This window comes from Azolla caroliniana, unplaced genomic scaffold, assembly GCF_043228905.1.
Source record: "Azolla caroliniana isolate FFs.n. ecotype wild unplaced genomic scaffold, voAzoCaro1.0.p SCAF_3, whole genome shotgun sequence".
Taxonomy (NCBI): domain Eukaryota; kingdom Viridiplantae; phylum Streptophyta; class Polypodiopsida; order Salviniales; family Salviniaceae; genus Azolla; species Azolla caroliniana.
In genome coordinates, this window is record NW_028230438.1 from 26,174,681 (window position 1) to 26,287,303 (window position 112,623).

The window sequence follows — 112,623 nt, forward strand, 5'->3', positions numbered from 1 at the left end:
AGCATTGCGAATGTACACATCCCAAACGAAAACCGACAGAAGCCCGACGCAAAGTCAGAGAAATGTATCCTCGTAGGATACTCGTATGAGAAGAAGGCATACAAGTGTTATAACCCTTTGACCCGAGTGGTTCCGGTGAGTTGAGACGTAGTCTTCGACGAATCGGCATCATGGTATAAGCCCAATTCGGCTCCAGCTAACTCGATCGAGGAAGAGTTGAACGTCAACTCGGAGGACGATATTCGGACAAGTCCTCTACCAAAGGACAATCCAAGCCCACCTGAGCCTTCAAGCATTCCAAGCACGTCACAGCCAAGTACGAACTTGGACAAAGGCAAAGGTAAGATGCCCAAATATGAAGTCGACCACCCCTACGACAGTGATTCGGATGTGTCGACTCCCTGACTAGACAATGAGTATGGTGTTCCCATCATGTGTACACATCGGCAAGCAAAAAACTTCGACGCTCATCTAGAGAGAAGAACCTCGTCGCTCGGCTCGGCCACAACGAATATATGGCCCATCATTATGCCTTCGCGATGAAGGCCCGAGAGTTCGAGAACCCGAGAGCTCGTGGCCCATGATGGGTGGAAGCAGTAGGCCTTCACCCATTTCATACAAGCCTTCGTCACTGGCTTGAGCAAGAGGAATCGAGACTACATTGGAAAGGCCGAAGAAAGCCGAAGGCCGGACGAAGCCGATGAACGCTAATGCGGACATTGGACACCTCACACTTGAGCTTGAGGGGGTGTGTTGAGATATCAAGCTCAACTAGATTTAGCTAGTTAGTCAACACACGTAACTTAGTAGTTACCTGGATAGAATCTAGTTAGTGTGTTGACCTTAAAGCCTTAATAGGATTTTGTACTTCAGTGGGATACATTGTAAATCCTCCACTCCCATGTTCATTTAATATAGGACCTACACCTTTGTACCTATATACTACTCACACATGTGCACCTTTGCACATGAGATGTATATATACCTCATTGTGGGTATTTTTGTATTTTGATGATGCTTTTTAATATATACTCTCGTTAATCATCCCCCATTTATATTATTGTTCATAAGTGTAACTTCCTCTCTCTCTCTCTCTCTCCCTCTCACACACATACACACACATATCTCATACTCTTCCGCTTATCAATCACTCACATAATTAGACGTTAATTAACCCTTGCTTAATTACTTAATTATTAACAACTACAAAATATTGCATTGATGCAAGGTCCCTTACCTCTACAAACAAGAGAACAATCGTGGATTGATTGGTGTTTATGGGGTCAAACATTGTTGTTACTAATCTTTTGTATTATTGTTGTGTTGAATTACTTGGATGGTTATCATCTAAGGCTAAAGAATAATGGAAAATACACAAATATGATCGTGGGTGGTGGCGGATCTTACGACATAGTTGGCATTCTAAACTGCCACTTGTGGCAAAGGTCTTCATTTCAAGAGTTCTGATTGGAGGATTGCCTTTGGGATTAGCTCTAAAGTGTCGTGGACTAGCAACGGGTAATTGCTTTTTTTGCACTGTTCAAATGGAAGATAATACTCATCGATTTATACAATGTCTGATTGCTTGTCAGAGTTGGAGTTACATTTCTCAAATTTGGCAAGTTTTATCACAGTGTTATTTGACACCTAGATAGTGGGTATTTACACGATTTACACAGGTTTACCCAAAATCAGAGATGGAGATTGTTTTTCTATTTCTAAGATATTGGGGATTGTGTCATAATAGGAGCATGCGCAACGCTTTTGTATTCGATGGTAGACATGGGGTGAACATATATCTACGAAAGTTGAAGGGAGTACTAATGTGGCAAATTTCTTTATTGGAGCTAGTGGAAAATCTTTCCTCAGTGGAGTGTTCGTCTTGCCTATTGGCAATTCAACATGTTACACTACCCATGCAGTGTAGTTAGTGGGTAACCATACTCCATAGTGACACCCATTGTAAGTAGTGTTTTTTACACACATTTATTAATATAATTGTGTGTTTTCACCAAAGAAGAAGAAGAAGAAGAAGAAGAGGGAAAGTGATTTTTAGTGTCCACATAGAGGCCAATGTTGACCCATAGGGCTAAATGTGATTATCCTTCTTCGTCTAGCCAACATAGTATCTAACACGAAAAGCAACATATAATGAGAGTTTGGATGAGAAAGGATGGGTTTCTTTAAGTGTTAAGTACTATATTGGCTAGACGAAGAAGGATAATCACATTTTGCACAACTAGAATTGAACATTAGACTCCAAACGGTTACAATCTATTTGTATAGTTAAATATTCAAGGATTGTTTTCGTTACAATGTTTGACCATTGATTTTCTCAATTCTTCATGTGAGGTTGATTAGTCATTTACAAGACTTGAGAGTTTTGTCAAAGTCAAAATGTTGTCATATCGTACATTAATCCATATGCATGAGGGGATGGTAGAGAGGTTTGTGAGAGAATATGGAATTTCAAAGTCCATCATGTGGTGGTAACATTTGTTGGAAATAAGTTGGTATTATTGTCTTCTATTTAGAGTTACAATGTTCATTTGGAGGGTTATGGTTGGGGGATTACCCATTGGAGTCTCTCTCAGTCCAAGAATATTACCTTTGGATTGTGTTTCTTTTTCATGATGTCATATTGTTTCACATCTCTTTAACTTCATTTTCTCTTTGAGGGTTGTGTTTAGGGTCATCTTCTTCTCCATTTACTAAGCTCATGTTATGGTTGTGAAAGAGGATATTCAATGTTTCTTCTTACTCAGGCGAGGGATGGAAGAGACGAAGAGGAGTCAAAGAGAGAGAGAGAGAGAGAGAGAGAGAGAGAGAGGATAAAAAATGGAAGTCATGGGAAGCTCCATTAAAAGCTCCGGCCACCCGAAGAGCTTTCTTCTTGATTATTATTGATCTCTCTTGTAATCCCGCCATTCTTTACCCTATGTTAGAAGGGTTGTTCATTGTATTGTGTGATCCAATGTTCGTTGTAACAAAATAAGTTGTTAATTTAGTTTAATTAATCACGTCACGAAACTCTGGTGTGCAACCGAGAGATGGAGGTTGATTCGCAACATTTGTTGAGAGAGAGTTCCAAAAGAAGACCCAAATCCACAAGATGACCTCCACTATATGAGCGTCCCTTCAAATCCATAGTCAGTGTTGTCCAGAGGACAGAAATGTAAAATTAGGAAATTAGCAAACCCCGAGTCCGAGTATCACGGGCCACCGACGGCTCGGCTGTGTATTAGGGGGAAAAGTTATTTAAACGAGGACCAGTACCTTAGAGTGGGGGGGAGAAGAAAAATATAGGCGGAAGCACTAGCTAAGTCCCTCGTAACTAGCTAATCTTGTAAGGTCACCGGCCGTAGGCCGTGTTCTGTAATCTCTTCTGTCGCAGTAATATATATGAATTGTGCCCAGTTTGCTCCATGTGTCTGTGCTTTGATTCATACCTATGATTTGAGCGCCGCCCACGCCTGTCCAAATCTCGTTAGTGTTTTCTCTCTGAGCACTGTCTCTCCCTCGACGCCTCTGTTACAAGCCTTCACGTACCACGCCCTTGAATACCGATAGTCGCAGATCTATCGAAGGGGTTCACCCAAAGGAATGGGTAACACAATTTGGCACGCCCGGTTACAGCTGTGAGTGCACAACGAACTTTGTTGAAGGTAACCACCAATCGTCGTTACGGCGCCCTCTCGCACCACGAGGTCTCGGCCACCCGCCCAACGCCCTGAGCCAGTCGTAGGAACTTCCGACTCGGCGGTCACTGACCAATCCTTTCCCGAGCAATCGGAGGCTTCCCTAGTGCAATCCTCGCCACCGGACACTCGATCGTGAGTTGATTCACCACGAAAACCCCCGTCGAGCCCTCCGAAGGTCAATCAACCGGAACTAAACCCTTTTCCGGTGCTACCAAAAGACCCAGAGTACGACATCATGCCGTACCCATACCCATGATACACCGATGGACCAGACGCGGAGTCACACATCCGTGCCTTCATATCCACGTGGCAGGCCAACCACTCAACACACCGCCTCACGCCAGCCGAGATCGATGCCTCAAAGATTGCAGAGTTCACACTCTCTCGATGGACCGGCCGCACGATGGTACTCTCGGCTCGAAATAGGAGAGGCCACCACTTTTCAAATCGTGCGCACAAAGTTCCTTGAACTTTTTCATCGCGAGGTGCCTAAACGGGAACTGCTCCGACAATTCTTCTCTATATGCCAGGAACCGCACGAAACGGTCGCGCAGTTCACGATCTGGTTCCAGGATCTCTACCGACAAGTGGACGATGATGTCTCGGCACAACATATACCAGACACTTTCCTATCCAGTTTACGAGAGCCTCTCCGAACGACTCTTGCACTTACAAATTTCGCCAACCATACTATCGAACAAGTCATAGCGCGGGTTCTCGCCCTCGATCGGACCCAGCACGGCGCGGCCTTCTCAATGACATCCTTGCAAAACGCTCTTCCCCAAGAGGACAATCGCTTTCGCCAAGCCCTCCAATGCACGGTGTGTTCAGGATCAGGGCACCTGGCCCGCGAATGTCCCCACCGACCACAATGTCCGATCTCCCAGTCTCGAGCTCACACTGTCGAGCAGTGCGAATATAATATGCTGAACCGCACAACGGCGGCACCGGTCCGCCAGATTGAGCCACGAAATACATACTCTCGGCAAGACGAGCGATATGTCTACCGAGACCAGGATAACGACCGACCGCGATCCCCGAATCGATGGCGCCGAGACGACGACTACCGACGTGATGACAACTGTGATCATTATCGCGATGACCGGCACGACGATTATGCTCGATACGATGACGATCGCGATGACCGGTATGACCGACGGAACTCACGCATTTATCGGCGAAACGGCAACCGCAACACACGCAACAATAGAAGACCTAATGACAACCGCCGATGGGACGCTCCTCAAAATGACCAGCACAACTCCAACGCACCTCGGAACAACCCACCACCAAACGAGACGGAGAATCAACAACAATAGCTTCCACACACAGACCGAGAGGACACCAGCAGCTCGGCCAACGTTACATGTTTTAAATGTAACCAACCAGGCCACTACGCCACGCAATGTCCAACAACCAACCGTGGCAAGGCACCCGCGGTGAACAGTATCATGGCCGATGTTCAAACGGTCACTACCAGGAGTAAAGCGCAGACTACTCAGTGGCAAATCCAGGATGAAGTACGTCAGGCAGCAAAAGAATGGATCGACACGGCCAATAAAAATAATGTCGTACGCATGCAAACTGACATGAGAGACGGGCCCAGTGAAGTACTACAAACCTCGGCACCATCCACGTCGTCGGAGGACGACCAGCTATGGGATGTTCTTACCAACTCCCGCATCTCGTTACCCCTACATAAATTGTTACCACTCATGCTGAGATTTCGGGACACCCTGGCGGCACTCCAGGCCAATACTAAGCCCGTGACGCCACCGGTACACCTCACCGAAGCAGGAACCGGTCCACCACTCATGGATTCTCAGAACCCAGCCGTGTGAATCATCATTAAGGGACAAGACCTGCACGGATGCATCATCAACAGTGGATCTGGCGTAAACGTTATTAGCGAGTCAACGTGTCTCAACCTCGGCCTAAATCAATGGGAACCATGCCCCTTTTGGCTTCGGATGGCCGACACCCGCTCCATTCGCCCCATTGGTTTAATCCGCCATCTCGACTTCACACTCAGAGGCCACATGTTCATGATCTCGGCCGTCGTGCTAAGACTGGAGACATAAGGCGCCTACCCAATGTTACTAGGTCGACCATGGTTGCGTACAACGAATATCAAGCAACATTGGCAACGCAACATGATCTCGTTCCGAAGAGGAAAGACAAAAGTCTGAATCATCACTGAAGAACGAGTCCCCGTCGCCCTCAACACTTCGTCGTTATACGCGGAAGGGGTCCATATGCTTGACGGTTTGGCCGATGAGGAGGTCGATGACTTCCTAGATGATCATCCCACGATCATCCCACTCTTCGAAATCAATGCCTTACCAACCATCGTGCCATCTAAAGACGAGGAAGTCACGGAGGAGTCACCTCCCTAGGATGAACCAGATCCAACCACAGTTGCCGAGCTACGTCATGCTCGGGAGGCTTTCGAACGCGAACTCGCCATTTCACAACGAGTGAAAGCATCAACCCTGGAAACAATAAACCTCGGTTCGGACAAGAATCCCCGTACCTTACAAATTGCCAATAATCTACCAACCGGAGAACGGGCATGCCTCGTAAAATTGCTCACCAACTACCAGGATGTTTTCGCTTGGTCTTACACCGATATGAAGGGGCTGGATCCTCAATACTACCAACATCAAATTCACATCTTACCCGACACTCTGCCGGTTCAGCAGAGGCGCTACAGGATGAACCCCAACTACGCCGCTAAAGTCAAAGAGGAAATCGACAAACTACTCTGAGTGGGCTTCATTCGCCCTGTTAAACGGGCCACGTGGTTGAGTCCGATCGTAGTGGTCCCAAAGAAGAACGGAAAAATCCGCGTCTGCATCGACTATCGGAAGCTTAACGCGGCAATAGTCGCCGGCGGTTTCCCTCTTCCATTCACGGATAGTGTCCTCAACACGGTAGCCGGCCACGAATGCTACAGTTTCCTCGACGGGTTCAGCGCCTATAACTAGATAAGAATGCACCCAGAGGATCAGGAGAAAACCGCTTTCGTCACGGAATGGGGTGTTTTTGTAGCAGAAGTAATGATGTTCGGTCTAAAAACGGCGCCGGCTACGTTCCAGCGCATCATCACCGAAATCTTTCATGACTACATCCCGACGTTCATGCAAGTCTTTCTCGACGATTTCGCCGTGTATGGCCATCGACGGGAACACATGACCCAGTTACAACTCTGCCTGGACCGATGTCGCCAAGCTCGATTGAGCTTAAACCCGGCGAAATGCGCGTTCTTAATCACCAGCGGCAACCTTCTCAGCCACATTGTCAATCAAGAAGGCATCACTATGGACCCGGATAAAATAAAGGCAATCCTGACCGCCACCGCACCCTCGAACGCTAAGGCACTAAGCCGTTTTTTGGGACAGATCCGGTGGCACAGCCGAATGATACGGCACCTGGCTGATTTCGCGACACCTTTACACGCGGCAGTCCAACGCCTTCCCTTCCAATGGACGTCAATCGAGGACACGGCCTATCAGACCCTGAAACGAATGTTGTCACATGCCCCGGTGGTCCAGTCTCCGGTTTGGTCCGAACCGTTTCATGTCTTCGTAGATGCTTCGGACATCGCCATCGGAAGTGCCCTGATGCAATGCACACCCCCGATTTGGTATAGGCCCGTGTATTACGCCAACCGACGGCTCTCGACCGCGGAAAAGAATTACTCCACCATCGAGCGGGAGGCCCTCGGTATGATTTATAGCATCAATAAATTTCGGCATTACCTCTTGGGCCGAAAATTTACCTCTCAAGTGGATCACTTGGCCCTTATTTATTTGGTCAATAAACAAACCCTCACCGGACGGTTGGCTCGGTGGATGCTCCTACTACATGAGTTTGATTTCCAGATTCAGCATCGACCCGGGGTACAACATGCCGTCGCCGACTACTTGAGTCGTCTTGAGTCAGGGGAACCGGCGAAAACAACGTACGACGAGCTACCGGACGCCAGCCTATTTAACCTGACCACGATAACAGACGATAACGAAGATGAATGGATCACGGAGATGACCCATTTTCTCACTATCGGTGTACCTCCCGAGCACATGACCCTTGACACGAGAAAACGCCTAGTAGTGCGTAGCCGGAATTTTTGCCTCGTCTCGGACATTCTCTACCACAAAGGCTCGGACGGCATATGGCGCCGAGCGATTCGGCAATTCGAGAAGAACGTCGTTCTTCAGGAAGCCCACCAGGGAGTAGATGTGGGGCACTACGCCGGGGATTCCACGGCAAGGAAAGTTTGGCAAAGTGGATTGTGGTGGCCGACAACGAAGAAAGACGCTCACGAGTTTTGCCGGCAGTGCGATTTGTGCCAACGACTGGGGCAACCAATGGAACAGTCACGGATGCCACACCAACCGATTCTTCCGTTGGACCCATTTCAAAAATGGGGTTTGGATTTTGTAGGCCCTTTCAAACCACCCGCGGCCCGAACAGGGAATAGGTATATTATTGTTGCCACGGATTACTGCACCAAATGGGTCGAGGCTAAGGCACTCCGAGATAACACGGCGGCATCCACGGCTAAATTCGTGTACGAGCACCTCTGGTGCCGTTATGGATGCCCAATCGAGCCCGTTAGTGATCAAGGTGGGCACTTCATCAATCATATAATACGTGAGCTTACACACCACTACGCGGTGGTGCACAAGAAAAGCACACCATACTACCCGCAGGCGAACGGCTTGGCGGAATCGACCAATAAAATCCTCCAAACCATACTGAAGAAGATCATCAATGAAAACAGGACCGATTGGGATGACAAACTCCAGAGCGCGTTGTGGGCGTATCGTACGACTTTCAAAACAAGCATCCAATCAACCCCCTTTCGAATGGCGTTCGGGTTAGAAGCCGTAATGCCCGTCGAGTTCCAAGTCCCGAGCCTCCGAGTTCAAATCAAAGCACGGCTCCCCGAGGCCCAATCCGAGCAATACCGACCGGAACAACTCCTCGAACTCGGCGAAGATAGGATAGAGAGTATGGCCCAGCTCGAACAACGCCAACGGCAACGCAAGGCTTTCGTGGATCGACATCGACACGGGCTGGAAAAGGAGCTCACCATCGGCAAACCGGTTCTTCTTTTTCAAACACGACTCGGGTCTATGCCGGGAAAATTAAGATTTCGGTGGACCAGTCCATTCTGGATTATCGACGAGTTCAACGGGACGTTCCAGCTCGGCACACTCGCCGGCGACACTGTCAAAAGCTGGGCCAATGGTTTCCGACTTCGACCATATCGAGGCACTACACCACCCAACCCGTTTACCGAGCCACACGGCACAAACGAGTTTTGGGAGACCACCACGGAGGAGGCCACGTGTCCCCCTGAATAAGGACTCACCCACCTTCTTGAAATTAATAAAAGTAGTAGTAGGTAGGATTAACCATAGTTTAGCCACCGATTAGCTACACCTACACCACCCACCTAGGCACCCACAAATTTAGGGGCACCCCTCGCCACCACTCTTTTAGTACCTATTTAAGCACATGCAAAGCACTAGAAGCACCCCACTCACCTTCAGGACACGTGGTGCTAGTCACTTATTATGGCACCCACGACTCAGAATCTTCAAGATTCGCTTCAAGCACAAAACCCTAGGAGTAAGTTACTAAAACCGTTTCCAAAACGCAGCAGCACAGACACAGAAGTTCATTATCGCTCCCAATCTCCATCGTTCTCAAGCTCAAAAACCCCGTCTTGCTCTCATCGCGCTAAACGCTCTTGCTCTCAAGCCCTCTTTCGCTCTCATAACCCCTCTACTGAACTTCCCATTCCTATTGATCCTTCTCTATCTCGCCCTCGCCTCATCACTCTTCTTCACGCTTCCACACAGTCGAACCCCGTCTCCATCTCCACCATGCCTCTTACCGCTTCAACAGAAACCCGCGCCTGGCTCCAGGAACGAGGAATGGGCGGTTACCTGAAGATCATTGATGCCCCCGCGCACCCAGATGCCCAAGGTGTGGCTAAACGTATAAGTCCCGAAGCCATCACCAACAACGTGCTTCGGGCTGTTTTGGATCTGCAACGGGGAGGGGACCATGAGGTCGACATACCCCCGGCATCAAAGATGAAAGCGTATTTCGGTGAGTACTCAGCCTTAGGGAAGGCATATCGCACGTATGGCAGTCCCAACAGAGCTTTCGGGGAGATTGCTCGTATATTAATGGAGTATGCGTTCGTGCATACGAACCCAACGAGCATGCCGCAGAACAAGGTAGCCATCATCATCAGCGCATATGAAGGAAACAGAATCGATTGGGGAATCATCACAGGCGAAGGACTCCGCGCCGCCTTAGCTTCATTTCAGTCCGGTAAGAAGATGTTGTATGTTCTTACCCACTTTTTGATGGTTCTATACCCACCCTCTTCTCTTCCTTCCCCTCGCACACTCACGTCCCCACCACCACCACGAAGGCAGAAAGAGAAATTCGTTGCCATCAGCCACGAAGCATGGGAGGAGCCCACATCGCCTCCACCTCCTGCCGCTGACCAAAACCCCGCATCTGCACCACCACCCACTCAACCCCAACAAAAAAGGGTAGTTTCCAAGACCTGCCAAGAATGGGAGGAGGAGGTAGCCGTGGAAGATAACATGGCCGATGATGTCACCATTCGACAGCCAACGTCGCGCCCCTCGGTAACTTCCCTAGAGCCTAGCCCATGCCCCAACACACAGCAGGTTGCACCACCACGACCCCAGAAAAGGAAGCAGGCGGAGGAAACGACACTACCGGCCCCAGAACCCCAAACACAGCCGAGCAAGAGAAGACGACTCAACCGCAAGTCCTCGGAAGAACAGAAAGAGCCACAACAGGAGCAAGCCTTAGTTGTCAAACAGAGCAACCTGGCCATCATCCCTGAGGAGGCATCGCTGAACCAGGGAAAGATCGAGCATGGGCAGACAACTCAAATCTCGGAGGATGAAGTCCTCGGGTATAAGGACCTCCCCGCGGAGGCTTACAAATTTAGTGCGCTCCTACACCTCGGTACGACATTCGAGCTGGTCGACTTCCTCGCTAGAGCCCAAGTCACGGCAACCGCTCGAATGGTGGAAGAGCACGCCGAAACAAAAATGATTCAACGCGTGCTAATAGGTGAAATTGAGCCCCAAGAGGACAGGGCTTTACAAAAAATCGGGAGAAAGAAGCAAGCAAAACAGGCCGCTCTCCTCATGGAGGTCCCCGAGTTGAACACGGCCCTTATCGAGGCATATAGGGACCTGGATCGCACTACGCGGGCAGCCAAAGACATGGCCCGAAAGATACAAATAACCCAAAAACAGGCTAAGATGGCTACAGAATTATGGCACGCTGCGAAACAGAAGCGGGCAGCCTGGGAGCAAAACCGGTCGGAACAACTCTTGAGCCTTCCGGCCACGACCACCGAGGCCCTCCCAGCCCCTCCACGCCTAACAATGATGGATGAAAGCACCGTCACAGATTCAATCCTGACGATGCAGGCTAGTACACAAACGGACTCGTTACAAATGGTCGATGCCTGCACAACAACCGAGGCGGCCACGCCCATGGAGAAGACCGAGATACCACCCCCTCGTGCACCCAAGGAGGTGGCAACCCAGACAGAACCCCTGCTCCGGGATTACTGCGCGGAGCTTAAAGAAGAAGAACGACGAACCGAGAGACATGAACAATGGCATCAAGAGGCGATGGCTCGCCTAAAAGAAGAAGCTTCCAAGCAGATGGCCGAGATTAGAGCCCAGGCTAACCAAAGGATACACGAGCAGAACGAAGCACTGGGTCGGGTACAAGCGCAAGTCGCGGGTAAAGAAGCCGAACTCAAAAGCAAGTTGGAGGAATACGCAGCCACAGTGGCAAAGAAAGAGAAGGAGGTTCTAGACCTATAGGCCACGCTCGACAATGCGAAAGACTGGAACCATCAGCAGGAGGAAAGAAATCGCCAATGGGAGGAGAGAATGATCGCGAAGAATGCTGAGCTGCAGAGTCAGCGTACGACCCGGCATGGAGTAGACACGCATCAGAATACTGATCGAGAACAGTGCCAGCACCTTACCAAAAAGGTCGAGGAAACATTAAGTCGCGCAGGAGACGAATGGGCAGCCCAAGCTGCCGAATTGCATATTTTACGCGCCGACGCCGAGAACCGACGGAAGGAGGGCCGCGGCTTCTACAAAATGGACGAAGCCAGCATACAAAACCTACGTGCGGATTTAACTGAGGATTACCAGTCCTTGGCAAAATCTCACACCGCGGCAATCAAGCAAATAATGGAGGACTTCAATGACGGTCAGATGTTGTTTCGCCTGGAAGTAGAAGCCTTCGAACGAGAACGACTCGCAGCCATCCCAACCAGCCCTCCAGCGGCCACAGAGCAAAAGGAAGAACCTTCCAGCAAGGAGATCACAGACACGGCACAGGAGGAACTTGCCCCGGCCAACAGACATCCCACGGACGCCCACACGGTACCAGATCCAGTCGAAGTAGAGATTAGCGCCCTCGAACCCACACCCCCACCAGAAGAATCGACCGCACCTAAGGCGGACGCCCGAGAAGATATGACACCCCTGGACCAAACTCAACCCCCCGCATCGACAGTCCAACCAGACCACCCTGCCACCACCCCGGACCCCGAAAACATCCTCGACATCTTAAAAGAGGAATGAAACGAGGATCACGCCTAAAAGGCAATTTTTGTAATATTGTTAGTATTTTGTAAGTCGTGGGTTCGACGGACAAGGTCCTGTCCCATGAGCGTGCCAGGTGTTGTCCAGAGGACAAAAATGTAAAATTAGGAAATTAGCAAACCCCGAGTCCGAGTATCACGGGCCACCGACGGCTCGGCTGTGTATTAGGGGGAAAAGTTATTTAAACGAGGACCAGTACCTCAGAGTGGGGGGGAGAAGAAAAATATAGGCGGAAGCACTAGCTAAGTCCCTCGTAACTAGCTAATCTTGTAAGGTCACCGGCCGTAGGCCGTGTTCTGTAATCTCTTCTGTCGCAGTAATATATATGAATTGTGCCCAGTTTGCTCCATGTGTCTGTGCTTTGATTCATACCTATGATTTGAGCGCCGCCCACGCCTGTCCAGATCTCGTTAGTGTTTTCTCTCTGAGCACTGTCTCTCCCTCGATGCCTCTGTTACGAGCCTTCACGTACCACACCCTTGAATACCGATAGCCGCAAATCTATCAAAGGGGTTTACCCAAAGGAATGGATAACAATCAGGGCCCCATTACACAAGTGCTTTTTCAATCCACAAGCACCCCTTTGAATCCACAAGTGCTTGTTCATTCTATGCGCACTTGTTCCTTGCACGAGCACATCTTCATTCCATGAAGGGATTGCATGATGACAATCCACGAAGGGGAGAAGATTCCTTGAAGAGATTACATGGAGACAATGAATGAAGGATTTACAATGGGATAATCCACAAAGGAATTACATGAATGCATTCCACAATGGGAGAATCCAAGAACGAATTACATGAATGCATTCCACAATGGGAGAATCCAAGAACGAATTACATGAATGCATTCCACAATGGGAGAATCCAAGAACGAATTACATGAATGCTTTCCACAATGGGATCAAACAAAGGCATTCCACGAAGGTTTTACACCAATGGAATTCATGAAGGCATTCCACAAATAGAACTACAAAGGGATTATATGTAAGCAACACACATAAGTTTTCGGGAGATGCCATTCCAAGGACCTCTTCAACAACATCACATCTTCCTTGGTTCACGCATCTTGTGGTTCCTCTCAAGTAGCACATGCATGCACGTTTACGCTACACCTGCACCATATTCAAATCATGTAATGGCCACTTCAGTAAATAGCCTCGTGGGTGTAGACAAGCCCATATACATCATGATGATCTCTTGGTGTTTTGCTAGAGAAACCGAACCGAACCGTCTATATAAAACAAAAACCAAACCAAACCGTTTATGAACTCTAAGTATTTAAACCAAACCATTTAAGAACAAGTAAACCAAATTATTTAAACCCAAACCATGTAGAGAAAAGTTGAAATCAAACTGAACCATTTAATAAAAAAATTAAACCTAACCAATTAAACATTTAAATAAACAAAAATACATTAAATTAAATAAGCATTTAAGTTAAATTTATTAAATCAATAAAAAACTATTAAGGTAAAAAAAAAGTTAACCAAAAACCTATAAACCTGAGTTTTAGAACCGAACCGAACTGTTTATAAAAAATCCAAACCATTAAATTTTTTTGAGTTTAATAAACCGTTAAACCATGGCTTAACGGTTCAGTTCGGTTTGAGCCGCCCATTGCTACATTCCTCCATGAATAAAATTTCAAGAAACAAGCTCCCATGAGAACAAGTGCATCTCAAAATCAACCATGAAAGAAAATGAGTTGTCTCCATAGTAAATATAGAGCTCTACACAAACTAGTATTTAAGGAATGTTTTAAAGACACATAATAAGAAAAAATGATTGCACACTATAGACTTGTTCAAATATATGTAATTGAAAGTGTCTACAATGTTCTCATGCTAGATCTAGTGGGAGGTGTTGAAGAGTTTTGAGAGATATGTAAATTGTTAGATGAAATAGATATGGTTGGTAAAAGAACGCTCAACCTCGAATAGTTATGACTGGTTAAGGAATATTTTAATAAATACGTCAATGAGCATGGATTGTGATTTCTATTGACCTTATGGAATATCTATGGAGGAAATGTTGACAAGGCCACTCAACTTGTGCTCCATATTCCTCTCATGCTTGTCGGATGCATTATCAAGTGAGGGCCCACCATATTTATTCACTTAGGTGGGAGATGAAGTTATGTAACCATAGTTAGTGGCACAATGTGACATTTATACAACTTAGATATTCTTTCTTGTGCCTTATTGATACAAAGCATGACAACAATATGTAACTGAAAGGCAAATACCACAATAAATTTGACTTGACTACTACTCTATGTTATATAAATTGTTTTGATGAAACTAATTGCATGTAAATAATCAATCAAACTTAACATACAAATGGTAGTGAAAAGGAAATTCATAACCACACATTATATTTTTTGATTATTTGTACGTTGGTCAATTTATTACAACATCCACGTTTTGTTTATTGGCAACACTCTCTAATACAAAACTAGCCATGGTGCTATTGTTTTGTCGTATTGCCTATGTGCTCGTGAATGGTACGCGAATCAAGCACAGTGATGATAAAACATTGGGATGTGGAAAGTGATAGTGAAGAAAGTTGCATGTCAGGAAAACAAGAGAGTGGGTCTACATAAAACTTTCATAAACACATAGTGAATTGATGACCATATGACTATTGGAATAAGAGTTGTATTTTGATGTCCCAATTGGTTTGGCTCCACATAATACTACGTCTAGTGCATTATACTTTAATAATTGCCATACATATTATCCACTTGTTACATATAGGTAAATCAAGTATTTTCTATTGCAATGAGACAATGTCACAATGATTTCCTTTTACTATTGTGCCGTGAATATTCCTCACATGGGCGCAACAAGAAAACGACTTCAATTCTTTATGTGGTGCGTAACCATTTTCATTGTAATAATTCATGCACTTAATAATCCTTCCTTTAGCATCATAATAAGAAATCCTATGTAGATTTCCTTTACAGTTCCAAAACTTTCCCAACAACTTTTACATTAAACATTTGAATTGCTTTGCTTCGAACTCAATGTCATTGGCTATTGCATCGTCTATAGGTCCACGATATCCATACAAATTTTCTTTTGCCTTTTACAGTTGCTTACAGGGTAGTCACATTGAATAGAACAAATTGATCGATACGAAGCTTAAGAAAAACGTAAAATATCTAGAAACCCAAGGTAATAAATGGATATTATTTTGTGTATGTTACTTATCTAACAATTGTTCGTTCCGAAGTGTTTGTTCTAGTTTTTTAAAACCGAGGATTAGAACGTCACCTATGCATAGACCATCACTGTGCAAATTAGGTAGTGACATCACTACCTAGATAATTTAAATTTGTTCTTGTAAGGAACCAAACCTTGGGTTACTTTGTAATAAAAGGTTTTTATATGGGGTGAAGACATGATGATCTCTAACCTTGTGGTCGTACCTTGTCAATAGTGCTTAAACTTTTAAATGCTTAGATTTGCTTGTCTCAGCACTTAATGCTCCCTTGGAAGTAAAGCGACCATAATTCTCGATCAAGGGTTCAACTCTTGTTGTCATGTATTTCCCTTTAGGAAGGAAAAGAAAGCCTCAACCATGGATTCAATCATATGGAAAATCTTGGCTTGATACTAATACAAAATGGTAATCTAGAGTCACATGTACAAGTCATGGTCTTCCTAACTCGTTTCATGCAGCATCTATATATGGTCACACTTGGACTATGGAAACATTGGTTCTTTGTTGGCAAAGAAACAATCCTACATTTGCACATTGCACGTTAATAATGTCTTCAATTGTCATAAGTTGATTGAAGCTAGATATTGGTCAATGGTGAAGGTATTTGGTACATGTCATATTATATAATGTATATGATCATTGTGCCAAGTGAGTGTTGGATGTAGAATGACAATCTTATCTTTTATCATGTGTAAAAATGTTTATTTGGTAATTAATCTCGGGCTTGTTGCCTCCATTTGTGGCTTTAAAATGTCAACACATATAAGATGAGACATGGAGCTCAATCCTAATGAATCCACAATAGTTACCTAGAGGAATACAATTATATGGTTACTTCACATTACCATCCTTGTCGAATCACCATTATCGTCATCATTGTCAAGTCACCATGCGAGGGTCATGGCCATTTGGTTCCCATGTGTTAAATGGGTGGCCATCCATTGGGGTTGCCATTGTTACAAGGGCGATGTCATGAGGGCCTTCATCCCTCCCCCATTTGAAAATAAATGGGGATTGTAAAGAAAGAAACACAAGAAGAAGAGGTCTAGAGAGATGAGAGAGAGAGGTGTAGCTAATACATTAATAAAAGATCGAGAAAAGAATCCATTTGTACTTATATAGACTTCTCGAACCAATATGTATGTCATTAAATATAGATGTTCACTTGGTTACAGTGTAGAATCTTCTACACCTTGGATTTCGATCTCCAAGTACACATTGCTTCTCTAGTATTTGACACAATAATAATAATGACTAACCATGGAATAACTATTTTGGTTAACGGAGTTACTCTCCAACAATAATGTTGTAAATGTGCAAGATGATCAACTCTGCGATATTGTCTATCTTATATGATAGTTATGTTTGACGAGTGATAGCCAAACACAAACTCTATCCATGCCTAGTTGCAACCATTCGGCATGCTATGTCGCAACTTTGGGTATTGTCTATTGAGAAGGTTGCAACCTTTTCAATGGGTTTTCACTTAGGGAACGAGAGCTTTATCTTACCAATTGTATAAGATTGATCATCTTTGACATCTATTGTTACGAGCATGACCATTTAATATCCTGTGGTGAGAATTTACCGTAGTATTCTATACATGTGGATAAGTGTGAGGGTTAAACGAGAGTGTAAAAAAGGGGAGGATTACTTTTAATCCTCGGGATTGAGACAACCCATTAGGTCAAGTGTGAACTTGCCTGGGGGCCTTGGGTATCGCTATAAATAAGAGGCCTAACTACCCTCATTTGATCATCTTTTGACTACATCGAGACTCTGCTCTTGTGGTGGGTCAACTCTTGTAGCGAGCGTGCCAGCACCAGGTACGACTTGACGCCACGGCGGTGGTATGGGACGCCGATCGAGGCTCGAGTCCGTCTCGATCCCTTCGCTCGGGGGTGGTCGGGTGGATCGGCACCCTTCTTTCTCTTTCTCCTTTCTATCTATCATTAGTTTATCCTTATCTTAAGCTTACTTTAGTACCTAGATCTCTAATATCTATGGTACAATTGGAGAATGAGGAGATGGGTTATTGTTCGATGGTTTCCATGGATTGCAATAACTTGTATGTATGTAGACGGTAAAAGGAAGGCAATAGACATGGCAGATTTGATTTGCAAACTGAAGCTCTCTATGGTCACCTTGACATTGGAGGAGTTTGTGTGGATGTGGCTTTGTCTCGTAGCATCATCTTATGAGTGAGTGGACAAACATCAACACGAACACCCACCCTTACCCATAGGCGTTAGTGAGATTCAGATAATATTGGAGGGGTAAAAGTGAGGAAAGGAGACAGACATGTTGTGGTATTGGCAGGTGCGGACGCCGGAGAGCCCTTGCATTTATTTTCTTTGGATTCCTGTGAGCAGTAAGTATAAGTCATAGCCATGAGCATTATTAATTAAGTATAAGTCATGAGTCATGCATAGTTATGCATAATCATGAGTCATACATAGTGTGTCCATATGCCCATGGATGGGATGGCCTTTCTCCGTCCACTGACTCCAAACACGCGAAAGAATCTCAAACAAAATTACATACATACATACATACATACATACATACATTACAAGTTACTTACTACTGAGTCCTGACACTGCAATTCCTGGTTGCTATTTATGGCGGGGGCCCCGCATATATCACGTGACTTCGTCGCGTGGTGGCTTTTCGCACGTGCCTATTTATTTCCTCATAATTTTACTGATTATTATGTTTTTGTCTTTTTTTACTATATACACACACACACACTCTCTCTCTCTCTCTCCTCCACTCCAAGATCCACTACTTCAAAGTTAATCCTAATCCTCCATACACCCAAAACCCTAACCCTAACCCTAACCCTAATCCTGCTCAGATCTGGAAACCTAACCGTAACCTCTAATTCTCCCTCCCTCTCCCTCTCTCTCTGTCGAGAGAGTAGGCGGCGTACTTGTAAACATACATACTAGTAGTAATACCCGGAGCTATGACGATTCTTTCTGAAACTCTAACTCAGATCCTCATCCCTGTTGCCGCTGTCATTGGCATCGCCTTCGCTCTTATTCAATGGCTCACCGTCTCCCGCATCTCTGTCTCGGCGTCTTCTTCTACGGCGACCAAGAAATATGGTCGTCTCCTTGAAGAAGAAGAAGAAGGAACTGCTGATGACAAGGAGATCGTCACGAAATGTGCAGACATTCAAGAAGCCATATCTCTTGGTTAGTAAGCCATCTCTCCTCTAGAAGATCTCCACACCTTTTTTCTTCTTCTTCTTCTTTTGACCGATATTCTCTCAGCATAGCTAGTTTTTTGTGATTGTTTCCTCCTTTTCTACCTGCATTGTCTTCATTCTTCCAAATATGATTGAATATGTTATGGATCTGTTGTTTCTTACCGTCTGCGTTTTCTTTTTCAAGAGAGACGCTATACTATCCGTTATTTCAATTTTCATCTTACCATAGTTCTCTGTAGGATCTAGTTCTGTTTGTTTAGGTCTTACATGTTTGTTTTTTCATAGATCTAAAATTTGTCGTGGTTTTCTGCGACATTATCTAAATTTCTGCAGATTGGATATTCCTCGAGGAATACGCGCATTTTTATTTGTTAGTTCGGCTACTTTACTGTATGCGATCTTCATGAATCTGGTCTTTATGTTCATTTTCTGCTAAACCGTCCTCAATTAATTTTCTCTTGATTGGTCTGTGTCATATTCCTTTCTCAGGCATATTTCATCTTACAGGATGGATCTGATTATCCTCTCTTTTAATATCACACGTTTTCCATGGTTTTTATCTCCCTATATCGTTTTCTGCTAAGTTATTGTCCATGGATCATAGTACTTGTCGTTGTTAGTCTTAAAAATTTATTCGACGATGATTTTTTGTATATTTATTGATGTACTTGATTATCTGTCTTTGTCAATCGTCATAAATCTGATTTTTCCTCTATGTCTTCTTTTAGAATTGATATTTTGTTGATTTCTCACAATAATCTCATAAATCTGAATTTTTCTGGTGTACTTTTTTAACCGGTTTCTATGTTTATTTCGTCAATGGCCGATTTTGATATTTATTTAGCTGATTTTGACAGTGTTATCAATTTCACCACATTTTATTGTGGAGATCGCTATTAGTATTGTTGTTTATTTTACCTTTACGCTTTACATGATGTAATCCTAATCGACCTGATTTTTTGATGTTAACATGCGATTTTTAAATGTGTCTGGACACTTATTAGTTTTGCAGTTTTCCATGGCTGTGATGATCGTAGATCTGACTTTAGACCATGTGTTCCGACAAGTTCTGTGTCTCTTTATTACCTCTACAACTTGTGTATTCTTCGTTAATCTCACAGTGGATCTCTGGTGTCGGTAATTTTTTGTCATGGATCTAAATTTTCTCGGGTCTGCATTCACTGACTGTTTTGTATTGTCTGCTCCAATTTCCCACTTTGCATTGACCTGAAATAACTGATTTTTCCTGTAATATTTTTTGCCAAATTCTACCCAATTTCTCAGTGATGGGGATCTCTAAAATTGTCCGTTAAAATCTCTAGCAAATTTAGCTAAGTTTTCCGGTTTCCATGGATCTGAAGAACTGATGTCCTTTTTGTTTTGTACCAATATTTGCTTCAATTTCCCTTCTTCAATGGAGCAAAAATCGTTGATTTGTCTGTGTAACTTTCTGCTGATTTGTCTGTCTTAATTTCTATTAACAAATCTCATGAATGTATGTGTCTATAAACAGGTGCCAATTCCTTCCTCCTCACAGAGTACAAGTACTTGGCAATTTTCCTGAGCATTTTTGCGGTGATCATCTTCATCTTCCTTGGATCTGTTGAGAATTTCAGCCTCTCAACACAGGCTTGTGTATATGATACTTCTTCACAATGTACACCTGCCCTCATAACTGCTGCTTTCACAACCTTAGCTTTCATATTAGGAGTAGTTACATCTGTTCTGTCTGGTTATCTTGGGATGAAAATTGCTACCTATGCAAATGCAAGAACTACGCTCGAGGCTCGGAAGGGTGTTGGGAAGGCCTTTATCGTCGCTTTCCGATCAGGAGCTGTGATGGGTTTCTTATTAGCTGCAAATGGACTTTTAGTTCTCTACATTACTATTAATCTCTTTAGTCTTTACTATGGCACTGAATGGGAAGGTCTATTTGAAGCTATCACTGGATATGGTCTTGGAGGTTCGGCAGTGGCTCTATTCGGAAGAGTTGGTGGTGGTATCTATACAAAGGCTGCTGATGTTGGTGCCGATTTGGTTGGGAAGGTTGAGAGGAACATTCCAGAAGACGACCCACGAAATCCTGCAGTAATGAATCTGTTTGCTAGCATTAATTTTTGTTATTTTTTCCGTGTGTTGTGGGCAAGCTGTCAATGTCATAATACCATTTTTATCTAGGACCAAACCTGTTAGTGTGCACGATCTCAAACTATAATTGCTTTGTTTTTTTATAATGAACACAATGTCCAATGCTTTGCTTGAACCTACACCTATAATGTTGGAAAGTTCAAGCTTTTCAAATGCACAATGTTTGTATTTGAATTGTAGAATTTCGGACACATGAGGTTTCCCACTCGCTTTAAATGCATTCCTATGCATCTGTTTATGCTTGAACCCGAAATTTTGATCTGCTTTGAATTCATTCCTATGCATTAGCTTATGTTTCAACCTGAAATCGAGATAATTTTGGAGATTCCCCGTGGTCGATGATCATTGTTTTTGACCTATGTTAGGGTTCGAAATTTTCTCTCTGTTTTTAAGTTCATTCGTATGTATTGATTCATGCTTTTTTCTATCTGTTTTTGGATTTATTTCTATTCATTGGTCAATGATTGGCTGAACCCTAGATTTTGATCTGTTTTGAATATCATCGTATCCATATGCTTGGTCACCTATTCTCCATTTGTTTGGAATTCATTTTCATGGATCATTTTATGCTTGGTCCCTAATTTTCGTTTTGTTTAGATTTCGTTTCTATGCCTAACTTAATGCTTGAATACAAATCTATGTCATGTTGGGATTTTTCGATATTGTGGCTACATTTGCTTTATCATATATTGAGTACAAAATCAACAAATCAAGATCTATCTAGAGAGCATAAATATATAACATACACCAATGAAGATCTTTATGAGGAGAATATTTAATAGAATCTTGAATCATTGTCGTTCTCAGAATGTCATAGACTCACTTCTGATGGCACTAAACTATATCTTACGTTAGTTTGTTTCCCAAGTATGAAAATACTGATTGGTCTAATAAGGTGTGCACATTCTTCTTCTTCTTCTTCTTCATTTCAGGTTATTGCTGATAATGTTGGTGATAATGTTGGCGATATCGCTGGAATGGGTTCGGATTTGTTTGGCTCTTTTGCTGAGTCCTCATGTGCTGCACTGGTTGTGGCGTCCATATCTTCATTTGGCACCAATCATGATTTCACTGCGATGTGTTATCCTCTTCTTATTAGTTCCATGGGCATAATTGTTTGCTTGATCACAACCCTATTTGCTACTGAATTCTTTGAGATCAAAGATGTGAAACAAATCGAGCCCACATTGAAAAGGCAGTTGATAATCTCCACAATCTTAATGACCATTGGTATCCTTATTGTATCTTATGTTGCTGTTCCAACATCTTTCCAAATCTACAACCTTGGCAGTACACCAAAGCTGGTTCAATGGTGGTATGTGTCCTCATCTTGGTTTTGTTTCTGTAAAGGCCTCAAGTTTTGTTTTATAATATCCTTTACTGAAGGTGTGACTTTCTTTATTAGGGAACTCTTCTTCTGTGTTGCTGTTGGCCTATGGGCTGGTCTAATCATCGGATACACAACCGAATATTTCACAAGCAATACGTATAGGTATATACTTGACATGATAGATAGATAGATAAAATGTGGTCATGTTTCTCGTCTCTTATTACTGTCTAGATGGATTATCTAGAGCTGAAGTCTTGTCTCTGATTGACTTGCAGTCCTGTGCGGGACGTGGCTGATTCATGTAGAACAGGAGCGGCTACCAATATCATTTTCGGCTTAGCATTGGGTTACCAATCAGTTATTATTCCTATTTTTGCCATAGCTATTGCTATTTATGTAAGCTTTGCATTGGCTGTCTTTTATGGTGTCGCCGTCGCTGCCCTTGGCATGTTGAGTACTATTGCAACTGGTCTTGCAATTGATGCATATGGACCGATCAGTGATAATGCTGGTGGCATTGCTGAAATGGCGGGCATGCCTCATCATATTCGTGAACGGACTGATGCCTTGGATGCTGCAGGAAATACTACAGCAGCCATTGGAAAGGTATTTGTGATGGCGTGCTTGAATTGAAACAAGGATCAATCGTCACATTTGAAATGACAATAATACATTAAACACTCATCTCAAATAAATAACTAGCCCAAGCAGCCCTTAAGAAGTAGCATTAGGCATGGTAGTGGCTTGTGCAATGTGCAGTGTAGAACATGGTTGGCCTCTTATTGGTGAGGGTGGATACCTCAAAAGAGGCATTAGAGATTAGAAAAGAAGACGTGCTCATTGGCAGATAACCTTTTACACAATGAATCCCCTGGTCCAGATATTGGGTGGTGGTTATTTTATAATTGGATCTATCAATAACCTTAATTTGACTCCTAAGTATGTGTATGCTTGTAACTATGTTTTCTTTTCTTTAGTGATTAAAATTTGGTTTGTTGTTGGTTGTACTTGATGCTTTTTTTAATGCAACAGGGATTTGCAATTGGTTCAGCGGCATTAGTATCCTTGGCTTTGTTTGGTGCCTATGTTAGCAGGGCGTCACTCACATCCGTTGACATACTATCTGCAAGAGTCTTCATCGGGTTGATTGTGGGGGCCATGTTGCCGTATTGGTTTTCTGCCATGACAATGAAAAGTGTCGGTAAGGCTGCCTTGAGCATGGTGGAAGAGGTTCGCAGGCAATTCAACACCATTCCTGGACTTATGGAGGGTATCACAAAGCCAGATTATGCTACATGTGTGAAGATTTCTACTGATGCATCCATTAGAGAGATGATCCCCCCTGGTGCACTTGTCATGCTTACCCCTCTTATTGTGGGCATCTTTTTTGGAGTTGAGACTTTGGCTGGTCTTCTGGCAGGAGCTTTGGTCTCTGGAGTGCAGGTGAGTTTCTTTATATATGCGTGATTAACTTTGGGTTGAGGTTCCTCTTGTGTTTTATTTAAAATTTGAGTGTGTATTAACGATTATGATCCTATCTCTCTGTTGAAGATTGCTATTTCTGCCTCAAACACTGGAGGAGCATGGGACAATGCCAAGAAGTATATTGAGGTTTGTGATCTGGCTCTATACGGTTTTCTGAAAATTTTGATACTTACATTTTTCAACTTGAACTAGTGTTGATTTGATAATAGTCACACATATGAGGTAAGCACATGATAGTGGTTTTAGCTCATAAGCTGAGTAAATGACTGGTTTTAACTCATTAGTAAATGACGGTTTTAGCTCATAAGCACATGACTGTGATTATGAGCTAAACACCGACAACACTGTAGTCATGCCTAAGAGCTAAGTACAAGGTAGTCACCATAGATCAGGATTATGCTCATGTCTATTGAGATACACATTAATATGTCTGATTCTTACTATATAAAACACATGGCTTTGCAGGCTGGAGCATCAGAACATGCCAAGTCACTTGGGCCCAAAGGCTCAGATGCACACAAAGCAGCAGTTATTGGAGACACTGTGGGGGATCCTTTAAAAGATACCTCTGGACCTTCACTTAACATTCTCATCAAGCTTATGGCAGTGGAATCCCTTGTATTTGCACCTTTCTTTGCTGCTCATGGTGGCTTGCTCTTCAAGATCTAGACCTTGAACTCGTTGTTCCTCCCCACACTCGTGTTGTTTTAGAATTTTTGTTCAATTAGCCTTTGAGGACCTATTGTTTCGTCCTCCTTTATATTGAGAGATTTCTCAATTCTTTTTGCCATGTGCAAATCATTGATCCGGCATACAATCCTATGTTTCCCACTGGATTTAATTGTGGTTCTTTATTATTCGAGGTTAGTCTAATGGATCAGAGTCCTATTTTCAGAACCCAATAGAGTGATTTTAATAAGTGATTAATCTCTTTTAAATAGATGTATCACTGTGCAATGCAAGATAAGCCATTATCTAAAACCCATTATTTAATACAAAATACTTGATGATTAGAGTCGTCAATGGTTGCTACACCTATTTCACATGTTGTAGTTGATCTCTGTAGCCTTGTCAACACTTGTTTACTTAAAGTTAGGCTTGATTAAATTTGTGGTGTTCTTGACGTTTATATCATCTAATAATGTTAGCTTATCAATGTTAATATAAACATCAAGAACACCACAAATTTAATCACATTGTTTGTAATTTACATGTGGATATTTTCCATTAGAAATGCGGGCTTATGTAGTAGTTATTTGTAGTAAATATGGTGAACATTTATGCTGGAATGTTCTTATATTTTAGAATATGGTATATAAATTTAATAATAGGACATTATTATTCTCAGCCTCCACATATTATTATATGATTAGAGAAAGTGTCTTGGTGTTAGTTGAAATATTATACGTGATCTGCATGTAGTTTCTGCATTGTTCATTGGAGATGTTCTTCACTAATGAATTTCTTTGGAATGAGCTTGTCTCATAACTAATGATGATTTCAACATATCCATTAAAACCATGAAAGAATTGAGGATCTAATCATTATGTGGTGTAACTATTCAGAAATTGAATTATTTTGGACATGGAATCACGTTTTTGAGCCATCCTTGATGACTGTATTTACGGTTGGGGATAATAAGTCATCGACTTCGCCATGCAAACCATGCAAATACAAAATTTCCTTACAGTACCTTGATCTTTTAGAATAATGGTGATCTTAGTACATGAATATTAGCAGGTTTTGAACAATAAATGAATGGGGCATTGCCTTGAATGTAAGCTATATCGTACATACCTCTTAAAGACATGTCAGTGTAAAGAGGTAGGGTGTACGTAAAGAAGCTATATAACAAGTTTTTGTGTAAGGTATTTGCAGATGTTCCCGTCTTTAGACTTCATAGTAGTTTTCAAAACATGTTTGAAACGTTTTAGGTTGGTATTTCACTACACATTCAAGTTTATTTCCATCAATCAATTCACCCTGCAAAACAGATGAAACAATAACCTTTTATCTCTATGCACGAAATATATTATTTAAAACAACTGATACTGCAAATTTCAATTTTTACGTTCGTGTTTCATTGCAAATTACAAAACGATTGAGACAATTAGCCTTTATTTAGAGGTAGCAAACCAATCGTCCTATGAATGGTGAAGTATTTGCAACTCCCTTCATTTGGGTTTGCCTTGTGCGCTTCATTCCTAAATATTCATCAGCGTGAATTGTGCGCCCCTTCCTCTTGTGTGAAGTCAGGATTTTGCAGACCATTTTAGAGCTGATTTAAAAATTAGAGTATGTATACATCTTTCATTTTCTCCCTTATATTAAGCAAATGCTGCTATTTAGTTACACTACTCTACAAATGTTTTGATTTCTAAGTACATGGAATCTCATTTTCAGATTTATGCAATTTAACCAGTGTCTCCACAATACCTTGTCAAACTGTCAACCACTATATATAGAATCATAGCATGACATTCATAATGCAGCATATTAAGAAGCACTATATTTACATTACTCTTTGGAAGTATTTTTTGTTGTCCAAAAACAAGTCAAGTTTGTTTTCTGGTCACAAAAATGCTGATGTAATCTCAAAAGCTAGGGATATGTACACAAAACCCCATGGACAGTCCTACCAGACCTTTAACTTGAATAGTTTTGATTCAAAAGTCCCTACCATCATCATATACAGTTGCGGTGGTGATGAATCACCGATCTTTTGTTTTTGTAAAATCACGAAAGTGTGCCTTCAAATGTCACCCGACAAAGCGTGCGAGCTGAGGATGTAGTAACTGACGCCAAATTCTCTAGCATTTTGATGACCTCTACAGTGTCATCTAAATAGTACTTAGCTTTGCTTGGTTTCCGACCCACCGTACACGCAAAAACTTCAGCCATGGGTGATTGAGGTGGCTCAGCCATTGTGCTGGCAATGCTTTCGAACATGTCCTCATCGGACCTATCATCACCACAACACAAAACAAAGTCGGGCGGTGTGCCTCCGGCTGCCATCGACGAGAGAAGCTTCTCAGCTATCACACCTTTGCTGACCCCCTATAGAGGAAAGAACAAACACCAAAGAATGAGTATGCAGCTATCCAGTGGGGAGTAAATTTGGAACTAATGATAGATCAGATCATTCATCAGCAAATGTGGAGAAGGTTGGGGATCAATTTGCATGCCCAATGTGTGCCATATATTATTATGTTGCATAGACATAATGTGGAGAAGGTGTTTAGTGGGGTTTTCTCATGAACATTATGTTGCATAGCTCTTCCACATCTATTGCCATTGTGAAGGCAGGGCTGCAAAGTTGCCCCTTATGTAAGCATAAGAGGAAGAAATCGAAAAACTGACCTTATAACTAAATACATATTATCAGATAGCTCATAAAACCCCAACTTTCAGGTCTAGCTTATCCTAAAACAATTTAACAATATTTCAAAACTAGTTGCAGTACACCCGCTTCCTCAAACAGTACTACCTGAGGCTTAACTTCCACAATGCTCTGACCACTTTTGACAATGACAGGTTCATTGGCCAGGACACTCTCTAGATGGTCCAGGAGCTCTTTTGCTTGCCATGATCCAAAATCAGGATCAGCATCTTCGTGATGCCACACTAAAGCACTTTCTTTATCATCAATGAATGATCCATCAGTCGTTTCTGAGTACAGCTTCATGACAGGCTCGGCTATGTCTTTCCAGCTGAAATCCGCAGCGGGTATACTAGTCTCCCATTCCGCATTTCCATGCCACCTGCAACTCATATCAGCTTTTTAGTCCATTTAGTGCCGTATCCAAACACAATTCGCAGAAAATTTTGAAACCTAGGGAGATATATGATTAAAATATCCAACACATTAGGGGCTTCTTGGGTTTTGCCTTCTTTCCCTAGAATAGATGCTAGGGGTCGTTATGCCACACCTTCTTCCTCGGGAGTTAATGGACGCCAAAGGTTCTTATACCACACCTTATTTAGTGTGTATGCACCATATATAGAATGTATGAGTTTGAGGCCATAGAACCAGAATGTTGTGGGCATATGGACAACTAGATGGAACTTGGCATTTGATGCCATGCCTAGTTATTTGTATGCTAACAAACAACCCAACTGATAATAAATTTAGTCTCACCTATAGAAGTAGCCATGCTCTGCTGCAAGCCCCAATTGTTTACATGAGGAGAACCACTCTCCCAATATCTGCCTTTTCCTCCCACTCACAATGAAGACATGGTTTTTGGGGTCATTGCAAAGCTTATTCAAGGTGTGTAACACGTCGGGATTTGGCGTCTTATTCACCGTAGTCTGCGGCATCATTGTTCCATCATAATCGACAAGGATAGCTCTATGAGAAGTCCTTCTATAAGCCGAGGCAATGTGTTCAGGTGATAGTTTCCTAAAATTAGGATCTAATGCCATTACTCTGAAGCTTAGACCGAATCCAATGCCCCATGACCGCCTTCTCGCATGATCCCGACATGTCCTTTCTAGATCACCCATGAAGCTTTGAGCCCAATATCCTACATCATGTGTGCTAACATATCTGTAATGCTTTTCATGCCTCATTTGTTTCTCTGCCTCTGGTATGTTGATGGCAGTGTTCAATGCATCCGCCAAACTATCCACATTCCATGGATTCACCCTTATGGCTCCACTAAGAGATGGAGAGCAACCAATAAACTCTGACACTATCAATGTACTCTTTGTAAAGGTTTTTTCCACGTGAGTATCAGGGACGCTACAGCCTTGCCTGCACACAATATACTCATACGGGATCAAATTCATCCCATCTCGTACGGCAGTAACAACACAACACTCGGCAACTGTATAGTAGGATATCCTTTCATACAGGGGCACAAATCTATCAATTAGGATTACTGGTTGATAATCTGGACCTCCATATTGTTCATTTATTCTCTTGACTGTTTCATATGCTTCGGCTTGAACTTCCAAGACATCACGGCCATGGCTTCTTGCAGGATTTGCTATCTGTACCATAACAACTTTTCCTCTCCACTCGGGGTGCTCTTTCAATAGCTGCTCCATGGCTAAAAGCTTCAACCCAATTCCTTTGAAGATGTCCATATCATCTACTCCTAAGAGTACCAGGCGGCCTTTAAACTTCTCGGTTAGCTCTGCACTCATCCTTCGGGTCTCAGGAAGATCAAATCTCTCTTGCAATCTTCCCATGTGTATACCGACGGGCATGATCTTGATGGTTACGGTTCGGCCGTAATATTCTAATCCAATGTAGCCCCTTTTGGATTCATACTCTAAGCCAAGAATCCTTCTACAACACGAGAGGAAATGGCGGGCGTAGTCAAATGTGTGAAACCCAATAACATCGGAATTGAGAAGAGCTCGCAGCATTTCTTCGCGAACAGGGAGTGTTCGGTAGATCTCAGACGAAGGAAAAGGGCTATGAAGAAAGAAACCCAATTTCACTCTGCTCCACTTCTTCCTCAAGAAAGTGGGCATGAGCATGAGGTGATAATCATGGACCCAAACAAAATCATCGTCGGGGTCAATAACTTCCATGACCTTATTGGCAAAAGTCTTATTCACTGAGACATAGGCTTGCCACAGAGATCGATCGAAGCGACCTCCATGATCCGGGGTCAGAGGAAGCATATAGTGAAAGAGTGGCCAAAGTTGTTGTTTACAAAAGCCATGGTAAAAACGTTGCCCAACATCTTGTGAAACAAAAGCAGGCACACACCGGAAAGCTTCAAAGAGCTGAGAAGCCACTTCTTCTTGCTCACTAGGCTCAATGTCAACTTTGAGGGAGCCAATGTATATGACCTCCATGTCTTCAGGAAGCCCATCTTTGAGCTGAACAAGAAGAGAATCGGCGTCCAGGGTGAATATCCATCCTTTCTTATTATCAGGCCGCCTTTGAGCATTCAATGGTAATATGTTAGCTACTATAATGCATCTTTCTCCTTGCGCCACTGATGAGGTCGCATCTGAAGTTACGCTATTTGTGTTATCATCGTCGCGAACTTCAGATAATATTCCCGGCACAGTCATTACTCTTGGAAGGCGCCGACTGGGCCTTGGTAGTGATGGTGGGAAATCTGATGTGAGTTCCAATAGGTTGGAATAGCTTCTGGAAGACATTCTTCTCTTCTTCTTCTTTTCTTGTTCCTTCAGAATCTGATATTTTGACCTCCTGTACTTTGAAGAAACTGAGATGTGATTTTCCTAACTATCCTGAAGTAGCTATATCTTTTTTCTTTCTCGCTTTGAAGAATGGGTAAGCACTTTACCCAATAGTAGTTGGAGTTTGACGATGTGTTTTTTTCTTTCTTCTTCTTCTTAGAGCCCCGGTTTAGTTAGAGTTGTGCGAGACTAGAAGAGGAGCAGAAAAAGGGCATACTTACTAGGTCTAAGCTTGGAAAAACCAGAACCATTTGTGAAGAAGAAGCTTTGCCCTGTTGCTACTGCAGGGGACAAGAGGGGGGGAAAGAAAAGCTTAGCATTGTGCGAATCATGGTTATATTTATTTATTTATACCGGATCAAAGTTTAAAACTGTAGAGCCATGGTCATTTAAGTGCAAAACAAAAGCTTAACCGTGCAGAGACTTAGGGTGGTTTGTATGCAGAATAAAAAAGTTTTAGCAATGCCTGCAAATCAGGGTGATACATAAGCAGAAGAAAAATGCCTACAAACTGTCGGGGTTATATATATGTATAGAGAGAGAGAGAGAGAGAGAGAGAGAGAGAGAGAGAGAGAGAAATGCAAAAAGGAAAGACCCACATCTTCTTGTGAAACAGTAGTAGTACCTGTGCCAAGGCATAATAGCTGCATCGGCTTCTGAAGCAAAGGTGAAGTTGTAGTTGTAGTAGTAGCAGTAGTCTGTAGAGAGAGAGAGAGAGAGAGAGAAGAAGACGAAGAAGAAGAAAGAAAGAAAGAAAGAAAGAAAGAAAGAAGGGATGAAGATAGAAGAAGAAGAAGGAAGGAAGGAAGGAAGGAAGGTAGTACAGAGACACAAGAATTCTGACCTGGTTTAAAAGAGAGAGGGGGAAACAGAGAAGAGAGGGGAGGGAGAGTTAGAAACTTAGAACTTTAGGAGGTTAGTGAAAGACGGATGAGTGAGGGAGGGAGGACAGAAAATGGTATAAATGATGGATTAATAATGGATTAATGATGGTAATGGTAGTAGTAATGCTAATAGAGAGCAAACAGTAGCAGCAGGAGGAGGAGGAGGAGGAAGAAGAGGTTTTATGTGCTGCTGCTGCACAAAAGGACTTCTTGCCTTCCCTCTTCATACATACCCATACCCATACCCATACGGGCCATACCCATATCCATATCCATACCCATACCCATACCATACATACACACACAGAGATAGAGATAGAGAGATACATACATACATACATACATACATACACATCATCACAGATCTCAATGCCGCGCTCTCTCCCCCTTCCCCCTCCCTTCTCTCTCTAAACTGAGTCAAGTCTCAAGGACACCTCTCTCTCTACAAAGACAAGACCAGCTGTTCTCTCTCTCTCTCTCTCTCTCTCTCTCCTCCAGTGTGTGACAGAAAGAAGAGCAACTCTACTCTACTCTACTCTCTACATACATACATACATACATACATACTCTGTTCTTCTCTCTCCCCACGTCCCCCCTCTCTATCTCTATCTCTCTCTAGACTCTTCCTAGTTAGGGATTCAGAGCCCCCACTCTCTCTCTTCCCTTTTTCCGAGAAGGAACCCTCTCTCTCTCTCTCTCTCTCTCTCTCTCTCTACAGACAAAATAAATAGGTAAGGCACGACAAGTAACTAAGCAAACCCCCCAGCCTCCCGGTTCGTTCGGTTCAGTTCGGCTCAGTTCTCTTCTTCTCGCTCGTTCTCGTACACACACACATACATTGAGTCAGCAGTTATTTGTGGTTTCAGAGATGGAGGGAGGGCTTAGGGCTTTGTGTGGTACTACTACTACTACAACAACAACAACATACTAACTTCTTCAACTTTTACTTGTTGCTGCCTACATACATGAGAGAAAAAGAGAGCACCCTGAGAGAGAGAGAGAGAGAGAGAGAGAGCACATTATACATATAGAAGAAAGATAGAAGTGTATTATGATGTCCGAAGAGCCGACACGCATATGAGAGATACCTACACAACTTGTTTGGTTGTTGGAGAAATGAAGCTTAACAAACACTAAATAGAGATATAAACGATAAAATCGAGAGAGCCAATGCATAGGAAGAGAGAGAAAGTGGATGAGGGGCTAGAACATTTGTAGGGAGAGAAGACTGTGAGTATCACAAGGTGTGTGTGGAGAGAAAGAGAAATGTGTTTGAAATCCTTTATGTTTTTTGTGGGATGTGTGTGTGTGTACACACACAAAAGCTTAGATGCATTGCTACAAACATGTGTTAAGCAAAGAGAAATAGAGTCTTTTGTTTGTTTGTTTGTGTGTGTGTGTGTGTGTGTGTGTGTGTGTGTGAGAGAGAGAGAGAGAGAGAGAGAGAATGTGGGTGGGTGTGTGTGTATCTCGTACTACCTTCTCATAAAGTGGTCAAATGTGTGGGTGCCAACCGCTCACTCCACACAATGTTTGTGTTCTTGGAGAAACAATCAAATTATACTCACATTTGTATTTGTTATGCATAGTTCCAACTTATAGTGTTGATTAGAGAATTGGACTCTATCATTGTCAAGTTCGTTCTCGTACCAAACTAGTGCAAGCAACCATGGAATTTGTTCAACATATCATGTTAATTTTTAATTGTATCCATAACTTCGTTCGATATGATCAATGATCATATCAAGAAAATTTTGTTTGACTCAATAAAGAAGTAGTCAAGTTTGTTTACGATATGAGTAACCATACAACACTTGTTTGATACATTGCTTTAAATCATGTCAAGTTGCATCGTCTAGGGTCTCTATTAAGGAAATACAATTGATTTGATTGGAGGACTTCGTTTCATTTTTTATTTAGACTAGAGACTATGAGGTTTGTTGATAAGGTAAACACGCACTAAGATCATAACTCTTCTATTTTTCTAATTTATAACCCTTCTATTTTAATACTAAGCACGTAACAACATGCACTAAGATCAATTGTGGGTGTTTGACCATCGCCAATTTGGTAAGCCCTTAACAAACCTTCACGATATATAATATTTAGGTGTGTGTATCCGAATGTGGACCCAATGACCATGTGTGATATCTATCGACCACATGGGTAATATGTACTGACTAACAAGGTTTTAGAATAGATAGGTCACAGGTGTAGTATAAGAGTCAATTTGCTACTGTGGAGAGGGAGGGTAGGGCTAATATCATGGGAGCTAAGAGAGAGTGAAACCATTAGATTGGGCACCACACACTCTTGCCATCAGTCAAAATAAATACTTCATGGGCTTATATCGGGCTTGGTGCAAAGTTCAAACAATCAATAGCGCAAACAAAGAGAGCGTGACTTTCATGTTGAAGTCATGTTTTCCTATGTTCAAACTCCATGAGCCATACAAAAACAATAAATTCTCGTTTTTATACAAAACGACTACATTTGGTCATGTCAAACATGGTGAGTTTTTCTTACTTACGTATCATCTAATGTTGGTGTGTAGTGGCCCCAACCTGGAATACCCATATTCAAAGCCTCATCTTGAAGAAAAGGAAAGAGTGTTTCGAGTATCACTTAAAGAGTGTGTTCAAGATAAAATATACATGTGTCTAACCTTATCCTTTTGCCTTTACTATATATCTTATCTTGTGACCTTTCTTTATCAAAACTCGCTTTCTTTCCTCGAAGCCACATGTCCCTCTTCTAGTTCGCACAATGTGGACTATGAATTAAACTATCCCCCCACTTTGACATATTGTTTTATTCAGACTCATTGTCTTCAAAATTTCACCAAATGAATGTGCACTCAATAGAGAGAGAGAGAGTGTGTGTGTGTGTGTGTGTGTGTGTGTGTTATCACCTGATGCAACTTAGTGAACTTGAACAACTAGCTTATTATGTCAAAGAGCAATAAACCTATATGGATGATGCAATAATATAATGGTCATAATTTTTTTTTAAAACACCGAACATTTACATATACAAGAATAACCCAACTACCAAACTTCCTTTCTAGTTGTTGCAAAAGTTGGTAGTTTTTGTACTATCGAGGGTACAATGGCAATTTTTTGGAAAGTTAGGGGTATTTTGACAAAATGCCGAAAGATATTTTGGTGATATTCCCTATTAACAAGCCTAGATACATCTTTCCAAACTCATGTAACAATTACGTATGTTTGAAGACGGGTTATGATAGCAAAGATTGAGTTCATGAGTGGGCTAATGGCACACAATAAAGCTCAACATTAATATTGGCATTTGTTTGGTGGTCAAGTATGCATTTTGGTATACTACATAGTGATGGTTCGACATATTATATGGATCACGCGTCTATGTGATACTTGATAAAGGTGAACACGGTCATAGATGCCCCAACTCAAGAATATGATCCAAGAAGATGTAACAATGCATTGGTTTTTATGTTGAATTGTCCACGAACAAGAATAAAGAGGCTGACCTTCATCAATAAACAATAATTACTTTCTCGTAGAGTATATAATGTGAAGAATTTACATGGTTCATATTGGAGCAAGTTGTTGCGCACAATGTGTTTCTTGAAACCATTAGTCGATTCAATAAAGAAAAACATGAAGCAAAAATGTGGAACCCGTAAATTGGAGGTTACATCATAAAGTAAATGAATCATACAACTTTGTAGCCCTAAGTAAAAATACAGCCTCGAAAAGATTGCAAATAAAGACCCCTTGATACACTTTTCTTCTCATTTTTCACTTTCTAGAGATAACACAAAGTGGTTGTCGTATTTGTTAGGATAAAGAGTATGGATTCATTTAATTGCATTTGAATCATTTCTCTATGTTGACATATGAAATAGATAGAGTAAAGTTATAGATATGGGAGATAATGGGCATTGTTTCTCGAAAGAATAAATCTTCCATTGCGATCACGTGTGTTCACATGCACATCACAACTTAGGGGACCACTGTGTCACGTAAACCCTCTATACGATGTTTGTCAAAACAAAACAAAATCATCCATTGAATTTCATGAATAGGTACACAAGTTATATTTCTACCGTCTACATGTGAAAGACTTTTTCATAAAACAAACATTGTGTTAAGAATATGGAATTTGTGTGTCTAGTTATGCCCTTGGTAAAAAGAAGAAAAACAATGGTGCAATTAACATGATTAATTGACATTGCTAGCATCAAAGTCATACATGTGAAAGAATTTTTCATAAAACAAACATTGTGTTAATGGGAATATGGAATTTGTGCGTCTAGTTATGCCCTTGGTAAAAAGAAGAAAAACAATGGTGCAATTAACATGATTAATTGACATTGCTAGCATCAAAGTCATACAATTAAGAAAACCCAAGTTTGATCTTGATAATGGATCATATTGATCTCTCATGGACATTAATAATTCATCTACCCCCATATTGAAGTCAACATTTACTCTTTATCTCTTGTTGTGCTACGTACAATTGATCTTACCTTTGGGCCCCCACACCTCTCTCTCTCTCTCTCTCTCTCTCTATGAGCTTTGCACTTGTTTTCTTTAACTATGACCGGAAGACTTTTTAGGATCGGCCATACTTGAATATAGCATAGATGACTTAAACATTGTATGTACATAAAAGCAATCATCAGGTTGGATAAGGTGAAGGTTACTTTCATGCATAACAACTTGTCCATTTCTAATTGATAGGTGCATAAAATTCCAATGTAAAAGCTCTCTTCCTAAGGATGTGAGAGGTTAGCTTCACCTTCTTCGACAAATCATTGAATAAGCTTCACAAGCATGTTGCTTCGACGTTGAGTTGGATTGACTTCACTATTTTGGATAATGCAGTATGCAATAAATAGACGTGGCATACTCTTCTTCTTTTTCTACCATATCTACTTGACTAATTGACATAAAAGAAGATGCAAGATATGCATTATTATTACTTTCATGCAATGAGTAATCCTCGAAGTATTTATATATTTCCATGTTTCTATTATAAAAAACAAGCACGTGATTTATACAAATTTCCAAGCATGAGGTTAAATTTACTTTTGATCTAATTTCTCGCAAAAATGACTTGTGCTTGTTGCTTTTCTTTTCAAATATATATATGGTAGATTGCATAATGTCATTGAAATGGAGGAATCTCATTAGTTCTTCATAGGGATCAATTTCAATACAATTGGAAGTCAATGAAGTTTGATAAATTACTAATGCAAGAGAAACAAACTTTGGGGGTTGACGTTCTGTTAGAGACATGTACTAATGTAAGCATTAGATAAGGATAGAATATAGATAGATAGATAGATAGAAAGGAGAGAGAGAAAGAAGGGTGTTGATCCACCCGACCACCCCCGAGCGAAGGGATCGAGACGGACTCGAGCCTCGATTGGCGTCCCATACCACCGTCGTGGCGTTGAGTTGCACCTGGTGCTGGCGCGCTCACTACAAGAGTTGACCAACCACAAGACAGAGTCTCGACGTAGTCAACCAGATGATGAAATGAGGGTAGCTAGGCCTCTTATTTATAGCGGTACCCAAGGCCCCCAGGCAAGTTCATACTTGGCCTAATGGGTTGTCTCAATCCCGAGGATTAAAAGTAATCCTCCCCTTCTTTACACTCTCGTTTAACCCTCACACTTATCCACATGTATAGAATATACTACGGTAAATTCTCACCACGGGATATTATATGGTCATGCTTGTAACACGTTCCCATCCCTAAGTATTCCTCGATGATATATAACCTAAAGCACGTACTTGTTCTACTTCTTGATCAAAAGTGAAATGTTTTTTTGGAAAAAAAGAAAGAAAGAAAGAAAGAAAGTGAAATGTTGAGACAATAGTTCTATTTCTTTAGTTGTTGAAATGATCCTTGACATTCCCTTCAAGCACTTAGAAGTTAGAGAGAAAAACATGCGTATGCATATGCACGATGAAGGTAAATATACAATGATCCAACAAACAAAATCTAAATACCTTATTGGTTAGGCGATCCATCCCATGAACAAGATATTCAAAGAAACGCTTAATAGTGTGAAGGGAAGATGATATGATGGAGAGATGTAGAATTGAAAAACGATCCAAGAAAAAATAAATCTAGGAGATCATAGCAAGATGACATGATTTGGTTTGATGTGTCATGATGATGCTCCATATAGTAATAGATGAATAAATACATTTTGATGATAGAAGTTTCTCATCATAAAGAGGGAGTATCTATATATAAGATTTGGAGATGAAGGCAAACTAATTTGATTAAAATGGGAGGGAGGAATAGATTTGTTGCTTGGCATTAGTAGAACTATTAATGGCAGGATTTGATACACCATTATGTTATTTTTTTATGAAAATTTATGGAACGCAAAAGCAAGGAGAATGAATAATATAAAGAAAGCTGCAAATATTATTTTGATAAGCCTACGAAAGTATATTGACTATTGCGATACCTATTGTCCATCTACAAAATGTGCCATATAAACATACATATTAGCATGGTTAAATCTATTACAAATCAAACTAATGATGAGCAATATAATGAGATTAAGGAAAATAAGGAATTAAGGGTGCTTAACGACATTGGTTATCCTTGATCAAAGGACACAACCCAAACATACAATATTAGTAGTGTGATGAGCAATATGTATAATGAGATCAAGGAAAATAATGAATCTAAGGGTGCTTAACCACACTTGTTATCCTTGAGCAAAGAACACAACCCAAACATAAAGAATTGTTAGTGTGCCACACCACTGAATATTACTTTATTTTATGCCTTGATAGTACAATAAAAAATCCAAAGATGTCGTGGTGAGGGGTAGCTAGTCCTATTTGTACAACCAACACTTGAGGCTCCTAGAATTTCACGTGTTTCCAAGTGTCATAAGACTTCACAGGTTTGTCTAAGTACCAGTTTCCCACTTATCCCACCCTTAAACCATTAAAATTAACTTTAGAATGTTGTGGTGAAGGGTGTAGCTAGTTCCATCTATATAGCCAACATAGGCTCTTAGAAAATCATGTGTTTTCAAGTATCGTAAGCCTTCATGGGTTTGTTGTGTCCTAGGATAATTAGTTTCTCATGTATCCCACCCTTAAACCATTTAAATTAGCTCTAGAATTGGTCCGTGTGGTTATGCATATAACGAAGTCACTCCTTGCATGTTACATCAGATATTGGATGACAATTTACTTAAAAAAGAGGACAAATCAAAAGTAAAACATTTGAAAGCTTAATATGATCCATAACATTAGAAAGTCGACCTTTTGTCATCAAGAAATCATTGCATCTTTCAAAACCTATGAGATGTGGTTAATGTTAAGTACATCTACATGTTTCACGTGGAATGAGACAATTGATGAAGACATTACACCCATAAGAATGACCTTTGAGTAGAACAACATTTTATTTCAATTTATGAGAGAGATAACAACATACATATAGGTAGTGTCCTTTTTCGAAGGTGAATAGTTATTGGAATACTCAGAACATAATACAAAGTAGCCAATCATTCTAAGTTAGGAAGTTTGAAAATGACCACACATTGACATGGAAAATATTTCTTAAATGGCTTCCCAACTAATACATTCAAACTTCATAGATATGTTCCTACAATATGGATAAGCTAAAAAGCATAAAAAACGGGCATTAGTGTGTAATGGGCACAATCGTTCTTATGAGGAGGGGTTCAATTTTCTTGTTGATAATTGATCAAAAGTTATAGCCTAAAAAGAAAATAAATATACGTTATTGCTGACATTTCTTTTTCCAATTCAATGTAATCTGGCATGGAGACGCACGAGTCTTATTTTGTTTTCACACTATATGACTGGGATGTGACATGCAAACAACTTTTTTTGCAATAGGAAGAAAGGTTGGAAACAAGAAGTGGTTAGAAAATCTTCTCTCATATTATGGATTACCATTGCCATAGAATTTAGAAATTATGCGAGATTAGTTGTCAAACACAAGAATATGGTATAGACATATGTATAGAAGTTATTGAACAAATAATTACATGACTTGAACATTATCACATTTTAACATCTTTTTGCACACATGGAATTGTATGTGTAAAGAGAATCTTAAACAATAGCATAAGGACCAATTTTTGACAAATAAGATTGTCTACTAGCATTTCAAAAAATGCTAAGTTCTTTCGTGGGAGGTTTCCTTTCTTTGCACTTTTCCTTTTCATATACTCCATAATGTGCAATGGACCTTTCGTGAAGATAAAGGGGGGGGGGGGGGGCATGATGATTAATCAAACTATAAAAAATATAGTCACCTCCATATAACAAGTCATAAGCCTTATCTTAAGAACAATATTAAAATGATGTCAAAGATTTCGCTAAGGTTAGCGCTTTGTCGTTTTACTTGTTCATTGGGAAAGTCAAATCAAAATGTTCACAATTTTATTTTTCTTATCATGATATTGAAAGGATATTGTTAATCACGTAGATTTCACAATAAATGTCAGATTATGGTTGATCTTTTAACTTTAATATAAAAATGTTCCATTTGCAACTTGCTTTGATGCTCGTTTTAGAAGGACAATTGCTCTTTCTTTTCGAAAGGCAAATAATATTCACCCTTTTCGTATGATGAATGAAAGTTTACCTCCCTTTGTTTTGATATGAGGTTTAAGTTCACGCTTTTCATCAAACGAGTACAACATGCTTAGTTTGGATAGTGAATGAAAAAAATACACAAACACAAAAGAATATATGTAGAAAATAATTGTAACGTGGCGATAGATCACCAAAAGTAATATATTTTCTAATGTACATTAGATTAAAACTTTCTTGCAATACTTGTTTCTTATGTCAATATCCCAATTCCATACCTCCAGGCTCCAACTCTAGAAATAATTTCAAATTTCTTAAATTGTAGGCATGTTTGAGCTTATGTACTCAAAATATTACAAATTAGTGTGCATTACAAATGTTATAATAGAATCTATAATGATTACAATTGTTTACCTATTTTACGATATAACATCATATCCATATTGTACATCTAGTATGCACCATTGGACACTACATCGTCAATCAAGATGGCAACCTTCCCTAGAGCAATGATGGAAAGACATCTAAATACATGGTAGCTTGACCCTAACAAAGGTTTTCCATGGTGTTCCAACTACTACATTGGCTCTATTAACACTTGATTGTAATGTCTCACAAGGTACCATTGAAAATAAGTGGGATGACATTAACAAACTCTTTAATAAACTAGATGACATAAATAACATGAGAGGAGGTACTTTTTATCGGCTTGGACTTCCAAAGTATGATTAATAACCAATCAATATGAATCTACACACATGTTATCTATGTAACTACACAATATGAATTACTTAACACAAGGGAAGGTGCTTTCCCTCATGATGGAAGAGTGTGTGCGCTCCTAGGTTGAAAACGATTCCAATTTTCCATGTAAGGTTAGGAGCCAACAAACACATATAAATAACAAATGCGCGCACACACACACACACCGTTTTTTGATGCATTATTTTTACTTATTAAAAACCTCAATATGAAGTGAAAACCCAAAATGATCGCATATAAAAATGGGGTGTACAGGTCTCAACTACTCGATAAACTAAAAACATTGGAAGGATTGAGAATAAAGATGCTGTCATGAAAAGATAACTAGCATGCAAAGACAATCACATTAACTATAAGAAGGTAACATATGGATAAGAGGTGGGATGATTGTAAGGGAGTTGGTTGGTAGACATTTAAGATGGCCATATAGCCCATAATTTGAGCATATTGAAAAACGTTGCACAATGTTTTCGATTGGAAACCCAAAGACCTTGCCAAAACTATGACCAACAAACTTTAGTTATAAGAAATATTGTAGTTGTAGAAAATTAGGTGGATGGAGAGGTTCACAACAAATGTATCAATCTTTCATCAATATGTTACCTCATTGTGTATATGTTATAAATGAGATTTTTTGAGCTTGAAACACAAACTCCACATAATATGCCAATCAAACACAAGAAAGGTACTTTGAGGGACACCAAAAACTTTGCCAAATACATTTAGACCTTGATTTCTATGGAACCAAGGTTTTTTGTATAATCTAGGCACAATCCATATCCACCTTTGGTTCTTGTTTTAAACCAATATAGACCTCACTAGTTGAAGAGGAAAAAAGTGAACAATAAAAGATATCCCAATCTTGAAGGTTGTCTTGTTCATTGAGAGTGGCACAAAGACACAAGGAGCCCTGGATTGACTTGGTTGATATGTTGATGGTGCATGCCAAACCATATATCCTTACGGCTTTTGGAAAACTCAATAGATCTCCACCAATGTTAGTGACATCTTGAATGGTGCATATATCCTTTCTTTTGTGATAGGAAGAAGGGTTTTCTTGGGATATCTAGAGTGGTTGTAGAATATCGCGCTATAGTGTATGATCCCTATATGCATTGAGCTCCCTCCTTGAACATCACTGCCTTTCCATTGAAGTTGTTCCAAAATGTTCTTCCACTACAATAATAAACTAGTACTAGGCCTTATATATTATACATTTTAAAGAGGAATACAATGCTCACCATTAAACTCAAATAAACTATAATTTAAATGACAAAAGGAATTCAATAATGAAGTGTGATTAGATTGTTTGAAGTGCTTTACATAAACAAGTAGATGCTATTGCCAACTGTTTCCTTTTGAGTGTTCTTTGGAGACAGCTTCCATATGAATGAAGATGCCACATGATACTATATGTCCCTCATCAAATGCTTAGGTAATAGTTACAAACGTTATGTTAATAAATTACAATACATTGAATAGGACTACATTAATTGATATGTCTTTTTTTATGTAAGAGTAACGAGAAAAACTTATAACAATGTTGAATTAGTTTTTGAGCATGTACATATACACAAAATCTTTAAAAATTCTTCACAATGTTTAACTTGACCTTAAACCTCTTCAACTATAATAAATAGGACATACATGAAGCCATGAAATGCATCAGATAATTATAGAAACATATAAATAGGTGTGATTCGAATATAACCAAGAGAGACACCTTCAACCCACAACTATGAAATATTCACACAACCCATATGGACACAGAAAACCTGCAAAATTCAAAACTTCAGTCTAATGGAAATTATATTGCCCTCAACTTTCACACTTGTTGATTCATGATCTTGAAGCAAATCACATTTAGCATCCAAATGCGCAGGAGATACAATGGATATACTATGAAGCTTTTCAAACTTTGATAATCTTTGAGCATTGCATTATGTACAAAACTATGTCAAGTTCCATGCTTTGAATATAAAAAAATGGGACATGCTAAAGTACAATGTAAAGGCATTGTGTTTACACATTACATAAGCATACACATCACATAAGCATTGCCTTTACACATCATAGTCATGTACATTGTGGCTTTGCCACCATATAGTGTGCAACAATACAACAAATTTCATGCTTTGAATAAGCTGATTCATATTAGTGAAATATAATAGAATGACCCATATGCTAAATACCATGTAAAGGCATCCATTACCTTTACACATCATAGACCAAACCACTTTGAAGTTTCACATGCAATATTGTGTGCAAAACTACTATGATTTTCATACTTTGAATAAGTTGATTCATATACAATAAAACAATACATATGATAAAGCACATGTAAAAGCATTGCCTTTACACATCATAGAAGAAACTTCAATACCAAGACAAGCAAGCAAGCATGTATGAATCAATAGCTATTCATAAAACTAAGAGGCTTTTCTCAAAAAATTGCACATCATTACCAAGGTAAGAAAATTTAAATGTGCAACTAGCGAGAAACTTACCAAGGTAATGGCAACAAGAAAATTTAAATGTTTAACTAGCAAGAAACATTTTACCAACTCGTAAATATGAAGATAATTGGATCATTTTGCACTTTCATGTTTTTGCAAATTTTGGCATTATAGATCACAATCTTTATTGCTATGAGAGCACACAATTTCGCGATTACCAAGAGCTACAAATTTAGATAGAATTTTCAAGTTTAATTCAATTAGTTGATTGTATATACTCGCAATGTCGATGGTTTAAAATAAGAAACATAGTCCTTCTGGATTCCACCCTAAGGTTAGATTAACCCATCAGTTTAGGTGTCAAGTGGTGCTTATCACATTTTTACATACAAAAATTAGCACATTTTGCTCAGCTTGAATATGTTTTTTCACATCAAAAGACTTCATGAAATACAAACAAGGATTTCATCTATCCAGACACCATAAATGCTTGGGTCCATGTGTTAATTAGGCAAATTCCTTATATGTTGTTGCAGGCATGATATTTAATACATTGTAGTGTCTTTGTCACATAAAATGGTCAATAAGAGAACGATATGTCCATTAGGTACATTAAACATTTCTGCAACAATCCCCATATGCATCCTTACAGTGCCACCCACCATGAGTGAGAATGCACTGACAAATTGGAATAATGTGATAATAATGGCAGCGAATAATTATTCAACACATTTGGTACATACCAGGAATGAACTGCTGATTATATTTGCACTCTCAAATTACTTCATAATTTCCACCCTTATCAACTATGAATCAAAACAATAACAAATTACTTCATAGGATAGCTAATCAAATGAATGAGATTTAAAAATGATAACAGTAACAAAGAGTAACTGTTAACCCAGATTCAATACTTACCAAGACTCAACTGTTACATTTGCACACCGTAGTAATACTGCACTATATCATATATGAAAATAACCACATGGATGTTGTATACTAAATATACAGGAGCAAAGATTCTCTGTCACCACTTATGGAATTAGAATTTTATGAAAAATGATTGTGTGCTTGAATATTGGTTTGGCTTCTACCGAAGGCTCTGGAAGAACACCGTGTTTATGAGGAGAACCTTGGGAAGGTTCAATATACCAATCGTACAAAATGAAGTATATCAAGCACTTCATTATATATAGTACATTGAATCAGTTGAAAAATATATAGAACTACTAATTAAGAATATGGAAGCTAATACATCAATATGCATAAAGCTTCTGTAGATTTTGAGAAATGATGAAACCAACAAACCAACATTGAGACCCTTATAGATTGCTTTCCATGAAAGGGGAAACTATGAATTGTACATAAGCCTTCATTATCACTTTGCTTTGGGAAATGCAAGAAAAGGGGAACTTAAATTGGATTAGGAACTTGCAACTTTTTCTAGCCGGAAGCTGCTTTCTCCACTCTCAAACTAGAAAGTTCCAAAAATTTGAGAAATGTGAGAGGTGATTCTACTTTCTCCTTGTTAAAACCTGCTCTGTAACTTCCACAAGAGCCTGTCGGCATTTCCTCGCTCATTCCGATTCTACAGGTGGTAGTGAATGAATGGCTTGTGCTGCTTGGGAGGCATGCTCCAATGCCATCTGACGTGTCTTCTCCATCCCATCTGTCTTCTCCAACAGTTCAATAGCCTACAAACAATTCAAACATAAGTTGTTTCCTAATGAATGTCACCTAGCAGCAACTACCATGTAAATGAGATTAAGGTTTAGCTTCATACTCCAATAAGATAGCATGATGTATATGAATGTGGGGAAATGTATGTAAATATATGTATGTAACTAAATCTATACTGGGAATTGCAGATCATATTGCCTCTATGAGAGATGATCTTTGAAATAAATGAATAAAATGACTTAAGAGATTAGCAGTTGCAACATCAAAATTTGATATTATTTTCTGAATAGAAAACCTACAATCAGAATGAAACAATTTGACGGTTAAACTGAAGTTTTTTGTAGCCAGTGGTTGTGTCATATCAAACTGGGAAATATTTTAATGGTTCACAAGAAAATAATAAGACATTGAAGTCTCTCATTCAAAATATCTTACGAAATGGTGGTCAACACAAAGTATCTTTGAATAATTATATAATATATTCCATTAAAAAGACAATTTTCCAAGGACATCGAAAAAGGAATTCAAAATCTAAGGAAACTTTAGAGTCTTACAAGCTCCACATCGCCAGGATTCTTGAACTTGCGACATATCAAATGAAGTAATTGTGGTTGCTGTTCTAATGCAAATAGCAAAGGAGCTGTAAAAATGCCCTGCGAAAGAAACAAAAAGGGAGAGTTCATTTTTAAGCATTCTTATTAAAATAAATTATATAATATATACTAGGATTTAGGGTTTAGTTTAGATATGCCGAGTATCTTCCTTTAAAAAACATCTCTATACCATATTTTACAATTAATATACCTGTCGAATATCAGACAAAGCTCCTTTACCCAGTGACGCAGTTGTTCCAGTGAAGTCAAGCATATCGTCTGCTAGTTGAAATGCCATACCATGCAAAATAAAACAAATTTTCAAACCTGTATACAAAACAATAGTATTAACCAAATTAGCCAGCCAACTAGAGTTCACACACATCATTACCTTATCACATGAATACCAATTTTAATTCCTATAAAAACAAGACATATGGAGACAAAGTGCTGCATTGCATCTTGACTAAATGTAAATAAGACTGAAATGAACAAAATGTTCTGTTAACATCAGTAAAAGGTCAAAATCACTGATAATAGTGATCAATGAGACCAAAATTTTTATCCACATAAACCAAGCAAAAATGAGCTACATAACCAAGTGTTCATAAGGGCACAACATAGGGACCATGGTTACAAATAATGTTATAGAATATCCTAAAAGAGGTGGAACATGAGTGGATCTCTCCATGAACACTCTCATAGGATTATGCTGGAGGACATCAATGTTCTCTGTGGTGAACCTATTGTGATTGATCTTGGCAATGATACAATGTGCCATCCAATGAAAGCTATGTTTTCATGTCATAAATTGCAAATGTTTGGGTGTCTGAAATGAACTGCTTTGTCAAGCAATCTCCCCTCTACAAGATGCTGGTCATGTTTCCTCTGAGATTCTTCACACGGCATTCAGAAGTATGACATCTGCCTTGTTACAGGTTCTTCTACCTATCTACTCTATGGGAAAGTGCCTAGGGCGATTCAGTGTTGTTTGAGGAATGCAGACAGGGTTGAGTGAATTGAATTCAAGGTGACTTGATGTTTTACATGCACACGCTATGAATCTTTACTACCTTCTCTGAAGTCCATGACCTGGGAGGATAGCATTGAACCTCACAGTAAACTGTGCAGTGGCATACTTAGTGTTCCTCAGACTCAGTTTGAACAGAAAAACTGTCATATTTTCTGATCAGGATGTTCACCTTATGCCTACCTAGTTGCGGACAAGTTGCAGATCTGTCCAGTGACACATCTCAATCCGTGAGAAATGTATATCCACTACCCAGAATGTAGTATAAATCCATCCTAAGGATATGGGGAAGATGGTCTTACTTGAAAGCCATCATCATGTCCGACTTCTGCATAGGTACAATCCATATCCTCATCTCTAGCTAATTCAGGTTTTTCTCCTTTCTTCCTATTTATATACTGTTTCCTTGTTCACTAAAATGACTTCCAAACGACTTAAAGAACATAAGGAGATACATGACGAGATCTTTAGTAAGAAAGATTTCTTGGATGTTTCAAATTGTTTAGTTAATCGAGAGTGACATGAAAAAATGGGTAAACGAAGCGAAAATACACAAGAAAAACACGTACTCAAAGTAGAGATGGAAAAACTCAGACTAGAAAACATTGACCTCAAAAAATAATTTAGTAACTTAAGAGCTATTTAGGGAAGATGGCAAACTATCCTCTAGAAGATATTAAGGAAGAGATACAAAAAGTTAAAGACGTTAAAAATGACATGGAACTAGCTAAAACAAGATAGATGGATGTAAATAGAACATTAAAAAAGAAATAAGAGAAGAAAATATTGCAAACACTACCCTTGAGGAAGATCAAGGAAGGTGCATCTCAAGAAAATATTGTAAACATTACCCTCGATCAAGCTCGATGCCTAAATGCACGTGTCATTGGACTCAAGGAAGGTGCATCTTCTGACAAAGACACGCAAACACTCGGGAAAATGTTACCACTAAAACCTGGAGGGCCGAGTGTGACACCGCTAGAAAAAGAGCCTTAGTCCTCCAATTTAAAGACTTGTACGCCACGAGTCATGTAGGCTCGTAAGGAGGGGCATCATGCTTTTTATCGAGAGGGACGAGTGATAATAAATGATCGTACCATCAATTGACAATGCGCAACCCATGTAACAGAAGATAAAATCAGGATGAGCTTATGGAATTTTAACAATGCATTTTGGACACACCACAACCAGCTAAAGATCTTGATTTCAAAGCCCAAATAGCGTACTTCCACGAGTTGAAAGTTTTATTGGGAACCAGTATTTAGACAAACCTCATTTGACAAACTACCAAAAGATCTAGAGGTGTTGCGATAAAAAAGGATAGAAATACTGCGAACAAACCCAGAAGCCTGTTTTATGTGGATCAAAGTCCCCATTACGAAGGACTTTATTATCAATCAATTATGTACAATGAATCACTTTCCCCCAAAAGGATACTGTTATAATATGGCAGGAGAGGGGAGATTAGTTGATCAAGGAGTGCCACATGGACCTTCCCCATACAAACCTTTATCGGTGACATAATCCGATACTCTTCTCAAGGGAAAGTTTTCCTTGTATGAGATTTCAATGCAAGAACCCAATCTTGACAATGCACAATCTTTTAGATGGATAAAAACCTAGAAATGGTGAGTGTTGATTCATATTATATGTTGACGACCTTCTAATTACAGGGTCCCTTGCATCTAAAATCGAGGAGGTCCGCGTTGACCTCAAAACAACCTTTGAAATGACTGATCTAGGGCTTCTCCATTATTTCATAGGTATGGAGGTCTATCAATCACATGGTGGTATCTTTCTCAGCCAACATAGGTATCTCAGGCAGCTCCTTGAGACCTATAGCATGTCAAATTGCAAGCCACTCTCTTGTCCAATGGATCCAAACTCAAAGCTATCTCGTGAAGACAATTCTCCCATATTTGAGGATATCACGAAATATAGAAGGTTAATTGGGTCCCTTCTTCACTTAACTTATACCAAGCCTGATTTGTCCTATAGCGTGAGTATTCTCAGCCAATTCTCAACTGCTCCAAGACAAAGTCATTGGCAAGCAATTATTTGAGTTCTTCGGTATTTGGCCAACACACTCGACTATGGTCTGTCTTTTAGAGGCGGCATTGAGCTTGTTGGCTACTTAGATGCTGATTGGGCAGGTGATATTGATTCTAGGAGGTCCACATTTGGCTATTGTTTTATGTTAGGTTCAGGCTTGATTTCTTGGAAATCAAAGAAGCAAAACTCAGTTTCTACTTCATCGACGGAATCTGAATACCGCGCCTACTTGGATACTTGCTGTGAGTTGCTATGGTTAATGCAATTGCTTTCTCACATTCGTGTTTTGCAAGACTCTCCTATTGCAGTTTTCACAGACAGCCAAAGTGCCCGTGCCTTGGCACATAGCTCAGCATTTCATGGTAGAACAAAACACATCAAAGTGCACTGCCATTTTGTTCGTGAATTAGCAAAATCACAAGTCATCAACTTGGCATATTGCCCTACTCAAGAAAATGTGGCTGATTTATTTACTAAGCCGCTTCCAAGGCAGCCATGAGCGAGGCTGTTTTATAAAATGTCTTCACTAAATAATATTCCATGCTGCAATTCAATTGATGTTACTTTTATTATATGTTGGAGGGTGCCAGCTCCAGACCTGCACTCTCTTTCATCAATATTATCTCTCTTTTACATTCTCTCTCTTCCTAGATTCTTCTCTCTCTAGAATCTGCAACTCTTTAAATGCCCTCTCTCTCTAGAATCTACAACGCTTTAAATGCTTTCTCTTCCATCTTTTCCACAATATTCCTAGTTTATTGTACCTGTTTGGTAGTACAAGAGTCTCTTAACTACCAAACAACCATTCCCAATTTTGTATAAATAGGCTATACCAGCCTCTTTTGTAACTAGATTATTTTCTGTTGCTACTTACAAAACAAGCTCTACTCTTTGCAACCATTTTTTCTACTCTCACAGCTTGGTTGTGTCTATTTTGTTTGAACAACTGTTCCGTTGCTGCTATTAGCAGCTTTTCTCACATTATTGTCGTCATCCTCAATGAAAAATCAAGACAGGGTAAGCGGATATCATAATTACAATGTGACCCAAAAAAACAAATATGTTGACATATAACTAGAAAATTGTTGATTAGGAGGCTAGCTGCCTATACATAAGCAAATGCAGACTACATCACCATAGTAAATAGTAATAATCATAACTTGTCATCCATTAAGAAATACTTACCTGCAAGCTTTTTCCTTATTTGAAGTTAACTGCATGATCTCTCCAGTTACCAGAAGCTCCACAACCTGAAAGGGCAGGGATAATTTAGACCACCTGCACTTATAGATACAGCTAAAACTGATCAAATATTAGAATGCCAAAGACTATACAATTACTGAGTCATAATAATATGGCCTTGAACTATCATTGTTTACTAGAAATATTAATATATGGGATGTGTTTCAACCTCACTGCACCCATTGTCCTGTGGATGCACATCACTATGATGTCCATTGTTACAAGATCAAATATAAATTATTATACCCTATCTCACCTCTGTGTTCTTCAAAGATGCAAGTGAAACAGATGCTCTTGATAATAAAAAGTCTCCTGCTAGTACAGCAAGCTGCAATGAAAAACCAACAGATTTCAGTACTTTATACACCCTGAATTGCATTCACATCCAATGAACACTTAGCTACATAGGGAATTCCAAATGGTTCTTGGTTGATCTCTCACTTTGTTTCCCATCACAAAATTGAGTGACCCGATGCCCCTCCTTGTCTCTGCACTGTCCAATACATCATCATGAAGAAGACTTGCAACCTGCCACGGCTATGTTAATGTTGAACTTTTCATATAAAAACAGAAGGAAAATAGAATTGTTCATGGAGAGAATTCCTCACATGAATCATCTCTGTTATCTCAGCAATCCTCTGCTGCCTTAATTGTTGCTCTTGTAACGTAGATTCTGATATGCCAATGTCCGGCAGCACTATAGTCATTGATGATGCCATTAGCAGCAAAATCTGAAAGAAATATAAGAGCTTAGAATATGGCTCAACACGCTCATATTGTAATAATCATGTAATATGGGGAAGCCCAAACCCAAACAAACATTGGGGCCCTGAATTACAATGAAATCCACTAGTTCAAAAATGGTCAATGAAATATGGATCACTGAATTCTCGAAGAACATTATAATGTTCCTATAACCAGTTTTTCACATTCAGCAGCATTTTAAGAAATTTCACATACAAAGTGACATATGCATAGCATGGGTCCCCCCAGACAAACACTAGCCTACAATAAATATCAGTTGGAAACTACATCTAATACTATTTGACAAGCACATTGCAAATAGATGAAGAATGTAAAAGTGATAGAGGATAAATCTTGGATTCATAAACTCCCCTCCCTTTCTCTCTTCCTTAGAAAGACCAAAGAGATGTTCAGTAACTTCATGCCAGATCAAGTTCCCATTTCTTCCAGCTTCCAAACTTGTAGCTCTGGTAGCAAATGAAGCTCAAAGGATCTAGAGTGTAAGAAAATGGATTGAGATAGAATTTTTTTGTAACTGAAGCTCTCCCTCATTCCATTAGAACTGGATAAGATACACCACAGAGAAGAACTGGCTACTAGCAATAATGTGAAATGTCAGTTGTCAAGTCAATCATTCCTTCATACTCAAATGAAGCAAAATGTCTGCACTGATTAACATATAGAAAAACCTTACCTGGCAGATGAAAATGTGGTATTTTTCTGAAGAGGAATGTAAACAATAAAATTATAATCTAAAGCCATAGAAAATAACATTCATTAGCAGAAGAGCTTATAATTTCAAGTAACTAAACAGTGATGTACTGTCTTTCATATGCAATGCCCCATGAATGCACCTAAGTATGTACATATTCATGAATATTCCATTAGACTTTACATGTTTTCAAAACAAGAAGTTATCAACTACCATAGGTCGAAGGCGCTTTCCTTCAACTCCAATCTTGAAAAAATATTCTGCTGCAGAAGCTAACTTGGGAAACTGTTTGAAAAGTAATGCACATTTATTTCCATACACTGATCAACAACTTATGCATTATCCATATATTGTAAATCCTATGCCTATTTTCATAGCAGATTAAATTGTCTATCATTACTCCTATACGCTTTATGGCATTAAACAGATACACCTTAGTTGAGACCATCACGCGAAGTCTATTTGCAATGGAGGAAAGTTCATCTGCAACAAGAGAAAATGGGTCGACCTTTCCCTGCATATAATATAAAAAATAATACAATGAAGTATACAAAAATATGCACATTATCCCATAACAATTGGTTTATAAACAAGCTTACCTCAGTGTCACTCGCAAGATGCAAGCTAGCATGATGGAACATGGCGCAAGAACCCAACCGACGATGTTGTCCATGTCCCATAACCTAGCCAATTTCAAGAAGAATATTTGAGAGCATCACTCAAAAAAATGATAACTGCTGTACATACTCCAGAATTGAGGTTTAGGAATCCAACTCTCTGATTAATGAGCATCGATATATCTCCCTAAGGAAGAGATCTCCATACTCGTTTACCCTCCTTCATTTGTATTTGGTTTCGTCATTTTCAATTTGTCACGTGATTAGCATAGTAACATTAGTGGAGTACAGGTCACAACCCGCATAAAGCTTCGAGAGGATTTATCCTCTGCTGCTGCTGATCTCTTAGCCACTATTAATGACAGAGATAGAGCAGAGAGATAAAGCTAGAAACTCTAAGAAGGCATGCGTAGAACTTTGCTATTGTAATAAAACTATTTCTGACAGACTTATTTAGCGTATTTATCTTAATACAACGTTTGATCTATTAGAATTTATGGTTAAGAAGTGATTAAAAACATTTGCTTTAAGAGATCTTGCAGAATTTCATGGAACAATATTTGCTGCAAGCACTTACAACTTGCTTGCTGAGACCACTGTATCCTTGGCGACTGTGTTGTGAGCAAAAGATGTTGTGTGCGAGTGATGCTGAAGGCTCTGCAATTTTCATATGTACTATTCCTGCTTTTCTTTCAACCAGATCTGAAACATGGCTTCCTACAGAAATTCAACGTGTTACAGGACAAAAAACCATAGATACTTTAATTCTAGAAAACAAGCCCCCTCTTAAATATATCGTTATACATGAAAGAATTATTTTATATGGAGCAGCAGAGAAATACAAAATATTTACTATTGTGTACTTCATCTTCATCGACCACTTTCATGGAGAAGAAGGTTAAGTTTCCCTCAGCATGAACTATTACCCGCCTACGGTGCACATCAAATTATGTTTAGTGCCAGATGATGCTTCAGGGCAAGATCCTTCAACTAATCTCGGGGAATTAGAGAAAACCATGCAATTTGTTTGGGTATATAAGCATACCATTTTAAAGAATGAGTAAAGAATGTGAGAAAAGCTGTTAATAGCAGCAGCGGAAGAGTTAGAACAAAATAAACACAGCCAAGCTGTGAGAAGGCTGTCAGACAGCAGTAGAAAAAATGGTTGCAAAGAGTAGAGACACAGCCAAAGAGTTGTGCTTGTTTCTAAGTAGCAGCAGAAAATAATCTTCTTACAAAAGAGGCTGGTATAGCCTATTTATACAAAATTGGGAATGGTTGTTTGGTAGTTAAGAGACTCTTGTACTACCAAACAGGTACAATAAACTAGGAATAAAAAAAGGGAATATCTTGGAAAAAGTGGAAGAGACAAAAGGCATTTAAAGCATTGCAGATTCTAGAGAGGGAAGGCATTTAAAGAGTTGCAGATTCTAGAGAGAAAAGAATCTAGGAAGAGAGAGAATGTAAAAGAGAGATAATATTGATGAAAGAGAGTGCAGGTCTGGAGCTGGCACCCTCCAACATATAATAAAAGTAACATCAATTGAATTGCAGCATGGAATATTATTTAGTGAAGACATTTTATAAAACAGCCTCGCTCATGGCTGCCTTGGAAGCGGCTTAGTAAATAAATCAGCCACATTTTCTTGAGTAGGGCAATATGCCAAGTTGATGACTTGTGATTTTGCTAATTCACGAACAAAATGGCAGTGCACTTTGATGTGTTTTGTTCTACCATGAAATGCTGAGCTATGTGCCAAGGCACGGGCACTTTGGCTGTCTGTGAAAACTGCAATAGGAGAGTCTTGCAAAACACGAATGTGAGAAAGCAATTGCATTAACCATAGCAACTCACAGCAAGTATCCAAGTAGGCGCGGTATTCAGATTCCGTCGATGAAGTAGAAACTGAGTTTTGCTTCTTTGATTTCCAAGAAATCAAGCCTGAACCTAACATAAAACAATAGCCAAATGTGGACCTCCTAGAATCAATATCACCTGCCCAATCAGCATCTAAGTAGCCAACAAGCTCAATGCCGCCTCTAAAAGACAGACCATAGTCGAGTGTGTTGGCCAAATACCGAAGAACTCAAATAATTGCTTGCCAATGACTTTGTCTTGGAGCAGTTGAGAATTGGCTGAGAATACTCACGCTATAGGACAAATCAGGCTTGGTATAAGTTAAGTGAAGAAGGGACCCAATTAACCTTCTATATTTCGTGATATCCTCAAATATGGGAGAATTGTCTTCACGAGATAGCTTTGAGTTTGGATCCATTGGACAAGAGAGTGGCTTGCAATTTGACATGCTATAGGTCTCAAGGAGCTGCCTGAGATACCTATGTTGGCTGAGAAAGATACCACCATGTGATTGATAGACCTCCATACCTATGAAATAATGGAGAAGCCCTAGATCAGTCATTTCAAAGGTTGTTTTGAGGTCAACGCGGACCTCCTCGATTTTAGATGCAAGGGACCCTGTAATTAGAAGGTCGTCAACATATAATATGATCAAGCAAAGCAAATTATCTTGGGAAAAAACATAGAGATTGCTGTCAGCATTACAGTTTTGAAACCCAAGAGAGAGAAAGAAGCTATCAATTTTGTCATGCCAAGCTTTGGGAGCTTGCTTTAAGCCATACAAGGCTTTGTGTAACCTATAGACCATGTTTTTCTGCTCTAAAATCTCGAAACCTGGAGGTTGTTCAACATAAACCTCCTCTTTCAAGTCACCATTAAGGAAGGCTGACTTGACATCCATTTGAAAAATGGGCCATTTGTTGTGAGCAGCAAGTGCAAGCGCACATCGGATAGAGGTGTACCTTGCTGTTGGAGTAAAAGTTTCCTCGTAATCCACTCCTTTGACTTGTGAGTAGCCTTTTGCCACTAAACGTGCCTTGTGCTTATCCAAAGTACCAATAGCATGGTATTTGGTCTTGAAAATCCATTTCAGTCCAATGACTTGTCGATGTGGAGGCCGTGGGACCAGCTCCCATGTATGATTCCACTCAATGGAATCAAGTTCAACTTCCATTGCGGCTTTCCACTTTGGAAGAACAAGGGCCTCTTTTGCTGTTGTGGGTTCTTTTGATTGCACAACAGTGCACAATAAGGCCAAGTTGCATGAGTGAAGAGGCCGTTGTGACTTACGTGTTCGAGAACCAGATGTATACTCATGAAGTTCAGCATCGGAGAGATGAGAATCACGAATGGTGGCTTGAAGCCACTTGGGAAGTGGTGGAAGCTGGTTTGTAGAGGGAGGGGAAACAAGTGGAGTTGAGGGAGAGGATTGAATTGTTGGCGAAGTTAGAGATTGAGTAGGAGGAGATGGGGGGCTTGAAGATGAGACATCTTCGTCTAAAATAGGAGATTCCGGAGGAGCTAGGATTTCAACCATGAACTCAGGTAAAATCCTAGAATCATCCAGCTGAGACTCCACAAAATGAAAATCCCTAGAGATGACTAGGGACTTTGACTCTAAATCCCATAACCTGTACACTTTAGATTGTGTGTTGTAACCAAGAAATTTGCATTTCTTGGTTTTGGACTCAAATTTCGTCCTTTTATGATCTGAAATGTGAACATAAGCATCTTAACCAAAGACTTTAAAATGAGATACTAAGGGCTTTACACCTGTAAATGCTTCTGCAGGCGTCATTCCAGCAACTGCTTTTGTTGGGCAACAGTTGATGATGTAGACTGTTGTGTTGACAGCTTCACCCCAAAACGAGAGAGGAAGATCAGATTGAGATAGCATCTTATGATGCCATCTCTTGGACTGTCCGGTTCTTCCTTTCCACAACTCCATTTTGTTGAGTATTGGGTGTAGAAAATTGGCGAGCAATGCCTCGTTGAGAGCAAAAATGGTGGAAAGTTTGGGAGATAAACTCTCCACCATTGTCCAACCTGATCTTTCGAACTTTCTTCGATGTCTCGTTCTCCACGAGAGCTACCCATTCTTGAAATTTTGTGAAGGCTTGCGATTTTTCTACAAGAAAATAAACCCAAACCTTGCAGGAGAAATCATCAATGATGAGCATGAAGTAGCGTGCACCACCAAGAGTAGTGGTTTGCATGGGACCACAAAGATCCATGTGCACTAACTCCAAGATAGATATTGCACGGTGAGTGGTTTCATGAGGGAAAGGCTCTCGATGTTGCTTGCCATAAAGACAAGCAACACATGGGGTATTGGGAGTTTTGAAAATAGGAAGACCCTCAACTAGTTGGGAAGAGGAGAGCTTTTGAAGATAATCATAGTTGAGATGACCAAACCTAGCATGCCACAACGTGGGATCTTCTTGTGCCACCAACGCATGAGAGCCTTGAAAAAGATGAAGAAGATGAGATTTGGACTTTTCCAAGGGGCTATGGGAACTTTTCAGGCGGTATAAATCTCCTTGTTGTGTGCCACTAGCTACAATTTGTAGGTTGGTGGTGTCAATGACTTCCAAAACTGAGCTATCAAAGTAGACTCCATAACCTTGCTTAGTGATTTGGTAGACTGAAAGTAGGTTGGCAGAGATGCGAGGCACATGTAGGACATCTTGAAGAATGACAGGTTCTTCATTTGAAGAATTGTTAAGAAACACATTACCCACACATGAAGCCTCAATGCTTGAGGCATCTCCAATGGAGATTTGGGAGGAGCTAGGTTTCACATCATGCAAAATGGATTTTTCATAGGTCATGTGTGAAGTGGCACCACTATTTACTAACCACTCATCAATGGTTGAGGTAGTTGGTCCAGTCAAATGTGAAGTATGTTCCTCAATGCCAAGGAAAACTGTTTCTTTGGCTGAGTGGATGAGTGGGCTGAGTGGGCCGAGTTGGATTTCGGTGTAGGTTGATTTTCGGTAGAAGAAGAGTTCTTAGCATTGTCCCTTTTCTTTTTCCGACAATCCGGCTGAATGTGACCTTTGTAGCCACAATAATGACAAGTGAGCTCCTAGTAAGCTGGGTTGTTTGGCGGTCTTGGATTGGGTTTGTTGTAGGAGTTACCATTTTGCTTCCACTTGCCTTTACTTGTCTCATTGGAAGTTTGAGCACTTTTCTTCCTTGTTGCCCTATCTTGTAGCATACCAAGAAATGTATTCATATCAAGTGTGTTGGGAAGAAGAGAAATTGTGTCACAAAAAGCTGAGAATGACTCAGGCAACTTTATCATTAGACGATGCACAAACTCAACTTCAGTTGACTTGCTTCCCAAAGAAACTAGTTCCTTTTGGAGAGTAACAAATTGCGTTATTTGATCCATGATGTTGGGAGTGTCATGAATCTTGAGATTAGCTAGTTGGTTCTCAATAGCTATCATTTGAGCATGATTAGCTCGATGGTACCTCTTTTTGATGGATGTCCATAGTTCATTGGCTGTCTCTTCATCTGTATCTTGAAATTGACGAGCGATGCTCGGTTTAATACTAAACATGAGGAAAGCATGGGAACGAGAATCCTTATCTAGCCACGCTTCAATCTCAGCGTTAGATGAGCCAGCAACTAATTTGGTTGAAGAGGATGAAGTTACTGGTGGTTTCTTGTCACTACCATTGACTACATTCCATAAACGATGGTATTGTAGCAAGGTCTTTATTTGTAGCTCCCAATCCAAGTAATTGTTCCCATCCAAGATGGACTCTTTGGGGAGTTGGGGAATGGTTGATGAAACAATCTTGGCATGTGAGGCTCTGGATATCCTCCTCTTGAGCTACAACTGGACAATTTACAGCAGTTGTAAGTAGATGCTCAGGGTCTTTCTACTTCTCCCTAGATGCTAGGTGAGACTCAGATGAGGGGAAAAGAAAAAAAAGAACCTCCTTTGTAGGTTGGGAGGGTGGCTGTTAAGAGAACCTCCTCTATAGGGTTGGGAGGGAGGGATAAAAGAAGAGACGTTTGTGTGCTCTTTGGCAAAAAAAAATTCAGGCTGAGGATATGGAGACCTCACTGCTCTGATACCATGTGAGAAAAGCTGTTAATAGCAGCAGCGGAAGAGTTAGAACAAAATAGACACAGCCAAGCTGTGAGAAGGCTGTCAGACAGCAGTAGAAAAAATGGTTGCAAAGAGTAGAGACACAGCCAAAGAGTTGTGCTTGTTTCTAAGTAGCAGCAGAAAATAATCTTCTTACAAAAGAGGTTGGTATAAGCCTATTTATACAAAATTGGCAATGGTTGTTTGGTAGTTAAGAGACTCTTGTACTACCAAACAGGTACAATAAACTAGGAATAAAAAAAGGGAATATCTTGGAAAAAGTGGAAGAGACAAAAGGCATTTAAAGCATTGCAGATTCTAGAGAGAGAATGCATTTAAAGAGTTGCAGATTCTAGAGAGAAAAGAATCTGGGAAGAGAGAGAATGTGGTACAGAGATAATAAAGATGAAAGAGAGTGTAGGTATGGAGCTGCCACCCTCCAACAAGTTCAGGGCAAGATCCTTCAACTAATCTTTGGGGATTAGAGAAAACCATGCAATTTGTTTGGGTATATAAGCATACCATTTTAAAGAATGAGTAATAGCCATAGGCCCCCATTGAACATGCAGAGAGCTAAAAGAGGGGAAGAAGGAAGTCATATAAGTTTGCTCCTGGCCATGGTGAAGCGGGAATCAACACTTCTATTCTTATGTATTTCTTACTGTCCCCTATGGGATTACACTTTATCCAGACCTTTCTCTACCTTTGCTTCCTTCTATGCATTAAATTTTGATATAATTCAAATATCTATTATTCAACAATATTTTCCCCTTGAATGGCATGTTTGAGCTCGGGTGCCATTCTGTGTGAGTTTTGAGAGTGGCCCTCTTTCCCATCTCTTTGAATAGCATTGACTCCTTCTTTGGCCTTTTATGGGCATTAATATAATATTTCTTTCTTTCTGGATAAAGATCAGTAGAAGATGAGTTGAAGAGCAGATAGCGAAACAGAATACTCATAGTCAGAAATGGGCTAGTTTTGTAACTGGTTCCCTTTTGGTGATCATGTTAGCTGTACAAGGAAACTTTTAAAATTGCAGTATGGCCTAATTTTGAGGAATGTATCAAATTAATATATACAATGGTGACAGATATGATGAGGCATGCATAATAGACCACTGACCAAATGTCATATCATTGTGAGCAAAGCTGGCAAGAATGGCCCCAGGATGTACGTAAAAAGCATGGTTGGTATCCTGGAGGAGCTCATAAAAGCAGCACTGATATTGGAGAGCTTGAAGAAATTCACGCTACATCATGGTCAAGATATCTGATATATTCTCCAAGGATCTGAGAGAATCATCTCTTGATACATCATAAACCGATGATAAATATCCTGGCACTTACGATACAAGATATTCAGTTGTCTGCATGTCTTTAAAGTGTCATCATGATCACGAGGCCTGATAAAACGCTGTTCGTAAGACCAATGGATACCTGATCAGTGTTATAACTAAAGTACAAGTCCCCAAGCAAGATAACCAGTATGCAAAACAGAGTCTGAGAGAGTAGATCGTCACAGAAACATATTGCATAGGCAAAGAGGCAGAGTCACTGATGATGATCTTGGTCTTGAAAATGTGATCATCATATTTTTCTAGAGAAGGATCATCTACCAACCTCTATAGCCCAAGAAACTCATGCACCAACCGACATTGTCAAGAGACCGAACAAATTCCCAATAGATGCTAAGAAAAGGCTAATTTGTATCCAACATGAATCAAGTGTGAAAATTAGCTGGGAACCTTCAACTAGAACTCGGGACTGTATCGCATGTAAAAGACATTAGTCATCTCGGATCATTGACACGCATAGGGTATCACCTCGAAATTTTCTAGCACAAGAGTGGATCCCCTATGAATATGCATTCATTGGAGGCCCTGGAATAATATTCCAGCAGAGAAAAGCGGGATGCTCCAAAATTGAATGCAAAAACGAAGAGATAGGATGACGAAACTGAGGCGTAGGTCAAAAGAACCCATCCAAGAGACCCATGACGCAGAAAACCGAGCGAAACAATTTTGTTCTATCATCTCTCAATCCATCTTCTGTGTTCCATTCCATCATTCACTATTCCTCTATGCACTTATTACTCTCACAATTTCTAGATCACGCATTCAATCATATAAAGAAGCTAATCTAGATTATGCTTGGTGAGTGTGGCTAATCTAGTCAACGCTATTCAAAGAGGTGGGAGAAGGGAATATAAATATATACACACAAAATACAGAGAGGCAAAGAGAGAACCCACCGTTAAGCACACTTTTTGTTCTGATTAAGATTTTCTTGCTTTGATCTGAAGCTGAATGAAAGTATGCCGGTATTCTATTGTTGCAAAATATATGCACCGAATCGTCTCCGACCTCATCCTTCTTCTTCTTCTTCTTCTTCTTCTTCTTCTTCTTCTTCTGTTCTGTTAAACTAAAATTATGCAACAGGGAGCGCTGGCATCCGGAGACTCGCGATCGGAAGAGACTCCTGACAATGAAATCACGCCTCGCCATATGATGGAGCTCCAGAGGCGACGAAGGCATACAACAGAGGAGAGCCGGGCCGGGCCGAGCCGAGCCGAGCCGAACAAACCGACCTCTTCTAGAGTTTGTGTGTGTGTTTTCGTTGAGGTTTCCCAAAGTCTCGCAAAATAATAATAATAATAATAATACGGCAGCTTCTCTATTTTCCTGGCCGGCCGGCAGACTGACCCATATATGTACATATATGTATGTATGTATGTACATATATACATTATAATAGATATATGTACGGTTTGGTCATTGGATCTGTTGGTCTGCATCCGACTGGCTGCTGATTTCACACGTTTGCCATGCACGACTCATGGAGTTCTTTCTTTTTGTTGGACATGTTCCCGCTATTCTTAGAGAGGCCTCAATGCCACCTAAGTTATAACATATGATGAGGCGACATTGCGACTTTACATCAAGTGTGCGTTGGCTTTTGAGATAGAAATAGAAGACATGTATGTAATGGAGTGTACACCATTTGTGTAGATAGCTAGCTAGCTCATCGATCCCATTACTATGCACCATATACAATCATTACATGCAAGACTATGATGTCATGTCATAGGTGTTGGGATCAGCCGATTCACGATAGGCTTTACGTCACATCGATGCTGCATGACCAAAAAAAATTGGAAAAATGACAACTTAGGTCAAGACAGTTGCCACTGAAAGATAATTGATGCTCTTCTAAATCCTTCTTCAAAAGGTTGCATCTAATACACCAAAAGGAATCCATTCAGTTCATCAAAATTGGTGATGGTTTGTGGACTACAAACCAACTTGACATAGCCAAGGAATGTGTAACTCACTTCCCTCGCATCTTTGAGAACAATGTAATTGTTACATATGTAGTTAAACATGCCAAAGATACATTCTTGTCTATTGTTCACCCCACTATTTGTGCTAATAAAGCTATTGCTTTGGATGCAACATTCACAATGGAGAAGCATTCGGAGGCCATAATGGACAAACTAATGGGATTTTGTGGAAGCCTAAACCCTTTGACACAATCCAATGGGATTTTGTGGAAACCACAATGGTCAAACTAGGATTTGGCCCAAAAATGTCTCTCAAGTAATGCATTATTGATAGTGATTTGACAAATTCACAGAGCTTAGCCAAATCAATACGAAAAAGGTTGTTCTATAAGTGCATTGTTGTATGCAATTGCAACTCATCCTCTGTTATTGTACATGAATCATCTAATATCAATTAGTCAACTTCACGGTTTGAAAATGAAAGACATATATGATTTTGTGGCTCATACATATGCAGATGATACATCATTCATGTCACATAACAATGCACATGATATTAGAGTGATTATAGATGCCCTCAAATTGTATGGATTAGTTGTTGGACTACATGTTGACTTCGGCAAGTTCAAACTCCTACCCTTGACACCATATAGTTGCCATCAACTTTTGTGGCCAGGCCAAGTTGTTAGTGCAAATGAAATTGTTAGATACCTTGGCTATCTATTGGGACGAAATGCAACAGGGCAATGAAAGCTTGAATGGGTTCTGCAAAAAGTGAGACAAAAGTTAAGCTATTGGAAGATTGCAACATGATTGCTCCATGTCAAATTGAGGATAGTGTGTTCTATATTCATGGCTTACATGTAGTATTACTTAATTATGATTGATTGGCCAAAACATGTGATACAAAAGATTAACTTATAAATCATAAGAAGCGTTTGGTGCTCTAAGCAGTCACATAGAGGTGTACAAACCTTATCACAAAGAGAAGATATGCACTCCACAACTATGTGGATGAGTGAATATTCTTAATTTTTAGTTGCATATGTTGGCTAGGAAAGTAACTTTACTGTCAAATTTTGTTGAACAAACATTGCCTTAGGCAAGAATGCTATAAGATATGTTTGATAATTTGAAAACTAAGTAACCATTGGGACGTAGTGTTTGGAAAGCTTGACGGGCACATCAAAGAATGTTCGTTTAGGTCAAAGCTTCTAAATCATTGGAAGGAAGTATTGCATGACATAAAATGGAGAGGTAGGAATTCAAAATCACGGAACTCTCGACGCCTCGAAAGCTTACATTGGAGTGCTATATTCCCATGGTCACTAGCTGAACAAGAGCATAGAAAAGCTTATTTTTTACCAAAGAAGGGGTTGAAATCAATTGCAAATAAATGACTAAGGTCGCGTATTAGGCTTCAATGACATGACATGTCGTTATAGCCTTGGGCCACATCATCGAGTTATATCGAATCGAGTCACAAAGTTGGTAATTTCATTAGTACTTGTGCCCTCTCTAGACGGAGATCACAAGATTCATTATTGGATGTTATAGAAAGAAGACATTGTTATTCCAATGGATAAGATTACAACACATTTACTGTATAGGTTGTTGCAACTTGCCTCGTGGTTTCAAGAACATTCAAATGCATTGTGGCACCTACACAAAACATAATCCTGGTGGAAAAACAAGCTTACAAGCTTATGGAGCTCTAATCTTCCACTTAAGCAACAAGTATTCCTATGGAGATGCCTATTGGGTGTGCTCCCGACTGGGTTGAATCTTCAAAAGAGATCGATAGCCTCACCACATTGTTCACAATGTGGTGGATGATAAAAAACAATCCCATGCTTATTATGGACGTGCTCATTCACTATAACATTTGTACAAAGACTACGTGCATCTCTTTCTCACATATTTCCTTGCCAAAGGTTTGGGAAGCACTTTTGGCTATTTGGACATATTCAGTGTGCCCTATCCAACAATGCCTATTTTGTCCAACGAACAAGATTTTGGGCACTCTAGACCATCTATCTGGACGACCCACAATAATAAGGTCTTTAATTGAAACCAATTGCATGAAGTTAGCTTCTTTAAGCAATCCCTCGGGCAATCTCTGTTTGATTATCTGCAACTTAGAGGCATCACATTGCAAATTTACACTCTTTACTTTGAGTGCTTCTAAGCTCTTTAGTGTCTAATTGACACTTGTATACTTCTCTTTATTCTTTGCGGGTTTTCACTTCACATTGAGGTTTCCCAACAATAATAAAAGTGTTACTAAAAAAAAAAGACAATGGGGTTTACGCTTAGGCCAAGAACCAAGTTAGAAGTTCACCCCAGGCCAAATGGTTCACTATAGAATAAAGGCATTCGATGGCGACTATTAAATGACTAAAATTTGAAAACTTATTTCATGTCATCGAACAAATGCTCGATGACATTGGAGCCTTGTCGAGATCACTTTTAAAAGTATGTTTCAAGCAAAGCAAATGAGTTCATATCATTGAAACCCTGATGTATAAAGAACAATGTGGCTGAATAACTACAACCTCAAAGTATGTGCTGACCACCAACAACTTGTTATCCTATTGATATCATGTGAAAAGCATGCATGAAGTATAAAGATTGTCTACGCTTAAAATCATAACACTCGCTATGTTGGAAAAGCAACGAGTGGGCTTTTAAACACGTTTTCCGCAAACTCCACATGATGCAATACTTGGATAAACTCATTCATTACACAAACGTGTAAGGTTTGATGAGCCACGAGTGTAGAGAAATAAATAAGAGGAGTTGAGGCAAAAGGACACCTCGGCCCACAATACATACGGATACATATAATAAAGAAGCATTCATGAAAGCCATAAAAACTTAGTAGCATTGGTCCATTCGTCTCAATTCAACCATTGCCACATATTTTGCTTTTGCAAATTGCATACATATTGAGTGACCCATGCTAGTAACCGGTAGGTTCAATCAAGTGAGGCTCTCTCTCTGTCTCTCTCTCTCTCACACACACACACACACACACACACACACACACACACAGAGTACACGCACACACCCACCCCTGACGTTCTGTAGCGATCCATGGAGTTCAAGCTTCGTCTAGCTGTCCCAGACGATGCGCCTTCTATGGGAAACATATGCCATCGAGCGTTCTTCCACTTCAACCAATCTGTGGGAATCCCGTTCACATCGATGCCTTGTGTGCTGAAAACTCCCAAGTAGGAGAAGATGATGATGGATTGATGGTCAATTTCATGAAACATGCCCTTACAGAATCTTCCACATATGGCCTTGTGGCGGTCTCTGAGAGCTCCGGTCAGATCCTGGGGGGCAGCCTCCTCCACTACTACGGTTTGTAATGCTTTTCTATTCGTTGATTTTGATGGCATATCTCTCTAGGTAACTGTCCGCTGTGTGTGAAAAGAGGGAGATTGATTGATCATTGTCTTTTAAAGGCGAGCATTGGGATATGAGACTAATCAGACATCCAAAAGTATATGTCTATCCACTTAGCAATTGGTAATGGTTGGGTTTGAGCTGAGCCGAACTCTGAAACTGTGTCTTAATGGCTTAACAAGCTCGTAGATAGCTTGAACCAATTGATTTTCAGTTTGAAAAGTCCTCAAATGGTTTGATTTGGATGGTTTTTGCTAAAGATTTCACGTTTTGGATTGGTGTTAGTCTCAAAAAATTTAAGCAGTTTAAGTTTGAGATTCCTGAACTGAACTGAATTGAACCGAATTGTTGCTGATTACTATGTCCAGTATTGGGGACAGTACAAAAATCAACTCAAGAATGATAGCTAGAGAATGTGAGACATTCATATGATCTAGTAGTACAAGGATGATGAGATGTAGCAGATCCCAAATATACCTAATGTCTATATAGCCAGGTTCAAACAATGAAAGACGATAGTGCAGCTAAAAGATTATAGCTATCTCCAGCCTGTAGCAACAGTTAAAGAATAGTGTAGGATAAAATGAATCCTTTTGAAGTATGGTAATATGTAGATATGTATAAAACTTTTCTGTTGCCATTTCAGTTCAGCACCTTCCAGGGCTGAAAAGTTTTGGTCTTGAAATGTCATAGGCTGAAATGTTTAACAATTCTAATTTGTCAAAGCTTCTGTGAGCAATGCCACTGGCCATATGGGGCTTTGAAAACCTGACATCTTAACTTCTATAAAAGGCCAAAATAATCTGAGACCAAAATAACAAGATGGATGTGGGGTGATAAACACGCATGATGCAAACATGAAATGATACATGAGGCGATGAAATATGATCACATTCATATACATATGCATGAGAAATGATGACACATGATACTCGTGATACACGAGATATGCTCGGTTATTTTCATCCTATACTCATTCTCAGTTCTTTCCCTTAATGATGATGCACATACACATGTATATATAGTATATACAATGTATGGTAGAGATAAGAAAATGTAAACTTACTATCCGCTACAGGCCAAGGTGGCATATGATACCAAAATTGCACACATGAGGGATTCAAGACAGGGAAGGAGAGGAAGAACATACCTCGTGATACATGGAAGATGGAACAATTTCCTAGTTGCGTATAACAATTTAAATATTTAGAGAGAGAGTATGCACATCTTGAAGGTTGCAAACAAGATCTTCTATAAGTGTATTAACGAGGACACATAACTCGTTTGCTAGGAGAAGGTGTTCATTCCATTGGTCCAGTGTTTGTGGATCCTTTGAAGAGCAACCATGGGGTTGGGACGGCTATAGTTGCTGCAATTCGTGATCATGCACTCCATGTAGATAATGCGAGTTCAATTCGATTAGTGCAAGTAATTCTTATTCTCTATATACTAACATTTCAATGGTGTTAACTTCTCGTAACTTATACAAGAAAGTTCAATTGAAACAGCTGTCTTGATAGAAGTAAACTATTCATGCTATGCTGAAGCAGAATTGATACTTTTATAAGAAACTTGGTATAATTATTAGATTACTTATTTGATAGGTCTACGTGAATATTGGGTAAGTTTAGATTGTGTTAATTAATATTGGTCCATGCTTTTGTCAATATTCTCTCTCGGTATTTTTTGTCATAACTGATCATTTCTGTAATCCTAATCTCATGATTGTGAATATAGATAGATTTGTGCATCAATAATGGTTTGTCTTGATCATGCAGGTTGCACATAACACAAAATCATTTTGCCTTTATGCTAAATTGGGGTTCAACCCTGTGGAAATAATGAGCTATTTTGAAGGCCGTTTGGATGGAAACAAAGAGCATGCAGCTTGTGAACAGCTTGGGATACATACTCTGAATGGTAATCCTAATCCTGCAAATTTCTATCAAGAATAAACAAGGGATTTAAAATTTCTTCAAAATCCTCTCCTTTTTGTTGATCTCTACGAGAATATTTCTAGCTTTTCAAAAGGCCTATTTGTATGAGTAGACACCAAGATTATCAGGGGGTTAAGGCTAGAAAAGACTCCAATGGCCCCATGGCCAATATGCCAACTTTAGCCTTACCTTATTAACCTTAACTATGTAGTTATTTGAATGACCATAATCCTATTTCCTTGCCATGAATGATTATGCATTTTGTGTCAATTTATGGTGGCAGTTGTGTTTTTCATCTTGAGAGATGATTCCTAGAATTTTGATAAAAAGGGAACCTAGTATGGAACGTGTTAACTTTGTGCAAGGGGGGACACCATTTGGACAAAAATGGGCTGCTTTAAATTGAATACATCTTTTATTCTGTTGTACAGATGTTCAAGTTCTGCCAATGCAAGAATCCGATGTTCTTGCATGTGCCTCATTATTTGAGAGAATAATGGGTTACTGTCGAGAGTCAGAGATTAGACATGCCTTGGCTGATCAACCCTCACATGCTTGGGTTGCAGTTAAGAAGGATGCAGATGTTTTAATGTGAGTTTTAGGATTAAAATATAATTGATCCTCTCAATGCAAAGCAAGCATACTTTTGTTACAATGTATTGCTTCAACCTTCTAGGGCGTTTACCACCGGATTTACTATGTACGGTTTCTCAGTTGCTATCAATGAGGAAAACTTGGTGATGTTGTATCGACATGTGTCTAGTGAATGGCCTCATATAAGTTCAGCGCTTGATCCAGCTGTACAAATTCCCTCTTATCTCCATCCAAAACTAGTTCGTTGGGCAGTCTCTTCTGGTTTGCAACTCATCAGGTATTAACAATTACCTCTTATCTCCATCCAAAACCAGTTTGTTGGGCTTTCAACTCATCAGGTGTTAACAATATTGTTTGTGATGGATAAACAAAAAATAAAGATTCTCAAGTGATCTGTAGAAGGAAATTATATTATTTGGTTCAATGCTTTTGGAGAAATGATATCATTATCCAGTTTATGAAATAATATGTACATCTTTGCATATGACTATGGTGAATGAGAGGGCATATGAATGAGGAAACTACATTTGGTGAATAAGTGAAGCATATGATCATTTTGGTCAATGTGTAGGTGTACGGTATTACATAAGACTGTTTCAAAACTTGCATATTGCTGAGAGACTTTAGTTTTGTATTTTGTTTTTACAGACACCAATGGTTAATGGTTCACGGAAGCTACAAGAGACCAGATGCTAACCTTGTATATTGTCCAGGGGTTCTGCATTAGTGATACATTGGTTGAATACATAAAATGTTGATGTAACTTTTACTCCTTTTCCCTTTTGTTCTATGTTGGAAGCATTCTGAAATAAATGGAGCTCTGGAGGCTGCTAATTGTTCTACAATGGTCTTCCTTGTGTGAGACAGGTGATCTAAGATGCAATTTGTTTTAGAATGTCTTGTGTGGGAATTTGAATGTTGTTTAGGTGATTTTCGGGAAAGAAAATAAACCCTAAACCAAAAATGCCCGATCATTTTTAAGGTTGATGTAAGTATTACTCTTTTTCCCTTCAGTTTTATCTTGTATGTATTCTAAAATAAATGGAGCTCTAGAGGCTGATAGTTCTTCTAATGGGTTTCCTCATGAGAGGTGTGATTGAAGATGCAATTTGTATTAGAATGTGTTTACAGGAACTTGATTGTTGATTAGTTGTTATTCAGAAAAGGAAATAAATTCTAAACCAAATATGCCTGATTGATTTTTGTAGTTTTTGCAACATGAAGTCCCTAGCTATCAAATGCTATGATAATGCAAATATGACATTTGGGAATGAAAAATGTAGTGACATCATGACAAATTAGTAGACTTAAAAAGAGTTGAAAAAACCTTGCACTTGAATGGAAAATGTTATGACCATCAACGATTATCAATCTTTTGTAACATTTTGCGATTGTTTGTAAAGATTTCACGATCAAGATTGCCATGTGTATATTAAATTCGTATTAAATTCGTACAAACGTGAATAGTGATTTCCTTGTGAGAAACATTAGTGAAGGTTTTGTATGTTGCGTCTTTTTAATTATTTGATCTTCTTGATTTGATTGGAATTTACATCTAAAGAAACATTTCTTATGAAAAACTGGGGGGTTTAATCCACATTGTTCGAACCCATAAGCACTAAGCAACACAAAGTAGTACTAACGAGCTTGAGTTATTATACTTCTCAGCTTCGCATAACATCTTTCTACAATAAGACTTATGGATTGAGTTAAAAGTGGTAGATCCTTATTCCAAACTGAGTTTGCATCAAAGATAGATCCTTAACATGCAAGCTAAATGCTTGAGCATGAGATGTTTTGGCTCAATGACACCATAACATTTTCTTGGATTTGCAAACCTCAAGTTTCAAAGCTGGAGACATTCAATACTTATTATTGGCATGTATGCCTAATCAATACATCTAAAGGCATGAATGTTTGACATCTTACTCCAAAACATGTCAACAACTCTTCATTGCCTAATAGATATAGATGGCCTTGATGAGATGGATTATTTAAAGAATCAATGTGTTTGATTTGTAGTGGATTTCGTGTGATTAAGGTTGGTCTTGAACCACAAAAATTGAGTTACAAACATAGCTATTGTGGATCATAGATGAAACATTGTTTAGAGCTCCAATAGTTCTTCCACAATTGAATATGATAGATAGTTTTGGTTACATAATCCTTCTAAATGGAAGATGAAGGAGAAAACATGGTGGTAGAGAATCATAAATGGAAGAAAAATAACCAAATTCTCTTACATATTATGACCCACATTCAAAGCAGGCAACTTGAAGTTTGCTTTAATAAGAAATAAGGGCCTGGAAACTATTGCATACATTATTATACCTCCACCTAGCACCTATTGTTGTTATAAATGGCTAGTCTTGTTGCGACCTTATCTTGAGTTCTTGAATCAAAGTTGTTTGAGATTATTTCTAATGTAAGCAAGAAATAAGGAAAGAAATGATATGTAGATAAGAGAAAGAGAAAGAAAGAAGGGTGTTGATCCACATGACCAACCCCCGAGCAAAGGGATTGAGATGGACTTGAGCCTTTATCGGCGTCCCATACCACTATCATGGCATCAAGTTGTACCTAGCATTGGCATGCTCACTACAAGAGTCTGTTCACCAAAAGGTCACAGTCTTGATGTAGTCAAATCATCCCCTAACGAGGGTAGCTAGGCCTCATATTTATAGCCAGACCTAGGACCTCCAAGCAAGTTCACGTTTTGCCCTTTATGGGTTGTCTCAATTCCTAGGATTAAAAGTAATCCTCCCTTCTTTACACTCTTGATTAACCCTCACACTTTATCCTCATGTGTAGAATACTATGGTACAACTTACCACGGGATAAATTATGGTCATGCCTATAACAGAAGCCTTCATTTGATAATCCCCAAGGAACCCATTTATTTTGCTACACTTTCCATTCAAGCCATTACATAGACACAAAAGTACCTCTAGCATTCATTAGACCCTAAAATCCTCCCTAGCGCATGCCTCATCAATTGGGTAGCTGAAATAAGGGGTCCCAAATTGTATGAGTAATTTGGTCTCACATGTGTTGGGTTCTAAACCCATGACTTGAGTTTCCCTTGCCAAGCTACATGAAATAGATTCTCATATATCCATAAAAAACATGGTAAACCAGAATGTGAAACCCTCCAATTGTGCATGACATGACATTCTAGACCCTCCAATTGTGCATGACATGACATTCTAGACGCTCTGGATGACAAAGAATTGATCCTTTAGGACATCATTTAAGTACAAGATATGATGAATTGATAATGAGGCATCAATCGGCTCCACAATTCTCTAGGTTACCTTGTCCTCGCAAGGTTTGTCTTAACCATTGTAGCATAGCCTACACAAGTAACAATAAGATGTTAAGTCTATGAGCTAATCAAATGACATCATTACATAAACCTTTTCCATTGCAAATGTAAGGATGACATGGTATACATCTATGACCTTCCTAAATTGATTTTCAAAGAATACTAATCATTTAAATGTAAGGATGAATTGGTTTAGCAATTTCATTAGCTACTTTGTATTGCATGAACTCCTAATCAGATAATAGGCAAACTACTGCTAGAGCTATCTCTTACCCTGGAGCCAAGGCAACGTATCATCTTACAAGCATCAAGAGAACAGAGTCAAGTTGGGTTTTCACTTGTTTGTTTACGAAAATATCAGAAAGAAGGCTTCTTATAATACTTTATTTCATATGTCACATTGCCCCCTAAACTTTCTCTTCACCTTCTTGGTTTTCACATTTATAATAGCTTAATATACCATATCTTTATCACACTTTCAAAGAATGGAGATCTCTATTTTAAAATTAATCCTTCACAACCTGTCATCATTTTCGTTATTTTATTTCCTATATCACAGTTAATCATCACATTGCATTTGCAAACAAGAAGCTAGGAACAAAACATTAGTACACAACAAATAAGTGTTATTCCAACCCATCAGAATTCAAAAGGTTATCTTGTTGATCGTTAGTATTTCAGGACTGTTTTTTAATATGATACAATCCATCGACTTACATTCTCATCGACACTGGATTAAACACATCCCATCGTCTTTACTTCAGGTGGGGTACTGATATACCACAACATAAATGAAAGCACGGTGATTAACATAATCAAGAATTAGTGTGCTCGTACACTGAGTCCAAACATAACACCTGTTCTCCAAGGAGATTGCCCATGTGTGATTACCAACTGGGGTGTGCTTATACAGAAGTCCAAACAGAACATCCTTGCATTTGACATGAATGCTAGATTACCCCACAATCTAGAAATTAAGATGTGCTTACGGAACATCCTTGGTTTTGACAGCACAAATGCTTTGATGACAATAAAGCATACCCAGAAAAAGCAGCTCAGCCTAGGAAGAAATTACTGACTTAAATCTGAGTTCTTCCCACGGATAACAATCGGTGTTAAATGCAAGTCAGCTATCAGATGCCTTCAACTTGCGAGACCTCTTACTGCTGGGTGGTGATGGAGGCCCATCTGAGAATCTTACAGGAGCCTGGCAGAAAAAGATACATTGATGCTATGAAATATACTAAATACCCAATAATGTTGCAATAATATGGGTAGAATGACACTTTGAGCATATGCTTACCTTCCGCTTATGTTCTCGTTTGCCACTCCGTTCACCTGCCAAAAGCAGGCAGCATTGAGTAGGTTTGAAGTCATTCAAAAACAATTACAACTAAAAGCATATATATATCTCACCAGGAATGGTCTCTAGATCACTGCCAACTGTCCATGGACGATCACCATCAGCTGCACGATGTGACCTCTGCAATAGTACTTGTTAATAGCAATTCTAATCATAGATTGACATATTCATATTCGTGGGGGTTACCAAATGAATGCATACGAATACGCATACGAATGCATTGAAGAATATTCGTTTAAAAAGAAAGAAAAAAGAGTTCATAATGTCCCTACTTTTTAGTTTCTTAGATATATCATATAACAAAGAGGACTTTGACAATAAAAGGTGATATTTTACTTCACATTAAAAAGGAGACTTAAACTAATAATATTTTTATAATAGATGTAAAACTTAAAAGTATTTGTTTTATTTTTAATATAAAATATAAAATAAATAAAAGGTTCATTAATTCCCCACTTTTTACTCTCCCACAAAATTTGATATTTTTATAAAAGGGGACCTCACACTAATAATATTTTTATAATAGATATAAAATTTAAAAGTATTTGTTTTATTTTTTAATAAATAAACAAACAAATAATAAGTAAATCAAATAATAAGTAAATAAATAAACGGTTCATTGATTACCCACTTTTTACTCTCCCACAAAATTTGATATTTTTATCTGACATTAAAAAGGGTACCTCACACTAATAATATTTTTACAATAGATGTAAAACTTAAAAGTATTTGTTTTATTTTTAATAAATAATAAATAATAAATAAAAGGTTCATTAATTCCTCACTTTTTACTCTCCCACAAAATTTGATATTTTTATTTGACATTAAAAAGGGAACCTCACACTAATAGATGTAAAAATATTTATTTTTTTAAATAACAAATAAATAAATAAACGAATGGTTCTTTGTATTCTCGAATATTACGAAAATTTCGTATGGCGAATACCACGAATATCACACATGGGTCAATCTATGATTCTAATAATAATAAAAAGCTCATAGGCAGATGCAAAGGGGACGAAAAATGTTGCACGAGACCACACAGAAATGGTCATTTATATTATTTGTTTGTCTCTCATTGGGGAATGTTCCTTTGGTCATTTAGATTTATTTGGTAGTATACATTTTAATGCATGCACCTTTTTGTTTCTCTCTGAGGAATGTTTTGATTCATTGATGAGGAAGAATTTTATCATATTCTATAAAAACCTGAACAAATGAGATGATCTGATATATTCCAAGCAAAGGCAGTCACTTTTCTCAGCTTCCATTACCTTAGGTGTGCTTGGTGTTGCTGGAATATCAGCATAAGGATTATCCCTTAGCATTGTAACCTCCGCTCCCCTCCATTGTAACTAAACACAGGCCAAGAATTGTAAATAGCACACATTGCTGTCCGACACAAACAGCACAGAACTCCATCTTAATCTAAATACATTTCTGTCTTAAACCTTGAAAACGAGTAATACCTGCTTCTTCAAATTCAGCATTGTCAGCACCTCCTTCCGAAGTTCTAGATGTTCTGCACAAACTGCTTGTGTAGGAACCTTTGGCTTTGTCTGAACCTGACGTCATAAATTAGAGTGCAATCAAAAAACGGCATATGCAACACAGGATGTACAATGTACATAGAAGAAACAAATACCCCAAGTTCTTCAAGTGTCTGTTCAACACGTTTGGACAATCTTGCCCCACCAGGTGGTACAATTGAGTGCATCAATTGGGTCAATAATGTACCTCTTGTAAAGACACGAGGCTGCAAAGATAATTCAGATTATCAATATTACAACTGCTGCATCAACATTCTCAAATAATGGAATTGTTCATTCAAATGTTGAGGTAAAAAATGGAACATTGCAATTTGCAATATCCAACTCATTAGAAAGATAATCGAATCTTCGAAATTAGAAAAGAGAAACAGAAGGATATGCATGCTACCAATAAAAAAGGAGCATCTACTATTCATAATAAAAACATAGCATTAACTATAGCTAAATGATGACTGGCATTTTGAGATACGCAGTCAAGCTCTTACATACTCTATTTACCTTTACATGTACACATGCAGATGTTATTGTAGAAGGTACGCAATGTGTTGTCTCATTTTGGTAAGGAAAAAATTAAACATTGAATCTCTATGTTCTAATTTCTGGCCAACAATCACAAGATGGGGAAAAGAGAAATAACCAATCGACTTCCATTCAGCGCTGTTACAAATGCTGATGTCAATGTAGGCATGGGTACTGCAGAAGGGCGGGGTGGGTGTACTGGTGAAGGAGATCCAGGTCTCGCAGGAGTGGATGGAGCTCTTTCAATAGCATCCATATCAGTAGCAATGCTAGAAGTGTCTGCATCGTTGATAATCTGTTTCTGGAAATTCTCAAAAGCAGCATATCTAAGTGATACATGTGACTTCATTAAAATAACTGAAAAGATACATCACACTATATATCTTTACCTTCATGAAGCGAGCCTCAGAGATGCGTTTAGCCTCAATCTAATTTAATTGAAATAATAAGAATTAAAAACAGTAAATAATATGTCCCTCTCTAACTGCATTGAATAGTGTTTAGCAGACACCTCAGCTTCCTCCCTTTCTTGCTGGCGTGATTGAGACAAAACAGCTCCTAATGCACGTTTACGCTCTATTTCATGAGCTGCATTATATGATTCCTGCTAGATACAGATTTATTTTTTCCAATTATCAACAAAGTTCCAACTGGCAAACATGAAGATTATGTTAATTAATCATTGTGATACCTTCACAAGTGTGTGATCATTTGCATCTTCTGGAGTTGCAGTTCTTGCAAGAACCACAGCTTTTGCCGCTGTCAAAACAAACACGTGATTAGTTAGATTTCAGTACAGAAACCAACCTCATAGATAGATGGATGAAGCAAGTGCTACTGTGGTATGGCTTCACTCTATCAACAGAAATAAAATGAAATATCAAACGCTATGAAATTGACATTGAGCAACCTTGTTTTCTTCAGGAAGACATCAGCTAACCTCATAGGCAGATGAATAAAGCAAGTGCTACTGCAGTATGACCTCGTTCTATCAACAGATGTGAGATGGAATATTATACACTAACAATACAAATTTGAACAATACCCCTGCTTCTTCCAGAAGAAGTCAGGTAATCTTGTAGACAGATGAACAAAGCAAGTGTTCCTGTGGTGCGGCTTTAGTCCATCAACAGGTGATGTGAAATATTATGAAACTGACTTTCAATTATTGAATGAACGCCCTTGCTTTTTCCACATGAAGTCAGCTCTGCAACACCATTTAGGTTTCCTAATTGGCTTCTCATTATTTCAGTTTATTGCATAAAGCTTTTCCACATGCACTATAGTTCATTTTTGGCACACTAGATTTTTTGAGAGAGTGACAAATTACAATGGCCTCACCTCAATCCTAAACTGGGGAACAATTGTATATGGTAATATATTTAAAAACGTTTCTTGAAGATCAACTGTACTGTAGCTTCTTCATCTTCTTTGAGTACTTATATGTTCCCTTTAAGTTCCACAGAAAGACAGACTTCCCAAGGAATAATGTGCATGCTAAATTACGATGATTCGAATTGTCTGCTGGGATGCCAAAATGGCCCAGGAAATCCACATTTTTACAAAGCTTTTAAGTTCTTGAAGGTAATGCAATCATGTAATAGGCCGTGAAAAGCCTCTCAAATTTCAGCAGAGGCAAGCCGAACCAGGGCCATGTGTGGTTCTGTCATATTGAATAATCGTGATGATTGATTATGGACATTTTCATAACTATCAATGCACAGAAAAACCATCATGTAATCTGGATTTGAATCAAATGGAGCAAATTAGTGAGCGGCTTATCTCCCTGATTGTCAACAGGAAGCAGAAGCTATGTATGTCAAATCTTTCTTTTCAGAATATGCTTGCCTGCTTTGTTTGCTTCTTATAATCCCAGTTTATTGCATTGAACATGAAAATGAGATGACTAAATCCCTCCTAAAACCAGGGAAATGGCTGGCCACATCTAAAAGAATTTACTATAATTTGACCATACTATAGCTTATTCATTTTCTAAAAGAAAATATACTTGATAGTCTAGATTTATTCATTACACGTAATGGAGTGAGTGGCTTATCACAATGATTTCCGACAAGGTGCATAAACTGCGGATGAGACCTAAATCAGACTAACCCTCTTAATTTGTGAGAACTTTCAGCAGAATTCAGCCTATAAAGAAATACATTACATCTCTCACCAGATTATGCATCACCTAATTCTTTTCACTAACATAATGGTATAGGTGAGAAGGTCACATGTAAAGTATGATATAAAATAAAAAATGAAAAGACTAACTGATTTTTACTTCTTTATATATATATATATTAAGAATGACTGAGTGAATCATTCGGAGATTGCATAAAAGGGGAACAGCTTTCTAGATAACAAAAATGGAATGAAAAACAGAAAACCTGAGTAGTATCGACTCTTGAGCTCTTCAATGCTCCTAGGAGGATTGAATCTATCTGCAATCACTATAAAGCGGAGATCAAATTGTTCGCAAAGATCAAAAAGTTGGTCAGTTTCTTCCTTGCTCCATTTCTGAAATATAGCCATCACCAGATTTAAGCACCAGGAAAGCGTAAACAATCAGAAGTGCTTAATTAGGAAATAGATAGTTTTGAGAATTAAGCACATAGAAAACAACAATACCAACCAAACTTAAGCAGTTAACCAAAGGCTGACAGAACTAGACTGATTAAACAACGTAATGTTTAAAAGAGCATGCAGAGAGTGAACCTACTCAATAATATCATAGATTAAGGTAATGCCCCAAAAATGAGACGTGAAATTAGACCAGAGAGTACTCACTGCATCAAGAAGGTTTTTGTTATACTCCTCCTCTGTATACCTTACAACATCAATCTTCTGCATTGGCATAAAGGAAACCAACAACTTAAAGAGCACGATTAAAATATATGCATAAGAAATATAATTACCTTATTGTATCTTGCAAAGTAGTAATCTCCTGCTGGAGCTACATCATCCACAATTTTGACCTATCAAAATGGGGGAATTTCAATAGATAACAATAAGGAAACAACCACAAATTATTGTGTGGCAAAGAAAAGAAAAGAAATACCAACCCAGTGATATAGTTGTAAGTTGTCTCTACGGGCAGAGGATGTGAATGGTAACCATTGCCAAGAAATCTACAAATTTAACTTTCAGAAGGAAATCATTACCGTACACGGACAAACAAACATATTCACGTGAGACAGAGAACATGCAACTGAAGAGATTGCAAAGGCTTTACAGCAGATGGATAATTGAAGTGAAAGAAACAGCTCAAAGATACAATATGAGAAAGTGTGCCTCAATAGGCAGGAATATATCATCTTTCCCAAAGAGGATATAAAAATGTATAACAGGATGAAACTTCAAAACATTGAGCTAGAAAAAACATTTATGAATCTGATCTCAGAGTGCATTTGTAAATGGCATACAAATGTCTGAACTAATTAAGTGTTTGCCAGGACTTTTCTTGATAAAGCATAGATAGTTTACCTAGAATAAATATATTGCAAGAGCCAGTTTCTTTCTTGTTTCAACATTTATATTATATTCAGCACATCAGAAAAAGCAGCAACTTCTTCTTTCTTAATGAATTTGCACTGTAAGAAGTCATCGCAAACTGTATAACCAAGTCTATATGATATATCCATGCATTACAATAAAAAAAGACACCAACCATACTCTCACTTTGCCAATCCAAACTAGTTCATACACAAGTCATAGCAATCTCTTATAACATAACTTTTTTTTGGATATTAGGAGTTTCACAACTGATTAATTCACATGATGCTAAAACTAAGAAGCATCAATACGGGTACCTTCTTATTGCTGATTGGGGGTCTTTTCTTCAAACTTGCTATGTCAAAAGTCGGCATGATGGGTGGTAAACCTCCTGTAAGAGCATAAACCTGACAATTTGCAAATAGACATATAGAATTCAAATTAAGAACTAAAATGTTACTACATAACAGAGAAAATGTAGCCAAGAAAGGTAAAATAATATTTCAATTTAACCAATCTGAACAGTCTATTCATAGAGTGGTCAAAATTGCTGAGGAACCAACTATTGAGGAATACTTGTTCAGTGCACGCTTTCTATGGAAATTCTAACCACCTTGATCTGATTTTCTCAATCAGACTATTAGCTGTCAGTCCTAAAAAAGTACAGAATGAGCAGTTATAATGTCAACTCTCCATTTGGATTCATCAACACAGGTAAATGTGCAGAATATGTCAGACTGTATGCATAGAGAGCATCGGAAAGTGCAAATCCACACAGAGTTCACGTCAACTCATTCTACCAGCTGTTAAGTTTCAATTCATCTATCTTTCAATTCTTTAAAGAATGGAAACTCTTCTTGTTCTCTGCCATTTCTTCTAAAGCTTTCATAACCATAATGTGATAGGACTAAACAAATTTTTAATGCCTCCTTTACAACTTTAATCGATTGCTTTCTACATTTATTCATGCAGTTTAAAATGTGTTTCTTTAAAGCTTCTCGTTTATCGTTGTTAGCTTGTCAGTATAGCATTTCAACTACATGCTGCTTTGCAACTTTTCTCTGCATAATATATGATTATGAAAATAGAAACCCTGTCTATAAGACCTAATCGCATTGTTTAGAATGATATTGCAGAGGATTAGGTGTGGTTTAACTTGTAAAAACAAAATAAAAACTTGAATAAATCGATTTCAACTGTGAGAATGTCTCCTCCGAGGATTCTATACTTGTGCATGCAAAGATGGCAGAGAATTTAAATGGTTTAGTATTAGCAGAGTACAAAATATAGCAGTATGTTGTTCACTAGAATGATTGTAATATAGTAGAGAGTGTGAAAGATGGTGTGCCATACTCGACGTTAAATTTTACACACTTTGCCATATTAAACCCTCTAGGAGGATGCTTTTGAAATGTTCAATCCTAATTTGTTTTAATGACCACACGTTTATCACACTCTCTTGTAAATTAAATGCCACCGAATCATTGGGGTGGAGCGAATTCTCACTGATGCCTTTCCGAAACACTAGATTGTATCAGAATTTGGTAAACAAAGTTATAATAATAAAAGTATCAGCACCATTAAACCCTAATTACTTTTCCCAAGGATAACCTTCAAAACACACTCTGCTATATTGACCTAAAAGAAAACTGTAGTAGAACGCAACTTATTGTGACTTCTCCAGCACGTGAACCAAAAAAACAAAACAGGCTAGTGCATTAAACCCTAATTTGTTAGATCAATTATATTTTATCACATGCTGTGCCAATTAAACCATAAAAAACGCATCTGCATATACTAGGATTTCATGTTGGGAAACGAAACTTAGGAAATAACAGGAATAAAAGTACCTCACGAGAAACTCCATCAGGCTTTTTAGGGTTCTCTTTGATGGGCTTGCTGCGCTTTTCGGAGGAGAGACCAAAGGAGGTCTTTGGTAGACCTAATATATCTTTCGCGTCAGCCATGTGGTTGTGTCACGCAAACCAGTGAAGAATCCCGACACGACACTTCGGTAGAACGATGACCAAAAAAGATCCTTGCTTCTCCGTTGCTCCGATCTCTGCTCCTCCTCCTCCTCCTGTCTTTGTGTTCTGTCTTCTGTCTTCTCTCCACCGCGTCGTCGTCGTCGTCGTCGTCGTCGCTGTTTGTATGTATGTATGTATGTATGTATTTGTTTGTTTGTTTGTTTGTTGGTGCAGAGAGCAGCAGCAGCAGGAGCGCTCTCTTTGGCTCCTCTACAGAAGGACAGGACCAGTGTTATTGTAATTTGTATTGCGCCATAAACAAAAATAAGAATGGAACCTTCTTTTGTCCAAACAAACTTCTTCTACACAAGAGTGTGAGGATCCACTTCACTTCCTCCTCCTCCTCCTCCTCCTCCTCCTCTATCTATGTCAGGTGTACTACTTCTTCTTGTTGCAAGTAAGAGGCCTAGAGTGAGTAATCATTGTAATCCTCCCAAGACAAAGGCATCTCGGAGAAGCTTGTTTGTGAATAATTACATACATAATCAATGCTCCTTCTCTTCGGTCTATGTGCGTACTATGGTAATCCATCGAAATCGTCAAAACAAATTGTTAAACACATCAACCGACACAAATGTTAGCAGATAAAGAGCATGCGTAAGAGAGTACCTCCATTTGCCAAATGAATTGGACTCTCTAACCCACTTGACAATTCGGAAAACATAGTACGCTTTGAGAGAAAGAAAGAAAGAAAGATATATTAACGTCTTCTAAGGCCAAATTTGGCCCATGAGACAAATAGGTTACAACAAAAATGAGTGTTTATCCAATCATCAAAACTAAAAATAAAAGAAAATAGCTTAAGCTAAGAAAGTTCTAGTAGTGTACAAAACTTTGCACTAAGTCTAATCTCATTTCCACCCAAGTCTCTCAAAAAGAAGTGGGAGGTCAAAAGTTTTTGGTGTGGGTGTGACCCATGGTCCCGATGCATAGAGTGCCCTAGCCATGGCTTCTAGGCGGTGTAGTTCACGTTCCCTTATTTTCTTTATTGCTTCTACATCTCGTCGAGTTGCTTTGAAACCCGGCATCCGAGGGCGTTTGGTTCTTCTTTGATTTTCTGCTTCATCAAGGAGAAGTCCGAGTGGTGCAGGTGTGTCGACATTCATTGTCTCCCCCTGTTCCTGAAAAACTTCATTTGTTATATGTTGGTAAACATTAGCAACATTATTATCAACGTTTTGTAATTTATTCTCTCTGTGTTGTTTCAATTCTAAGATGTATCTACCTAATTTCTTCATATCTATTGTATCTAATAGTTTAGGGAGGGTGGGAGAGGAACCAAGTATGTCTTGGTATTTTGCCCTTATCTCGGCATAGGTGGGGCATTTGCATGTAAAATGGTACTCATCCTCTATCTCTATGTGGCATAACCTACATATCCTTTCCTCCCTAGGGACTCCATTAGTACGTCCATTCTCAATCTCAAGTTGGTGAGATGATATTCTAAGTTGACCAATGGCAACCCTTAGTGCATGTGGTAAGAATACATCTAGATATTTTGGGCACGTGATAAAACCTAACTCAGAGAAGTGCATAAAGTGTTCCTTATAGTACGACATTTTAGATGGGAGTGGCTCTAGTGGGGTGATCCATTTATACCGAGTAAGAGAGAGAGAGAAAGAAAGATATATTAACATCTTTTAAGGCCAAAATTGGCCCATGAGATAAATGGTTTACAACAAAAAATGGGATATTTACCCATTCATTGAAAGTACAAAAAAAAAATAAAAAATAGAGTTTTAAGCTAAATAGTTCTAGTAAAATAACAAACATGTTCTACAATGAAAATGATGTTATACTAGGCCTAATTTCATTTCCATCCAAGTCTCTCGAAGAGAAGCGGAATGTCAAAGGGTTTCGATGTGGATGTGGCTTGTGGCCCCACTGTAAAAGGTACCCTAACCATAGCTTCTAGTCGACGTAGCTCATGTTCCCTTATCTTCTTAATCCTTTCTACTCCGTGTCGACTTGTTTTGAAGCCCAACATCTGAAGGCATTTAGTTGTTCTTTGCATTTCGGCTTCCTCAAGAGAGAGGCCGAGCGGCGTAAGTGTATCCACATTCATTGTCTCCCCTTGTTCTTGAAAAATTACACTAGTAAGGATTTTGGTCAGTCAAGGGTAGTAGTACATACTACATGGTATGATTTATCATCATTTTTCTTGTCTGTTGGTTAGGATGAGTCTAATGTGAAATCCTAAATTGGATATATTGAATGAACTGTAGATAAATTTATGTATTGGAAATCACAAACATGGCAAAATCATGCTAAAATTGAAAAGTGGTCAAACCAATCATGATTTTGACGATATCATATTATTTACCATTGTTTTCTATGGTTTGAAAAGATTATTGAGATGTTAGCAACCTCGATGCAGTTCACATTACGAAAGAGAAAAGAAATTTCATGCCTTAGTTGGGTGGCATAGAGTCATATTTACACTCCAAAAAGAACTTCGTGGGACAATAATTTGAATCTATATGAACATATGGTGACTTTGAAGATTCCATTTTCTCAAGACTATGTTTGAGGGACAACCACCATGGATAAAGTTTATCACTTACTTTATTAAGAAATAAGGTATCAAGCATGGAACGAGGTTGCAATCTCATATTCGTTTCAAAGCTAAAGTGTTTATTTGGAGGGTCATGTTGGGTGGAATGTGTTTGTTTTGCATGGTTTTTGGGAAACATAGTCAACATCGATTCACGAGTTGCTTTGTGGCAAGGGCTGTTTGGAAATTTATATCTACATGAGTGTGGGCTTCTACAAGTAGAGTGTAGAGATCCCCATTTCAACAATTATTTGGTCACGTGAAGTTGAGAATGCCTTCTCCACCTTTTGAGATAGCCTTTTAATGTCTATGGTATTAGTGATTTTGACATGAATGGCACATACATTATGCCTTTATTTTTTATGTTTAACATGGGGTTCAAAGACACATTTCACGATTAAAAGGCATTGTAGTATGGGCAATTCACCTTGTTGGAGACTTTATGGAGGTTGACACGACATGTCTAACATCTTTGTTTGTGGTGATTACTTCTTCTCTTCATCTTCCTTCCATATTCACAACGTGGCAACAAATGATGGATATTCTTTGCTCATGGGTGCATTGTAGTCCTGATGGAAGCATTGATCAATATTTTGAACACAAATATGTCGATTATCTAACAATAGCTTCAATAACAACAAACAAGCATGAAGAAGCCACATTGATGAAAAAACTTCACATTTTTATACCATGTAGTACATAGTTGAAGCTCATGACTTTGACATCAAAGGTTGTCAACAAATAATGAGTCATCAACTACAATCATTGATAATCAATATATACAAGAAGGAGCACTTTGTTTATAATATATATATTATGTGTGTAAGACTTGAGTACTGATAGACATCAAGACATCTATAATATCAATATCATTAACGTAGAGGCATCTTCCACCCATTAAGTCATTGGTATCTTTAGCTTGTTCACCTATAAGATTGTGTGGTAGAGCTTGGCATCTTAAGTTACTTGATTGTGCCATCCAATGAAAGTAATGGATTGAAAATACTAAGATAATTACATTATAATGAGAGTATAACGTAGAAACATTTTGTTACACTTTACGCACATGCATATAAATATAGTTGTGATTGCCAATAATTCAAATATGTGGTCACGATATATAGGAAGTGTAGTTTATGAAACAAAGGCTTTTGCCCAAAATAGAAGATGACATTATTTTTCCTACATCTCTAACACTCGACCACACTATCATGCATGTTGGATCACGTGACATGTGAGCAATACCTTCAAAACAAACAAATTAAAGCTTTAACTTATTATAAACATCATTAGTGTGTACTATGAATATAAATTTTCGTTATAAAAAAATAAAAATTCCCACGATTTATCTGCAACCAATTCCCCCTAGTTCACATAAGAAAATGGTTTGGAAGATGCGGTGTGGATGATCTTTTAGAGCTTTCGGGTGATATGCTAAGAGGACAAAGCTACAATACTACATTGCAAATGTCAACCTAAAATGTTGGTCTCAATATAAAGCAATAATGCATATTGATCGTATCCAACCTTATCTCATTACCAATATGAGGAATAATGCTCGTAGAGCCCTTACACTACTTTGCAATCGATCTCACAAGTTAGGTATTGAAGTTGCATCATGGTATCAAAATGTAACAAATTTGAAGGCATGGTAGAGGATGAATGTCGTTTGCTCTTCACATGCTCGACATATAGTGCAATTCGTTCAAGATATGCTTACATACTAAAAGGGAGTGATAACTTAAGTGCCATACTTAAGACACCACTGAGAATGTTGAGCTCATATGTGCATGCTTTATTCACACATCTAGACTTTGTGCTTCAATGTATGAATACCCCTTCGTAGGAAGGAGACACATATCAAGAACACATGTATACTCTAGTCCCATAGGTCAAAATTGGGCTCTTTATGGACGATAACAATTGTAACTGTAATTCCATGGTTTGTCTCTAAATTTTTGAGACCAAAACGCTTCCTATTGAGATCATGACATGGAAAGGGTTATTGAGTACATTTTTTAAGGTTAAAGAAAACCTTCATATTGTCCTTTTTTTTTCCCAAAAAAAAACTCATTCCATTAGTTATAAAATTTTACAAACAAGATGATTATGTACAAATCCTTGTAGGGACGCGATAGTTCCATCTTATGTGGATGCCCACTGACTCAAGAAAGGGAGAGGACGACCATTAACAGGGTGAAGGCTACTCGTTGTCTTTCAACTCCATCAAAGCTGCCCTTGAGGCCATCATATTGGCTCTTTAGAGTGGCTACAATTTCACTCCATATCTCTTGCAGTAACATTGTGGGATGCGCAGTTTGGTTGGAGAAGACCCGTCTACACCGTTGTTTCCATAGAATCCAAAGAGTTATTGGGCTGACCAATTCCAACACAACTTGAGATTTGTCATTAAGAGGAGTTGAGTGGACATTGCCGATGGTGGAGAAAAAAACCTCTTGTGCTTTTATCACCAAAGTCATCCCCTCCTCCTGATGCTCGTATTTGCCAACTGGGGTCTGCCATGATAGCCAACATATATTTCCCCACTTGATTGAGCCTTGCACCTGGCATAATTGCAACAAACGACCAACCCCCCGCCATATTCGATGGGACATTGGGCAGTCCCACAAAGCGTGTCGTATTGATTCTACTACATTTGGACACTCTACACAATTAGGAGAGCCAAGGTTCCCACGTTGCCATGCTCCCACCGGTAGTGACTTATGTATTAATAGCCATTGGAACGTGGTAATTCGCCTCGCGTGTTGTTGTTTCCAGATTTTCTACCAAAACTTGGTGATAATTGTGTGAGGAACTTGATATGTGTGCTAAACCTTTGCAGCGGCCGGCTCTCGGGCAGTTTGACCAGTTAGGATGTGATGACCCAATCTAGTTGTGAATTGGAAGAAAGGGATGGGTTTGCTTCCTTGCTCCGCGTAAGGATCACACCATGTCCATTACAATGGGTCCTAATTGACCTTACGTAGCCATGTGTTTTCATGAGTACATATGTGCCAATCAGGTTGTACTTTGATCGGATCAGGATCTACAATCCATTTAAGACCAGTATACGCGAGTACTCGAATTGCGTTATTCTGTGTTGGTGTCATAGTGGCGCGCAATTCAGAGCCTTCGATCCTGTCTGGTGATCCCCTACCTCTCGGGATCAAAGATCCCTCCTCCTCGTAGCGTATCCATTTTTCCATTGTTGTCCTATGAGTAGCGGCTTCCCTAATCAGCAGAGCGTTATTGATTTCCGATCTCATAGTCCATCCGCCCCGGATGCCATGGAGTATGTTGGCTTGATCTTGTAGTGACAGTGACATAAACCGTCTCCAACATTCTATACTTTTTCCCGGACCTTCTGCAATGTATCCCCATGACAACCCCTAACTTGATCCAAGTAGTTGATTAGATTCATCCTTGATATATGGGTTCCATAGGATACGTTGACTGAGCCAGGCAGGTTCGAAACTCGGTTGATCGCACTTGAGCCCTCTTCTAATGTCACACTATATGCCTTCCACATGGATGCACTGAATCTATCCTCCAATTGGCAGGAGAAACTAGGTTTGAGATCCATGTTTAGAATCCATCCTGTTTGGGGGGCCCAATTAACCCCTTTTCTTGGCCTAAAGTAAGCGAAACGTAACCGCAATAGCATTTTCCAACAATCATTTCCTCGTTGGAGTCCTCGCACCACAAATTTGGCAAGTAAGGCTTTTGATTGTGAGAGGGGATCAACCAGACCCAGCTCCCCTCTCGACTTAGGTGCTGTGAGTATAGGCCATGCCACCTTGGCGCGAGTTACATGATCTTCCTTACCAGACCAAATGTAGTTGCGTACTAGTTGTTGAATCTGATGTATACTGTCCTTGGATATTGATCATCCATGTTTAGAATCCATCCCATTTGGGGGGCCCAATTAACCCCTTTTCTTGGCCTAAAGTAAGCGAAACGTAACCGCAGTAGCATTTTCCAACAGTCATTTCCTCGTTGGAGTCCTCACACCACAAATTTGGCAAGTAAGGCTTTTGATTGTGAGAGGGGATCAACCAGACCCAGCCCCCCCTCTCGACTTAGGTGTTGTGAGTATAGGCCATGCCACCTTGGCGCAAGTTACATGATCTTCCTTACCATACCAAATGTAGTTGCGTACTAGTCGTTGAATATGATGTATACTGTCCTTGGATATTGTCCAACATGATAGATTGTACCATGCCATTGCGAGTAGTACCTAGTTTGCCACTATGATGCGACCCGCTAGCGACAGTTTTTTCGAACTCCAATGTATCAACTTTTGTCGAATGGAATGGATAACGGGTGCAATCATAGTCTCCGGCGGTATGTTGAAACCAATTTGAAACCCCAAATATTTGGTGCTCGCTCCTTGGTTGATCCATTTGAAAGCGGGATGTGGGTGCCACATAGGATGTGTTTCATGAGAAAGCCATATTGCACAGGATTTGTGCCGATTGATCATGGTATTGGATCTCTTGCAAAATACGGCTAACCCACTTTCAAGCTTTTGTAGGTTTTCCAAGTCCCCTTGTAGGTAAACCGTTGTGTCATCTGCAAATTCTATATCTAGGATTCATATTGTCTTTTACTCTGATTGTATGGGAAGCAAGGAAAATAATTCAAAAGACACAAAAGGTCAAATTTTGGGTTCAAGATCGATGCTGAAATGTTTTGGAAAATAGGATGCATCACATTTACTTAATGATTCACCAATTAATTCCTTCATGAATGAATCTTTTTTGCAATGCCAATATATCACCACTTGCAAAATATGTGGAGGCTCACATTTCACATACTATATTAGATATGTTGAACCAAACTATGAAAACCACTTTACATTGAATGGGGAAACTACATTCGTTGATAAAATGTTAGAGCTAATCCATTTGTCCACTATTTGCACCATTAGTCCCGTATGACTTAGCTCACGTTCTCTTTAATGCGAGGCATGACATTGGGGCACATATAAGGAGGCTCTTTGATTATGCATATTTTTCCGTACACAAGTTTGGGAGTAAGAGCATCACATGATTATTCAATGTGTTGCATTCGATCATATTCAAGTTGGCTTTCCACGTATTGTCAATCTGATCCACTCTATGTATATAGTTCGCGTACAATCTCAACGTGCATTAGCAATTGAATCATTTATCACTACTAAATTCTTGAACATCAAAAGTTACCTCACAAATCCGCACATACCATGTCAAAAAAATCCCTTTTGGTTCCATTGGTCATACTTGATCACTTGGGATGATAACAAAATCTCTAACCCTTCCTTCCCCCTCCCCCAACGCGCACCATGGAGTTGATATAAGACATGTGTAAATATTTTTAGTCTCACTATTTAGTCCAATTGGCCATACTTCATCCCCTTCTGTCATATTAGGTCTTTGAAAGTTATAGAGTGTGTAATGATCAAATGTCTCGAGCAAGATCCACATGCACCTAAACAACTCATGAATTGTCTCTATGGACTTCGTCATAACAACGATGACTTTGCCTTTTGATATTTATTAATGATAGGTGATAGTGCAACTTTGGTATCCTTGTCATGTTTATGATATCATATTGACTTTTTGAGTGTTTGGGATTACCATAGTTTGTATGCATGTTGAAGCAATCAAACACGCAATTGGTTTCATCAATCTTCCGCATGACAATACATGTTCAAATCTATCCTAGGCCATGTAATCACGTCACTTTGGTCCTTTGGCGCTAACAACGTGTTTTAAAACGAAAAAATATCATTGTTTTTATCATCCTTCAATATCAAAAACAATATTCAAAAGAAGGTTGAGTAGATGATTGGGAATTAAACTCTTTGAATTGATAGGCAAAAATGCGATGTTGTGTTAGATATATTCAATGATAATAAATTTTGTCATTATTGTAATTCGTTAACATAAAATTAGAAGGTGAGTCATTGACGTAGGACATACAAAAAATTCGGAACATTATGATCTATGTAACGATCACCATTCCAAACATGAAATAGAGAGGAGATTCTTTTACATTGCTAGATAAAGAATTCCACAATAAGTTTTGAGTCAACCTGATTTTTTAATACATTAAGAGTATAGACTTATTATAATAGATTTTTATGCTTCTTTTCCATCTTGGTGGTTTGGGGTTGGTTCCATAAACAACTTCATAAATAAGGTCGGTGCAAACTGAAAATTCTAATACCTTAAGATACATATACTTATTTTCATAAGATTTCCAATTCCCCTTAATGTTGAGGATAGGAACAATGCAAGAAACCAAGCTCAATATCCTAAATTCCTGTTTTTTGTGCGGACTAAGGTGGTCCTAAATGACATAGGGGACAATGTATAGCATGAAATTAGGAATCAAGTTGTGGCAAGGGATTTGTAATGGCATATAAGATGGTTTGGAGGAGATATGAGTGTCATGCTTTGGTCTAAGCTACAATTCACGACAATTATGAGAAAATAGTCCAAACTAAATAACTTTTCTCATGACAACCCCATTTCCAATGCTCCACAATGAATAAATTGTAGAGAATGAGAATGTTTCTTTTCTCTTTCATAAGCTCCCATCCGCATGTAAGACAAAGGTTGAGCTACCATCACAATATTATTTCAATATGAAATTGCAAATTGATATTCGCCATGTAATAATACGATACAATGAAAAATTCGGATTCAACATTGGGTTATAGCTTGATAGAATGGGACAATGCTACAGCCTTTTCAACCTTTGAAAACGATAGCACAAAGACAAAATTGAAGAGTGCATGTGTTTCCAATACTAAATTTTTTATAATGAATCAAAACACATAACCTTCAAAATTGCATTGTAAAATGTTTAATCGATCGAACTCCTATGTACATACACAAGTAACATATTTAATGAAGCCATGGAATGTTTAAACTCTCTTACACTATGTAAAAAGGCAAAAGAATGCACATCATCGTTGAAGTCACAATGTCATGATATTTGGGGTTGTTTTTAACCTTAGTATTACGTGCATAACCATAATTGGTCATGAGATAGGTTTTATGTAGTTTTTCCTAATCTTATGATGAGTACGTGCAGGTTAATTATCAAATGAACGAGGGTATGAATTGTAATATTCAACTATATGGTGTGGGATAACTATTAAGTGTGTTATCACTTGACTACTTCAAATAAAGCAGTCAAGTGTGAACCCTCTATGGCCTAGGGTTTCTGTTGATATAAGAAGGGTAACTATCTTTTTTGGGGGGAGGTTTTGACTTATGTTGAAATTATGATAGTGTGGTTATGGCTCTTGTTAGCTAAGCATGTTTGTTCCTTAGAGAACCCAAGATACGACTCACATCAACCCTCGATGTTATGGGACGTCGAGGAGGTACGAGTCTGTCTCACGCCGTTGTTAAGGGGTGGTTGGGTGGTTTGGGACCCCTCTTTCCGTTCGTTGGTCTATAAATCCTTGTGTTTTGCTTAATAAATCAGCTAGACTCTAACACTTAAGTTGTCTACAACAAATATGTAAAGACATGTTCTTAGAAGAAAATTTGCATGAGCTCGTAGACCATTGTATGGCACTTGTTTGTACCCATCCCATCTCTAGCAAAGCACAACACTAGAGGTAGAATCCTGAATGAATTTGCAATCGAGAATTTGGGAGAAGGATTGTTTCAATGTAACGATCGCAACTTTTCGCAAATTCTACTATGAACACTATCATTGATTTGTGAAAAATCAGAAGTGGACATTTACTTTACAAACTAGAGGTTCGCAATAATAGCAAATATAAACTCCAAATACATATATAGTAGATAGTACCATAAAGAAAATTTGGCTATTTTCGGGATAGCGACCTGATTGCGGAGAGATACTCTCGTGCCCAATGGTTGCATTACGCGTGGGCAACTAGTAAATGGAGGAGTGTATGTATGTTACAAACAAAGAGAGGCATGTGGGGCTCTAACGAGCATCCTCCTTTCGTGCGAAGAAAAGGCTTCTCGAGCTTTTATATGTATGACAAGTTACAACACACGCAGCAAAAGAGGGGGGGGGGGGGGGGGGGGGAGGAGGGATGGATGGTTGGTTTCACACAGGTTACAAGCGGGGTCTGGGCATTGTGGATGGAAGGAAGCTTGGCTGGCTATTTGCGTGTGTGGTCCAGATTCATTGGCGGAGGGGAAAACCAAACCCAAAGACAAAGAAAGAAAGAAAGAAAGCACACACTTCCACTAAAATAAGATCCTGCCTGCCTGCCTGCCTGCCTGCCTGCCTTCCGTTCTTCCTTCCTTCCCTCACTGATGGGGCGAAAACAATGAGGCGCTTTCCACGTGTGGGCTACGTGGCCACAAGTAATTGGCAGACATGCGAAGGAGATGCTAGTTGATACGTGGACAGGAGTGATTGGTGGTGAGAAACAGAACTAGAGCCAGAAAAAGGAACTTAGGGGGGGAGAAAGAAGATGAAGATGAAGATGAAGATGAGAGGCAGGGGTTAAAAAGGCAGAAAGAGAAAGAGAAAGAGAAAGAGAGAAGGAAAGGCTAAAGGCTAAAAAGGCTAAAAGGCTAAACTGCAAGGCAAGGCAAGGCAAGGCAAGGCAAGGCCAGGGGAGGGACGGAGGGAGGCAGAGAGGGGTGGGTAGGTGGGTGGGGTTGCAAACGCTGCTAGCAGCACAGAGAGAAAGAGAAGAGGTAGCGGCTAAGAAGCAAGCACGACGATAGCTCATCCAACCCAACCCAACAGAAGAAGAGGTCTCCCTCTCCCTCTCCTTCTCCTTTCCCCTCCATACTTCTTTATTTATCAACGATCGAGATCTCTGCTCTTTCCTGCTAAGCATCCCCCCCTTCCCCCTTTTTCATCATCGACCAAACCAAGAAAGAAGAGAGACAAGACTATTATTATGGGCTTACTCAAACCTCTAATTCCCTCTTCTTCTTCTCCCAATTCCATTCTTTCTACACCTACTACTTCTAACCAAAGCCTCCTCTTCTTCTTCCGCTGCTGCCACCACAATCCTCTGCAACACCATAAGTGGCTATTTAGGAGGTCATCTTCTTCGGCCACTCCTTCTTATTCTTCCTCGCCACCATGCCGCCCCCGCCCCCGCCCCCGCCCCCGCCCCCGACACATCACTTCATCTCTTCATATGGAGGGTGTGCCGCAGTCTTCTCCTACATGCGTTTCAGATAAGCATCCCGATGATGGCTCCACAGCATTAGGGTCAGGTGGTGGGGATAGGCTTCCTCTCCCTCCCTTCTCAGTCTCGCCATTGATTCTTGCAGATTCAGTTACGTCAGCAGTTGATTCAGAGGCAAAGCGGAGGCGGGTGGAGAATTTGAGCAGGAGGAAGGCGGAGAGGTCTACATACCTCTTTGCTGCTGTGGCTTCCACTGCTGGCATCACTTTCCTTACAGTGGGAGCCATCTACTATCGATTTTCTTGGCAAACACAGGTACTCTTAACGATGCCCTCTTTGTGTATATATGTACGTGTGCACCATCAATCATGCATATAATTGACCATATCTATGTGTATATGTGAATGACCGTTTGAATATATGCATGCCTATAAACCATGCGCGTTCTGTGGTCTAAATCATATTCTATGTATGCATGCAACTCTATATGCAACAAAGTATGGATGTGTATGCATATGTCCATATGCAGTGACCTTTGTGTGTGTATAGATAGGTATGTTACATGTACGTATGTTGGTATGCTTGTAATGTATGAACCAGATTTGTCCTGAGGTCTATAAGCATCCATCCATAAATGCATCCATGTGTGCGGATCTACAAACTAAATCAGTGACTGAATGAACCCTCCACAAATCTCCTATGAGATTGACAAGCTTTCATGTTTGAAGAAAGGCCTGAAAGTATTTTCTGTGTGACAACATTCTGTCTATTGATTGCAGGGCATGGAGGTTCCTTTTTCCGAAATGTTTGGAACTTTCTCTTTGGCTTTTGGAGCATCAGTGAGTGTTGTCTGCAACTAAATACATAATCATTGACTTTATTGGTATACATTGTTGAACTTGTCAATGACTTGGCCTATGATTGGGAAAGAATTTCTATTGTATATATATATGCACACACACATATACATTGCGCTTATCAATGGCCGGAGATGGAGTAAATTCTGTTCCTTTAACACATCTACAATGTTGTTTCAGGTGGGGATGGAGTATTGGGCTCGATGGGCACATCGGGCATTATGGCACAACTCACTTTGGAGTATGCATGAAGTAAGTTGTATAAGCTATGGCATATATTACATATGCGGGGTTATATGCCAATAAAACTCATTGCTTATTGAATGATAGCAATATATAGTTGATAATCACTGCAAATTGATATCGATGGTAACTCTTGTGTAGTCTCATCATCGTCCGAGAGATGGGCCATTCGAATTGAATGATGTATTCGCCATAATCAATGCAGTCCCTGCAATTGCACTCATTGCATATGGATTCTTCCACACAGGCCTTGTTCCTGGTCTATGTTTCGGAGCCGTAAGTTACTACATAAGCTTCAGCAAAAATACCATTTTCTCAGGCAAGAAAATGTTGTGAACCTGAAACGGTGTTCCTTCATGTTTGGAATTTTTGCAGGGCTTGGGCATCACTATGTTTGGTATCGCGTACATGTTTGTGCACGATGGCCTTGTGCATCGGAGGTTTCCAGTTGGCCCAATAGCTGATGTTCCTTACTTCCAGAAAGTTGCAGCTGCACATCAGGTAGAAAATTCATGTATATGATGTAATCTATATATAAGTACTCCATCTTGTGCTGGCTATGTATACAGATTTCTCATATGTAGCTTAAGTACATAAGAGTAAAATATGTAAAGCTTTATTTGTGGCAAAGCTATAGCAAACTCATGTTAAAACTATGGATTGCAGCTTCATCATGCTGATAAATTTGAAGGTGTACCTTATGGGCTATTTTTGGGACCTCAGGTACGATGAAGCAATCTTTTCAGCTGAATGTTGAAACCCATTTGAATATACTTTTTGATTGGCTTATTCAAATTGTGCATTCCTCTTCCTCAATGATGTAGTGGACTGAATGTTTAAAGCATTGTGACTCCCAGTGCTCATCTTGATTTTGATTTGCGTCATTTTCTTATTGAATCTCAGGAGTTAGAAGCTGAGGATGGAGGTGCTGAAGAACTGGAAAAAATGATGCAATTGCGGATGAAAAGCCTTACTTCCAGAACTTGATAATATGCCATTACTATTTGAGATCTGCTAAATTGGTTGCTACTACTGTATAAGAAGAAAGAAAGAAACCTAAAGAAAAGAGAAGTATCTTTGTACATGTGTGGAGTCTTGGTTAGCTTCAAATAAAAGGCAAATGCCTTTTCGAGCTTGACCCTTACTATCATTGTCAATGCAAATATCTCTGGTTGAGTGATGGAGATAAATTCGGGAGTGTTACCTTATATACTCTTAGGTTTGAAGAGGAAGAAATTATAGTTCTGCTGAACAACAGAGTTGCTGTCTGTGCAATGCAAAGTTATATATGGTTCATGAATATACTGAAAAATTCAAAATTTTATGTGGCCGACCTTGTTGGGTGCCAAGTTTTTGAACCTACACATTCACGTGTATTTTAACTTTCCTCCGTTTCATTCGTGTATTTCCAAATTCATACTCTTTATCTGACAATCTTGTAGTTAATGGATCATAATTGTTTGGAACAAGATTGAATACAATAATGCTCTTATCATCCGATGCATGTTAATGGTTCACAATCATTCATAATGAAGCTTCCCATTGGAGGGCTCAGTTTTCTTCACGAAGTTTTGTGATTGAATGAGCATGATCTATTATTTGAGAAGCTTCGCTTATGTAGGAAACATCTCACAGGAGCCTTGATACCTTGTATCCTCTCCCCCTCTTTTGTGGCATCTTATTCTTTAAATCTGGGTTGGGTTTAGTGGCACATGTATTGTGAAAGGATGATTAAATCTGCCATTTTTACTAGAAATGGGCTGCTCCCACTTACTACTACTACTACTAAGTGGGAGGGTTAATTGGTCATCTAATTTGTGGTAATGCGCCCCTTCACTTAGTAGTGAGCTCTACTATATAGGAGCTATGTTTATTATTATTACTATTGTATCCACTACAAAAGAAGCGGTTATAGTCAAATTCTTAATGGAAGTTTGTTTTAATCCTTTGTTAAACACTTTTTGTGGCTCATATGAGTCCTCAATTATGGGTAGTTGTAACCCATGTTTCTACTTAATGAATAATGTCAGTACTCTATTGTCTCTTTGTTTAAGTTCAATATATATTGGAATCTTAATACACCCATCTCCCATGTGCTAGTCGGGTCTTTGTCCATATGTGTTTTAAGCTTTGTGCAATATTAATACTGGTTGTGTAAATCTAATACACTTTAGATTTATTTTTACCAACACTTCAATAAAATATAAAGAAATATATGGAGAAAAGTGTTAAGTTTTAACTTTTAACCATATAGAAGAAAACACACGCACCACAAGTGCGCGTGTGTGCCCCCCCCCCCCCCCCCCCACACACACACACACACACATTATTGTGGTATTACTAGGGTCCATCCTAACCACACTCTAGTTAAGATAACCTTAGCCATGGTTTAGTAAACCAACCCATGATCTAGTTAAGCCGGCTCCATCATCTCTGATTTCTTTCATAGGTATTTTAGCCATTTCATTGATGATTAAGACCACCTTTAGCCCTGTTCTCCATCTATGATTTCTGCCATAAGCATTTCAACAATTCCCATTACCAAACTTAATCACAAAATCTCAAGAAGCACATAGCCTCCCCTCAATATTTCACCAAACGCCAATACATTGATGCATCCCGAGTTTAAGCATCAACTAGATCAAAGTAGCTTCTTCCAACAAATGTTTCAAGCAATGACGAACATTTTATTGCAAGTATATTATACTAATAATGCATCATTAACTTTTCTTTCTACAAGTTCGTATTATTCGCAACCACAATTTAGAACAAATGAAGCAGGCTCTCTGGGTTTCATCAACCACAAAGAAAGTGTTCTACGAATAGTCACGGAATGGGCAAAGTTCATCAACATGATCCTAAAAGCGGACCACCAATTAGCTCTGTTTAAGCTCTAACCTGGGGCTGCCACCGATGACCTTCCTACCGCTGGTCAAAATTTCCCTAAACCTATCCCTCTCTTGTTCCTCAACGGTACATACACACAACAAACATTCCCAACATGGACATCGTAGACAATGTCTATTTCGCCTACCCAAGTAACATGACTATGTTGCCCGACGAGGAACAACTGAAGAACCTCTTCACTGCTCTTCGCAAACTCCACGACATCGCTTGAGACTCCTCCGTTAGAGCATACCTGGAAGTGAAGATGCTTCAGTACCAGTACTAGGTTCACTTGGTTAGGACGAGCATGGCACGTAGTGTAGGTCCAAAGCTTGCAAAACCAACATCTTTCGTTGACACCATTCGAGGACCATTAGGATGCACCTGTCCGAATCAGTATACTATACAGTGCAATCGTGTCTGACTACTTATGAATTATGGAAGACACTATTGGACACCTATGAGGAAAAGGTTGTTGCCATAAAGATATATCTCATCCGACGCCTTTACAATCTTCGGGTAAAAGAATCAGATTCAGTCTGGCACACATTAATGAATACGAAAGCATAAATTCCCAACTGTCCGCTCAGGGGATGCCGCTAGAAGAAGAGTGGAGAGCTCTTGTATTGATGAGCAACCTACCCCTTCTTGGGAAACATAGTGTGCAACACGTTCGAAACAACGGTGAATTACTCTGAAGCTAAGAGCTCGATTATGACAGAAGACGTTCGGAGAAGATCGTTCGTTCATGATTCGGCCAATGATGATTTCGTAGTACAAGGTTCGGTTGACCGACCGAATAGTTGGTGAAGACGTTCTTCCTTGACATCCGGATAATTCGCGAAGCCGGAGCAAGTCCAGGGACTCCAGAATATGCAATTGTTGCAAGAAACCTGAGCACATCAAGGCCGATTGCCGTGCTCTCAAGGAAAAAAATGACAACGCTTAGAGAATTGATCAAAAGGGTGGCCGACAAGGGGAGGTCAATTTTGTCGGTTCATCAGCCGAAGCATGGACGGATGTTCATTGAAAATTTAGTCGAGTAAGAAGTTTTGCTTAGGACTGACTAGTCGAGCACTTGGGTCTTAGATTCAGGCGCATCCTACAATTCTGGCAATACTTTGTCCGACATTTTGACTTAGTCCGAGTCGGAAATTTGCAACACTGTTCAATAATTGGAATCAGCACGATAGAGCTTAACCTTCCGAGTGGCTCTACTCTTGAACTACACAATGTTCGACACGTAACTGAGCTCCCCATGCCGCTGATCTTAGTCAGTCAGTTACACGAATACGATATCCGTGTCGGCTTCTTGTAAGGAGGGCAGGCACTCAAGAAGGGGAACCTCCTACTTGCTCGAGGTCTAAAGGTACACTCATTGTACCCATTATACGTCACACTCATAGAGGGTGACTTGTTCCTAGTAGATATCCATGTGTCATCGTTATGGCATAGCCAACTCGACACCGCAGTAAGGTCACCATCACGTATCTATCTAGAGTCGGCTATATCCCCAAACTCTTCTTCTTAGACTATCAGTGTTAGGAGCATTGCCAATATGGGAAGCAAGCCGCAACCTCATACCTAACGACATCACCAAGAGAATCGAGTCCACTCGATCTGGTCCATTCGGACGTCTGTGGCCTAATGCCATATCAGTCTCTTGGTGGCGCCTCATACTTCGTCAGTTTCATTGACGATTTGATTCGGAAAGTGTGGGCATATCCAACCAGAAGCAAAGATCGGGTGTTCTCGATCTTCCAAGAATGGCTCGCCATGGTGGAGAACTAGTCTGGCTGGAAGTTAAAGTGCTTGTGGTCCGACATCAGAGGAGAGTTCAAGAGTGAAGAATTCATTAGAATTTGCCGGTAGTGCAACATTCGACTTGAATGTATGGCACCACACAGTTCGGAGTAGAACGAAATCATAGAGCAAATGAATTGGACAATCTAGGAAAGAATTGTCGCTTGTTACAACACTCCGTACTGTTAGATGGTTTTCTGGGTGGAGGCTCTACTTACGGTAGTACACATAATCAATATCTCGCCGAGTAGGCCTCTAGGACTTCAAATTCCGTAGGAGTTATGGATCGGCAAGAAGCCGAATTACGATAAGCAGAGGATTTCCGGTTGTGAGGCATATACTCTCGTGCCGAAAGATGATCTAGAAAATTAGAGCCGAGGTCTAGAAATGCATTTTCCTTGGTTATGGACTAGATGATGAATTCAGCTAACGACTCTACGACCCCAAAAATAGACAAATTGTTTGAAGTTCGAACGTAGTTTTCAACGAGTCGGCTATGCATAAGACAGTTGAAAGGACAATTGAAGTTTAAAGAGTTTTATTTTCAGATGTGCCAACTCTTCTTGATGGACCATCCGGCTTCACGGGTAGTCGAATCCTCCAACATTGATTCAGATCATCATGAGTCAGCACAACTGAATGTTTTGGCTTCAGACCATCTGACCCAGTTACCCAATCCAACTAACCTAGTTCGACCACACAAATAAGAGAGATTGTCATATCCTTTAGAGAGATACTCTCCAAGAATTTTCTTCATGGATGCCAGCGAGCCGACGTCATATGAAGAAGCATTGGCATGCGCCGATTCGGCCACTTGGCATCTGGCAATGGAGTTAGAGATGAACTCCATTTGACAAAATCAAACATGGGACTTGGTCAAGTTACCTATGAATTGACGTGCTCTTCCTTGTAAATGAGTCTATAGATTAAACGAGACGTCAGATTCGACCGCTCCCAAGTGCAAAACCAGATTAGTCCCAAAGGGTTTCTAGCAAGAATATGGCGTTGACTTCAACGAAATCTCTTCGCAAGTGGTGAAAAGGATAACCCTTCAGTTTTTGCTCGATGTAGTGGTAGTCGACAACTTGGAGTTGATTTAGCTAGATGTAAAACGACATTCCTCCATGGTGATTTAGAGGAGGAGATCTATATGGAACAACCGAAAGGCTTTGTTATTGCCGGCCAAGAACATCTAGTCTGCCAACTCAGGAAAAGTCTTTACGACCTAAAACAACCCCCAAAATAGTGGTATAAGAAGTTCAACGACTTAATCCAATTGGTCTGCTTCTTCAAGAGTGATGAGGACCATTGCCTTTTCTCGAAAATGACTCAAGATGGGTCACCCATCTTCCTCATCCTCTACGTGGACGACATGCTTCTCTCTGGCCAACATGCAAGAGAGCTTGCCGATCTCGTTCAGAAATTGCAGTTGAAGTTTGCCATGAAGGACCTAGGTTCAGCAAGACACATCTTGGGTATGAAGATAAAAACTCTGAAATCGACAAAAACTATTCTTGTCTGAAGTCGACTACGTTGACTGTGTCTTGGAACGCTTCAACATGTGATCAACCAAATCTGCTTCGACCCTGCTCCCCATTAGCCTTCGGCTGTCTCAGCGAGATTGTTCAACATCTGGTCTAGAGGGGGAAATCATGAAGTCAACACCGTTTGTATCGACAATAAGCTCCTTAAGGTACACAATGGTCGTGACACGGCTAGACATAGCTCATGCCGTTAGAGGCATGAACAGATTTATACATAACCTTGGGTGATAGCATTGGAACGTAATGAAGCATGTGTTCAGATATCTAGTGGGCACAAAAGCCTATGGCATCCTATTCGGTCTAAATAAGAATTCAAGTGTTGTCAGCTACACCGACTCGGAGTTTGCCAATTGCCTGGACAAGCGAAAGTCGAAAAATGGCTACTTCTTCAGATTCGACATTGGAGCAATTTTGTGGAAGTCGAAATTTCAAGAGTGCACAATCACATCAACGCAGGTCGAATGCGTAGCCACGTTAAACGCGACAAAAAAGGCCGTATGGCTCGGTCGGCTGGCATGCATGTTTCGGCAAGCCAATGGTCTACATTGACATTTAGGGAGTTGTCATCTTATCGAAGAACCCGGTTCACCATAACGCCTCAATGCACATCAACATTCGATACCATTTTGTTCGGGATTGCGTCACTTCAAGAAATCTTAGCCTTGAGAAAGTTCCTACGGTTGACAATTTAACAGATGGGATGACCAAATGTCTTCAAGTTGACCGATTCTGGTCAATTCGGCACCAGATGGGCGTAAGAAGATACCAGTCCGATTGATATAGACTTGAGGACGGTTTCGTATAATCGGCTTCGACACTCTCAAAATTTGGCCTTCGGCCTTCGGCAATTGACACAACCGATTCGACCTCAACCTTTTTAGCCGATCCAGCTTCTAATTTCGACCATAAGCCGAGTTTTCCAAACATCCTTTTGTATAATCTATATCGTTTTGTTTCATATTACATGTAGGTTCTTTCATTGTACGTGCCCATTACAGGGGTGTGCCAAATACGGGGTATAATAGACGTATTCACACTGTCCCATTTGGATAAACTAGGTTTAGGACAATTATGTAATTATAATAAAGGGCAGTTCCCTAGTTCAGTTCATATATAAACTGAACTTGTAACCTAGTTTGATAGAATTGTTGATAGTGCCATTCTTGTATCGTAATTTTTTTTTCTTAAAAGAAAGATGCACCTTAATATATTACTTGAGAACTATACATAGAGAAAACAGAAGGAGACATTTCATCTCACTTCTTTAGTGATACAAAGACTAGTATAAGCATCTGATCAAACAAATGATGTCATATATGAAACAAGTGGAGCAATAATAATACAGTTACAACTTTGTGTGTGTGTGTGTGTGTGTGTGTGTCTCTCTCTCTCTCTCTCTCGACAGATGATACAAAGCGGCAGATCATACTTGAAAATAATTGGGTATACCTCAAAGGTACGCAATGCTTTGTGAGTGAAGATCGTACTATCTTACAACAAAATGCTCGCCGTAAAGCATATGAAGAAAGATTGAAAAATAAGGTTAAGGATGTGCCTAAAGATGGAAATGTAGGCAAATAGGGACACGTGATCTATGAGACTAACCCACACCCTTTATGACTATGCTTTTGGAATTGCAATGGATACCGATGGAATGCGGGATTTGGCATAGAGGATTTCACCGATGACTCGGATATCACACTTCTTGTTGAAACATGGGAGCATGATACTCAAAGGATTCAAGGTTTAGGAAACTATAATGTACACTCTTTGATATGGAAGAAAAATCTAAGGCAAAGAAGAGGACAAGGAGGGGTGGCATGTTTGATTAAGAAGGAAATAGAGAAATGTGTCAATCATAAAAAATGATGAAAATAAATGCTACCTATGGCTCAAAATAGAAACACCTAATGATTTGCCCACTTTTGTAGTTGGATGTTACATTCCTCATCAAGATTCTAACTTTTATGCTTGTTTGGATAAAGATCAACCGTTGCCCAATCTAGAAGATGATATTGCTTATTTCAAATCCAAAGGGGAAGTTATTGTCTTTGGTGACATGAATGCTCGTACAAGAAGTTTCCAACTTGATTCACAAGAATCTTTCATGCCACATATCTCAAGGATGCAAGAGGATATGCAAATGTATAGCCACTCTTCTAGCGATGAAAAAGATCCGGACCAATTTGGGAAGTTACTCCTACAAATGTGCAATAGTACCGGATTGCATATTGCAAATGGTATTTCCTTATGGCCCAACACTAATGGTTTTACATGTAGAAAACACAACGAAAATAGTGTGATCGACTATGTGCTACTTTCTGAAGGTATTTTGGATCGTATACATAAATTCTCACTTGGTGAATGGACACCGGAATCCGATCATAGGCCTTAAATATGTATTGATCTCAAATGTATGCATAGGTTTGATTGTGAGAAGGCTATTGAAGATAATAAACAACCGCACTTGAGCATGAACCTTAAGCGAGCACCCATGTATTCCAAGATGGTTGAGGATATGTTACAAATGACAAAGATACAACATGGTGCCACACTAGAATGCAAATGGGAAGCTTTCAAGAAAGTCATTCTCTCTTGTACAAACAAATGTTTTTCGACCAACTGCACATCTTGGAAATGCACCAAGAAACTTAGGAAAAAATGGTTTGATAAAGAATGTCGTGAAGCTCAAAAGTGCCTTATGGTTTTGGATGTAGTTCAGGATAAAGAGAATTACCAAAAGCATTTGCATGAGTATAAAAGGCTTATTCAAAGAAAGAGAAGAATATGGGAAGTTACTCAACAATTTATCCAAACGCAAGAGAAAGCACATGCATGTGCTAAATTTTGGGGAAATCTAAAGGGGAAACGTGATGAGAGTTATGGTGACTTAACTCTTCACGACTTGTCTATGCATTGTAAGAATTTATATGAGTTATCTCTTGCCGGAAAGATGATGTGTTATGGTTCTCTTTCACATATGCGTCCCTTCTTTACAATTGAAGATATATGCATAGGGCTTACAAAATTGGCCTCTCGAAAGGCAAACGATCTTCAATGTATAAAGGCTGAAATGCTCAAATGAACGGGAAAGGAAGCACATATATGGATAAACGATATGTTTAATGATGCATTGCAACATGGTACACCATACGATTGGACTACAAATTGGATCAAACCTTTACATAAAGGTGGAGATATAAATAATGTAAACAACTATCGAACCATCATGGTTGGCTCATTAATGGCAAAACTATTTGGATGTATAATGGAATCAAAGATAAGTGTATGGGCTGAAAAAAGTGGTAAGAGAGCTTATGGACAAGCTGGCTTTCGGAAACACCATAGCACCATTGATCACCTTATCACCCTTCGAGTATTAATGGAGGAAAGTCGCCTTAGAGGTAAAGGTTTATATTGTTGCTTTGTAGACTTCAAGAAAGCTTTTGATATGGTACCTCGTGAGCATCTTTGGAGGTGAATGGAAGAACTTGAGGTGCCAAGTGATATATGCTTGCAATTTCCCAAATTTATGAGAAGGTTATATGTTGTGTGCGCATGAGAGATAAACTTTCAGATTTTTTCAAAAGCACTATTGGTGTTAAGCAAGGATGCCCACTCTCACCAACACTATTTGGTCTATGCATTGATGAATTGGAAGAAATGGTTACCAAGTTTGCAAAGGAAGAATGTGTTGAAGAAGTTGCCATTGGGAATGTTGTGATTATGCTTTTGCTATATGCAGATGATGTAGTGCTTTTTACAAATACTTTAGGAGATGCACAAAAGCTTATGAAGGCATTGAATTTTTTTTGCATGCATACTAAATTAAGTGTCAATAGCTCTAAAACAAAGATTATGCTTGTGAAGAGCCAAAAAAGAGATAAACCATGCATTATGTACAACAATGAGCCACTTGAATGTGTGGAAAGCTTCAAATATCTTGGCCTTGAAGTCCCTTCAAATCATAGATGGAATGAATGTGCTACACGCCGCTTAGAGGCGGGTAAGCGAGCATACTATGCATTTGAGAACACATGCAACCTTGGAGATATTAAGTGTTGGGTCCTCAAGAAATATCTTTTCGACACTTTGGTGACACCGGTTCTTCTCTATAGGGTGGAAGTATGGGGCAGTAGCATCCCTAAATCTATGTGGAAAGAGTTTGAAAATGTCCAAAAACATTTTCTTACAAAGTTTCAAGTTAAGAAACAAACGCCCTACACCCTCCTCCTTGAGACGAAATCGCTTCCCATTGAGACCATGGCCATGGAAAGGGTTGTTGAATACATGCTTAAGGTTCAAAAAAGTCCCTCACATCGACTTCCTAGAATTGCGTGGGAAGCAAGCAAAAAGATCCAAAAGACGCATAAAAGCAAAATTTTGTGTTCCAGTTGGATGCAAGATATAGGAAAATGGTTTGGTAGATGGGATGCGAGACACTTGCTTCATGATGCATCATTAGATTCCTCTGTAAATGAGGCCTTTTTGCAACGCCGATGTATCATGACATGGGAAAAATGTGGAGGCTCGCGCTTCACACATTATACTACACATGTTGCACCTAACTACAAAACCATATTCTTTGCGGAACAGGGAAATCGTACACATCGATACATGTTAGAGCCCATACTATTATCTGCCATTCGAACCATTGCTTCCATGCGACTTAGCTCACATGCATTGCGATGTGAAACAAGGCGTTGGGGCACAAGTGATGAGAGTGGTCGACTATGCACACTTTGTCCTAAACAAGTTCGCGAGTCTGAGTATCACACTTTGATACAATGCTCTGCCTTTGATCATATTCGACCATTCTTTCCACATCTCTTCGACCGAGCCCAATCTTTGCTAATTCCTCTCACAACCACAATGTGCACTCTCGATTGCAACATTCATTGGTAAAGTTCTTGAATATCGAGAGTCACTACTCACTTTCACACGTATCACGTGAAATGTAATATTTTTGGTCTCGTAGGTCATATTTGACCTCCGAAAACGATAATATAATCTATCTATCTATCTATCTATCTCTCCCCCAATTATTGCTTCTTTATCTTGATCTCTATTTCATCTTGCTGATCTTGTTTTCACTAACTTGATGTTCTTCAACACTATGATGCTATGTTTGTTCTACCACTGATGATCTCCCGCTCCAACACATATTATATCCTTCATCGAGAATTTAAAGTACATAATTGAAGTTTGATTACCCATGGAGAGAAACCATACCACAATAATCCAAAACTACCATCCCATTACTCACCCATAATGAATGATCCATAAACAACAAGAAATTGCATGCCAAACACAACAAGAAAGGTTTTTTCATTTGTCTTTATAAATAAGCTACATTTAAGAGTTAAATGATAAATAGTCTCAAAACTTGTACTTCATTGGTCCATGCTTTAGTTCACCATGTGGGGATGCTTGCATATACATTAGAATGTTCTCTCGTGTGCAATTAAATACAATTGCAAACACATAGAAGGAGAATTTATTTTGGCAGGCAAGGTGTAGATGAGCTTCTAAATTTTGGAATCGAGCAAGTAATAGAAACCCTAAAGGTGGGTGTTGATCACATGGCTTTACATGACGGTATGTTCATACATGTTGGAATCATGGATCTCGGCATACAAAATGACCCCTGTACCATAATGCTTTGATTGAGTTTTACGTTGAATATGGAAAATAGAGGATGCTTGGTCATTGTAAATGTGGAGGTATATTGGATGCATGTGATGGATGACCCAAAGATGGTATCTCGATATGTTGAATATGAACATGATGAGGAAGATTGATTTGGTTTGAACATATGCAAATTCATGGTATGTTTCAACTATTGAGGAAGTGTTCAATCAAGTTTATCAAAAGAAGGATTCATGGCTAGCTATTGTCTTACACAATACGGGTTGGGGAAGGATAATCATCTCCTATCTATCATTTTGTATTTTGTAGCTAATATGGGTTTTTAAACTAATGGAAGGATATGTTTTCTAAAAATTAAAATAAAAAAGAAAAAAGAAAAGAAAGAAAGCACTAAACCCTAAATTTCAGAGGTAGAATATTATATCTTTGATTTTTTCTCTCCTCAAGCCTCCATATATTTTGGAGGCAAGCTTTTAAAAGTTCTCCATGTCATGGATGGTCATGCGTAGATCATGAATGGATCATGCATTGGTCATGTAGAGAAAAAAAACACAAACTTTTTAAAAGTTTGTTAATATCAGCGAAATGTTTGCCAACTTAATTGAAATGTTCACCTAAGACTTTCATACCAAAAGAATATACCCCACCTAGAAGACATATGGTCATGTCTAAACAAGCACATGTATTTGTCATATATGGAAGTACTAATCAAGACAAGAGATGTAATATCATGAATAACTTGATAGATTGATATATGCATAAAGAAAAGTGGGACTAAAGACAAAAGGACCATATGGCTTGAACACACGATAAATCCACACAAAGGCTAGCATGGTGGTCTAACTAGTATCAACTCGATTTCGATATATCTCCTATACTAGTGATGCAAATTCACAAAATGTGTAGAATGATAATTAACTAGGGGCATTAAAATGAGAGATCGATGCATGATTAAGTATGTTGTATCTCAAATACAACAATTTCACAATGTAGACGAGAATAATTGATCCTTGATAGAAGTAAGAACTAGGCATTTGTTAGTTTAATTATTATCAAAATTAGGTTGTGTAGCACATTGGATTATCGCGTTGGACTTTGTGTCCAAAGTTTGTGGCTTCATAGAATCTATGCAATATTTCACTTTCTTTTGAACTTCCAAGAAGGCCTGAATATTCACGGATTATTATACGATAATCTTTAATTCGGCTCAGATTGCAGAAACAATTGAATGTTGGAATTTTGAAATTCCGCTGGTAAAATTCAGAAGGATCATGCAAGAAGGCAATATCATCTTCTGGCCATAATCCGTGAATCCAACAAAGCAAAGCAACACTTTTCAATTCACTTTTAAGCAGTCGTTTAAGTGGCAATCTTGATGAATCACTAGCAAGAAGATGCTTTGCATTTTTCTTTGGGAAATTAGCTTTATATGCGAAGCTTGCTTGGGACTATGGATGGTTGGCTCTGGGCCATCCCATCTAACCTTGCCTCCAAAACAATGTATCCCATATACTAATGATATACTGCCTTGTAGAGACATCCATTGATCGAAGTCTTGATAAGATGTTTCCTTTAAGAACCAAAGTTAGGGAGTCTTCATTAGATGCTTCTAAATTACAAGTTGGACATATATCTTGGAGAGTATGCTTACTGGTCATGTCTTCTAAAGATGTTCATAGTCACACTACCCTTAGGCAAGCTCCCTAACATTCAACTTCATCATTTGTCAAAAAAACTCCAACTTGAGTGGATCCATCTACTGGGTAAGAAAATGAAAGTTGCTAGGATTGCATCTCAACAACTTGTGGGATTAATCAACCCCGCACATCATTAATGTCATGAAAGACCTCCAGAACTTTCACAAAGTATGAGCACCATGAGTGGTTTTAAAAAGAAGAAGCTCAATGAGGATGCAAAAGAGATAATCTAAATGGATAGAAGCTTGATGAATAAACCAAGTAAGGATGGGTATTTCTACATTCCCTAACTTAAGAGTGGTTGGATGGATGTAGGACTCCATAAATTGCTTCTATATCAGCTTATGTGTTGTAAATATCAACTATCAACTCATCGTTATACCAAAGGAATCCTTGTTTGTAAATGCCCCTAATGGGGAGGGATTCAACCTCTTTGTCAAGAATGAATTAAAGATGGAAAATGAGATCAACTAATTCCGAGTGCAATAAATGATACAGATGAATAAAGATGTGGTGTGTTTCATTAGAATCATACTACCCCAAATGAATTGCTACTCAGTGAAGGAGGTTCCTCTAGATACAACCACCATTCTCTCTCTACTCTCCCCCCTCCCCCCCCCCCCCCCCCTCTCTCTTATTTCTCGAATCTCCACGCACATTTGATCCATCCATCCAAAGAAAATGGCTGGCTGGCTCTTTGGTATAATACTATACATATTTATATTCATTCACACATAAAGACTACACTACATATACGATCGTAACTCATAACAATTGTAATCCTAACAACGTGCATATATTCATACATCTATAAGATTTGCTTGTACCTCCTCCGGAGTCCGATTCTTCCATAAAACAAGCAAAGAACTAGAGACAAAATGAAACAGGGGAGCTTATTTGACCAGATCACGGAGTATCTATCATGCGTTTTCTTTTAACACATACATTGTTACACACACACACACACAGACATACACACGAGAGAGAGAGAGAGAGAGAGAGAGAGAGAGAGAGAGAGAGAGAGAGAGAGCGCAGTAAGTAGTCATGGCGAAGAGAGCTGTGTTAGTAGGGTGCAACTACCCTGGAACCAAAGCTGAGCTCCATGGTTGCATTAACGATGTCAATCGCATCCATAGGACGCTCATCCAACGGTTCGGATTTGCTGAATCCGACATCACCATCCTCATTGATACTGATCGTCAACACAGGCAACCTACGGGTGCCAACATCAAGAGATCTCTCCATAACCTTGTTTCCGAGGCTCGACCAGGGGATGTCCTCTTCTTCCACTATAGTGGCCATGGTGTACGCTTGCCAGCTGAGACCGGAGAGGACGATGACACCGGTTATGATGAATGCATTGTGCCGTGCGATATGAACCTTATTACTGGTAACTCTAACCTCTATACGTACCTTGATTGATGTGCCGTGCAATATGAAACTTATTACCCATATGTACCAATATGAACCTTGATTGATGTGTGTATTTCTGTACCAACCGATAGATGTAGGTATGGCTGGTTTTGATTTAACATCCAAGGACATCAACAAGATTGATGCAGATACGGTTGGTTTGGATCCAAATGTTCATGGATGCCAAATATGATCAACTGGATGGAAGGATATGTAGGTCCTATTAATTAAAGTCTGTGGAGGCCAAATATGATTGATGGATACATAGATAGATTTAACTAATTTCGTCAATATGATGGATGGATAGTCATATAGATCTGTCAATGTCCTTGGATGCTAAATCAAAACTAGATGCTATTAAATGATCATGAGAGTGAAGCAGTTACACAACATGAAGTGGAATGTTATAAATAAGGTCTATTAACAAGGTGAAATAGAGAGGGGATTATGCCCAGGATAATATAGAACAAGTACATATCGCAGATAGTTCATCCAAGAGCGCACTCCTCCTCTAGCCTTATACTTGCTTAATTTATTGTCAGTTACTGATTAATGTTTGTTAATCACATGATTAGGTGATCACGCCATGATATTGATCTTGAAATGTGGAAAATGCAGATGACGATTTCCGAGAAATAGTTGATGAAGTTCCACAAGGTGTTACATTTACCTTAATATCGGATTCATGCCACAGTGGTGGGCTTATTAATAATGCCAAAGAGCAGATTGGAGAAAGTACAGGTCAGAACCGAGAAGATGAACATGCTGTGAAGCAAGGTGGATTTAGAGAGGGACTTAGACATTTCTTGTCTGATAAAATACACGGGGCACTTCATGATCGTGGAATTGATATCAATCTCAGACATGAGCATAGGAGGTATAAAGACCAGGATGAATATTACCAGAATGTGGCATACGATGGAGAAGGATATGTGAAGAGTAGAGCTCTTCCAATATCAACGTTCATTGAGATGTTGAAACAAGAATCGGGGAAAGAGGATGTTGATGTGGGGTCGATTCGCCCCACACTTTTTGACATGTTTGGTGCGGATTCCAGCTCGAAAGTCAAGAAATTTGTCAAAGTTTTGTTACAAGGCATATACAATGGTAATGGTGGAAGTGGCCATCATGGTTTGGTTGGTGCAGTGGGGGCTTTAGCTCAACAATTCCTTAAAACCAAGCTTGACCAAGTCGAGGATTCTGATCAATATTTTAAACCGGCTTTAGATACCCCTGTGTCTGATAAGACTGAAGCTTTTGCGGGGTCTGATGCCCAAAGAGATATGGGAATACTTGTTAGTGGTTGTCAATCTCACGAGACTTCTGCTGATGCCAACCCAAGTGGTAATGCACAAGATGCTTATGGTGCTATGAGTAATGCACTCCAAATTGTGCTTGCCCGAAGGGATGGGCCGATAACAAACTATCAACTTGTCACTGAAGCTAGAAGGCTTCTAAAAGCCCAAGGATTTTCGCAGCATCCGGGTCTTTATTGTACTGATGAAAACGTGCACGCAACTTTTATTTGCTGAAAGGAAAACATTCTATGGGTTCAATTCCTACCAAGTTTTGAAAATAAGTTGCTTTAGCTACATTCTATGGGCTCTTTTCCTACCTCCGTTTTGGAAATAAGTTGTTTTAGGTCCATTTAGCTTGAGCAACCCTTTTAGTTTGTAATACAATTGCACAACTGCGACCTATCTATCTATCTCCATAGATCCATAGATCCATCTATCTATCTATATAAAGAATACCACTATGGTGCGATATATCCATATTTTATTTGCAAAGTGTATGTTTAATAAACATATTTATGATTTTGTAACTGAAATGTCATCTTATCAATTCATCATGATTATGATGTATTTGTTTTGCAAGAAATGATTAGTTTGGGTAGGCTTGAAATTATAGAATGGGAACAAGAAAAAATAAATTTGATGTTATGTAGATCTCGTAGTTTTTTATTTACTTGGGGATGACCTTGCAACTCCAAGAGTATTTTCGGCACCTTCAAACTCTAGGGAAAATTTCTCTATTGAATTAAGACAAATATATTATTTAATTAGTTTAGTAAAAAGGTGTTACACTTGACTAGAGAAGACATGATGGATTGAAATCTACAATTGAAGGGAAGGAAGATGTGATCATGACAAGGTGGAAAGGTGTTCTCTTGAAAGAAACACCAAAAATTCACAAATGCATTCTAATACCATGGATATGTTAGATGCAAAGGAGGAATATGATATTGAAAAAAAGGGAGGATAATATTGTTATTAGAGGTATGCAAGAGAATGAAATAGTGAATGCATTCTCTCGTAGAGAGTATTACGAAATTTCTTTGAAGATCACTTTGCTATGTGAGATGTTATTGTATATGCGTGTGATCTTCAAAGAAATTTCGTGAGGGGGTGCAGAGATTAAGAAGACAGGAATAACAGAAGACTGAAAACCAAAGTATAGAGACACAAGATTTTTACGTGGAAACCCAAAAGGGAAAAACCATGGAACTTCACAGACTCCAAATAAATCACAATCTGTAACAGGAATGTACAAATAAGAATCTCAAGACAACAACCTTGAGTTCTTCTTCGTCTTACAACAATTACAGAGGAGTCACACACACTCTCTCTGTCTCCTCTCTTACACCCAGGCTTGTGATACACTCATCAACACCCTCAACAACAACTACTATTCAACTAAAAAAAATGACTCCTTAATGATTTGCCCTAATTGTATTTATACTGATATACATATATGACTACAAATATGGCCCAATCAGATTCGGTCGATTTGGTTATTAGGTGAATCGGTTATCGGTTAGTCGATTCGGCTTATCTCATTAGTCGGTGCTAAATCGACTCCTAATGCAATATCCGAATTTCGAATCGGACAAGCCGACTATCATCTGACTCTTCGGTCGATTGGCTTCAGGATGATCCGACTGGTGTTAGAACCGGCCGTCAGGTGCGAAACAATCTCAACACTCTTTGAGATGAAGATCCTTAGAGTTTACAAAGAAACAAATTTATAACAATAGGCAACTGAAACATAGGACAATATCAACAATCGTGGAACAAAGAAAGAGAGACAACAGAGTAGGCACAAGTAAGATGTAACTGTATTATTCTCAGAGAGTTACAATAACGCAATGTACAAATGAACAACCTTAAACTAGGTTACAAAAGTAAGTTTGAATACTAACCGAGTTAGGGCAAGTGCCCTCTCCACTATTTACGTGAATAGCCTAAACCTAGAATGTCCAAATGGGACAATGTGAATATGGCCATTATATACCCATATTCGATACTCCCCTGTAATGGGCGTATACAACAAAAATCTGTAATAAAAGAAATGAACAAAAAATACAGATTTATACAAGGTTGTCGAACAAGTCGGCTTTGTTTGAGTTGACAGAATCCGAGAACAGAAGGCTGGGTCGACCGGGGTCAGATGAGCTGAAGCCGAGCCTCAGAACTATCGATGCTGATTGTTTGAAACCATCCTGAATGTTTGACTTAATCAGACAGATTCTTCTTTATGCCTATTTGGTGCCGAAGGGATCAGAATCGATCCACTGGAAGACACTTGGTCATCCCATCTGCGACATTATCGATTGTAGGTATCTTCTCGAGGTTGATTTTCCCTGAAATGACGTAGTCCCAAACAAAGTGATATCCCACATCAATGTGCTTTGAGGCGTTGTGCTGAACTGGAATTTTCAACAAAGCGATAACACCCTAACTGTCATTGTAGACAATTGGACTCCATTTGTAATGTAAATGTCACTATCTATGTGGATCCGAAGGTTGAATGTTAGCATGGAAGACAAGTAAGCAATATCCTGGCTCACATCAAATAAATTGCTTGAGTTTAGGGTAATATGTGGCAGCCAATAGAGACCATGACTTCTCGATATTGATTTATCATTAAAATCCTGATCATCACCAAACATTCTTCTGATGTGCACTCCAATATGAGAGATTGCATCCTAAGGCCCATGGATTAGATGATCACTCTATTTATTTCCTGCATAGAAATTCAAGCCAATCAGAAAAAGTAAAGAGGCTTTTCCCTTCCATCCTTCCTTCATTCCTTCCCATCTCGTCTCATCTTTCCTAGATGAAACTTTACTCTCGAATGCCACATCCTCTATATCTTCATGGACTGCTACAAATGCTTTTCGAAGCTTCTATTAGTTTATGTCGAATCCCAAGGAAGTCCTTATGGATCTCTGCCCGCTCAGCCTCGGGGGTTTGAAATGGGCTTGATCGTGAGGAAATGGGGCATGGCTTTGAGGAAATGCTCTAGGGTCTTAGCCTGACCATTCTTGAAGCTAAGGGAACTTTTGAGTGCAGGAGAAGAAGCAAATGGGGAAGAAGAAGGGGAAGGCAGTCATGAGATCTCCATTGGAGACTGGCTTACCCAGAGAGTCCACCCACAACACCACACTCTATAACGCAGAGATTAACAGACATGTAAAGAGGGAGAGTGAGGGATAGACTTCCTCTAAAGGGAGGGTCAGTTGTTCAGGTGTGCCAATGTGAGGGAGAGAGAGAGGGAAAGAGAAATAATGAAACACAAAGTGAGAGGGAAAAAAATCTATATTCCATTATGCCCCATGGGTGGGGTTTATATAGTACAAGAGGTAACCGTTACAAATAAAGAATGAGACAAGTAGGGAGTTACATTACGTACCCACTTTCTCACCTTTGTACACATGCACACAAATGTGCATGTGTTCATACATATACTCATCCCCACACACATTTATATTACACATTACACACCATACACATTACACCTGAACCCTCCTGTACACCTATACGGGTAACACCTTCTTGCAAACATGGGAAACTAACCATGTCTCACGATTGACAAAAGTAGAGGCCAAGCATTCAAAAATCACGGAGTTCGGCAGGACCTTGGAAGGTCCAGCAACGAGGTGGCATGCAAAGCATCTTCCAGTAGATTTGCTACGTTCGATGCCATGAAGGAAATCTTTTTACAATGTCGGTGGAATAGAGGGAGCTGGTCAGACAATTTTACACAACCTATCAAGAACCTAACGAGACGATTCCACAGTTCATCATTTGCTTCTAGACGGTGCACAACTAGCTAACCAGAGCACCCCTGGAGGATGAGGCGAAAGCAATATTTTTGGCTACGCTCCGGGACCCTCTTCGGACGATGCTAGCAATGTTGGATTTTCGGACCAACACTATCGATCAAGTTATCGACCGTGTATTGGAAATGGACAAGAACAATAATTACATGTCGATGGGGACTCTCCAACGAGTGCTTCCTAAAGAGGAGCTACGATTTCGACAGGCAGTGGAATGCACAACATGCCTCAAGTTCGGACACTCCACATTAGAATGCACAATGTAGGCTCAGTGCATGCTGTGCCACTCCCGGTCACACACTATGGAATGGTGCGAGTACAATTTGTTAAATCGGCAAGTGGCACTGGTCCAACATATTATGCCCCGAAGTGAGCAACGACCGGATGAGGAACATATCCGGATGGGATGAACGATATCGATCAAAATGAGGGGACTTGTATGAGGACAGACGAAGACACCTACGACCAAGATCGCTACGAGCGTGATAAGGGTACCGCAATCACTAACGCAATAAGAACAACTGTAGGGGGAATTTTCGCTGAGATGAGCGTCGGGAACAAGCCCGAGAATACCGTCGGGAGCCAGATATAAACATGGCCACCACACAATCAGAGTAGAGGAGGCCGGAAGAGAATAACCAGATGAATTCCGGTAGGCAGACGGGTTGTATGGAAAATGGGGAATAGAGCAACATCCGAAAAGTGTAACTGCTCCTATTGTTGAAAGGACGACCATTACAGTAGCCAGTGCCCGGTCAAGGCTAACGAGAAACAGCCGGCAGTAAACATGGTGACAACGGAAGTTACGAAGGTTCAACAAGTCACTACTAGGTCCAAAGGGAAAGCTGTAGAGTGGGAGACTCAGTGCTTAGTCGGTCCATGGCATTGGTCGGGTGAATCTATCAGGTTCATTCACATGGT

At 39.5% G+C, this 112,623-nt stretch overlaps 6 protein-coding genes, 1 long non-coding RNA gene and 1 pseudogene across 10 annotated transcripts; 4 read left to right on the plus strand and 4 right to left on the minus strand.

Moving 5' to 3' along the window:
- Positions 1–18,432: 18,432 nt before the first annotated feature.
- Positions 18,433–24,712, plus strand: LOC147866915 (pyrophosphate-energized vacuolar membrane proton pump 1-like). Its single transcript, XM_087317458.1, has 8 exons — positions 18,433–18,833; positions 20,361–20,935; positions 21,928–22,310; positions 22,401–22,487; positions 22,601–22,931; positions 23,358–23,768; positions 23,877–23,936; positions 24,276–24,712. The coding sequence occupies exons 1-8, from the start codon at positions 18,602–18,604 to the stop codon at positions 24,477–24,479; spliced, it is 2,283 nt and encodes a 760-aa protein (XP_087173584.1). The 5' UTR covers positions 18,433–18,601; the 3' UTR covers positions 24,480–24,712.
- A 1,594-nt stretch (positions 24,713–26,306) lies between these two features.
- On the minus strand, positions 26,307–30,724 carry LOC147866916 (alpha,alpha-trehalose-phosphate synthase [UDP-forming] 6-like). 2 transcript variants are annotated; one of them, XM_087317460.1, is made up of 4 exons: positions 30,604–30,724; positions 27,949–30,259; positions 27,298–27,571; positions 26,307–26,867 (listed from the first exon to the last, which is right to left on the minus strand). In XM_087317460.1, the coding sequence occupies exons 2-4, from the start codon at positions 29,934–29,936 to the stop codon at positions 26,547–26,549; spliced, it is 2,583 nt and encodes an 860-aa protein (XP_087173586.1). In that variant the 5' UTR covers positions 29,937–30,259; positions 30,604–30,724; the 3' UTR covers positions 26,307–26,546. The 2 variants fall into 2 exon arrangements, with proteins under 2 accessions (XP_087173586.1, XP_087173587.1); XM_087317461.1 differs by having other exon boundaries at positions 27,949–30,256; positions 30,604–30,673.
- A 4,467-nt stretch (positions 30,725–35,191) lies between these two features.
- On the minus strand, positions 35,192–37,102 carry LOC147866917 (uncharacterized). The gene is made up of 2 exons (XR_015529580.1): positions 36,865–37,102; positions 35,192–35,352 (listed from the first exon to the last, which is right to left on the minus strand). It is a non-coding gene; the product is annotated as an uncharacterized LOC147866917 (long non-coding RNA).
- Positions 37,103–43,677: 6,575 nt separating this feature from the next.
- Positions 43,678–59,820, minus strand: LOC147866918 (solanesyl diphosphate synthase 3, chloroplastic/mitochondrial-like; annotated as a pseudogene). Its single transcript, XR_015529540.1, has 13 exons — positions 59,555–59,820; positions 51,919–52,058; positions 51,324–51,407; positions 51,158–51,238; positions 50,938–51,009; positions 49,877–49,999; positions 49,710–49,796; positions 49,525–49,596; positions 49,212–49,276; positions 48,517–48,569; positions 45,156–45,349; positions 44,906–45,004; positions 43,678–44,365 (listed from the first exon to the last, which is right to left on the minus strand). The product of XR_015529540.1 is annotated as a solanesyl diphosphate synthase 3, chloroplastic/mitochondrial-like (transcript).
- A 3,790-nt stretch (positions 59,821–63,610) lies between these two features.
- LOC147866919 (uncharacterized) lies at positions 63,611–67,597 on the plus strand. Its single transcript, XM_087317462.1, has 6 exons — positions 63,611–63,949; positions 65,286–65,422; positions 65,773–65,914; positions 66,363–66,522; positions 66,608–66,802; positions 67,174–67,597. Exons 1-6 carry the CDS (start codon positions 63,736–63,738, stop codon positions 67,250–67,252), a joined length of 927 nt encoding a protein of 308 aa, XP_087173588.1. The 5' UTR covers positions 63,611–63,735; the 3' UTR covers positions 67,253–67,597.
- A 2,895-nt stretch (positions 67,598–70,492) lies between these two features.
- LOC147866920 (myb-like transcription factor family protein) lies at positions 70,493–78,821 on the minus strand. Of its 2 annotated transcripts, none has more exons than XM_087317463.1 (16): positions 78,628–78,821; positions 77,095–77,184; positions 76,348–76,413; positions 76,201–76,260; positions 76,073–76,129; positions 75,673–75,802; positions 73,974–74,041; positions 73,794–73,889; positions 73,672–73,710; positions 73,401–73,583; positions 72,859–72,969; positions 72,683–72,778; positions 72,488–72,568; positions 71,267–71,333; positions 71,154–71,188; positions 70,493–71,057 (listed from the first exon to the last, which is right to left on the minus strand). In XM_087317463.1, the coding sequence occupies exons 1-16, from the start codon at positions 78,742–78,744 to the stop codon at positions 70,977–70,979; spliced, it is 1,377 nt and encodes a 458-aa protein (XP_087173589.1). In that variant the 5' UTR covers positions 78,745–78,821; the 3' UTR covers positions 70,493–70,976. The 2 variants fall into 2 exon arrangements, with proteins under 2 accessions (XP_087173589.1, XP_087173590.1); XM_087317464.1 differs by having other exon boundaries at positions 73,794–73,886; positions 78,628–78,814.
- Positions 78,822–90,221: 11,400 nt separating this feature from the next.
- On the plus strand, positions 90,222–92,910 carry LOC147866921 (beta-carotene 3-hydroxylase 1, chloroplastic-like). Its single transcript, XM_087317465.1, has 7 exons — positions 90,222–90,803; positions 91,268–91,327; positions 91,526–91,597; positions 91,730–91,864; positions 91,964–92,089; positions 92,255–92,311; positions 92,492–92,910. The coding sequence occupies exons 1-7, from the start codon at positions 90,252–90,254 to the stop codon at positions 92,573–92,575; spliced, it is 1,086 nt and encodes a 361-aa protein (XP_087173591.1). The 5' UTR covers positions 90,222–90,251; the 3' UTR covers positions 92,576–92,910.
- Positions 92,911–106,143: 13,233 nt separating this feature from the next.
- Positions 106,144–108,445, plus strand: LOC147866922 (metacaspase-5-like). Its single transcript, XM_087317466.1, has 2 exons — positions 106,144–106,557; positions 107,199–108,445. The coding sequence occupies exons 1-2, from the start codon at positions 106,212–106,214 to the stop codon at positions 108,110–108,112; spliced, it is 1,260 nt and encodes a 419-aa protein (XP_087173592.1). The 5' UTR covers positions 106,144–106,211; the 3' UTR covers positions 108,113–108,445.
- The last annotated feature ends 4,178 nt before the right edge of the window (positions 108,446–112,623 follow it).

Bases quoted from the DNA above. Each gene is read 5' to 3' on its own strand.
- LOC147866916 (XM_087317460.1), bottom strand. From the start codon at position 29,936: ATGTCTTCCAGAAGCTATTCCAACCTATTGGAACTCACATCAGATTTC. The intron at 27,572-27,948 runs GTGAGACTAAAT...TATGAGTTGCAG, and splicing joins GAGCATGGCTACTTCTATAG to GTGGCATGGAAATGCGGAAT. The intron at 26,868-27,297 runs GTAGTACTGTTT...TTTCCTCTATAG, and splicing joins TTGTGGAAGTTAAGCCTCAG to GGGGTCAGCAAAGGTGTGAT.
- LOC147866919 (XM_087317462.1), top strand. From the start codon at position 63,736: ATGCCATCGAGCGTTCTTCCACTTCAACCAATCTGTGGGAATCCCGTT. The intron at 63,950-65,285 runs GTTTGTAATGCT...CTCGTTTGCTAG, and splicing joins CAGCCTCCTCCACTACTACG to GAGAAGGTGTTCATTCCATT. The intron at 65,915-66,362 runs GTAATCCTAATC...TCTGTTGTACAG, and splicing joins TGGGATACATACTCTGAATG to ATGTTCAAGTTCTGCCAATG.
- LOC147866922 (XM_087317466.1), top strand. From the start codon at position 106,212: ATGGCGAAGAGAGCTGTGTTAGTAGGGTGCAACTACCCTGGAACCAAA. The intron at 106,558-107,198 runs GTAACTCTAACC...TGGAAAATGCAG, and splicing joins CGATATGAACCTTATTACTG to ATGACGATTTCCGAGAAATA.
- LOC147866920 (XM_087317463.1), bottom strand. From the start codon at position 78,744: ATGGCTGACGCGAAAGATATATTAGGTCTACCAAAGACCTCCTTTGGT. The intron at 75,803-76,072 runs GTGAGTACTCTC...GCTATATTTCAG, and splicing joins ACAAAAACCTTCTTGATGCA to AAATGGAGCAAGGAAGAAAC. The intron at 72,970-73,400 runs GTTATTTCTCTT...TTATCTTTGCAG, and splicing joins CGCTGAATGGAAGTCGATTG to CCTCGTGTCTTTACAAGAGG.
- LOC147866915 (XM_087317458.1), top strand. From the start codon at position 18,602: ATGACGATTCTTTCTGAAACTCTAACTCAGATCCTCATCCCTGTTGCC. The intron at 22,311-22,400 runs GTATGTGTCCTC...TTTCTTTATTAG, and splicing joins CCAAAGCTGGTTCAATGGTG to GGAACTCTTCTTCTGTGTTG. The intron at 23,937-24,275 runs GTTTGTGATCTG...ATGGCTTTGCAG, and splicing joins ATGCCAAGAAGTATATTGAG to GCTGGAGCATCAGAACATGC.
- LOC147866921 (XM_087317465.1), top strand. From the start codon at position 90,252: ATGGGCTTACTCAAACCTCTAATTCCCTCTTCTTCTTCTCCCAATTCC. The intron at 91,865-91,963 runs GTAAGTTACTAC...GAATTTTTGCAG, and splicing joins CTGGTCTATGTTTCGGAGCC to GGCTTGGGCATCACTATGTT. The intron at 92,312-92,491 runs GTACGATGAAGC...ATTGAATCTCAG, and splicing joins GGCTATTTTTGGGACCTCAG to GAGTTAGAAGCTGAGGATGG.